This window comes from Hydractinia symbiolongicarpus, chromosome 5, assembly GCF_029227915.1.
Source record: "Hydractinia symbiolongicarpus strain clone_291-10 chromosome 5, HSymV2.1, whole genome shotgun sequence".
NCBI lineage: Eukaryota > Metazoa > Cnidaria > Hydrozoa > Anthoathecata > Hydractiniidae > Hydractinia > Hydractinia symbiolongicarpus.
Window position 1 is genome coordinate 16,792,378 of NC_079879.1, and position 144,179 is coordinate 16,936,556.

The following is a 144,179-nucleotide window of genomic DNA, read 5'->3' on the forward strand; positions in this document are numbered from 1 at the left end:
CAGGACATTTACCGCAATGTCAGGGTTATTCGCCTGAAATTTGTATATGCTTTTGATACTTGTTGGGAACCCTATACCCTCCCAATTGTAGAGGTCTACATAAGGTTTCAGCTTGCCGATCCTTTGTGGATCTTTTTCAATCTCCGTATGATGTAAGGATGCTATAACAGCCCACTTGAAGCATTCCTCATCCTCATTTTTTAGGTTAATGACGGTCTCCTTTGATTTTATCCATTTAGGTAGTATATATGATGAACCCCTTGTTAGCCTCAATTTGTGAAAGTCTACATCAAGGTGTAGAATTCGGCTGATTGTAAAGCCACTCTGTGGTAGTGCTGGGTGCTCCACGTGTGTTTTAATCTGTGTAAACACCCTATCCAGCAATTCGTTTACGTCGCTGCCCTGGAAGACTGAGGCCATATTGCTGTTGAAGGCCTTCTTCACCTCAATGTACTCATCGTTGACCCCCTCCATATTTGATGGCTTCTTCCACATGATCCAGAGGGACAGTTGTATCTTTGCCGACCCCATATCTTCTACCTTCCCTCCAACCAATGTTTTCACGTTTGGTCGCACCATCCCTATATACCCATCAACGTCGGCCCCTCCAATACCGGGAATGCGGAAACTTCTTTGCCCAGGTTGTTCATATATATTTTGGATATCTCCAAGATAGTCTTCCTCGTCCTCTTTTTGAAGTGTAGGGATGGCTGCCCCGCGATAGAGCCCAATCACACTACGTTTAAAAGCTGAATAGCTTCTTTTGATGCTGTCCCCCTCCCTTATAGGTTTGGGGACAGCATCAACCAGCCAGTTGTACCATCCCTGCATCTTATCCCTTACAACAAAGCGATTTTTTGACAGTTCCTGTTTCTCGAACATATCCATGGCCTCCAGTGTTGGTAATATAGTCACGGACCGGACCGGCTTTCGTTGTCCAGCCCTTCTGACCGGTCTCTGTGGTACGTCCTCCAATAAAGAAATCAATTACGTAGCTTGTAATACCCGGTTAAACCACGGCTTTTAGCGATACCTCGTAATTGTTTCACGGTATATGTATTCATTTCTTTATTGTATAGAGTTTTTTGTTTTCACAGAGGATTTCATTCTGCTCGACTAGCGTGTCTTTACTGCGCATGCGTTGATTATTGATGATTATCGCTAGGGAATTCCCCTACTCATTTGCTGTATACTTTGATATGCGCGTAGACTATTAGGGAATTGCGCTAGAAAATTTTGGACTCATTTTTGTATGATTTTTGATGACGTCACTGTACTGCATAGATTATTAGGGACACTGCCTTGCTATGCACTGATTATTAGGGACTAGGTATGGCTATGCACTGCATGGTATCGGATTATTAGGGATCAGTTGTGCTTGGCTGTGGCGTGCGCGTGCGCGTAAGCGCGACTGCACCAGAAGGAACATTTCTCTATCTCTGAAATAACTTCTGAATAATAACCATCAAGCTGTTGTGAGGTTTGATAAAGTTAGTTGGGTTGTAGGAGGATGTAGAGAGGTTTATGGCATATTATCAGCATAAAGATAATGCAATTAGTTACATCAAATACACTTGATTTTTTTAGCTAGACTGAATAGGATAAGCTTTTGGACATCGACGTATACTCACTTTAACTGATTTTGATTTTGGAAATAGTTTTGGACCGGACACGTTTTTATAATTACCTTTTTTGAAACCGGATTTACATTAAAAAGAAAACATGTTTCGCAAATTTCTTATTCTGATATTGTTATGGAATTTAAGGCTCGTATTGTTGAGTTATATTCATCCCATACGAGAAGACGGGTATGACATAATAGTGGAGTTGATAAGGAACGATGGACAATCTAAAATCCCAGTGAAAGACAGGACTGTCACTCACAGAAGCGCTTACATAAAATACTGGGGATTGAAAAATGATTTGACATTAGATTCAAATGGAATAATTTTTTTCAAGGTAAAGGAGTTCTGAAAAAGGTAAACTAAGTAAAGCAGTAGCGAAAACTTTCAAAAAAAGTAAATCAGCTGGATATAAAAAACTAAGGAACAGAGCTGCAGACGGATATGCGAGAATCAGTGACAAAAAAATTCTCAATATAACATCAAAGGATGGTGAGTTTAAAAAGTTCACTGTAAAATTCAATAACAAAGCAGTTCCTAAACCTGTCACTGCAAATGAGGTAGGTTCTTTTTAAACTGTGATTATGTCAATTAAATTGCATGGGGAAGAATGGGGTTTATTTATGACGTCGGGTCCCCTTTTCTTATCATCAACACTTGAGAGCGCTTATCAAGGTTGCGGAAGTATTGATTTACAATATCTGAGTTTGATTTAAAGATATACCTGAAGTGACTAAACACTAAACCTTTTTAGTCACGTTCCTTGCTGTAAAAGAGGTAACGTCGATATTCTCGAACTGATTAGTTTGCATATTATGTTAAACAGGTTAAAGATTGCTACACATTATATTTATTATGTTATGTTATAGTACGAAAAACACCTTAGTTCCTGTATATTTTGTATCTTATTGAAACGCGGTTATAATATTTATATAATATTTCTTTTGTTATGGTAAGAAAACACATCAGCTAGTACATTTTTTCACTAAAAGAAAGTCAGTGTATGTAATGTTACAACGCCTGTTCATGAAAATTAAAATAATCATTCTACTAACGTGTGAAACGCGTTTCAACGCAATAAACATGACAGAGTTTTCAGAACACGGATAACATTGAAAAAGATGACGTCATAAAAATTGCGGCAGCATGCAAAAACCTAAAATTAAAAAGTGGGGCAAGACGTTTTTACAAAGTGGGGCAGCTCCGAAATTACAAAGTGGGGCAAAACTTATTACATGGTGGGGCAGGTATTACAAAGTGGGGCAACATAATTACAAAGTGGGGCAGATATTACAAAGTGGAGCATTTATTACAAAGTGGGGCATTTATTACAAAGTGGAGCATTTATTACAAAGTGGAGCATTTATTACAAATTGGAGCATTTATTACAAATTGGAGCATTTATTACAAAGTGGGGCAGATATTACAAAGTGGGGGATATATTACAAAGTGGGGCATTTATTACAAAGTGGGGCATTTATTACAAAGTGGGGCATTTATTACAAAGTGGAGCATTTATTACAAAGTGGGGCATTTATTACAAAGTGTGGCATTTATTACAAAGTGGGGCATTTATTACAAAGTGGAGCATTTATTACAAAGTGGGGCATTTATTACAAAGTGGGGCATTTATTACAAAGTGGGGCATTTATTACAAAGTGGAGCATTTATTACAAATTGGAGCATTTATTACAAAGTGGGGGAGATATTACAAAGTGGAGCATTTATTACAAATTGGAGCATTTATTACAAAGTGGGGCATTTATTACAAATTGGAGCATTTATTACAAAGTGGAGCATTTATTACAAAGTGGGGGAGATATTACAAAGTGGGGGAGATATTACAAAGTGGGGGAGATATTACAAAGTGGGGCATAACAACTAGCCTTAACTTAAAAGTAGTGTCTTGTTTGTTGCAATGCTTAATATTTTCTTACTCACTTGCACAAAACCCAAAGCAGTAGCTGATTTTATTCTCAACAAATTTCCGGCTTGGGCAACAACAACAACAACAACAATACAAGCGCGAAGGCACTTACCGGGATATAATGTGTGATATGTTTTTCAAACACATAGTGGGACACATTTTCTATTGGAGATATCTTAAATAACTATACAGTGGGCTGTTCGCAATTACGAACAAAACCAGTTTTCGGCATAAAGAAGGATAAAACATGTAGCTATAGCGTGTCCCGCTATGTTTCTATGAGATAACAACAATTACCTAATTGTTGTTATCTCATGTCCCGCTATATTTTTACTTAAAATTGTGTTGCTATTTTAGGTACGACTATTTTTGTTGAACTGTCTTTACTGGCTAATGTAAATTTTATAATGTTCCAAATTGTAAACCTGGAGGGAATAACTCTCGTTTTATTCCAGGTTTCTTTAAAAAGTAAAAAGTTGCACGTTATACCTTATTAAATCCTCGATAATAATACTAAATTTTCGATTATAACACTAATTGATTTTCGTCGACTAATACGGAAGGCAGAATCATTAAAATCGCCTAGAGGGAGATATACAGAGACTGCGCAGCTAGGCTGGACTTTCAGGGCTGTGACATATAGGCTAAAGCAGTTGTAGGGACACTGGCCATTGTTATTACTTTTTTTTTTTAAATTTTTTTGTTGTTACCTGACTAGCCAATATAAATAGAGGTTGTAAATAATATGATCTTCACGACCTTCTAGTATTCTCTGTTCCTTGACCAAATCATAGTCGCTTTGGACTATGACGAAAGGCACTTTGCATTCTGGGTGAATTGAATCGTCATTTTGCTGTGCCTGTCGGGAATTTCTTTTGGGGTTAGCCAACCTCGTCCTCAGGACTATTTGCTTCTCAACGGCGCTGCGCTTTCTGATAGTAGTTCTAGCGAAATAACCCTGGACCAGGCTGGTCACCATATCGCATCTGATTGGCCCACGGCATTACCCTAATTATGCAACGCTTTTAGCTGGCGTCAGCAAAAATCCTAAAAGTGATACATAAACAAATGTGGCACCGGAAGATGTGGCGTCGTTGTTGGTGGTGGTTTTAAATCCTTAAAAAGCATTATTTTTCCTTTTTAATCTCATTTTCTCCCCCTTTTTTAAGATGTCTTAGCTAAAGTAAGAATTTCTTTGAAATGTGCGATATTTTTTGTTAAAACGTAGTCGGTGTTGTTGCTAGCCAGTCCATAGGTAATGCATTCATAAATATGAAGTGTTGCAGGTGCTCTTCTTGTTCATCTCTCATTGCAGAAGATGTTACCATCTACGCCTAAAAAAGTTTATAAATGTGGCAAAGGAGTTTGCCGAATTTGTGATGAAGAAAGATCAGCACATCACTTGACCAGAATTTTTTCAAAAAGTGGAAAGGAAAAATCCTTACATCACAAAATATTCAAAACATGTGGATTAAACGTTTTCGAGTTTGAACCATTGCCTACAACAATTTGTTCCAAGTGTGACAGGTTTATCAATAAAATGTTTGACTTCCAGAATAATGTACAACAACAACAAATCCATTTACAACAGCAAACAACAGTAAAAAGATGTGCATCAACATTAAAAATGAAAATTATGCTGCCGAAAAAAACTGTTCCCAGTCAAAAAAATCTCTACAATTTACGCCTTTACTGAGCATAACAAATGAAACAGACATAAAGTCAAACACAAAAATACTTCCTAAAGAACTTGGCAAAACAAAGCGACTTCATTACTGAAGATCAGGAAAATAAAATTATTACTGCATTACAAACAAGGAGAATTGATATTATCATAACTACCATAAAAAATAATTGCCCTAAAATAATTGATGCCATTAAGCAACTTGTTACAGATGAAATAAGCACTGCATGCAAAAACTTGTAAAGAAAAGTGGTGGCTCTGTCTTGTTTGAACAGAATTGTGACGAAATAATGTTTTTTAAAGAAGGTAATTTATGGTCAGAAGTCACACAATATAATGCATTTTTAATAGACATATTGACAGCTGTAGCAGGCAGAAAACATATTGAGCATGATCTACAGATAAAATTGTGTTTTATTTACTCAATTTTAATGCAGCACAGATGGCATGAATTGTCCTTAATGCAAAGAATAAATACAGTACTTGTTATTGAAGGTGGCTGCAGCAAACAGGTAAAAAATACATGTTCATTGATTAAATAACATAAGTCGTACAAATCTTAAAAATCAATTAAAAACAATAAATACAAAAAAAACTTCACACCATGGTTAAATTCCTCTCAAATAAACATCCGTTGGTTTTATAAAAATTGTTGAATAGTTGTTTAATAAAATTATTATGCTTTATATTCTATATTTTTATTGCAAATTTGTTAAATTTAAATGAATAATTGTCATAGGGTAGTTTTGTTTTTTGTGCTTTAACTCTGTTGCGATAGGTAGTAATATATCCTTATATCCTGCTAAACCCTTGCAATTACTCATTCTTATTTCTTTTTTAAAAAAAATGCTTTTACGATTTGGATTTCCAGTAACCACTTTGCAATTTTCTATTTTCAAAGCTTTTTTAAATTTTAAATTTTGTGGGTGAATCGAATGCGAACATGTACCAATCAGGTGAACTGGCAAAACAAGTGTTTAGGAATAATAATATCCATGTTACTAGTAACTTATAAATTTGTTTGTTAAAAGGGCACTCTCTCCGTCGTGCATGCTAACCAACGCTGTCCAAAGTGCGTCTTTTAAAAGGACGATGTGTTTGTAGTTTTTATGTTCAGTAATACATTTTCCATCTAAAATAAAATGATAACCTGTAGTGTTTTTTACATCACTATGAATTGCGTAATAATATCATCCTCGTTGTTCCCTGAGATTTTTGCCTCTTTTGATATACGCCGCTTCTCTTATATCAAAAAGGCAAAAAAATCCCTGGGTACGACAGTGCTAATCATATTATAATTACCTTCTAACTCTGTCATCTGAGAAATTTCTCCCTGTAACATTTACACTCACACACCAGCGGCAACCTCTCACACATCTCGCAAGAACACCACTGATCAATCGGCTGTTCGATCCGATCATCCTGGGATTCTTACATAATCATCGACGCTGTCATAAAAAATGCTTGATTCGTTTGAATCACTTTCCTCATTTTCTTCCCCAATTTTTTTTGACAAGGTTCAAACTGAAAGCCTAATACATTTCCAGACATGTTTTATAATAAACGCTTTATTATTAAAACTTTTAGCATGGTTTGTAAAAGCTGAAGAACATTTTATGATATACTCAGGGGGTCTCTCTGCCGCTTGCTTGGCATATTTTTCCGTCTAAAAAATCATAACTTGCATTAAGCAAGCAAATTCGCCATTATGAATGCAGCATTTTCAAAGCAGCGTAGCCATGTGATCAAAAGAGGTAAATTTAGTAAAATGTTTTGGCTTATTTTAGATATACCAGATTAGAAAGGAATTAATAATCATGAAATTCGTTCCACACCAGATATGTTTTCGATATAAGCAAAGTTTTTTACAACGGGAGGTCCCATTTAAGTACTCATTTTTGATTAGCTGATAATCCGTAATTTTATCGCTTGAAAAAATATGTTTCCAATGACGATCTCAATTTTTTCTTTTGTGAAACTTAAAAGAATGTTCAGTAATTCCTCGTTCTCCATTTCGCAAGCTGTAAAAGGTCTGCCCACTTAAAACTTCTTGTTTGGAATAAACCAGAAAGCCAGAAACGAAACTTACATGAAAAGCGAAGACTTATAATAAGAAGATTCAAACGTTGATTGGAAATGTATTGTAACTTTTCGGATGTTCGATTAATACCCCATTTACACCTAACAAAACTGGTTTAAATTAAACACTTAACTGATTTTTATTAAGGATACTGTAAGGGTATAGACACATATTCAGTATATTCATTATTTCTCAAAAATATGCTTTTTTCTTCAAAATTATTTATTGAATATAAAAGCAAATTAAATTGTCTATAGGGTAATATAAATATGAAATTTAAATTTTTTTCCAGGTAGCCGGGTAGTTTTTCACTAAAACGTCTGAAACTCCCCTCTGTTTTATATTTTTTCTGCGTCATATTTATCAATCACTTTAGCATTACCATAGCAACAATACTTTGTCACAATTTTTCGAAAAAGCGCGTCGTTCGTTTTTTATTTAAAAATTAGTGAAAAAATAAAATTTTGCTCGCTCTTTTGTGTTTTAACCTGTCTTTTTTTTAAATAATCAAAATATACATATAATGTGACAAAATCCTTTGCATCAGGTATCGATGAGCACGTGTGCAAAGTTTTTGTTGAGTTTCTCCATCATGGAGAGGAGTTTCGGACATTTAAGTCATGTATACATCGTGAAAATCAAATATCTAAAATTCCTCGTAAAAAAGTTTTTTGCAACCTGACCTATACAACAATAGCCTATTCAAAGATGTGCAGAAGGTGTTAAGCGAACTACAGAATATCAAACTCCACATATTTTTAAGAAAAATTTTTTTTTGTAAAAAAATTATATTTATAAGAGGGTGCCGATAAGCCGCAAACGCCCGCATATATAAGGGCTAGTTCGGGCGACTTTTCGAATTAAATTGAAGGTTGTCCGCTGAAACCGCCCGCATTTTCCCGAACACGCCCGAACTCGCCCGGAACATTCCCGAAATGCTACACCTTGTAATATAAACATGGCGGACGACAGTTGAAAGAACGCGCTTGAAGAGAAAGAAGGTAATAAAGTTTATATATAAGTTATTTATCAAGTAAATCTTATCAAAAACCATAAAAAACAGTTCTTTTAAGAACTTAGCTACCATATAGTTAGTTCATTTTAATTTTTATACTTTTTTAAATAATTAATTTTTCTAGAGTCATTTATGGTGAATCTTTTCTTTTTCGGGCATTGTTCGGGACTATGCGGGTTTTTTCGGGCAAATACCTGAATTTTTTTTAAAACGCCGAACTCGCCCGAAAGCGCCCGCACTTTTACGGCGTATGCGGCTTATCGGCACTTATATACCATTACAGTATCCTTAAAACTCAATTTTAACATGTACCATTCACACCTAAAGTTCAAAACACATTTGCCACGATCAAGTATTAAATTTACCATGCTCAATATTCTGACTTAAGCCTCTTTGAAAGGAGTATTCTCTGGTCAGAACCATGAATTAAGTTTATAAAGAATCTATCTGATATCTATGTTAGCTACACAGTAATAATATTTCTTGAAAATTTATTTAACTGAAAGTTTGCAAGCAGACCACAACAACAATCGTCTTTTTACTTTTAAAACTTCGCTGTAGCCTAATAACAAAGTGTCATCAGATATACAGCCTCATGTTTACTTTGCATATTGGAAGCCTTTTTCAATATGAATGTGTAGCTAGCTACTGCTCCTGATGTGCATAACCAATATAATAGTTCGACCAGCGTAAAATACACCAAAAGGTTTTCTTCTGAATAAAAATTTAATTCGAATATAAGTTTACCTACATTTAATTCTTTATATTTTGCTTCATTTATCTTCTAATGTTGTGAACAACTTTCTCGTGCTGCACGAGCACGCCAGCGATCGGCCATTTTTGTTTGTTTAAACATGGTTTTCGATAAAACACAAATAAAACAACAACCTCGACAGGTTGTTTTATTAAAACTAGGTTTATTAAAATTGGCCTCATTAAAACAGGTTTTCTGTGGTATGAACGGGTATATATAAAAGTTGTTTTATAAAACCACATTAAAACATGTTTTAACTTCAGGTGTGAATGGGGTATTAGACTTTTCGAATACCTTATCGTACAAATTTTGGCGAGCATTTAATTTGGCAATGGAGCAAATTGATTTTCTTGGCGAGCACTTAATTTGGTGATTTCACACCAAAATCGCCAAATTTAGTGTTCGCCAAAATTTGTACTAATAAGGTATTCGAACTTAAATTCACTGTACAAGAATACACTTTTATTTGACAACTTGGTAATACTGTACTGTAGCCATGAAGTCGATCACTGGTAAGAAAAAAGCAGCTGGAAAGCTCTCTAGGCGTGGCCTAACTTGGGATGAAAAGGTAAAAAAATTAAACGCAGTAAAAAAGAGAAAGATGAGCTGCAGGGAGATGGCAAGCGAATTTAAATTGGCAAAACTCAAGCAGTCAATGTTGTGGCGAACGAAACTCGTTTAGGAGCCAAATATAGAAACTTCCAAGGGAAAGGTTTTAAGCACCTCCAACGAGAAAACCACCAGAAAGATAAACCGATCAATGAAATACTTTACGGTTGGTACAAGAAATGCGAGGCCTCGGGAATTTATGTCACTAGACCTCTACTGAAAGAAGAAGCCATGCACATTAAGTCTATCCTTAGAACAATCCTGGACTAGCAGATTTTAAGGAATCGGATGGTTGGCTGGAACAAATATCTGGAGATTCTCTCAACGTGTCAGAAACCATCGTAGGATCATGGATAGAGCGGTTGAGAGACATTTGGAATATGGATGAAGCTTCTTTAAAGCACTTCTAAATAAAGGACTTGCCAAATAGGAAAAAAAAAAAAAGAAGAAGAAGGGATCGATGACTGTCGCATTTTTTGTAAATGCTGATGGTGTGAAGGTTGGAGAACAATCGTCATCTGGAGAAGAGCAAAAACCCTGGATGTTTTCGTCAAATAAATGCTGCAACAAAGCTTACTCAAGTCTCTTATTTTTTTGAACCTAGAGTCCTGGATACAAGTTGATATTGTTCTTGGATAACGCAACAGTACACCCAGAGAGCTTGGTTGGAAAGTACAGCAACATCAAAATTGTGTTCCTTTCTAAGAATAACCTCACATCTGCAACCATTGGATGGTGGCATTATTCAAACTTTAAGGTGAAATACCGAAAGAAGCTTATGCGTTACATGTTAGCTCTAATCGGGAATGATAGTAAAAGGAAGTCTCTCACGATACGCTTTAAAATTGTTTTACAAAATGTGGCATTGTTGCGCAACAGAATTCAGTAAGATGCCAACCGACAGTGACATGACAGTTAAAGAATACTTTTTTTTGATGATGAAACGCGCACGTCACTCCCAGCTATTAACTGCGACGGAGTTGACTGGAGACAAGCATCAGATAAAGCCAACATTATGGAACATTTTGCGGTTGACAAAGTACTAAGCGATTATGACAGTGATGGTGGCGACGTTGATGGGCATGGCGATGAAAATTTGGTAGTTAGTAGAATCACATGTCAGCCCTCGAGAAGTTTCGAAGTTGCCGAACAAGCTATTTCACCTGGATGGCATGAGCCAAGATGATTCAGATTCTTTACTTGCCATCCGCGAAAAAATTGGAAGCATTGACGATCCAGCAAAAGAAACAATCTGAATTTTAAAGGTTTCTTTAGTAAAATATAAGAAACACTTCTAATTAACGGAAAAAAACTTTACCATAATTATATGATTTAGCGCCTCCGCTCAAATTAGCGCCCCCTTCGAATTAGCGCCCCCTTAACAGCTGAAAAATTTAATTAGCGCCCGGCTTAAATCAGCGCCCCTTAATTATCTGGAAAGGGGCGCTAATTTGGAATTTTGCAATGTATGAGGTTTAATCCGATTTTTAAAAGAGGAACGTTTATTACAGGGAGGCATTGAAAAAGAAGGGTGTTTATTACAGGAATTACGGTAGAAGAAGACGTATATCTTTAGTCAGATTTGTGTCGTGGAATAAACCATTTTAAAGCTAAAGTTTCTGAGGATTATGATGAATGGTTATCCACAGATGGTATAAACAACCTCACAGATACAGGAAACTTAAAATCGCCACCACGTCATGTTATTGTCAAATGGATACTAAAAGCATGGGAAGAATTGACGCCAGAACTTATTTCTAAATCCTTTAAGGCGTACGCTTTGAACATTTTGGTTGACAGGAGGGAGGATGATACCATTCATTGCTTTAAAGCGGGCCAGCCATGTGAGAAAGGGTTTCCCGCACTGAAAGATCAGCCCGAAACGAACCCATTTACTGTTATCGAAGGGCAGAGTGAAGAAGTGGTTCCTTCTTTCATTTTAGTTGACGTGGATGAAGAAGGAGACGTAGACATGAAGTTTAGCCATTGTTGTATTTTGTTTTTCTTTTAAAAATAATATATTTATTTTTTTATTAGCGCCCCGGCTTGAATTAGCGCCCCCTCTGAAAGGACGAAAATTAAATTAGCGCCCTGGCGCTAATTCAGATAACTACGGTATGCACCGAAGGTGTCCGCTAATTGGAGAGTTGACTGCACAGCAAATGTTTTCTTTGAATAAAACATTCACACAAATACACTCTTGCATGACGAGCTTTGTATTTTTGCGTTCTTTTTCACTGTTATAAAAAGGTCAAGAATTATTTAGATATTTCTTGATTTTTTTCGCAGCTTTTTTACGCAAATAAAATTTACCGGGTACATAATTTCGCTAATTTGAAAAAATCCGCGAAAATTTAGACGTGGCTTAAAAAAATGTCACGACTACAATCGCAGAACTATAAGAAACAGCCTAAAAAAATATTGATATAATATCACAACGGTATCCCCACCCCACTTGCCTATTGTTAATGTAGGATTCATGAACACGGCGAAAAAATATTGGGTGGGATTAATCCAGTACAAATTATTTCAACCGAAGCTACATCTTTTGGACAACCCAAGACAAGCAAATTACACAATATTTCTTGATAATAAAGGGAATTGATAAGTAAAACCAGTTTATTTGATGCATATGTAAAATGAAAAACATGCTACAGATTAAAGAAATAAAAATCACATTAACATTAGAACATAGAAGACAAATCTATATTACATCGCATTTCTATGGGCATGCAATACACTGTTTTTATAAGAAACACAATTTTATAAAATCTGTCAGTGAGCAGTTGGAAAAAGAAATTGACACTATACATTTCTCAAAAACAAGAAATTATTCGTTGTATTATCCCCTGAAATTAAACATCTGCACAATACATATTTATGTTAAATATACACAAACTTTAGTAAATACATTAAGAACTCCACGTTACAAATCGCAAAGGAGGTGAACATGGTAGACTTCATAATAAATAAGACGGCAGTGTTTCGCCTGAAAACTGGTGAGAAGGGTGAATTATCAACATTCAAACATTTCTTCAGGAGAAGGGAATTAGACAGTAAAAACCAAACACGTGTTCTACAGGTTATATGATGTCCAAAGCATCTTGCATAGGAAATATTCGACTGTTGCAGCTGTTTCATAAAACCAAAATTCTCACTAAATCAACTTAGATATCAAGTTTAACTGTCTATAAATGAATGAGAAATTCCAACTTCAATGATGTTCCTAAAACAAAAAGAGAATTTTGATAAGGGACGAGAAATACATAACTTAAGAAAGTTTAGCCGAATTAATGAAAGTCGTTTCCTACAAAACATTTCGTAAATCGCGTGGTGAATGTTGATTTCAGGCTGAAAGTAGCTAAGAAGTTGATAATTGTAATATTAAAAAGTTACACCAGTACTTTTTGCATGTGAATCAATCAAAGTTTAATTACATAAAAAATTGAATTTATTTAGCCAGATGCAATACTTAACTCTTTTAATGTTTAAGGCAAAATAAACCAAAAGGTTAACTTGCTCACACAAGCTATAAAGTTGCATAGCTATTTAGCCAACTTTAAATAAGTAGAAAAATGTAATAAAAACATTGGCATTCTGCTTAACCTCTGATTTCTTAATTTTAACAAAGTAAAATATTTCAGAACTCGCTCTGACACCATGACAGATTTTATGTAGATGGGATTTCTATATTCAGTCACTTTCCCCTACGTTTTATTTATCCAACAAGGCACATAAAACATCAACTATATATATTATCAATTTTAATGCTCTTACGGAATAAAGCTATAGCTATGTATAAAAAACATAAAAAATACTAAAATTAAAACAGTGAAAATAATTTGGAAACTATTATTTAAATTAGCCCAATTCAAAACAAAATTAAAACCAATGTTCACATCACCTCAAGTGTTTATAGCTAAATGCTGAACAATTTTGGGGTTTTCATGAACCAGCTACTTCAAAACACAAACATCAAAATGGTGTTTGTATGACAATAAATTCATTCTTTTACTTTCCCTAATGATGCACGTTTTCTTTGTTTTATTAGCTTTGTAGTCAGATAGTTTCACTTTAACTGGTTAACTTTCTTTCCCTTGTTTACATTCTCCCCAGAACTAAACCAATCTAAACTTTTTAATAAGGTTGAACAGGCGGATTTAAAACATCGATGCTAACTTTGTAGAACTTCCATCTAATCCCTATTTAACTTGATTATGATACTATCTTAAAAATGCACCAATCCAATCATCTGATTCACTGAACAATATTTTGCATTAACAGCAAAACGAACGACATTTTATATAATTGTCAACGTCAGAGCAAAGGATTTTAGCTTTGACATAAATAACATTCTAGGATGTATTAATTTTATGTAAACAAATTGCCTAAAGGGCCTGATACACTTGTATAATATCACTGAAATATACCTTATAATATCAATATAATTTCTTAATGTTTTAAATATGGTTATAATTTCTTATAATATAGCTATAATATGTATAATTTTAACACCTGACATGTGCTTCATAACCTCATAATTTGCTGCATGGCTATATTTGAATAAAATCAAACGAGTTTGATTTTAACAATAATGTTGGTGATCTGGTTTCGAATGCCTTTTGTTTGTGTGACAATAGATCTATTATCTGCCAGCGTTGTTGTGGCAAAGATGTTATGAAATTAAATGAAATTATAACATACTATAACAAGTTATAAGTAAATTGTAGAAAAATTATAACTGTATTATAGAATATATATAATGATAGTATACAAGTGTATCCTGGCCTTAAGAATATATTCTATTGGATATTGGAAATGTTGTCTGAAGGATCAACATTTGATTTGTAAAAAAGGAACAAGGTGTATTCTTTGCAAAACAGCAGGAAAGTATTGTTGCCATGACAATGTGGAACTGATTAAGAAAGGTTATGCAAAAAAAACGAAACTGAGGAGAGATTTGGGTGGTTTGGCGAAGAGCTAAAAAATATATTTGTGATTACTTGGAAAAAAAAATTCATATTATATCATCCAGAAATCTTCTCGTTTTTATTATTTCATAAAATATTATTATATATACGGAGAATAATGACTGAGCACAAGGATAAATTGATAAAAAGGTCATTCATTTGTCAAATCTTGTCTGTCATGACCGATGGCAGACTGTTTTACCAGTAAAATGAAAGAGGGTAAGTCGCGAATAAAAATTAAAATCATACTCAAAATAAAACAAAACATTCTTTTAAAAGTAGAGAAAGCAGAGTATAAGTATAAATAAAAGTTTTCGTAAAGTAAGTATATTTTTCACATTAAGGGTCTGTTATACGTAGCAAAATTTGTAATAGTAAATAGCTGTTGTTTAATAACTCTCAGTCAGTTTTATTTTTAATTCACTCTTTATACTATAAAACTACTAAAATACTACTACTTCATACTATAAAATTTTATGAAAATTTTATAAAAATATTTTAAATTACTTAAACATTTTTCTTTACAGTTTTTTATTTATATTAATTTGACATTTATTGGTTTAATTTTAATAAAAATAACAACAGAAAAAAGCGTGTAATTATTGATCTGTTAAAGTTTGTACCTATATCTATTGTTTATTATCGCATATCTGATATACAAACCTGTGCGCAATGCATAATAACAGCTGTTACTCATATTGCATTGCACAACCACTTGTGCAAGTACTTGTACTTTATTTGCTATTGCAAATTTTGACATGTGTAATGGACCCTTTTGAGGTTTCCAACTCTTGCTCACCTGGTTTCTGTTGGCTTCGCAAGTTCTTGTTTTAAACTCCTGACATTGATGATATTTTTTATGTTATTCAAGAAACTTTTGAATTCTTCGCATGAGAATAGATCCAAAATTTAACTTATTCAACTCAATATTTGTTCTAATTTATGTAACTTTCTTTTTGTATACATTGAATTGAGCTTACTCTAATGGAATGAGACCAGTGGAGTGCAAAGAAAAAGTATTGCAACACAAAAGTTTTTAATTAAAAACCCATGTTGTTTGGTTTTAATGGAAAACTGTAAGCTTTTTCGAGCTTTGCAAACTTTGTCCAACAATAGCTTTTTGTGCTGTTCAATCGGCTTATACTGAAAGTGGGTTAGAATTATCAAATTATGACTTAAGTATCAAATTTGGCTTTATTTTATTGATTTGGGATTACCAAAAACTTGTTGTCACCTGATAAGCACTGCGTCAAGCCTCGCAAAATGCTCCACTACGTACTCGAACAGCTTGGGCTGCTCCTTTTTACAAATTTGAGAGGACTCATTAGGCAAAGTTGTAAGTTTTAGGGGAAATGTTTTCTAAATTAGCACACTAATTTAAGTTGATAAACTTTTTATGTCATGCTAATCAACAATGAATGATACTATATTTTGTGGCTCTTAATGGTACTAATTTCAACAGGTTATTGATTTGATTTTAATTTAGTATATCTACATGTTTTTGCAAATGTTGAGGAAATAAGTGAGACATTTCACCTGGTTAATTGCCCCTGCGACCAACAAGTAATCACCATGGTTATGGATGAAAACTTTAAATTTTGTTGCAGGACTGGGAGAAAATCATGGCTGCTCTAACCACAAAAAATTTGAAAACAACTCCAATAGAAAGTCCAAGAACAACAATATTGTAAAACCCCCCGCCTTGTCGTTACCTTCAATCTAATCATTTTTTATTTTTCCTGTTGTTAAAGATTTTAAAGGAGAACAAACGAAAAAACTTGCAGGTTTTTTTGGTAATATTCTTACATATCACTAAAACAACATGGCATAAAAATTTTTCATTTTTTTATGTCCAAATTTTGTTCCCAAAAACGATAATTACATCAAACAAAAGCCAACTAGGTTCGTACATATTTTGTTAATTTGTGATGTCACACGCTTAATAGGACTTGCGCAGAATTTCTTGGCCTTTCCTAGAGTGATTAAAATTTAATCGCAAGGTTCAGGCAATGAAGAAGACAAGCTAAATTGCCAGAACAACATCACTGTAATAAAATAATTTTCAAGAATTTAACAACATGCACAGAGGTAAGCAGAGAAAAACTTTATGACTGTTTTTTGTTTTGTTTTGCTATCACAAAAACACTTCCATTACACTTTATTGCGCATAACCATTTGAAGTTTTCCTTTCAAATTTAGCAAATTAAATGAAGCACTTGTTGTCTTTCAAGATGTTTTGATACAAAAATAACAAAAAAAATTTTATAATAAATTTGAATACATATAACAGTGAAACATCATTCTATTCTGCATAACATATTTATTTCAAAAGATAATAATTAAAATTATTCTTAGACAATCGCAAGAAGCACAGTTCTGCATTCCCTCGCTTTGTTAATTCAGAATGCGTTTGTTCACATCTCCGCAGACTTACATCACACAAGTTAGTATTTTACCGAATAGAATGCACTAATCGACACTGTTATGGTGGCGACCCTGAGACTACTTTGACCTTAAATACCTTGGGAACCAAACTCACAAATATTGTTATTACTAATTTTTAAATAAAAAACTTTCTTCCATATTTGACTTCATATTTTAGGAAATTGTTTTGGAAGGAATGTTATATGAAGGAATATTTTCAGTTATGCCTATAAATTAAATTAAGAAATATATAGAACTTATCATTCATCGAATATATTTTAACAAAAATACAAACAAGAAACCGAATAAGAACCTTTCAGAACTAAAGACATTTTAAATTTAGACCAAAATTAGTATGGCTTTAAAATCATTAATTATTCAAAGTATATACTTTAATTACTTTACTGTATAATAACTCGTAAAAGACAAATAGAACAGTTGCAGAGCAGTTATAACTTTACTTAGTCAACATTTTAATATAATGCTTCTTTTAAAAATAAAAAAATTAAAAGTGCACAAATCTTAAGTGAGACAGAAAAACGTCAAATAGGAAAAATAATAAATAAATATCTCACTAATAAGCTGTGAGACAACTCTTAACTACTTTTTATATTATAAGTTATTATATATAACTTTGATAACAAAACAGGGGATGTTTACTTCAATACTTCGAGACCTCCAAGAATTAAAGTATGTAAGAACCTGCCCTTACATACACACTACACAACTTTCAATTTTTAAATTTAAAATTCAAATGTAAAATTTAGGGCATATACCATATGCAAATGGTGGTGTCTGTAGGGTAAAACTGGGTATTTTAATACTAATTTAGGTTTTTAAAGACTAACATTTATACTAAGGGTATTTTTTAAAGTATTTGCAATCCATGTTTCAGAGAAATTATTCAGCAGATAAGCCAGTTTAAAACTTAAGTTATATTTGTTTAGTCAAAAAAAAAAAAAAAAAAAAATAATAATAATCAAAAAAAAAAAAAAAAAAAAAATCTGTAATGAAAGAAAGCTTTTTCCCACAAAACTAATGCCTTTTCCTTAATTTTGTTAAGAATAAAGAGTGTTGAAATAATGGGCAGTAAAGTTGATAAAAACCCAGGAGTCATAAAAACATATTGTTATAATGGTATAACCAAACAATGTTACAATAAAATAAAAATTAAAGAAAGGGTTTTCAAAATGCATTCTGTATTTGTTAAAAAATGACAAGTCAAGTTGAAAGAACATAAAGTATATATCCTAAGTAGAGTTACAGTGCTTTCTAGTGAAAGACATTTAACCATAAGAATTTAATTTTTATAGCCAGATATTTGTTAACAAAGAGCTGCAAATAGTCTCATTTGCAACAAATTTGGCATTAGTTCCTTTGAAAATTACCTCATTAGCTAAAAATGCAGACATTCTTAGAGATTTATCTAGAAAGCAAGTTATTTATTTGGTGATAATAAGCAGGGGCAATTGTACTGAGTGGGGATTATCCTAGGTGGAAATTGCCCCCGGACAATTATCCCGGGAAATGGTCCTAGATCTGCAAAAATGCTGTGAAAATTTTTTTTTTAAAAAAAAACAAATCAATTTCTTTGTGAATAAATACCTTTAAAGATTATTATGATTAAGCAAATTATAACTCACCTAATTATAAGTCTAATTGATCATTGCTCTGATTTTTCCTGACCTCCATTTGCCAGTATTTCTTCTTCCTTGGTTTCTGTATTTTCTACCTCAGCCACTTCTTCCACATTTTTATGTTCTTCAGTTTTAACCTCTGTGACATTTTCTGATTGAACGGGGCCTTCCCTTTCCTCTTTCTCAGCAGGATGTTCTTTCTCTTTTGGTTTGACACTTTTTGCCTTCTTTTTTCTAAAGCTAAATCCTTTTTTGAGTGTAGGCTCCTGTTTCTCTCCCAATATCATATCGTCCCAGTCCATCCAGCATAACTCTTTTACTTTCTTAGTATAATCAATGAGATTTTTTGCACTTTCATTAATGAATTCTGCCAATGGTGACTCCAATCCACACCACAATATATTTGCAAGGAAACCAAATAACGCACAATCAAATGACGAAGGCTTATCACCAAGTATATATTCTTTATCACCAAGAATGTTGGAAATCGCCAAAATATCTTGTTCTGCAATCTTATAAATCTCTTCTGGTGTATGACGACCAATACCCTGCCCTTCCAAACTGGATCTCACCTTCCGTTGTTGCATCTTCATGCTTACGCTAAAACCTATACCTCCACCAGAAGCAGGAGCAATAAATTTTTTAAATTCATTGAAATTATCAATGTATCTGGTAAAGCACATAGTCCAATAGGTGTTTTCTTCAACCATAATTTTAACAGCCCTACCAATTGCTTGCTGTTCTGAACTAAATTCATTGTCCATATTTATATCAAATTTTTCATTTAAAAAATCTAATATAAGGTTAGAATCTGCTTTACGTTCACCTTGGTATTCAATCCATGGCATCTTTCCATTTTTCCCCATCTTGTATCCATACTGATTTTCATATGGGATTTTGTGCAAGCGCAAAAATGTTTCTAATTTTAAGCAAAATGGAGAAAGGTTAGGCACATTCTTGCTTGGTGGAAATTGATGCAATGTTACCTTAGGCATTGCTTTTTTCTCTTCCGAACTACTGCCAGTAATAACTTCACTTTCTGTTTCAACAGCAACTGGAATGTCACTCTCTTGGGTAACATTCTCTTTTTCTGAAGATACGACTTCTTCTGACTTTTTAGTACTTTTATCGTTGTTCTCCTGCTCCCCTTCTTTTAAAACGGATACCAATTCTGGTTTGGGATGACTGTCGCCATTGACTTCAATAATTGTTGTTTCTTCTGTGATTACTGTTGTCCCATCTTCTGAAACAGAAGTTTCTACAGTTTTTTTCACAACTGTACCTTCAGTGTTAGTATTCTCTACAGTTTCCATAATAGCAGAAGTTCTGTACTTTTTGAAAACGCCCCTACCAATTTTTGAAGACTTTATTTTCTTTCACAGCCAACTTTTCAATTTTTATTTATAAGTGTCTAAAAAAGTTCCTTTTGTTTTCGTAACCAATCATGTACTAGGTAATTGTCTTCCACGCACCAGATATTGAGGTAAATTACGCTGTTTTCCTGAAGCCGGGGGTAAGGTCTAAGAATGGGGGTTTGCATTTAATCAGACGTGTTCGGTAACAAATCATTTAGAAAATTCATTTTATTGTTTAAAGAAAAAAACTATATTTTTTACACCATACACAATATTTTTGCGTAACAAATTTTCTGTATCAACATATTCTTAATAATTGGAAGCCCTCCAAGTTTAACTTTATCATTATCCATACCGATATGCTTATTGGCGGTTGCTCGATCGGAACTTTGTTGAATATTATATCGTGAGACAATAAAGAGACGACCCTTTTTAATTTTTTGTTATGGGGCGCCAGCCTGACAATATGACTCACAACCAATTTCTATTAATCCATCCTCGTCCCCAGGGTTTGTTGCCTCTCGATGTCAAAAGGCAAAAAACCTGGGGACGAGGTTGATATTAATCTTGTCCCCAGAAGTTTGCCACGGTGGCCAACAACTTCAAACAAAATAATTTTTTGTAAAATATTTTTTATAAGAAAAGTTCAAATTCTTCACATATGTTTTAAGTAGAGTAAGAAAATGAGAAATAAGACATATTCATAATGCCCATGGTCAAACCCTTATTAAATTCATTCTGTTCACTTCCTTTTTTAATACAGGAAATGAGCGTTTAAATGCAATTATTAAAGTGGCTTACCAACAAATAACCTATATCGCAGAGGATTGTCTTTTCTAAAGTCACTTGATGAGGATATCATTAGTACGCGACTACGACAAAATTAAGTCCAAAATTTAGTTGATTGGTTGCCATGGTTACCCGTTGCTAGGTAAAATAGGAGCAAAATATGACATTTTGCTGCTCGATGCTAAACCAAATAACTGAATAACGTGCCATATTTAGAGCGCCTTATTGGCCGCGTATGTTTCTGAAGGATCACGTGTAGTGATTGAGTGAAACGCATTTCCGTAAGACAACTGATGCGGTATTTTTTGGACGAAAAAAAGGCTAAAACAGGGAGAAACTGGACAAGATAACTGAAAGACAAAACTTTTATCTGAAGATCGGTTTCAGTTAAGCACTAGGTAATACTGATGCCTGCATCCACAGAAGAAATTGTAAAGCATGTGTGCTTCGATCTTGAGAATTCTTGCTTCGTGTGGATTCCGAACTTAAACGGCAAAAAACGTGTTTAAAGATTATTTTATGGACATTCTTGACTTGTGGATCGACAAAAGTTGTACGGCAGCACTATTTCAACCTAAAAAGCACCAAATACCTAGGTCTTAAATTGACAACGAGTAAACTCTGACGAGTTCACTTCGGAGAGTGCGTCGTTAAGACAGCTTTCTGACAGCGTGTGGAACGACACTTTCAATATTCATAACTGTCATATATTGTCTTAGGAGGCCCTAAAGTATTATCTAGCTATTGCAAAGCATTAAACATCGACGGAGGGGCAAGAAAGCTGTCTAAATATGCGAAAATGGTTGCTATGAGCGTTGCTGTGCACTTATATTTGCTGTTGGTTGGAAAAAGTGCCAGATTGCGCAATAAAACCCGCATAAGCATAATAAGTGTCATAAGCACTACTTGTCACTGTATTCTAAGATGAATTTGCTGTCAGAAAACAGGTAAAAGACAATTCTTAAAATTTAGACATTATTTAGTGGTAAACCACCTTAAATGTTTTACTACTAATTAGAGGAGTAGTTTACTTAGATTATAAACTTGAAAAATGCAAGATTCCATAAATTTTGATGCTGAAATGTTGTCGGTCATTTTGGTTGAAAATGATCAGAAAGTAGCAAGAGTGTTAACCTGGATCCAAGAATAATCCATAAATTTAGCACTGTCATTCTTAGTTTTGATTTTAAAAATAGGAAAATTTGTTGTGCATATTAGAAAAATTTGTGTGCAACTAAAGTACTCAGATTTTCTCCTACAATTTCTGACGTGTTCTTAACAAAATCACCCACCTGAAAAATGATAGCCATTTAATGTCCTTTATAAATATGTGGTTGAGTAAAGCTATTTCAGGATGTCACACAGCCCAGCATCAATTAATATATATGGATATATATATATATGGAAAGGTATAAAGATAAATGTTCACAAAAACTGAGTTTAGAGCAGTTTTAATATAGCTACTTTTTTCGATACCTAAGCAAATATAGGCAAAAAATGAAAAATACCATTTTGGGACCTAACTTTGAACGCCGAATTCAGTATAAAAGCTACCGATTTGTCAAACCTATCCCCGAAATTCTAAGAATATATACCCTAAAGTTACTAAAAGTCCATATAATCCTTATTATTCGGAAGAGGTGAGCCGAAAATCTCATTTTTGGGCCCTCAGCCCATGGCCTAAGGATAAAAATGAAAAAGAAGCGTCATTGAATTTTGATGACGTCAGAAACCTATCCACAAAAAAATTGGAACTTTGTTTTCACGTTGCCTTTATTGTGTAGAGCTTAAGCTGCTGATCAAGAAAATGTGCATGATCATGTGCTTTTGATGAGCGTTTATAGTGAGATACAAGGGTTTAAAAAAAACGAAACAAAAATAGTCTCAAAGTTTTTTTTGTTTACCTACTTTCGAATGTCGTTAAATCGTTGAAAATTATTTTTTATACAATGTTGTTGTTATACTGGAAATTAACTTGTCTTCTTCATTGCTCAAATCTCGCGATAAATTATAATCTCTCTAGGGAGACTAAGAAGTGAGAGCATCCTCACAAGTCCTGGCTGAGCTATGTACGCCGTGTGACGTCACAAATCACAAATCGATAATGCCGACGGCCGTTAATGTAATTGTCTTTTTGGGGACGAAATTTGGACATGTTTTAAGTGATACGTACGAATGTTTTTATATATGTAGTTTTTGAATTTCCGCGCCCGAAGGCGTAGGAAATTCTTTAAAACCGTCGTTTTTTTCTTTTAGAGCATTTTTTGAGAAAAAATCGACCCTGGGATTTCACGTTGGTCCGTCACAGATGTAAACTTCGTACCCAAGCTCCTTAACTACTGGGAAGTCTAGTATTGACGCTTCAGGCCAAAATTGGTATTTGTTTTCGACAAAATTTGGCACAGTTAACAAAAAAAGTATGCTGAACATAATGGTGGCATAATAATTTTGAGTTTTGTCACCTAAATGTCATTTTAGGCCAAAATTGGTCCAAAAATTAGAACTACTTTATTTTCAACAAAATTTGGAACAGTTAACAAATAAAGTATGCTGAACATGATGGTGACATCAAAATTTTGATTTCTTGTTACCTAAATGTCATTTTAGGCCAAAATTGGTCCAAAAATTAAAACTACTTTATTTTTGACAAATTTTGGCACAATTAACAAAAAAAGTATGGTGAACATGATGGTGACATCAAAATTTCGGTTTTTTGCCACCTTAAATGTCATTTTAGGCCAAAATTGGTCCAAAAATTAAAACTACTTCATTTTCAACAAAAATTGGCAAAGTTAACAAAAAAAGTATGCTGACATAATGGTGACATCAAAATTTTGATTTTTGTCACCTAAATGCCATTTTAGGCCAAAATTGGTCCAAAAATTAAAACTACTTCATTTCCAACAAAAATTGGCAAAGTTAACAAAAAAAGTATGCTGAACATAATGGTGACATCAAAATTTTGATTTTTGTCACCTAAATGCCATTTTAGACCAAAATTAGTCCAAAAATTAAAACCACTTCATTTTCGGCTAAATCTGGCACGGTTAACAAATAAAGTATGCTGAAAATAATGATGGTACAAAAGTTTGATTTTTTGTCACCTAAATGTCATTTCAGGCCAAAATTTATCCAAAAATTAAAACTGCTTTATTTTCGACAAAAATTGACACAGTTAATAAAAAAAGTATGCTGAAAATGATGGTTACATCAAAATTTAGATTTTTTGTCAACTAATGCCGTTTAAGACCATAAACGTCTCAATCGCAAGACTTTCAACCATGAATGATAGGCTGTATTTTTTGTTAGCAATTTCTTTTAAAATGTGAGTTTATTATGACACGTTTCGTTTTGTTTGCGTTTGTTGTAAGATATAATGTCACTGATGGGCTTTATCTTCAGAGGTTTATGCACCAAGCCCCTTCGAATGTTTGGCACAATAACACAACGAATTAGCAGGTTTTCATCAAATATTTTGGTAGCGCGCGGAAATTCTTAGAGCCCCCAGGGCTTCTTGTTTTCGTTAGTTCTCCATTAACAAATACAATCTCTCGTGTTGTCTTGGTTCCTCATTAAAACAAACTTTCGATTTTACTGTTATGTATTAATTGTTTGGAAAATACCATAAAAAGTAATTGTTTAAAACAGGTTGTCTATACTCTTGCAACAAAGTGGGTATAATTTGGTTAAGTTTTGTTTGTCACATCGTTATTTTTGAAAAATGTGCGAGGATGGAGAACATCAACGGTGGAGGTCTTACGTGAGCCGTTTTGTTCAGGGAAGGAAAGCAATATAATGAGGTCATTTTGCTAGATCAATGTTTCTTGTAACCTGGTCTGTATGTTTATCTAGTTAGCAATACCTAAATAACGAAAGAGTAACCAACATACTCGTAAAAAAATAATTTTAAAATCAATACAACATTTTACAACACTAATACATGCATGTCAGCATTTTTTAAATTTTATCAAATATTTTCCACGTCCAAAAAAATGAATTACACGAACAATAGCGTCCGGTCAATGAGACCGCGGGCATAGAAACTTCTGAACAAAAGAAGTTGTCAAAATTTTATGTACCATTGAACTTCTTAGCCAAGTTTCAAAGAATTAAAACATATTAATGGAAAATAAACAAGTGGTTTGCGAAAGTTTATATTTTAAGTAGTTCAGATTTGGAGAAAAGGTTCAAAGAAGTCATTTCAATAGCCAAACACTATCTACTACTTTTTTAGAACGGTTCTGAATCCATTCAAACAAGATTGCTGAATAATTGCTGACAGTTACACGGCCATAGCCATAATCATTGCTTCTAAATATCGACCAATCCTTGTCATACCACACATCAGCGTCAACATCTTTACCGCCAGTACCAACAATGAGATGTAGAATTCCATCCTCGGTACATTTGCCTTTGTATAGTTTACACGTTCGCTCGTAAGCGTGGTAATGAGCCCAAAATGCGAGATCAACTCTGTATTTATAAAGCAAGTCTTCGAACAAACGCTGCATGTTCACAGAGACTATGTAATCACCTAAGAACAGAAAATTTGCATTTTGCACCAACGAATTGTTAGCAACTTTTTGAAACAGTCTATTTTTAATTTCATAAAACTCCAAATACACTTTTTTAATCGCTATACGCGAGTTTGCTTCCCTTTAATAAGAGATACTTTTAACACGTTCAGTTCTAGATGTTTAGCTGCTGCACCTGAAAAGTCTCTTTTTTAATTAAGTCTCCTTATCTCAAAAAGTATTTGGTCTTATAGAGATATTTAGTTATACATGTTTTTTATTTGATCACACATGTTCGCTAAGATGGGAAAAATTATTGCGCAAGAAAATATTGCAGTCGTGAAGATTGCGGAATTAAATATTGCGAATTTGGCCAAAATTCGTAATCTTCTCTTCCGTAATTTCTGGTCAGAAGTAGCAATTCGCAATCTTTTCCTCCGCAATTTAAAAATAAAAAGAAAATTCGCAATCTAATTTGGTAGGTTTCCGAGAAAAAGACAAGTTACTTTTGTCGTTGTATTGCTATATAAAGGTTTACAGGGAAATCCCCTTAATTGTTTGCATTAAAGGAAATTTCCAGGGAACAAATCTCACAACCTCGTTTTCAGGGCATTTTGACTTGTTAATGAAGTTGATAGCGGCTCCGTAATAACGGCTCAGAGGCCACAAGACCCTGATGACAAGGTTGCAAATCTTAATGACCAGGAAAAATAAAAATTATTATTATTAATTATGGTCTCGTGGAAAAATTTATTGAATCATTGCTTCAATTCGCAGTTTTAAGTTCCGCAATTTCTTGGCACAATACCTGATTCGCAATCTTTTATTCCGCAATTTCATGGTTGTATCACCAATTCGCAATCAAGGTATTTGATCACGATATTTAGCTAGTCAGAAATCTTAAAAAATAATTTTAATTAGGTTTTGGCTTCGTCAACGTATCCATTATATCATGAGGATTAGGCCAAAAATTTTATGATTTTCTTGCTATTTATTAATGTATTTTATTCTACAAAAAACTATTTAATTTATTTTAGCTCTGTATACAAGCTTAAGCAATGCGGCTTTTGGCTGTATAACAAATGATAATTCACCTCGATGGTGAACACATGTGTTTTTTTATTTAGCAGGAGCTCACCCCCGCAAAATTTTGGGGCAAAAATTTCCTAAAGCTAAAAAAGAACCAAATATTATAAGAACTTTTATAAATAAATATATATCAAACTTCAAATTTCCTTTTTAATTCTCCTAACAGTCGTCCAGCACGCACAGGCCTTCTTACAACATTACATGTATTGTCTACTTCCGGTCAATTTTCTTAACAGTCTCTATTGGATATAGCAGATTAATAGGTCGTCTCAAAATCGAATTATTCTGGGTTCTCACTAAGGCTCCCCGGTGCTGATTGTCATGCCCATTATAAGTTCAATAATTCGACCCAGCACATTCCCACATGTATCTTGATAAATTATGATCATAAATAAGTACAATTCGTCAACATTGAATTTCGTTTGATGCTGATTCTGTGTACGAATTTTGTGTGTTTCTCTTAAATTAACGATATACTCTTTTCGCCAGCGATTCAAAAAAGGGTTAATGAATTCCTTGACATCAGAACTATATTGTTTCAACTCAAATGATTTAACTAATAATGGTAATAATTGAGAAGATGACATATTCATTTTACGACCAATTAATAATAATAAAAATTATTTGGTGTCGGAAAAGCTTCAAATTCTGTTGGAAAATCATATGACAAGGGTCGGTTATTTAATATCAGTTCTACCTCATAGAACACAGTTTGCATTTCCTCATATTTCAACTTACTTCGATGAAAAACTTTCTTTAATAAATCCTTGATAGTACGAATGAGCCCTTCAAAAAATCCGCCGTGCCAGAGCGATAATGGTAGATTTACATGCCAATTAACTTTCAAATTTGACACAAAGTTCTAGGTTTCAGTAGATACAATTTTTTTTCCATTGTCCGATATAACATTGTCTGGACACCCTCTACGAGCTATAAATTATCTGAAGCTTCTTATGAATGAGTCCGAATTAGGTCGTACTAAATCCAGAAGTATGGATCGGCAAGCAGCACAAGTATAAAGGTTACCCATGCTTTGTATAAGGTAGAATCATTACTTTCGGAAAATACTTGTTTCACATACAGTGCACTAAAATTTTTGATACCAGTTGTGAATAACGGTGACATAACGTTTAATCGTTATTTCGTCAAGGCAGGACTCGGTGGGTTTTGATGGATGGATGGATGGATGGATGGATGGATGATTGTCGATTCGCGAAAGTTTCTCCACTAAAATTTTAAAAAAATTTGCTGGTTTTAAAATTTATTTCTTGACTTGCCTTCACTTGGCTCGCCCTCTCGATATAAAAAAGAGACAACTGGCGCTGGGAACGAGGTTGGAATAAACTTAGAAATAAACAAAAGCGATAATGTTTCAAACGTATGTATTTAAAAGAAATAATTAATTAAGGATCTGGACGCTTTGCAGAATTGATGAAGAGGAACGGAATGCTTATAACCAAGTTAGTTGCGAAGAAGATGATGACGACGATGCGTGGGAGTCGGAAAAAGACGAGCCTAAAAAATGTGTTTGATCTGTTATGTGGTTTTGACGATGAACCCAATTTGTAAATAGAAGTTTTTACATACCATAAGAAAGAAAATTACATCGTTAAAAAACACTTCTTTTCCTTTTCTATCATAAGACATATAGGCCACTTTTTTATAAGAACATAAAAAATAAGTTCAAAATCACGAATCGCGAAAGTTTATGTCGCCAAAACTTTCCAATTTCAGATTTCGCAAAAATTTATCTTGCGAAAATTTTTCAATTTGTAGATTCCCGAAAATCAGGATAACAACCGTAAAATTCAAGTAAGCAGCGCGTAAACTTCAAAGCAGAGCGATGTTGGTGACTGTAGCAAAGAGGGCCTAATGTCTTGGACGCTTCATAATCGTCGTAGCAAACTTTAAAACTTGGTTAAAATACGTTTATTTACATTATTATGCAATATTTTTACATCATAGTTTTATATCTTTGGATTGTGTTGTTAAATTGTCGTGGATATTTCAATGTCCATGTAGCTAGTTATCGAAATGTTAGTAGCTATTAGCATATGTGGTAAGCGAAAAGCCAATAAAATAAATATATACCAGGTATAAATTGGTTCGTGAAGGCCGATATTGAGTTAAATTTGTGACGAATTTATATTTTTAGGTTGCTACTTTTTAGATATTATTTAGGGTTTATTTTACAACTATTCACAAAATTTCTTACATCTATTTAGCATAAAAGTGTAATAATTGTTGATATGCCGGAATAGGTCAAGCAAATAATATTTTTGTTTTTGTTATGTTTATTAGTGATTTTCACATGTGTAAAGTGTGAATTTTCAATGAAAGTTTAATTCGCCACGCATGCACATGGTTTAAATTCTCACGAAATTAAGCTGATTGGTTCAAAAACAATGCAGTAGCGGAATTAACTTTGAGTAATTTGATAAGCAATGCCGCTGGGTTTTCTTTTCGATCTTTGATTTGTAATCTGTAAGCCTTGCGAGAGATCTTTTCGATCTCTAGCAAGGTTTACAGATTACATTCACAAAGAGATTTTTTATTTCAGCTGCAACGACAAAACTGGCAGTAATATCAAATATCTACTATAAGCGACACTGAAGAAACTCAATTCCGTTACGTTTTGACCGCCCTAACACCAGTCGAAAAAATTCTAAATTCCCTCTGTTGCCTTATGGTATAAAATAAAATAGTCCTGTTTTTACCTTTAAAAGAACAGCTACAAAATTAAATGTATAATCACACAAGGCAAGTTCAAACAGTAGTGGTGTTACTGACGTCTAAGTAATGAGAAAAGTCTGTGCCAAATCAAAATCAAGAAAAAAATACACATTAGAGGGATTCAGCAAAGCTAAGCAATAAGCTTAGCATATTCCTAAAAGATTTCCCTTTAGAAGTTTACAGTGTGTTTAATCTACCGTAATGCTTCGAATAAACGCCCCTTTCTATGACGACGAGTATTTCCTGCTGAAGAAATTGATTTGAAACAAGATGAACAAGTTACGCCAGAAGAAAAGATGATAATATAGGAAATAGCACTTTCTTAATTTTGACTATTAATGATTAATTTTGTGAATATTGCGAAACTTATCTCGTAATTTTTTCTAACTTCGCGCAATCTAATTTCGCACAATCTAATTTTCGCCAACATTTTAAAAAGAAATATTTCGCGCAACCAATTGTTCGTGCAGCAGCTCTGCGCAAAAATTTCATGAATTAACGCAAGTCACATTAGGTCTCAATAAAACATGTTCTCGGCTTGGGACTAAATACTTTGTCCAGCGTAATTATACTGTTAAAGATAGGATTAAAAACATCCCTAGGAGCTTATTTGGTCATTTATGATAACTGAAAGAACTTATTTTGCAGCTTTAGGTTTTGTAGCTTCGAGTAAACTTTTATTGATACACTTTTGCGAGTGGTCATTTTTGAAAGTTTTGCTACACAAGTTTCACTGATTAAAGAATACCATTTGACATGGGTTATTTATTATTCCAGGATTTATAGCTGCTACCTTTTTTACTGTGAGATTGAGTTCAGAGTCTCCAGCACGGCGTGGCACCCAAGGGAAAATTAAAGATTGTCAAAGGACTTCATTTTAAAGACCATGGCAGCACGCACTTCGCAGACACCCTTTTGAATATAAATAAGTTTTGATTATAGAATAATTTTACAGTAACGAATAATTAGTATATTTCAATGACAAAATCGTACCCAGAGCACGGTCTTTGTTTCATTTATGATACGAATCATCTTTAATTAAATGCGCTGGACAAAGTATTTAGTCCCAAGCCGAGAACATGTTTTATTGAGACCTAATGTGACTTGCGTTAATTAAATGCGCAAGAATAGGAATATTGCGGAGATGGTGCAGTGCAGTGTAATCATAAGGTTTTAGGGTACGAGTCGAGTTTGGTGCCATCTACTGACCGCTAACCCGCTTGTGTGACAGGCTAGCAAGTTAGAGCAATGCTATAAGTATCTCTGGTGGTAATCTAACATAACAACAGTCGAAGGGGAGAAAAAGAAGCTGTATATCTCATTTGAAGATTTGTTATTCAGGTTTTATTCATCTTTCAAGTTTTTAAAGTTTAAATTTGAATCAAATAGTTTTTTTAGTCATTTTTTCATTTATAAGACTGAGTTTAATACTCAATTTTAGGCAAAAAGAGCCCTAAAAAACGCTGCAGATAAATATGTGCTCATCTTTGCCGCTTTACAGGCGGAAAACGTCTAATAATATTCCCCGTAATATTCGAAAACGTCTTATAACTTTTAAATGTGAATAACTTGAAAACAAGGCTTCTCCCATATTTGGTTCTTATAGCAAAGCTTCTGGTTATGATGTTTTCTGTCAATAACCCAACAACATGGAGACAAGGCTAGCTATTATTTTCAAACAGAACGGCACGATAAAACTTCTCTCCGTTTTCCTAGAAACGACTTTGTCTTCATTATACCAATCCGAATTAATGATAATAATAATAATTTCTTGAAACCTTACTTATTTTCTAGCTGCCACAAAATTTTGGCGCCTCTCCTTTAAGAAAATAAGAGAATTGGAACAGATATGGAGCAGACAAGCTGGATTAGAAAAATGTATAAACGACAAGTCAAAGAGTAAATCTTGGTTTGGCTGACATTAAAAAATGTTCCATCAAATAAAGTTCCAAGGCCTGAATAGGACGCTGTTCGCTTTGTGTGTAGAGAAAACAACAATGACCAAATTCAAGATTTTGCTATGCAGGTACATATTTTCGGCAATGTCGACTTGCCTTGTTGCGACAATTGGGCTTTACGACAGTCTGGAAACGGCCAAGATCAAACAGTCCAAACTGCTATTAAAAGGAAATTTTACATGGACCGTTTACGTAAAAAATATTTGCTGCTTAACTAAAGAACCTCCCATATACAAAACCAGCTGATAAAGCAATTTGACGATGTAGTATATTTAAAGGTCGTGTGCAGATTTGTGGAACATTTGATGTGTTTTCTGCATATGTCCTCCTTGTTTTTTTCTATTGGTACGAATCTCGGCAATTGCGGGGTGTTAACTGATTTCCAGCTAGTTTTGCAATGCATAATACCGATCGGTCAAGAGCACCACTTAATATTTAACGCGTCCATTTGAATATCTACCTCGATACAAACAAAATAATTTCTGCATTTGACTTTTCAAGTATCCCGGGACATTGTGAAAACCTGCATTGCCATATTTGACTTTACTCAGAACTAATGCTTCGACTAGTTGTTTCCGGAGATGATGAGTTCTTTTATTCTAAACAGCATTTAAAGGGTTGATTATGAAGACGATAATATATGGTTTATGTGTTGATTCCAAGAGAGACCTTAGCGGAAAATAATAGCGAGGATTTTAGAACTGGAAGATCGTTCAATAGTTGTGCAATAACACTTCGTTTATATTTGGATCAGTCAGGTCCTTGTTCTCACCATTTGCCTGGTGCCAAATAGACTTTTTTTGTTAAAGATGAGGTTATTTCAGTTTGACCATTCAGCAACTTTGTTCATATCATTGTTTCTGTATTGTACATTTTGCGCCACATTCGTTTGGCTTGAACGAAGCATACATGTCTGTATCGTCTGCTTATTGCATGTAAGTTCCTCTTGTGTTTGTGTCATTTAAGATGTGTACATATATATTGAATAAGATTGAATGCAAGATACTTCCCTGCGGCACTTCATTGGAAACATAAAGGTGATTTAATAAATTAGAATCTATCTGTACGCATTGGGTTCGGTTTGGCAAGTAACTGCATAGAAAAACCTTTGCGTTCTTTGAGAAGGCTATCTTGTTCAGTTTTGCGATTAGAGAGTCTCGTAATCAACAGTGTCAAAAACTTTGGAGAAATCTACCACGACAGAAAACGTGACCTTACCACGATCCATTGCTTTCAAGAAGTCATCTCTAATTTTTATGCAGGTGGAAACGGTGCAATAACCTTTTCTAAACTCAGATTGCTGTTGAGATAAAACTCTTCTGGTCTCAGAAACGACACTATTTCAAAGGATTTCTTTTTTTTGTCGGTCCATATATTCCAACATTAAAATAAATATGGACGATCAAAGAAAGTTAATGCAGTAAATCAATTTTTATATATTATTTTAAAACTCATAGGAATGTTAAGTTAATGAGTGTTGGTTATTCTAGACAGTGTGTTTCACTCATAGGTGCTAGTCCAGACTGTCATTTCATGTCCGTGTTGTCCCAAGTCAGTGAAATGTTCATACTCTATTAATTACACATCTCCAGATCACCTTACATATATCTATCATACTTAAAATAGGTTGAAGAAAGTTTGTTTAGAACAAAAATTAAAGTATTTGACCCAATTTAAAATGCAGAGGGGAGTTAGCGTGTTTTTTTGGTAGAAAAGTGTGCTTTACAATAAATGGTATAGAAGTAATCATTAAAAAATAGCTATTTTTATAGTCACACATTTATAAAAAAATTATTTGTTTGAGATCGTTAAAGCAAAAAGGAGGTAAGTAAACATGTATTATTATCAACTAGTCAATAAAGCCCGTGGAAAAATCCACTGAGGCAGGATAAAAATGAAAAGAAGCTTCATTTGAATTTTGATGAGGTCAGCAACCCATCCGCAAAAAAAAATTAGAACCTTGTTTTCACGTTGCCTCTATTGTGTAGAACTTAAACTGCTGATCAAGAAAATGTATATGATCATGCGCTTTTGAGTGGTTAATGAGATATAAGGGTTTACAAATTTTGCTGACGTCAGCAATGGCCAGACAAAACCACAAATTTTTTTTTAGAAATTTGTATACCTGTTGCTTTCATCGTATAGACCTTGAAACGCTTATCAAGAAAATGTATGGGATCATGTACAATTGACAAACGATTCCAGAGATATTAGGGTTTGAAGTTTTTAAAGACGTCATCACCCCGTCCTTTCCGAAACGGAAATGACGAATTCAGAAGTACAGTTGTTCAGGCTTATGATCAAATTGTGTTTTGGAAAAAGGATTTCTTTGAATTACCAAAGTGCAGTCACGGTAAAGATTTTATACAAGAAATGACCAGATTAGTTTCGACTTGGTCTTCGAAGTCTTCTGACAGAGGTATTTGTTTAAAGGCATTGATGGTAATGCCATCTTTATTGCTATTACGCACTTCTAAAAACGCTAAAACACCTCAAGTAGTTATAGGTATGGGGGTTCTAGCACAGTTTCAGTAACTAAAACTTTGCTAGAACGCCCCATACCTATGACTACTTGTACACCCTTTGGCTTCGCCTTATGAAACCACACGAAAAACTGTGCTCATGCCCCCATCATATGTTGCAGGGTTAATAATCATGGAAAGGAATGGGGAATCCATATTTAGGGTTTACTATACCACATATACTGTCGGAGGGCTAAATTTTATCATTTGGGAGGGTCTACAAGTGTATGTTTATAGTGTTGCCAATGCCTGGGAATGGTATAATTTAAAGGCTGAGTAAATACATTGGATGTGCCATTTTTTTGGATTATTTTGATGTATCTACAATATAAGGAATAGAAAAAGTTAACATATTTTGTAATGTCCATATGCATAACTTGTTATACCATTATCATGGATATATCTCTTGTCATCAAAACAACTGAGTGATATTTTGTTAATCTCCTAACTTCCCAATATGTTTTTCACTTCTAATGGTTCTCATTTTATGTATCATCTGTTTATTTTCAAATAATGTTTTCCTATAATCTTCATGTTTTATTGTATTCTTAATAATGCTTTTCTTAACACCCTTCGCTGTTTTTCCTGATTTACCATTATCTTTAATATAGTTGTACATTCTGGATTTCAATCCCACAAATTCGAGTATTGGTACACCTTCTGCTTCATCTTTCATTTTTCCAACAATTTTCTTATTTTCTGTATTATAAAATTGTGATGATTCTGGGTAGTCACTATTGTCAAATTTATCCCTATCACCCCAAAAATCCATATATGCATCATCGGTTGTAGTTTCATATGTTAGGGAATCTGTATCTGTGAATAATAGTTTAGCATCATTTTTATACTTATGTTTGATATAATTATAGTGAAAATCGTACATTGTTTTGGATAAATCTAGAATGCACATTCCAACGAATGCAGGCAGGTCTGTTTAATGTTAATGTTTCCTTAATTTTGAGAACAGCAACAAGGTTTTCATTGAATATTTTTGATGATTCAAAGGTTGGTTTTGATGTTAATTTCATTAGTTTTTTCTTATTTGTAACAAGTTCGACATTTACACGTTTTCTAATATTTTCCATTGTTTTTCCAGGTACACTGTTATTCATAAGTTTGAAGAAATCCTTTTCAAATGCGTTTTTACAAAATGTTCGTTTATTTGTATTGAAATCAATATATTTTTTCAACCATGGGGATTGATCAAATTCTAATATTCTATGTACTTTTTTAACTTTTAATCATAATGATATATATAATTGTAAGTCTCTGTAGTGCACTACGTATTGATCCTTTTTGTCCAATGTTAGGATTAATTTTTTGACATCACTGATTGATATATTATACTTTTTCTGGATTTTTTTTTACAATAGTTAGATAGCATATTTTTGGTAACATTTATTCTTTCTGGTGCTAGTGGATAATCATTATGTATATCATGTAGTTTGGATATTCAAAATCAACTTTAAATATTAACCCTTTTTTACTATCTGTCTCATAGTTAGCCAAATCACATTTTTTTATTTCATTTTCAGTAAACCATCTAAATCCACCAGATGGTAGATATTGTGACATTCCATACCCATATAGATTGTTGGCATCCAAATACATTATATACTTTGATTTTTCATCCGGATTATAATCATTAGCGTACTTATTATTGGATTTTGCATATCTGTTGGAAATATATGATACACCACCCCTTAGACCCTATTTAATGAACAGAAACATGTCAACATCTGTCATCAATTCAAATTCCACATCAGTCATTTTTAACATAGCGTCCCATGATAATCCTGGTGATGTGTAATAATGTGCTGAATCTAATTTATAATATTCTAAACATGTACTTCTAAAGTTTTCAAAAACATCGGCTAATAATAGCACATCGGATTTTAGGTATAAATCATGGTATTCACCCATTGTTTTTAATTCAAATTTCTTCCATACCCTTTTAGCATGTTTGTAATCATCATCTGTGATATTTTCATCCAATAATAAACTGTAAAAATCTTTTTGGTATGGTAGTTTGTTTTCATTGAATTTCTCAAATGAATCCATATATATACACCTTTTTTAGTCATAAGTTCAAATTTCTTTTTAATATCGAATTCCTCTTTTGTATATTTAAATGATGTTTTAGGTAGATTATCAACCAATTTTTTCAAACTAGAGCTCATAAATTGGAAACTATCAATGAATTTAAGATGCTTACCCAACATGAATGCCATATATTTTTCCATATTATTTGGTATAACATTAATATCCATTTCTTTCAATTCTCCATATTTGGTTTTACAGGAGTGCTTTTTCAAAATTTCACCAATTTGCTGCATTATGAAACGGTTATCATATCCTCTCAAATTATGGAATATAACTGGAACTTTATCGGTTAATCTAAAATTACAATCAGTATGTGCTGATCCTCCATATTTTCCTGTTACATGGCAATGGTCACGTACAATATTATTATCCGCATAATCTGTATTAATATATTCCTTATTACAGATGTGACATTTTTTGGCTTTTTTGTGGTCCACCTTATCCTGCTTAGTCATAATCATATCCTGTTTAAAATGTTTGTTCTTAATTCTTGTGCAATATCTAACTTCCCTCAACATCTCTTCCATAAATTTGTAAGTAGCATTTTCACCTCTATATATTTTTATTGGTTTGCCATATTTGTTGTCATATCTACACACAACCTTATAACCAAAACCACAATCAACATGCCTTTGGTAGGCTTCAGTAAATGATTTTTTATTATTTAGTTCACACATTTGGATTTTCTCTGTGATGGCTTCAAAACCTGCATATATTACAAATGGTACATCTAGTTGTTTATGGAAGTTTTGGAATTGTAAGATTTTATCATCCTCACTTGGCATATTTATGGCTTGTTTACCGTTTATAGTAATACAATTTTCCATATGACTTTCTAATACTCTTTCACTAGAAAAACATTGTAAGCAGTATAGACAGAAATGTTTCTTTTCCCTATGTTTCGTTTTGCTGTACATGAAACTATTAAAATCACTTATTAGGACATAGTGAGTTTCATCATCTTTTGTTATTAATAGTAAATTCATACAGTCTTTAAATTTTTCTTTGGATATATATAGTGGGAATGGTTGTTCATCCTCATACCCAAATACATTTACTGGGGTATTATTCTGTTTTTCTATTTTATTGTACTGTTTTATGTCAACTGGAAATTTAATACCCTCATAGTTCAGTTGATCAACAAATTTTCGGTCCGATTTTTTTATTTTTTGTGGATTTTTATCCTGTTTATTCAAATGTCTAATATGGCACCACATAAAACATTTCTCATCTATATTCTGCATATTTATTAATTTTTTGGACCCATGCCTTAATTCAGTTGGTAATTCTATATAACTTGATCCTTTTAATGGATTATAATATGTTAAATTTATATAGTTCGAATTAACCGAATCAACAACCCATCCAGATCCTTCAGATATCCACTGGTTAATTATATTTATAATTTCTTGTGATGATAGGCTGATGACAGACTGGATATCATTTTCATTTGTAACAGTTTGGGGCCTAGATTGGAAATATGCTGATTTGTAAACCATATTTTCTGAATCCATTTGTTTTTTAAACGTTACTTTTAATGTTTTCTTATATTTATATCCCTTTAATTTAAATAATTCATTTTTAGCAACTTTCGATATATCATTTCTGGTATATTCTAATTGTTTCATGGGATCATCATTACTTTTAATTCTAACTTCAAATGATTTGGTTGCATCCTTGAATGCACTATTAAGTTTAATTATTGGTCGGGGTTTGGGCTTTGGTGCAGAGGTTGGTTTCCTTGGTGCTGGGATGGGTCTAAGTTTCTTAAATGTTGGACCATTTATTTTGATCCATCTATTAGTCTTGGGGCTTCTGATGTAGCCAGGCCTAACATCAATTGTATTATTACCACGTATTATATTAATTAATTCAGTCTTGCTTAGTTTTTGAAGATCTATATCATTCATCATTATATTAGGTTTGGAAATTATTTTATTCATTTTATAATACTATATATTGGTATTTCTTTAATTGTTTTTTTCTTAAATCCCCCATTTATAAATGATAGCATAGCATATCCATATTACCATTTTATAATAACAAATATTCTTTTGATGTTGATTTTAAACATTCCATTATAATAAAGTGATATAATAAAGTGTTTTACATCATTTTTTAAATAACTGAAATATGATACTTTATTTACTTAAGTTTTTTATGAATGTGTTTCATATGACTGTCTAATGTTTCTCGTGATTTAAATGTTCTATAACAATATTCACATTTGATTCTCACTTCATAGAAATATTTATTGATTTCCGTTATAATTTCATGATAATCATTGCTTACCAGTATCTTGTATCCATTTAATTTATATTTCTGTAACATAACTCTCTGATCAGTTAATTGGCTTTGTAGTACCATATCTGGGGCACCCTTCTGATAGCCCATATTGTATGATCTTATTCTCATTTTACTATTTATTTGGTTTTCACCCAATGATACGGACATGATTGCCTCAGGATAATGGTTTCTAATATAATTGACAACTTTTGAATGTAGATCATATTCTGATTCAATAGTATTATGCTAACATCCTGAATTTCTTTATCTCATACTTTCCAGTTTTTCTTATTGATGGTAGAATTTCACTTGTAACCCATTTTTTGAATTCTTTTGCCTTAACCATCTTTGATCTAATAATAAGGCTATATAATCCTGATTCATTTACATACATCATATGTCCATTTTTTAGGGTAGGTGTTTTCAGATGGCTAGAATTTAGCCCCGTTTTTAAAACTCCCCAAGATTTGAGGTCATTTAGAGTGTCTTTATCTTCTGGATCCACATGATTTCTAATAGCCTGACTTGTATCCCTATATTCCAATATATTTGCAATTGTTTCAGCCTTGAAACAAACAGTGTCATTAACATTAATAACATTTAATTTCACATCTTCATAAATAAATATATCTCCCATAATAATAATTACTAATAATGTTATTTTTTTAAGTATAATCTTTTAAATACCACCAATCGGTTTATTGTATCTAATTAAAAATATGTAACATCTGCATTCACTGCATAATGCCCAATAGATAAAGTTTACACCGATTATTCTATAATACGGTTTTACATCATTAGATAGCCTACCACATTGATTACAATAACTGTAAATACAATAGTCTTCCATATAACTATAGATTATTATTTCTTTCTTTTTTAATATCAATAAATACCACAACCAACCATAGTCATACTAGCAACAATAAATCCTAATTCCCTATATTTCTGTGATTCTGATTGTTTATAGAAGTCTGATAATTTAGGTTCTGGTGGTAGTTCTGGAAGTTTCGTACCTGTATCAACATAATATCTCTTCATTGCACGTCCTAAGTCATTAAACCTTTTTTCAGATAAGTTTTTCAGATAAGTATCATTGCTAAGCTAGCCATATATATTATCAGGAATTATTTTTTACTTCACTAGAAATTACTACCTGAGAAAGCAAGCGCATTCACAACAGCACCAATACCCATCATTGCTAATCCAGCCATCTTTATTAGATAGTCCTTGGTCATATCAGCAGCAGCAACAACAACTACCAATTTAAAAGTATCCTATATATCAAATTTACTAAGAGATGGTGGTGTCATTTTAAACAGTGATTTTCCTAGTATTGTGTATCCAACAGCTAGTCCAGAAACGACAGCTCCATGATACAGGCTTTCTTTTATATTTTTAGTGTAATCCGTAGCACTCATTATATATTATGGTATAGAAAAAGTTATTCGGTGCTAAAGATATCTTTACTAGGTTTTTTGATAACTACCTTTGACCGTTCTGGTTCTTCAATTGACTGTGGTTTGTGTGGTAATACTGGTATTGTCTTTTTTATTTGACTATACGCAATATATCCACCTATTACCAATATGCCTGCACCAACAACCACATACTGGTAATTATTTGTTTTGTTTTTCAACATGGTGTTCTTCTTGCTTAGTTATACTATCATTGAGTCTTTTTAGTTCTTTTTTTTTACGACGATTATGTTCAACAAGTCTTTTACCCTGTTTAACTCTTAGGGGATTCTTCTGTTTTGTTACTTTCTGCTCCTCCACTACTGTTGCTACTGCTGTTGTTGGTTCCACTATTTGCTGTTCTTCCATTATTACTACTATTAGTGCTAGAATTTTTCACATAATGTGTACCTGTAATCATGGCTACACTAACTGGTGCTAGCATTGCACCAAATTGATAGTACATATCACAATTGAATCTCTGTACAGCGGTATTAAGAAATGGATCATTCTCTAGATCATCATTTAGTTCATTTTTATTTTCCATACCTAAAGCCCCACATGCTATATTAGAATATAATCCAATTAATGATTTTCCTAATGATTTAGTCATCTGACCACTTCAGCGTTCATCTTCATTATTTGTTGTTCAGTGTATTCTTACTTAGATGTTGTTTAGAATTGCCCGATAGCACACAATTAATCAGTCTATTCCTTTTTTCAGGATCCACTTCTTCCATTGGTTCTTCAATTAATGGCTGCTCTATCTTCTAACATTTCTTTTAGGTTTTATTTCTTTAGCAACTTTCTCTTCTAAATTAGTTAGTTGATCAAGTATCTTAGAATCCATTACTATATTTATAAGATAGAAAATCTTACGCAAACTTATAACATGGATATATAATTGCAAAAATAATTGCTAATAACAAAATGAAGTTAACGTATTCAATCATTATATTATTAATTAACAAAATTATAACTAGCGTATAACTAGTGTATCAACAAATTTTAGCAGGATTTTAAAAAATAATAACTAGTTGGTTGGTAACACTTCAGTATAAGTTTAGAAAATGGCAGATTCTGTAGGAGTGTTTTTAGTCTATCTCGTTCATTCTAATCTGGCACAACATCATTCTCCCTTAAACAATCTTCAAAACTATCTCTATCTTTGGTGAAGAACAAGGAAAGCCATTTAACTTGTTCTCTAATGTCTTTCGAAACCGAATTATACTTTTGTGTTAATACCCATAGGGAGTGATTTCTATGTCTACCAGAGAATGCAAGTTCTGATAATGCATCACGTTTTTTATTTATTTCACCTTCAGCAGAACAATCATCAATTATAAATAGTGTTTCGTGGCCCTTAAAATTATTGGTAAATAGTCTAATCCATTCATTTAATTTACATTCTACATCAAACAGTAAATACACTTTCATCATCGAGTAACCACTTTCTTGATAGGTACGTCTTATTATCTAAAACTGTTGGACATAGAATAATAATGTATTCAAAATGGTGCTTATATTTAGTTTCAAGTAGTTTTAATAAGTATTCGGTTTTACCACATGTGGTTGCACCAACAAATATTGCACTATGAGGAAATTTTGGAAAGTTCATTATATATTTAGTACAAAATATTAACAAATGCACCATTTAAAATGTTAATTTGGGCATCCATAAATAGATAGATATAACACTGCAGATTACCACCAGCTCCAGCCGTCTTTGTAATAGCAAGAATAATACCTTCTTAAGCATTCTCAATACGTCTACCAGTTCCACGTAGTGTGTTATCATCAGATGATCTGAAATCCAATCACAATCCAAATTCTTTTGTATAATAATCTACCATTCTTATATCAAATACATTTAACTCATGTTGTGCTGAGCCATGTTGTTTCAATCTACCAACACCAAAGTGTTTCTTGATTTCATCCCATTAGTGATAGCTTTTTATCTCCTGTGCGTATAATTGATTAGATTTTCCTTTAACAGCTACCTCAACATTAATAATTTTAGGGTTGTAGAATTTTTCAGTGTCTCTTGCCCAATTAGTCTCTTTTGTAAACAACATTAGAATACCTTTTAGACTCTTTGCTGGTGTGTTGAAATTCATATTCCATACTGTATCACCATCTTTTAGAACAACATGTCTGTGTCTTAAAATTCGATCATACAAAATACTCTTCCTCATATATTTATTTTTGCTGTGGCTGTACGCTAAAATTTACTAAAAAAATAAGTAAGCCGCCAAATGAGAAAACAGGGGGTCCATTTGTCATTTATGCTACAGCGCTGTTCTCGGTCGTTACGGTTAAATTACCATGTACGCGCCGTATCTCATGAAAACAAGTTGTTTATCAACTGAAAAAGAAAACCGAAGCGAAGAAGGTTGTCCGTTTTTCAAGTTAATCCTGAAAAAAGTTACTTCAAACAAAGCATGCCAATGTTTACTAATCATGAGGTTAGCTTAAAGCTTATATGTTTTACTATATTTTACATTTTGTGTTCTGGGCCTGAGGTTGTATCGCATTCGAATATGACTGTAATTCGAATCTAAAATGTAAAAAACAAACTGTTGTTGTCAAACGAAGTTAATGTTGTTGTCAGAAATATTTTTTAAAACGAAGAAAAAGGTACGATCATAACACCAGAAAAAGAATTAATTGGAAATGCATCAGACAATTGTAGCTATACATTTTCAATTCGTTCTTTGGGATGAAGCGAAATTTAGTAATCAAAGTAAAAAAATGATTGGACTTTTTAGCCTAGCTAGCTTGCGACCTACTGAGAAAGCGAAAGAAAAGCAGGTGTGTTGTCTAAATTATTTGATAGAAATGAATTTGGGTGTATAACGATTTTTTAGCCGTTTCTTTCAGAACTAAATTTTTCATTAAATATTAAGTTTGTTGTTGTGTCTTGATATTTTCTTTAAGCACTCATTTTGTAAGAGTATACTCTGAAAAATGGGTCAGAAGTTTAGAATATCCTAAGAATATGTCTAAGATTGATAGTTTGTTTTAAATATAAACATTTGTATGACGCACAAAATTGATTAGAAGTTTACTTTTTTTATTTTATATCAAACGAACTGAACTTTTTTGTGTCCAAGCAATTGACCGTTACATGTAGTAGAATTGCCATTATCTAGCTATAGTAACTTATAGCATGCTTTATTTTATTAAGGCATTATATATTTTCAGGCCATAGTCATGTTAAGAACAATTGAGAATAATGAGGATAGTAATTGTCAAAAAAGTTAAGAACATCAAGGCTGAAACCAAAACACACTATTCTTATAAAAACAACGTGTGAATCCTAGAGAAGAATTTACATAAACTGTAAAAAGTAATTTTTCCGTTGCTACTGTTTTTAACACTACAGACTGTGTGATTCAGTGATCCAGTATAAAAAACCTTAACCTAAAACCTAAACTTAAATCAATGTTTACATCTGTTACGTTACGATCGTTTGAAATATATTCGATTCTTAAATTCGAAAACGCTGCATTGTTATCTTCTTTGATTTTATGCGTGATTTTCTTGATTATAACTTTGGGTCTGTTAAAACAAACTGTTTTTTTTTTAATATTTTGGATTGAAATATTTCGGTAGATATACAATATACTAAATGATTCAAGTTTTTATATTTCTCTTTTATGTGTTTTTAACTGTTAATTTCTTATATTTTGAGTGCAACTTTGAAGGTTTGCCGTATGCAATACAGTAATAGCTGATTTTATATGACTTAACGAAAAATGTTGGATTTTTTTTTTAATGTTTGGTATCCTTTTTTTTCCTGGTGTACTGCTGGAATGACGAAGCAAGAATATAGTTTTAGCGTATTTCGCTTTTTACGTAACAGTTGTTAGACGCCTTTGATTTTTTTGGGCATTTTCCAATTTTATGTCATAATTTTTTTTATTATTTTTTTGTTCCACATGCTTATATTTTTAGACGTTTTTTTTCAGCGGTTATAAACATAGAATAATGCAGATTGTGAGAAACCTCGATCCCAGGGCTTTTTTTGCCATCCCGGAGTCAAGGTTGAAATGTGAGTTTTGAAAATTCAAATTACTGTGTTGTATGATTTTGTTTGGTATCCCTTACATTGGTTTAGTGAGAGATTCAGTGGATTCTTCCACGGGAATTCGGCTAGTATAGAATATTGACGCTAAAGTAGTGTTATTGACGTCGCGCCGTAACGTCATAAAATTTAGATTTTGGCGACTTCAAAGAAAATTTCGGCGACTTCAAAAGAAAAATGAACACATCCAGTATGACCGTCACATACACTTCTTCTTATTATATAAGATAAGGTATACATTTTATTTGGTGAAAACAATAGGTAAAAAAGCTTTGGATTAATTTCACAAATATGTGATTTTAAAAATTTCATGCTTTGAAATTAAATAAAAAGAGAAAGAAAGTATCAATACAAAATAAAAAATCACACAAAACGTTGTGTTTGCCAATTTTTTCCTTTACTATGATTATTTCGCTTGTAAGAGGTATGACGTCAAACATAGAGCAGCATAAGCTCAAACAATATGAACTGTATGTTGAAGCATGGTGAAACATACAGCTCATATTTTAAGAATACGAAACGTTAATATGGAATAGATTGCTCGTACAAAATTAATCTCCTGTCAAAACTGTACCCTTCGAGAAACAGGTTGCTTAAAATCATTTCCTAGCTTTAATAATAGAGATGGATAACTACAGATTGATTTTCATCGACAAACTGCTCCATACAAAACCTGTCAGTGGGATGTGGAATACAAGAGTTTTTTGTCCATTTCACGTTTAACTCTCTTTATGCATTCTAAACAATTAGCTATGTAACAATTGGTATAAACAAACAAACAAACAAACAAAAAAGACAGGCAAAATGGTGGTAGTTGACAGGAAGCAAAATTTTCCTTGCATTGAGGTTGGTTATTATGCTCTGTGGAAATACTTTTTTCCACTTATGCAATTCCCTTGTGTTATTTGTAGGCCCAACAACAAGCACAATTAGCAAAGTCCATATCTACGACCACAAAAGCCAAATATCATAAATAACTTTTACATTTACTCACATTAACAAATGACTTAGCTGCCAGCTAGCTAGCAGTTTGTTTAACTTAGGCGCACCAGTTATCCAGATAAAAATGGTAGCCGTTATATCGAATTGGTGTATTGTGCTATTATCGATATCTGCAGAAAAAACAAATCAAGTTAGCATTGTTTATCGCTTTATAGCCTTACCGTTAATCAATTTCTATTTTGCGATAATTTTATTGTTTTTTTATCTAATTATCGCTAAATAGCTATCGATAATTATAGTTTGTCATCAAATTCCCTGCAATCATTACTTAAGGCATCACACGTATACAAAAATTGCTATGTTAAAGTGATAGCAACCAGAGACACTGAAAATAAGATCTGAAAGTTGCATCTCTTTTGTATACCTTTTATCCCAATACGGAATAACCAATATTCATTATTCAAAGGCAGTATATTTATACAAAAGTTGCAATAGTGACAACCCTACGAAATCTATTTAACAGACAGATTAAGTTTCGCTGCTTAAAAATGTCTGTATACTAGACATTTCTCAGCAGTGACTTTAAAATATATAACTTGACCATACTCATCGGATGTTGTGTCACAGTCAGACCATGCATATATAACCAATAAATGACTCGTCACAATGGAACCTGTAGCTTCCACTATTTAATCAATCTTCCACATATAGATTTCTTCCCTCCTGCATTCAGAAACAAATAGAGTTGCATTCCAACATTTCAATAAAACATGGGGAGTACGAGAATGTCTGTATCATTATCTACGACAATAACCTCTCTTGTACCGTCTGAAGCATATTTAAGGACTGCAGACACAATATATTAATTGCGACTTGTTCGAATCATTTTTCAGAAATAGGTCCTGGTTAAATGCTGCCTTCGTTTCCAAGTCAAACAAACTGACCAATGCTGCCATTCTACCAGTTCTTCTCTCGTGCTCATAATCTTTTATGTATGGACCGTTTTCATATCCACTGAATGCAACGCAGCTTCTGCAAAACTATATAATTAGAGTACTCGTGAAATAGATTTGGACACTCAGAAGAAAATACATTTTCTTTAATTGTTTTTGCGTGGTTCGATTTAGTTGCTTTTCTCAACATTCTAATTTCGAACAATAAGTTAAACTGATGTCGACTCATACTGAAAGTATGGTTTATGTCCTCATTTCCTACTAACAGTTACGACTTGCACTTTTTACGAGTCAATTTGCACACCAACCTTATGGTTTTCCAAAGTTCGAACCTGGTAATAATTTAGTTTTTCTGGCATTTTTTCCCTCTTGTTGGGCCACCCCTTGACTTCAATAAGTGCATAAGTACTTGCTCTATAGTGAGGCCAGTCTAGATACCGTTTCAAAAACGATGTTGCGTATAGTCACGTGGCAACCATGGAAAAAGAATTTAGTCATGCAGGTCTGAAAAGTCGAGGGAAGATCAACCATCGTCTGCAAATAGATCATGCCACTCGTGGCATGGTAACTACGTCCCGTTGCAGCAAACAAGTTCAGCATCTTCTTAACTCCAAGTAATTCTGCCAGTTCACAGTTCTCTCTGCCACATTTTTTTCACATGTACATTTTGACTATGTTCTGCCCAATCTTAGGACGCTGCCCAATCTTTGGACATAAAATTGCCCAGTCTTAAGACTGGCCGGCCGGTCTTAAGACTGGGCAGGGCGTCACAAGATTGGGCAAAAGACCATGTTAGGCCCATCTTTGGCTCCGTTTAGATTTTAAGGAAGGGATGCACCACACGAGCTCTGTTTTTTGCGACTCCCAACAAACATTCTTAGGCACATTAAAACATCATATTTTGGGTACTGTTGAATTGACCCGGCCTGCTTTTGGACACAGTAGAGTGAAAATCATAGCTAGCTAGCTAGCTAGGTAGCTGGTAGAGCATGTGTTATACATTTAGCATTTAGATACAGCTTGTAGTAGTGGCTAAATTTTAAAAATAAAATGTTTATATTTATGAAGTATCAGAAAAATCGTATTCAACCATATTATTAGTTAGCTAGATGTAATATCATAGTCTATAGAAGAAAAACTTTATAGACTATGCTAAAATGGTTGAGTAGTTTCAATTTTTTATACATAAAATACATGGTATATATAAATTTTTGGCTTTTGATTTTCCAAGAAAAGTTTCAATTTAAAGTTCCTATTAAGAGGTAAATTCTAAAAACTTTATTGTTCTGTTTGTCTTCCACAATTGTTTTAAGATTGGGCATGTACGTCCATAGATTGGGCAGTCCAGTCTTAAGACTGGCCACCCATTTGTCACTGTCGGAAGATTGGCCTGGCCAGTCTTAAGACGGGGCGCGTTCCAAGATTGGGCAGAACAACTACATTAATATAATGGATGCACTAAATAATATAACATCATGAATTCATTAAATATTTCACAATTGATCATATCTTAATCAGTAGCTTTGCCATTTATAAAGGACTTAAAAAGGGCTTTAGTGGCTTCCAAATCATCATCACAAATTTCCTGTTCCTGTATTACGCAAATGATCAGTGGTAAGATTAAAGCACTTCGCACAAGAAAATAAGCTCTCAATGCTCGTTAAATGTGTCCCAGCATTCTCACCATACACTCTGAGAATCCCGCGCCTTTCATGAGAGACCCCGAGAAAACTCATGAAGTTTGAAAATCATGGAGCCGAAAAAGAATGTACAAGAAAAAGTCGGTCAAAAGAATACATGGAGTTCCACTACGAGTCTAAAAAATGACCCTTAACAAATTTTTAAATTTTTCTTTAAAAATTATTCAAATACCATGTCTTCCTCAATCCCCTGTAAAAAAGATTGCTCATAAATAAATGCAGAGGATTTTGGATATGTTATTGTGCATAAAATTCTTTTCCTATTGGTACTAAATTAGTTAACATTTTTTCCGGTTTAAACCATAAAATGACTACACTATATTGTATTAACGTCAACAAATAGCTAATTCGTCGAAAATCAATGAAACATAACACATCCTATTTGCAGAAGTCACAGACAGACAGACACAGACAGACTTCCTATTATCATATTAGATACTTGTATGTCGTGAGGCGCTACACGCCTCTATGCATTTAGTTTTTAAACGTAGTAGAGACAAGAGCGAACGTGGTAAAGATAAGAACGAACAAAGTAAGAAATAACTCTGGAAAGTTTCCAAAACGACTAAATTTACATGCTAAGGTTGCAACCCTGAATGCCACATTTTAGGAAGAAATAGTAAGCGTTCAGTTTATGTTAATTTGCAAATTTATTTATTTGCCCATGAGCGCAGGTTTTAGATTATATCTTGTATTTTTTCCAGTGTTCTGTACGTCGATTGGCATAGGCTTTTTGTTTTATTTCTAACACTCTATTATTTTACTAAACGTTATTTTTTTTAAGCTACAAAACATCATCATCATCATCGACATATGTTAAAAAGTTGCGTTTTTCTCGCGCCTACCCGGCTGATAAAACGAACGCGTTCTTTCTGCATATCCCTCAAATGTACAACAGTACGGTAAACTTTACCTCGGTTTAACTGACTAACTCTCTTAACGATTAAAATTATTATTTTTATGTAATTATAAGGCGAAATGGTACATGTTACCTGGTCCCATCGCAGATACATGGTATAATTATGATACCAAACAAAGAAGAAGAGCACGCAACGAAGACAACAAAAAAAAAACAAGAAATTCGCCTAATAAAGATTCCTTAGTATATATAATCCGAAGGTTTTTCCAGTTGTAAAATAGCTGCAAGGACAGCCTTCTGTTTTGGCTTGCAAAAATCAGTTGGCCCTTTAGCCCAGACATTATATTTGTGGTTGTAAATTAGGTGCATCATATGAGCTGGATATATTGAGACAAACTTTACCGTACTGCTGTGGTTGAGAATATAACAAACCAATATCTCCGATATTTATAGTTTTATATTATCCACACTGCAAGAATGGAAAAGAACAGTGTTTGTTTCTATAGTTGTTTCGCGTGTTAAGAAAAAATATTGCTGCTATATAAGGATATATAGCAGCAAGTGTCAGAACTATAATTTCTATTTCGATTACCATATGACGTAACTACTGATACTGATGAAGTCATTTTCTAATAGCTGTATCAATTTCTAAATATGGCTGTATTTCCTAAAATTATTATATCAACACCTATTGAACAACGCCACTTTCTCATTCCTCTCGAATAAGTACCTTGTGAGATTATTTAGGCTGGGTGAAAAATACCTTATTACTTTTTTAGGACTTTGAGCATTTTGTAGGATGCTATTTTTAGTGCCTTTTTTCAGAAGCAGTAAAAATTGGTCAATAGACAAAAAGAAGCTAAGCTTACTTTTGATACTTTCGCTGCAATACATGGCTCGATGTCCGCCAATGATTACCCAAGGTGTCAATGAACGGTTGACATTCCTAAGGTCGTTTTCTAGCCACTTGTACTGACGAGAACCAGGAGAATAATCATGCTCTGTGCTCATCATGATAAAATGAACTAAGCCGAAATCGTAGCTGTACCTTTAAATTCAATTTACACACTTTAAAAAATGTGCAAATTATACAAACCTTTTATTTACTTACCCTAAAATGGACAAGTAACGTTAGAATGCAGACGGAACCCATTATGTTTTTTGGCTTAGAATGCACATAAAATACATATAAATAACACAGAAAGAAAGAGAAACAAAAACAACCAAAGAAAATGACAAGAAATACCACCAAACAGCATTCCCATTGTCGGGCATGTGAAATCGTTTGTACATTGGCACTCCACATTCACCACCAGAATCATCTCCTCCATTGAACCAAGAAGGTCTGAACCCACCCTCACCAGGTGCATGGCTTGGGTCCTTTACTCCACCTGATGTATGATCCTGCTCGTGATTTCCAAGGCCGACCATGTAAGGTACTAGTGTTGCATAAGGTTCGATAAGATAAAACCACTGTTCCCATATATACGCCTGAGAAAGGTAATTAAAAATAAACGACTTAGTAAATTAATATTTAGTATTTACTATGTAAAACCAACCTTGAATAAATGAAATAAATAAAAAATGAATAAACTATGCCAATTTAACTAATTTTAATTAAACACGAAATATGATATTTTTATACGTGATAGAGGATAAAAATTTAGCTGTGTTTTAGCTGTGTTCTACCCCAATAACTTTTCTTGTATTGGGTTTTAAGTCATAAAACTTATGATACAAATGATGTATGTCACGTGACATTTAAAAATCATGCTTCAAATGATGAGTGTCAGCAATATTATTTGCTAATGTCAACTTTTTTATGAATTTTTGCCTTGGTTTAGCTTCATAAAATATTTTTGCTTCTGCTTTAAAGGAGAACTAACGAATGATAACAAGTTGTGCTTAAAATGTTCATCATAATGTGAATATGAACTGTGTTAAATCTTCTCTTATAATACAGAGACTGTGTCCGTCTGTCTGTGGCAGAAAAGGTGGATGTGTTTATTTTCCTTTGATGTAGCTAAATGTTAAATATCTCTTATAATAACACAGAGAGTGTGTCCGTCTGTCTGTGATAGGCAAAGTGGATGTGGTCATTTTCTTTTGATCTAGCCAATTGGGTAAGTTTTCCAAACCTGGGTCCCCGAATCCGTTTCGAAATGGACAGGTTGATGACATCATCAAAAAACCTTCAAACGTCAATATCTCTGCAACCGTTTGTCAAAGATACATGATCCTATACATTTTCTTGATCGGCGTTTCAAGATCTATATGATAAAGGCAACAGGTATACAAATTTCTAAAAAAATATTTTTAGTACTTTTGGAGGAACTTTGAACATAGAAACTGTAAGTAAATTATAATTATATATAGCTTAGCATTTATAATCTGTTGTTATCCAAATATATATTCTCAAGATTGTTAGAAAAAACTTCAGTAAAGATCACAAATATTATAAAATCTATATATATATATATATATATATATATATATATATATATATATATATATATATATATATATATATATATATATGTATATATATATATATATATATATATATATGTATATGTATATATATATATATATATGTATATGTATATATATATATATATATGTATATATATATATATATATGTATATATATATATATATGTATATATATATATATATATATATATATATATATATATATATATATATATATATATATATATATATATATATATATATATATATATATATATATATATATATATATATACATATATATATATATATATATATATATATATATATACATATACATATATATATATATATATATATATATATACATATACATATATATATATATATATACATATATATATATATATATATACATATATATATACGAAGTAATTTTAACACAAATTACAACAGAGTGCTCAATGTGTAACAGAGCAGTTACATTATTTTTATGTTTTGTTTTCAAGAAAAAACTACATTAATTTTGCTACTTAAAGTTTCATGCTTCTTAGCAATCTTCAGGCAAATGATACAAATTATACAAGTTGGTACTAACTAAAGTATAAACCTTTTAATTACGTGATAAAACGTAATAAAACAAATAAATACAAATAAATACATTGTTCGTTACAGTTCATTTCAACCATTTCAAAGTAAATTTGTTGCGATGGCGACATTTGTTGATAAGTTCTGTTCTTTTATTTAACAGTCCCTTCGGTTCAGCTCGTACAATTGCTATTTTTTCTGTTAGGCACAAGTCACACGTGCGCGCTCCTGTCTTATACGGCATTGCACGTTTTTCAATACTCCATAAGATTTCAAAGTCTGTTCCGTCGTCTTTTAATCTCCAAATTAATTTCGACAATTCGGTTTCGTTTCTGTATTTCTCGTGTCGAAAGGACTTTTTGTGGTTGTTAAACCTTTCTTTAAATTCGCCTTCGCATAATCCGTAGTAAAATTCCTTTTTGTCTACGTATTTGACTTCCGCTTTGTAGATGATGCATGCAGCTAAACAGTCACCATTCAGTGGACACTGGGACTTATCCCGGCAATTGCAAGGTCGTTGTTTTTGCCTTTCTTCAGAAGTGAGAACTTTTTTATTATGTCCCTTTATGATGTTTCGGATGTTTGTGCTACATGAATAGCTCAACTTGAGGGTGTTTTTGTTGAAGATTTTATAATATTTGTGATCTTTACTGAAGTTTTTTCTAACAATCTTGAGAAATGATCGTCCAATGTCTGTTTTAACGTTTTTACTGAACGGCGGGTTGAACCAAATTATCTTCCTTTGGCGATTAGGGCGTTGTTTGGGTCTACTCGCGTATGTCATTGTGCTTTTAAATCCGCTGGCGGAGAGTGAAGCTTCGTATAAAGGCTTTGCGTCATCAAATGCTTTTCTGTTACATGATGTCGCAATTAATCTTTCATAAAACATTAAAATATGTCTATATGAACAGTTAGGCTAAAAAGTGTAAAAAGTCAGAACAGTCAACCTTCCGATTTTACTGGATCTTATGAACAAGTTAGCTTCATTTTTAATTGTATATATATTTGTATCTTATAATATTTCTCATTTTAGAAATTGTGGTACCTAATTTGTTTTATTTAGTTTTAATCAGGATATAATGCCAATGAGTTCGGGACTAATGACAGTAGTAATACTGTCCGTGGTTTTAGGCTGTTTAATAATTTAGGTAGATTTGTGTTGCAACAACGTGACAATAATCAAGGTTTGGTAGATTCCATCTTGAGGCAAAGACCACAATTTCCCAAAATTTTGAACTGCCATAGGACATACAGAAAAAATGTAACGTTTATCTGATGATGATGATGTTGCCTTCGCTAGACGTAGGCAACACGCTCAATATGTTGCCTCTTTACGTCGATTGGAATCGACTGATCAGGCCAATAATAGGCTGCATAATGATACTGTTAGACAGGTGGCTAGGCGTAATGCAGAATAAGCTCAGCAAACTCGCAACATACAATTTATTCAACGGCTCATTATTGCTAATCAAACAAACCTGCGTGTTGATAGTTATGAAGGTTTAGCTGACTATTTAAATGCACAAGCTGAAGAACGAGGCCTTCAACCAGGTCATATTGTTGTGCTACCTTCACCTTTTAAGGAAGTCCACGTGCCATGGCTCAGAACTCAAGATGCTACGGCTGTCATTGGCAAGTTTACCTGATTTTACATTAAATTTTACATGGAATCCAAAATGGTGCGAGATTACAGGACATTCGTTTGCAAGCCAAAATGCACATCGGCCTGATTAAGTTTCTCAGGTTTTTAACTTGAAAATAAATGAACTTCTAAAAGATGTTACAGAAAGGGGAGTTCTAGGTAGGACCTTAGGATATGTGTATACGTCATACAATTTCAAAAAGAGATTTGCCTCATTGTCATTTGCTACTTCAATTAGATTCCCATTGATAAACTTAGGGATGCAGATGACATAGACAGAGTTATTTCAACCGAAATTCTTAATCAACAGGAACAACCCGAGTTGTTTAAATTGTACGATCGTGCATGATTCATGGATCATGTGGCTATCTGAATCCTAATTCTAGGTTTGGTGTTGCACAAAAAACTTCTCAAAAATTTTTTTAGCGTCTACCGTTGCTGATGTTGATGGATATCCATCATATAGACGTCGTAATAATGGAATACATATCAATGTCAATAATGCTGATGTATATAATTAATGGGAAGTTCCCTATGATCCATGGCTCTCCAAGAAATATAATGCACATATAAACTTGCTTTCATGTCTGTTAAATACCTTTATAAATATATTTATAAAGTTCATGATTGTGCCAACATTGAGATCAATGAACATATTGATCACGATAAGGTACAAACGTTTTTAGACACTAGGTATGTCAGTGCACCAGACGCAGTGTGGCGTCTTTTTGAATTTAAAATGCATCAGCAATCTCATGTCGCCCATAGACTTCCAGTGCACTTGCCTAATAACCATATTGTTTATTTTCAACAAGGCCAGGCTGAAGAAGCTGTGAACAGAGCTGTAAATCAAGCCAAAAAATTAACAGCTTGGTTTGTGCTAAATGGAGGGAATCACAATGCTCGCCAATACTTGTATCCAGACAATACTCTTCATTTCGTTTTTAATAATGCCAGGAAAGTTTGGACACCCCAGCAAAATTTTAATCCTAAAATTGTCTCCAGAATGTATAGTGCGAGTCCTCACGCAGGTGCGCTTTTTTATTTACGTATGCTATTATTTTATATGCGTGGTGTAAAATCTTATGAAGATTTAAGAACTGTGGATGGTAATGTTGCTGAAACATTTCATGAACCTGTTGTTTGCGTGGACTCCTGCAAGATGATACTAAATGGAACAACACTTTGCAGAAAGCTGTCAACTTTCAGATGCCTTGGCAATTGAGACAACTGTTTGAAATAATACTTATCCACTGTGATCTTTATATTTTGTGGACAAGATACAAGGGTTCTATGTGTGAGGATTATCTTCGCTGAATGAATGAGGATCAGTCTGGAGTACAGGGTGCTTCAAGATATTTATTCCATACTTAGACAATTTGGTAAATTTCTGATTTTAATTTTCCAAATTTAGATGAAATACCTCCAGCTGACAACATTGTTGTAGCTATAGAGGCTGAACGAGCTTCTCAACTGAGGGCTCAACTTACTGAAGAACAGACAGCCCTGGGTGATGCAGTTATAGAGGCTGTTGTCAATGTTGCTAACAGTACGGCCCTAAATAACCGTTTGCTTTATTTAAAAGGTACTGGTAACAGTGGTAAAACCTTTACTTATGATTACCTTATTTCTAAACTTTCAGGTAGAGGCTTTCAAGTTGGAACTGCTGCATTAACTGGTATAGCAGCAACTCTTTTAAAAAACGATATCACCATACATAAACTATTTCGGTTATCAGTTCCTATTTTAGAAAACTGTGCATGCAGCATAACTCCAGTGTCTGCTTATGCTGCAGAGCTACGAAAAAAAAGTCTCTTTCTACTTGATGAATCTTCCATGATTCCTAAGCATGCTTTCCATAATAGTTCGTCTGCTTAAAGACATTTGCATTAACGAACTTCCATTAGGAGGTAAAGTTGCTCTTTTAGGTGGTGATATTCCACAGTTATTGCCTGTTGTCAGAAAAGGAAGACCAATTGAGATTGCTGATATGTGCTTAAAAAACAGAACTTAAATTAACTCACAACAGGATAACAAGATTTTGCTGCCATTCTGCAACTTGGGAAAGGTGTTTTGATTCTGCAACTTGGGAAAGGTGTTTTACCTGTCCGGGAACAACCACCATTCTAAGGTGCAATTGAGGTGCCATCTAATTTTGCAACAAATTCAATGTATTTTTGATACTTTATTTAGGGATTTTTGCCTAGAAAATATGGCATTATCTGTAATACTAACACCTACATATGATGATTCACTTATCATTAGTAATCAGGTGTTGGTGTTGTTGCCAGGTGAAATTTTTTTTTTATTTCAGTGCAGATGTTGTGTGTGATGACGAGAAGGAACAGAATTAACATCCGGTAAAATTTTTAAATAGAATTACACCCTCAGCTATGGCTCTCATTGTCTTAAATTCTTAAATTAAAATGTGGTGCTATTGTTATAAACATAAATAAAGGCTTATGTAATGGTAATGTAATGGCTCCAAATGTGGTTTAAAGCCAAATTCTGAATTGAGAATATTTTTCTTACGATTTGGAGCAAAGTATGTATATTACATTTTAAAGCACATTTTAATTGTCTACATTTGGATGTTATGTACAACCTTGGTAACGTGGACGCTATAGGTGTGTCGTGGTATTGTGCACTATTTTTGCGTCTGCCAGTCCTACTGTACAGGACACGAGAAGAGATGTATTAGTGGTTTTTAATTACAATGGCATGTCAACACAGTATAAACATTCTCTTGAAGTGTCTGATTGTATTTCTTCTTCACTTTGTCCCATTTTTTGTAATATTATCTGTATATGCTTTTCTAACACTTGCGTTTTTTCTTTTTAGGTGAAGCACAAAGTCCCATGGCTTGTCTTCCAGTAGCGTGCTTTGTTACCTGAATTATTTCTATCCTAAAAAAAATAATTCACAAACTAAAAGCCAGGGCAGTGGCATGTCAAAGCTGGTTTACCTGGAAATGGGAAAAAATATATATTGAATAGATAGACATGCCACTATAAAAAAAATACAAAATTTACTTTGATACAAGTTTCTTAGTATGTTCTGTATTATATCAAAAATTTAACCCTGCTCTCACTTATTCTATTTCTAATTATTTCCTAAATAGTCAATAGTCACAAAATTGAGTTGTGTTGTATGTATTTCTCAGTTCTTCATTTTTTCCCACATATTTTTTGATTAATAAATTTTAGTCTTTTTTTAATAAATATAGTATATATAATATATATTATTTCATATTTAGATTAGGTCAATGAAGATATTTTATTGAAAGAGAGTATGTAGCTTTAGTTTCTACAAAAATACTACATTTATTTAATACTACCTTTACATTAACATTAATTGATTATTTCTATAGAAAAAGAATTGTTATACCTGATTTTGCGTTATGCTTTTTTGGCTAAGCTGTCTGTTTCAATTTTAGTTTCACATGATGATCAGGGGAGAAGTGAAACCAGTCTTGATAGTGAGTGTATAATTTTTCTCACAAAATCAATTTCTCATTTCTTACATGTTAAATTTTATTGGCCGTTTACGTTTCTTAAGTTGCTTTATTTTGTTCAGATTCAAATAGAGTTTTTTTTATTTAACCTTTTATGTTATTATTTTTAAATCCGGCTGCTGGACCTACTGGTGACGTTAAGTTTTTAATTTTTTAAAAGTACAATATAAATAACAGTATTATGTAACTAATATTTTAGATGGTTGAGGATGAAATGATAAACAGGCTATAGTCTGTCGTTTACAATGCCAATTAATTATACCTCTCCTGGTTAAGCGCACAAGATTTAATATATATATATACTGTATCACAAAAAACAGGCTCTACTTGAGCTTGCATTTTAAATATTTTATTCATAGCATAACTAATACAAAATGAGCTTTTGGTGCTTGTTTTACAGAGGAATAAATTAAACAGGCTGGCAAAATTGTAGACCCCCTCTGTTTTGTCACTGAGCAGCAACCTCAATAATAATATGTGTATTTTATTTAAACTGGTAGCCGAATTGCCATTTTGTGTGGAGGACGCCTGAAAAAGGATGACAAGGAGATAATATCATGGGCGAAAATTTAAAAATATCTGTGATAGTCAACCCTTGTTTCATTGGTTGAAGGCTAGTACAATAGAACACCCTTTCAGACATGCTCTGCAGAAAATTTCTACAAATCTGAGCAATTTCAGACTAATTTCATTGTGATGTGGTGTTGTATATATTCCCAAGATCTTTTGTGCAAATCGACAGGCAAAATAAACATGCGATAAGCCGTAGACCAACCAGCCTATTACAAACTTTAATTTTGAGTGAAGGCATCTTTTGATCTTGAAATTAAAATCTAGTTTTTGCATGCAGATTAATTTACAACATATATACATCAGTGAAAAAATGGTACTAGCCTAACAATTTTGTTAACCATTAACTTTCTTCCTGACTGTTAACTTTCTTTTTCTATACAGTCTGCCTTTTATTATCTGTCGATAAGTGTGGAAATCCTGTCAAAACGTAAACATTGAGACTCGTTTATACCACTAGGATAAAATATTTTATTCTGTTGCTGTACAGCCAACATAATAAATTGTGATGTGTAGAAAGACATAAGCAGAGTATCATGGCTAAGATTTGCAGGATTACTATTACAAGATCTAATGCCTCCTCCTTACTACTTTGTGGCTAGCTTCAGTTTAATAAAAGATAACACAAGAAATATTAACGATGGCTAGCACAAAATGCACTCATACCAAACTAAATGGAAAAGCACAAAATAGCTAGCTGTCTGTCTATTGCTATCTACTGACACTTACTACGTTAGCTGGCCTGCTATGTACGTTAGTTACAGCCAAAATAATAAAAAAGATTTTACTAAGATTTCGATGGATGTGATTGTATTTTTATTAGCATATAAAGTATAGAAAACATACAAAGTATTTACAACATAAAGATCAGAGAGATCTTTTCGGAACCTGAGTTATGTAACTTTTAAAATGGCAGATTAAACATTAATTTTACTAACCGCGTCTGAGATACGCATATCTTCACCTAAATCCCTTAAAGGTCTCATGAGAAAGCAAAACTAAAGCGATCAAAGGGACGATTTTATACTACAGTATAATTCAATAGCAACTTTTAACATAATTTTGCAAGGCCTTGTCCGGGACCTGGTTCTCATAAATCGCAACAAAAAACTTACTGTACACACAAAGAAAAATAAATCAAAAAACTCACAACACAACTTCAGCTCATCTGAACGCTCAGTCACCAAATTATTGGGCTCATAAGCAGAGAATTAAGAGGCCTGGAACGAGCAAAAGAGTGTCATTTTGGAAAAAAAAATTATGATAAGCAATTTTTATGTTTGTTTGAAGAGAACTTTCTATTTAAATGCCGTCCCATTCGAAAGTACGTATTTGAGCAAATCATGCTGCTTATTTTCTGTCATGTGGTTCCTAACAGTTGCGAGAGAAATGTAAAACTAATGTAAAGAAAATAAAAAAACTCAGTGCATTCGGGTGGTGAAAAATATCATCTTTACAAAAGTCACACACAGACACACGGAAGCTCCGTCATTGCCTATTGTCCTCCCTAACAAAAGTCAATCATAGAATGTTGAATTAAAAACTTCGATTATTTCTATCTCATATCCAAAAAATTCTAACCTCGCAATTTGCAACACATGAATTGTATGACAACTAAATTGGTTATCTGTCTAATGCATACCATACTTTTTCATAGACGTTTACGCAAAATATGTTAAACATGGTTTTATTCAAACAAGAGCAAGACTTATATTCCTTGCCTATTTGATTGGAAGGTCTGAGAATTCCATTTCTGTCCGAAGTAGTCGAATCAGGTGATTCAAAAGCAATAACTGCACCACTGGCTTCAATCATGCTATTGCAAAAACAATCATTACCAGATGAACAAGAAACTCAATCAATTAAGCGTGAAAGGTTGAAACAACATAATGAAATGTTTAGTAATGAAATGTGAAATATTTGTAGATCAATTATCGCCACGAACAATGAAAGCTGCTAAAATGCCAGGAGTATCTTTGTGGTTGAGTGTGTTACTTTTAGATGAATTTGGTTTTACTTTGAATAAAAGCAAATTCAGAGATGCAATTAATTTACATTACGGACAACCACTAAAAGGTTGAACTGCCACCTGCCCCTGTGGTTAGAATTATAAAGTAACATTAATTGTAAAAAGGGTGGATTCTTTACTATATGCCACAACTTTATGCATTTGAAAGCAACCCTATTATCAAAAGTCCACAACGATGTAGAAACTAAATCTGTATTAATGTGCATAAGAGGTTCTCATAGCTATAGTAAACCAAAGTATATCGTAGATTTTGATATTGTTTATGATTTTTTCTAGGATTGAGTTTTAAGTTAGCTCATTGTAGCATAGTGTTGGGGTTATCACATGTGATGTCCTACTTTCATGTTATGTTTTCTTTTGAGTCTTTTTTTAACTTTTTTTCCATTCAGAGTGGCTCACTTTACATTATTTTTTTCCTTATGTCTGAATTCACAGTTTTTGAGTGTAGTGTTTTTACCCAGCCTTTATAAACTATATATACATTAAATAGTTTTTAGAATCTTCTAACTTATTTATTTATTCATTATCATTGTAAAACAATTGTTTTAATGCTGAAATATATTTAATGATTTCTGCTTGGGCTAATTTTTTACAATATGATTCTGCACACCAATGTACTAGAGTATGCTCCTGAGTTGGAAAATTTAAAAACTAATAACCTGGAAAATGATCTAGGTGATAGCAATGATGAAAATGTAGTGGTGCAGGAGGAACGTGAAATTGAATGTTTTTGTCAGATTTACCTAATTATAATAATCACTCTAGTAGTGATAATTATATTGACCCTGTCGTCTCAGTGATACTATTGTTAGTATCACTGAGACGACACTGGAGCAGTGGACGGCACTGGAGCAGTCAAAGAAGACAATTTTCACTTCAGGAACTTTCTGAAATGCCATCATGGGTCAATACACAGAATATTTTTGCGAATCTTAATACTCTGTCATTTGTTCCAGTAAACAAGGAAGAAAATATAAGCATGTTAAACTTGCAACTATGGAAACCTGTTTATTTAATTTCTACTCATGCTCAGTTTAGGACCTCTACACAACTTCTAATTTTGAATGCTGGAAATGCAGGGAGTGGAAAAAGTTGTCTCGCAGACAAATTGAGATATATTGGAATGAATTGGTATTGCCGCTTATAATTAAGGTGGCAGTGGCCCTTTTAAAAATCGAAAAAAAATTTTTTACATAATTAGTTATAAAAGGTTATTTTCAGACTATACATCCATATTTTTTCTGTTATAACACACTTGTCACGATTTTATAGCTAAAATACTATTATCTTTCACCAAAAATATTCAGCCTCAACAATTCCTCTCTAAATTAATCTGCCGATTATAGTTTTACGCGCTTGCAAAATTGTACAGAAAGAAATAACGTAATTATTAAAGAGAAACGTTAATAACAATAACAATAAAGATAACGCATTATGTAGAAATTTAAGACGATGTTTGGTGAACCATGCAACCATGATACGGTGTGCGGGAACAATGCAGCCACAATACGGTGTGCGGAAATTATATTTTTCGGAATATTTTTCTTTTAACAGCGTTCGATGCACCAGGGGATGCTAACAAAAAAAATGAACAAAAAAACTCCGCACACCGTTTTGAAAGGGTTAACCCAAGGTTCATTTAAAAACAGAAGCTGATAAAATATAACGAGATTGTAAAAAGCTAGAGCTCGTATAAGCCAATTTTTTTCTTGTTTATGATACATTTCTAAATAGAAATTTCTGCTGACTCAGCAATTTTGGTGTTAAGTTAAAATCATTTTATTATGTATAAAGGCCTATATTTTTAGGAAATAGTAAAAAAAGGTATAAATAAAACACTGAGTAAATAATTCAGCTATTTGGATGGCTAAAAAAGTGTTACTGCCACCTTAAATGGAAAACTTTGCACTATATATTTGTTGAAGTTGCCAATTAGAGGAAAACGGAATCATTAATAAAATGGCGCTTCTGTGTCACAAATTCAAGACCTGTTCACCGGAAGTAATATCTTATCATTGACAAATATTCAGTTATCAGTCAAAAGGAATTTGCTTGGTTTACCAGAAGATGTAAACAACCTACTGGTATAAATGGAAAAGTGATTCGGAGGTATTAACATTATTTTGGTAGGATATTTAGGACAACTGCCACCTGTTATCAGTAAAGTTCTTTATCATGATATCTATTGAGTGAACTTGAATGTGATGGCTACTTTTTATATTCTCAGTTTTAAGTTGTAGTAGAGCTAACTGAAATTGAAAGAGTATCAGGTAATGATCCTTCTAAGAAAAGATTGTGACTTGTTGACAAATGTAAGAAATGGCCATGTGAAATTCAATGATTGGCAGTTACTGTTGTCATGTATAACAGTGAATTGTAGTACGGTTTTATTTTCCAGTACACTAAGATTGTCCTATGGCACAAAAAGGATGTTAAAGACAATGCCAATCAATTAAAAGAAATTGGTAATCATATTGCCAGGTTTAAAGCTGTTCACAGTATACCAGGTGCATAAAAAACTATTTGCTGATGATATGGGTGGTCTCAGCCTTTTTTGTTTTTGTCTGTTGGTGCAAGGATCATGTTAACTAGAAATCTTTGGGCAAACGTAGGTTTATGTAATGGAGCTCTAGGAACTGTTCATTTAGATCAGGTATATTTCCCAGTTGCTGTGATTGTTCAGTGGTTGTTCAGTTTGATTCCTATTCTAGGCCAAATTTATTTGTCTGAAACAAATAAATCAAAATTGAAAAGACCTGTTAAAACTAGTTTGTAACATTAAAATGGCCAGAGTCTTCTTTCCTTTATTAAATACTTATTTCTACTTTTCTTATTTTCGCTACAAAATGTTTATTATGTTATTTATTCCATACTAGGTCAGATGGTGAATATATGTTCCATCACCAATAATCCCACAAAATCCCATCACACCACCAAAAGAACGCTCCAATGCAGATGATGGTAAATTCGTACTAGTAATCACCAAATTTTTAACAGAAAAATAATATTTGGATTTATTTTTGTGTGGATTAATTTCTGCGAGTTTTGCCATTTTAGGCGAAATTTGCGAAAATAAATCCAAGAAGACCTTGGATTGATAATTCACAAAAAAACATAGAATAAACAATTTCCTTATTCGATTACAATTATTTCTTCCTTGTTTGTCTCTGGGATATTTCGAAACATAGCCCTTATATCCTTGTTTTGTTTCTCATTTTACGACTCGAATAAAAAATATTCAATCTTTTTTATTGGAATTCACAAAAATACATCTACACATTTTTTTTGTGAATCACGACTCGCAAAATTAAACCCATGCAAAACGCTAGCAAAATTGAGCTCACAAAAATCAAACCATGCAAAAAAAAAATCGAAATAAGTATTCTATTTATAAAGCAACAGCTGTACAAGACAATTTTTTATAATAATAATGTTGAAAATATTCCAATGTTGTGAAGTGTGATTAGTCTGTTAATACTGCTGTCACTGTACCTTGAGGGAAGAAATTTTGGTCCAAAGAAATTATTTTCGAATTTTTGCCCTTATCTACAAATTAAATTCAGCAAAAGGAAATAAAATAGCATATTTAATTTTTGCATCACAAAATTAAGGTAGATAAACAGCAAAATGTGTTAATTGCATAACTCCTTAATTTCCTGTAATTCTATAGTATAACTGTTGACTTAAATCTTTACAAAGCGATCATAATACTTATTCTAACAAAGTAAATATAAAAATAAATAAACAACAAGGAAGCAAAATTTAAAATTCTTTTTTCGATCTTTATATGTAATCTTTTCTCTCCATAAAAATAAATATAATGATTATTACAGATCGTGTAAGAATGGTGTTCGGAGCATTCTTTCTGTTTTTATAATTTTATTATGCATTTTCATTTTTTCAATCTGATCTCTATAATAATACGGAGCTTCTGTCTGTCTGTCACTTTTAAAAGGCAATAACTTTTACCACCCGAATGACGAGTTTTTTGTTTTGTTTGCATTTCGCATATAAACCACGTGATAGAAAATAAGAGTATTTTAAAAAAGCATATTAAAAAGGTAAAAGTAGAAGTAGAAAGGATAAGTTAGAAGCTATTGGAAGTAGAAGTTGAAGGAAAGAGTTTGAAGTGGGTTATAATTCAGAGAAAGTAATTTAATATTTTTTAAGGCGTTCAGTTTTTATGTACGCTAAAGCTATGTGTTACGTTTTTATGTCACACACTGTGAATTGTCAAGCAGACTTGCATTCCCATAAAAAGCATCTTCTCAAATTGTTAAAGTTTTAAAAGCTGGCTAGGATATTTACATTTTTTGCATAATTAATGTGTCCTCTTGTGCGTAACTGTTTTTCATAAAATTCAAAATGCTACACTATAAGCTGTTAACTACTAAATAAATTTGCTGGCCAAAAGAAAAACTCTGGTTTGGTGAACTTATCTTATAATTGTTACAGTCATATTCTGTTGTATCAGATAAGTTATAATCTTAATATATATAGTCATAGCCACTATCTCTATAAATGTGCTTAACTATAAGCATAAATAGTTAGCTGTCTCCCCAGTTTAACTATATTTAACTGGCTGTCTTAGCTAACTTATAAATAGCATAAATTATAGATGTAGCTAACAAACCACAAAAAGTCACTAAAATTTTTAGGATTAGTATGCAAACATTTTTATACTCATAAATATATTCTCTCACATTTTCTGTAAACTTTCATGGAAGAGGGCTACATGCCACATCATGTTTATGTGTGTGTGTTAAGTGTGCTTTTTTTATTATTTAGTTTTTGACATTTCTTGTAAATGTGATCCTGCATGCAAAATACCACTATGATTGGTTTTTTGTAAATTCTTAAAGTGTTATTTACATTTTGAGGGGAAAATTTATGTATTTTATGTTTTGGGTTAAAGTTTTGCAGGAGAGAGTGGTATGTATGGTTGTCCATTTATGCTTGTGTTGCGAACTGCTGTTTTTTTAATTTTGTGTAAACTGTTGTGAGAATGGACATATAGTGCAATATACTAAAAAAGAGGTTTTTATAGAAATATACTTCACTGGAAGCTGTTGTGTAAGCTGATGTTTCTTATATTTTGTGTATTTAATGTTTTGTTGGGGAGAACTGCATATGTGATGTTAGTTTTCCACGGTTTTACGTTTTGTTTTTATTGAGAATTTTACAATATTTTAATCTGAAATGTCAAAAACCAGACTTCTGTACCTTATTGTCACAATTTTTTATTGGCATAAAATAATGTGGCTTGACAAAGTTAAATTGATTTTGTGGAATTAATATTTAGTGATGGTCAAAAATTACCATGACTGTAACTGTTTTTTGTTTTTTACATTTTATGTTCAACTTTTGTAAGGGAGGGCCATATGCAAATATATAATAGTAAAAAAATAAAAATATTAAACGCCTTTTAAGTTGTATTTTTTATATTTTGTATTAAATCTAATGGCCGAGGATTGTATCCAATATACTGAAATGAGATTTTATGAGCAAAGACAATAATATAAGATGCTGAAAGAACTGATTTTTGTTGATTTGGATTTCTCCTCAGAAACCATTCTGTTTTATATTTTGTGTAAACTCTTGTGAGGAAGGACTTTAAAATAAAGATCTTTTTGATTTAAAATTTACTTCTTGCTCACCGCATTTTTTGACATTTCCGTTTAAAATGATCATCAAACCCAAAAACAATTAATTTTTTGTTGTTGACTGGTTGATTTTTACATTGTAATTTTTTGTAGGAAAGGATGGTATGCAACCAATAGATATTTTTGTAAAAGCTTTTAGGAGAAAGACAATATTTAAAATGCGTAAAGAACTTATTTTTATTGATTTGTGTTAACTCTTGTAGGTCCTTTTTGATATTTTAGATAAAATTTTTTTAAATAAATCACTTATAAAATGTACATATTTGAGATGCGTTGTTTCTAAAACTTGTTACAAGCTCGTGAGCTTGTATTTAAACGCAAATGTGTCCCACAAGAATGGAAATTTTTGCCTCTCTGAGCACCGAAACGGGAGTAGTCGTGTGTTCGAATCTCATCTTGGTAATTATTTTTACTTTTTTTTTTTGCTGTTATATAAGATAAGTGTTCAAAATCATTTTTTAACTAACTGGCAAAGTAAAAGTGTCTCCATCAAGGTTTACAAAGGTGAATGTAAGCAGACTTAGGGTCTCCCAAATGCCTGGAAAGTAGTCTGCAAAATTTCCACAACATTACGTAAGAGAGAAACGAAGACAACCATCAACTTTCTGCATTCCTCTTCTGGGCTTCAAATTCGAGGAGTTTTCCGTTCAAAAAGATATCACAAATCAATTTTGAAAAAATAACTGCATAGTGCGTAACAACTATTATAGCCTATCTGAATAGCATAATATGTCGTTTCTAACTTCGTAACAGAAATCACAATCTGATTGACAGCTTTTTGAAAACTTTATTCGCGAGGTTGTTTACGTATATCATACGTCTTGTTATTATTTGTTTTGTCACTGTCAGTGTTGTAACTGTCGGTGTTGTAACTGTCGGTGTTGTAACTGTCGGTTTTGTGAGTATTGGTGTTCCCGCATTGAGCGCAAGTAGGCCTCAGACTTTACGAAGGAACACTTGGTTCTCCTTCTTAGTGTTTTGTTATATGTTTTATGTATTCACTTCGCCTTTGTTTATTGTATGCAACGTTTTTCTTGTGTTTTGTCTCTTGGGTATAGTGTATTTGTCGTAATTTGTGTGTGTAAGTTTCTTGTTTGTTAGTGTGAAGTATCTGTGCCGTGTGTGTGCTAATTGTAAAGGTGAGGTATTGGGATTTTTACTCGCTACCGCTAAGTTGCCGTAACAATTGGTGTTGTGAGTGTCGATGTTGAGACTGTTGTTGGTGTAACTTTCTATATCAACTAGATTTTACACCTTCAAAGCTGTTCTTTTGTTTAAGATTTGTGTGAAGGGTTTAATGCGATTTGATATTTGACATTTTGTGATTTTTTGTTAAATTAGAAATAACACCTTGCAAACGAACTTTTTTGACATTTTCAGATTCAATTTTTTAAGTAAAGGGCAGCGTGTATACTGAAATATTTACTGACGTCAGTAAAATTTATATGACGGATCCTTTCCATTGTCATTCCTTCTATCTAAGTGGAATTTTCGCATAACTTATTTTTAAGCGAGTTTTTCAGACTCATATGACTCACAAGTTGAGAAACTGTCAATAATTAAAAAAAGTTAATACAAGGAAATTTGACCTTCAGTTTATGTGCATGATTTATTTCAGCCACACAAGATAGGCAGCGCAACCATTACAAACAAAAACAATCTGAACATTTACTTCAATGTTACAAAGATGAACTTTCCAGCAGTTATAAATGAAAGTCTATTAAACCTTCGCAAGTGTTGATAAGGCTGAAATACACAATCTGTTTAAACAGGAGGTAAAAACCTAATAGAAAATCTGTAGGGGAAACTTTGTGAAAGGTTTCTTGTCTACACATAATTCGTTTAAATGACAACATGCATGAGTCTTACGAATCGTGGCAAGCAAAATAAAAATACATGTCGCCACGGTTTTTAAAAAAACGAAAGAAAAAAGGACAATATTTATATGGGTAAAACCTTAGCTAAAACAAAAGGAAAAATGCACATTTTTAAGATTGAGTCCAGATGTTTTTGATAAATTGCTTGCAATTAAGAGTCATCCATACAAAAAAAGGTTAACACCATTTCTTAATTTTTTGCTTTTGCCATTTTCACTTGTTTTTATCTTCGTTGTTTTTTACTGTAGCTATCTTGTTTTCAACTGTATTTTGCATAATATTTCGAAAGTTATACATGACATCAAATGTTTAAAATAATAAATTCACGAAACTTCAATAGAGAAAGATCATCTGTTTAATCAAAAAAGATGAACACATCCATCTTTTTGAAATGATGAATCAGTCAAATTTGACAGGTCAAAAAGTTTGACCTATGACTCATCTGTCAGGTTTAAACCTTCTGTTTAAACGGTTCATGTATTTTATCCTTTAAATTCTTTAAAATTATTTTTTAAACTGTTTGGAATAAAAACAAAATTTCTTACATAACCTCTTGCATAGGATATATCTCCATTATGAAATATAAATCTAATATCATTATTGTTAATTTCTTTGCTGATCAGTTTAGCAGTTGTTACAGCTTCTGGGTAAGGATCAACACCCATATCACCATAGATAATGAATTTGTATGAAGTTTGATCACCAACCAGAAGTGGTGTTGTAAAATTGTTAACTCGACTCATATGCTTTGAATAAAAGTAAAGATATCATAATAAAATTTAACCTTAGAAAAATTCCTAAAAAGCATTAAAAGACAGGTAAAATTCCTTTTTTCAGCAAACTCATCTAAACTATGTGAAACCCTTCCCAAATTTTTTGTATAAACTTTTGAAACATACTGTTTCAACTTGTTGACTTTTTATAACTTTTAAGTTACCATTGGTAACAATTTTGGTATGACGTCATGTCTGTTGTCATAGGGACTCATCAGTTAACAGGTAATGGGAAAAAAATATGAGACAAAAGTTTTTTTGGAAATATCCTTATCAAAACTAATTTTAAAGCCCTTTTTACACAACTTAAACATTTGAAATAATTGGCCTGTTTTGGGTCAATACACAAACAATCAGCTAGCATTAATCACTTACGCCTTTTGTTCCATATGAATAATAATATTGTGTGTTGGGTTTTAAATCTTTCAGCAAGACATCATAAGTAAATCCGGGATGCCAAAATCCTGTAGAATTGGCAGGTGACATACACATGCTGTCAGCTGTGTAGGTATGAACAATTGTTTCATATTCACTCAGCGGCAGATCCTTAGATGCCCCATACTTGACCACCGTTGGTTGATGCACTAACAAAGAAAGCAATCAGTTGTTTTCAGTCTAAAGATAAACCTAAAACACCATTTTTAAACAATGTAGTATCTCTTCTCACCTTCTCCTGAGTTCCACATAACTCTCATTTCAGTTGGTTTCGTCGTCATTGCAATATGACCTTGTAATGGGGCAAGAAATCCTCCATCATTAAAATATATTTCCTGACTGACAGCAACAAGCTGAGAATATGTGCCACCAGCCCTGTAGTACTTAAATACACATGTAGAACGCATATTGTATACTTTAACAGTATGTTTACCATTCCCAGTGTTCCAATCAGGACTTTGAGTCACATAGAAATAGTCAAGGTAGTGATTTGGGTTATCGAAAGCAGGGCAATAAAATGCAATAAAATCCTTTGGTTGCACTTTTTCAACATTATTCCACAAAACAGTCACTTTACCACCATTCTTGATGTTATTTTGCAGGACTTTTAAAGAAGCAGTTGTATCACTGGCTAAAATATGGTTTACAAATGGTTTCTTGATGTCTTTGTCATAGTCATCTGAGTTACGATTTAATAGTTTCCCATTACTTAACATACGGCTAAAGAGAAAAATGTATAAGTTTCAATTGATTAATCATCAAAGCATTAGAAACTAATTTTTGCATTGAAAAGATATTTCTCTATTAGGTTACCAAACATGTGAAACAAACAGCAGAGGAAACTCATGTAAGTAAAACTTTTGTGAGAACAAAAACTTTTTAGATAAACTTTCACCAATCTACAGTACTGTAACAAGGTTTGTAAACATCGTGCTCGTGTAACGAGCGTGGTGCACACCTAGAAACCGATAAAATCATGGTCTTTATGTATAACAAACATTCAAACATTCTATGCCGCCTGATTCACAAAGGATAAATACCTATTATATAGCCAGCTTTTTGACAATGAATTAAAACAACAAGTGTTAATTTATTTTTTTGCCATCGGCTTTTGATTTAATTGATAAACTAGTACAGTCTTTTTTGTTTTACAATAAAAGTGATAACAATACCTCAACTAACAAAATATTTGCCCTACTTTGATGCTGTAAATAGCGACAATGAAGAAGACGTAGACAATGAACTAAACGATTCTGATACTGAGTACACCTTCAACTAATGTCTTGTAGTCTTGAAGGAAGTGTATTACACGAATTACCAGAAAACTACACAGCTTACAGCATCTATGGGAGATTGTTAAGAGGCATGTTAGTAGAACTTTTAGTAACTTAAAGCTTTTATTGCCTCAGCTATTTATAATGCAGTCTTTTTCAGGAATATTTGAGGTGTCCCATGATTCGTACGTGCAAATCAAGTAACGCGTGCAATTTGAAACGCACATGCAAAGGACTCTGAGGTTAACCTTTGTTGCGTATTCATTTTGCGGTAGAAAAGTTTTGAACCGTGCACCCCAAACACGATGATCGAACGTCTATGTATAGCGACTCTCTTAATCTTAACTTCCTTGTCCGAAATAGTATGCATAACTATACTGCCATTTTTAATAATTTATTGTTTATTTGTCATCACAAGCAAATAGGCAAAAATATGCTTCGCTTGGGTTTCGTTTTTAAAATTGTTTGAATAAAAATAACGCTGCTATGGTTTCCAATTGTTTTGTCAAATGAAGAAATTATCAACAATTAAATCCATGATAAAATGTCTGTTCCGCCTGTAAGTGCAGTTTCGCAGACTTGCTTTATCCGTGCTCCGTCGGCGTTCACCTCCGCATTAGTTAAGGACCGCATGGCTGGATTTCTTGAGTAAGACCTGGTTACAAACGACGAAGGGGCTGGGCAAAAGAGATTTATGACTATGTAGTTCTTTTAACTAAGTCAGGAGCCTGTGAATTAGCTAGGATGGTCAAGTTAGCTATGAATAGGCTTGCTCGTGGATTAAAAGGACCAGGACCAATAATTCCAAGATTTAAAAGTGTCCGACCAAGACGGAAATCTATTGGACGTCTAAGAACACGTCCAACCGAACAGGAAATGTTGATTTTCAAAACTCAATATTTATTTTTCAGGCGTGCGATTAATCACACACCAGAAACGATTTAAGCGGGTGTCAAGGCGTGCTCGATTGCACGCCTGCACTAAAAAAGACTGATGTCACTAAAAATAAATTGCCAACCAAAAGTATGTATTGGGATAGTGAGGATTTTGTGGGAAATGATGGAATTAGAGACATAATTAGTCACAATGATTTAAAGACATCCTTTTAAACTTGCTTTTTAATAATAATACAAATGCTGAAATATTAGATAAAGGTAGTAAAGTACGACCATTAATTAAACCCTTCAACGAAGCGTTTTAAAGTGCACTTTCAAATGAAAAGGAACAAACAAAGCTTCGCAAGCATATGACTAAGTTTAAGTGTCACTCATCTATGAAGCAATATCTGCAGTTGAAGCTGTTCAAATGGGGATTTAAATGTTGGTATCATTGTGCAAGTAAATCAGAGTATCTCTATGAATCTGACTTGTACTTAGGAAGAAAAAGATCCCTGAACTGAACTTAAGCAAGAGTGTTGCACTACAACCAAGTGAAAAGTTGAAAGATACATATTGCACCTTATTTTTTAATAATTTTTCATAATCCTAGTCTTATAGAATAATTTTTTCATGATGGTATCTATGTAATTGAAACAGTGTAGAGTTATAGAAAACAAATGCTAACAATCAAGCCTGATAAGGAGTTGAAGAGAGTACTCATCATCATCATCATCATCATTCTCGGCTTAACGTCCGTTTTCCATGCTAGCACGGGTTGGACGGGGTATATTAATGACCCTCTTCCAATCTGATCTAGACTGTGTTAGATCTAAACTCAACTCCCTCTCTATCAAGTCTGTCCTTATAACCTCCTGCCAAGTCTTTCTCGGTCTTCCTCTAGGCTTTGCCCCAGGAACTATCAAGTCTCTACACTTTCTTACCCAATTATCCTCCTCCATTCTTTCCAAGTGCCCCAGCCAATTCAATCTTCTTATCTGGATAACATCTTTAATTCTACAGAGACTTAGCCTGCTTCTTAGCTCATCTGAACTCTTTCTGTCTCTCAGACTGGCATTACACATCCACCTAACCATTCTCATATCATTCCTTTCTAAACGGTCAAGATCTTCCTGCTTCACTGCCCATGTCTCACTACCGTACAACATAACACTTCTTACACAGGCCTCATACAACCTACCTTTCACCTCAATTGACAGGACTCTGCTAGTCAATAAAGGAAGTAACTCTCTAAACTTTTTCCAAGCAGAACCTATCCTGCAAGTAACACTTCGTCCAACACCCCCTTCACTGCCCAACATATCACCTAAGTAACAGAAGTTCTTAACTATCTCTAACGAGCCACTGTTGTACATCATTAAAGCTGGAAATACTTCATTCTCTATAATCTCACCTTTGCAACGCTTGCATACAAACTGTATGCCAGCTCTTAACCTTCCACTAATACTACTGCACTTCTTATGTACCCAATGCTTGCAAGTCTGACAAAAAATTGAGTTACTACCAACCCCTTTCCTGCAAACTCCACAAGGCCACTTTCCAACTACAAGGTCACACTTGGCTGCAATGCTACTTATCATGACTTTAGACTTTGCTGTGTTTACCTTCAGCCCTTTCTCTTCTAGTCCTTTCTTCCACTTCTCAAACTTTTCAACAATTCTTCCATCGACTCTGCTATGAGAACCAAATCATCTGCATACAATAACTCCCATGGGCAACCTGTTCTGAACTCCATCGACAGCGCTTCTAAGACTAGAATAAACAACAAAGGACTAAGTACAGAACCCTGATGTACACCAACATTTACACTAAATTCATCACTAAGTGAATCGTTAATCTTGACACGACTTCTAGCATTGCTGTACATAGACTGAACCATCGTAACTAGCCACTCATCTACACCTAATTTTCTCATAGCCCACCAAATAACTTTACGTGGCACTCTATCAAAAGCTTTCTCTAAATCTACAAAGGCAAAATAGAGATTCTTTCTCTTTCCTAAATACTTTTCCTGAAGCTGTCTGAGTAAAAATATTGCATCTGTAGTGCCACGCCCTGGAACAAAACCAAATTGCATCTTATCTATATCAATTCTTTCTATAAGTAACTTATCAATCACTCTTTCAATAACTTTCATTACTTGATCAACCAACTTCAAACCTCTATAGTTACCCCTTTCTAATGCATCACCCTTGCCCTTGAAACAATTCACTATTACACTCGACTGCCACTCACTCGGAATAGCACCATCCTTTATAATCTGGTTAGCAAGACTTGTAATAAGCTCAACTCCAATATATCCAAATGCTTTTACCATCTCTGCAACAATACCTGATACTCCTGCAGCCTTGCCAATCTTCATTTTCCTAATAGCCTCCACTACCCATTCTGTCTTGATCTGCATGGCTGGCCCTTCTACGACATCATCATCAGACAAATTATCCTCGTCCCAATCAAACTCAGTGTTAAGCAACCTCTGATAATGATTCTTCCAAGCTACCCTTTTCTCCTCCTCTGTGCTAGCCAAAACACCTTCATCATTACGTATACACTTCTCACCTACAATATCTTGATTAGTCTTCTTCATTTGCTTTGCTATCTTGAATACCTCATTGCGCTGGTCTTCCCTTCTTAACACATCTGCAAATCTGTTTCTCTCTGCTTCTGATTTTGCCTTATACACTGCTGTACGAGCCCGACGCTTAGCTTCTAAGTAAATATTTTTACTACCACCTGACTTCCACTCTTTCCAAAGTTTCCTCTTTTCCTTTATACACTGGTCAACCTCATTATTCCACCACCAGGTCTGTCTATGTCTAGCTGGTCCTTTCGTCCACCCACAGGTATCATCAGAAGCTTCTAGAAGACAATTCTTCAAAGTAGTCTAAGTACTTTCAACATTGTCACTATCACATTGACTATTAGGCTAACTGCTGAACTTTTGCACTAAATTGTCTTGCTACAATCTCTTCCTTCAGCTTCCAGACTTTTCGACGGGGCCTGTACTTTCTCTTGGCTTCTCTGACACTCTTAAAGATAATATCACAAACCAGCAACCTATGCTGGGAAACACACTCTTCCCCCGATATAACTTTCACGTCCTTCACCACTTTCTTGTCTGACTTTCTAACCAAAAAGTAATCTATCTGTGTTTTACAACCACCTGACTCATATGTTATCAGCCTACTCTGTCTCTTACTGAATGATGTGTTGCAAACCACCATGTCCGTTGCCATTCCAAACTAAAGCAATCTCTCCCCTTCCTTATTTCTGCTCCCAAATCCATAGCCTCCATGCACACCTCTATAACCTTCAGATGACTTCCCAACATGACCATTAAAGTCGCCGCCCACCATGACAAGTTCAGTGTCTCCAAACTTTGATGTGACTGCTATTAACTCATCATAAAACTTATCTTTATCTTCCTCACTGAGTCCACACTGTGGAGCATAAACTGACAGAAAAGTGACAATCCTATTACCTATCAAAAACTTTATCACTATAATACGACTATTAACACGCATAACATCTATTACTTTTTCTACCCACTTCTCTGCAACCAATATGCCAACTTCTCCATATCGATCACTATTACCAATCCAAAAAAGCTTATACCTTGCCCTCCTACCTTCCACAAATCTCACTGAAGCTCCTCTCCACCTAACTTCCTGAGCACAACACATATCAACAGATCTACGTTCTAACATTTCAACTACTTCACCTGCTCTACCTCTCAGAGTACCAACATTTACACTAGCCATCCTCAACCTAGTGTTATCTACCTTGTGATGTGAAACTCAGAAAATATAATTTGTTGCAAATGGTATAGTAACAAAGTTGTATTGCTTTTATCCACAAATATTGATGGTATGAATAGATGTTCTAATGTGTTTCATGGTATAAAAGGATCTCCTATTAAAATTCCTATAAACTGCACCAATTCAGTCAAGTTGTATAATAAGGAATGGGTGGAGTTAACATCCTGGATCAAAAAACAACAGTCTTTTGACTGGACAGGAAGCCAAAATTCTGATCTTATTTGAGGATGTTTTTTTACATGATGGATATGGCTCTTGTCAATAGTTTATTGTTTTTGAAGCCATGGTGACAACTAGTCTGAATCTGCTCGATTTCAAAGTATAGTTATAGCAAAGGCTCTTTTTGGTAAATAAGTCGATCGTAAAAGATCTTTCCCAGAAACACGACCTGGTAAAAGAAGACCTCAGCAATCTGTTCCTGCAAAAGTTCCTATGCATTTTCAGGCCTATCAATAAGAAAATAACACCAGAGCAATAAATCGCTCCCTCAAGGTTACAATAATTTAGACTGGCGAGGAATCTGAAAAAATAGAATAAGATTATAAACGCATATTTTATCAAAGTCTTTTTATTTACTGGGGGAGCAATTAATGGCTCAGCTTGTTTCTCATTTCTCAGAATTGGGCAAACCTTGGCGTGACCACGAGCAATTGCTCTCCCCTTATTGATAGGCCTGCATTTTCCAGAGTTCCAATCAGCAAAAGGAAGATGTGTTTACTGCAAAAATAAAGGGCAGGAGAACAAACGTTTGTTCGATGTAGAACATGTGGTGTAGCACTTTGTTTGGTGAAAGACCGAAACAGTTTCACGTAACCGAAACAGTTTTACGAAATATTACTTATCCTCATAAATAATTATTTAGTGCTTAAATTCTACAATGAATGAAGCTTTCACAAAACTACACAAACTCATTTCAAATTTTCACTTGCTTTTAAAAAAAATCACCTAAACTTTGTTCGAGCTAGAAAAGCTGTGCACGTAAAAAAATTTTTATTCATGATCCTTTTCTTGTCCCTTCAGCATTTGTAAACCAGATACAAACTTATTGGAAAGTGCCATTTAGCATTTTCCAAACAGACTGTAAACGTTTTATCACAAATACAACTGATATTTAGGCCCAAGAGAGGTGCATGAATGCCTGACACACATGTGCCTACAAGTTTTTGAGGTGCGTAAAAATACAAGGTTTACACTTGTGCGCCCCAGCAGCCTACAACGTATATGAAAAGATGTGTACTTTGTGAATTTTTGAAGCCCTGCTCCGAATTATAAACAATTAAATCTACGGAATTCTTTTGTTTTTGACTACCATATTTGACAAGACCTACTCCATAGTGCACTGTGTCTTCCCCTTCATTATAAGAATTACAAGTCACTGTGCCGACTGCCATATTCATCTAAATAAATATATAGCAAGAATGCAAATCCTCGCTATATTTATGGTCATGGGGAATATTTTAAGTCATAACACTGAAAGTGAAAGTTTCGAAATATACTTCATGTTCAAAATATAGTTCAGTAGAAATAAGATTGTGAGTAAAAGTATTGATTAGCGAAAACGTCACGAAACCGAATTGATCGTTTCTGTCCAAATTCCAGGCCTGGCTATGAATGAAAGAAATAAGCAGGCAGATACAAATATAAAATATAATTAGTAGCTATCTAAGAAATGCTTAAATAGAATTAATTTAATCTCAAAATTAGATTTACTAAGAAGAAAAGAGTTTTTGCAACTAATTCTATGAATTTACCAAATGATGTTGAAATAACAAAAGGTATATAAATTAATCCGAAATAAAGAAAGTAAACACACTTGGTGCAATTCTCAGAAAATAAAATAATCTGAATGGCCAACTGATTTGCTACCTGTCATTTCTGCACATAAAGCAAAGAAAGAGTCGATCTACATTCTTCCTTTTCTGAAACGGAATGGAAAGGAACCTTTTTTCACTCACAAGATGTAAACATTTGAAGTATATGCATGCTCAGAAGCATTTTTGTTCCTGCCTGTTATGTTACAAATTATCTTAAAGTGGAAAACAGCTGTAAGTGTATGCTCATCAACCTAATTGCCAAGGCATGATGCCTTTCAAATTAATTTGCTTGCGGCACTTCGTAAAATAACAGCTCAGGGGCCAAGAGAACCCAGGGATGAGGATGCACGCTAATATGAAGCTGCAGTCTCAGCCCCAGTATATAATTTAATATAAACTCCCTTCATGCCCCAGATAATTTTAACCCTAATAATGTTTACTCTGTGAAAAGTCTTGACTAACTTACATAAATGCCTGTACCTGGCCCTGATAATTCTCATTGTTTTCAAGTTATGGCATTATCGATTTTCACGAAATAAGGCCGCGTTAATCATAACAATATGACCACTATATGAAATCCTTGATCGTTTTTTATATATACTTACCGCTTGACTTATTGTGGGAGTTGAGTTTTGTGTTAATATCTACAGCTATTGCAATATAATATTTTATAAATTCTTTCTTCTTATGTGCAACGTAGTTGCAAACTGTCCCTTGCTTCTTCTCACTAGTATTAGGGTAGTAGAATAGGGACAAAAGCACCCAGGATTGAGGTTGTAGTGTGACAAAACGTGTTTTGAAATGTTGCAAGTTCTTGCATCACATGGTCACAAGTTCTTGCATCACATGTTTTGCAACTCACCCTGCATGAAACTGTTGGTATATTACTTTAATGTTTTCTTATTTTTTATAAAATAAACATGAACTTAGTATCAAAAATATTTGATATCAAATTCAAGTTATTTCATGAAATAAGGTGATTTAAAATAACACCAAAAAAACATGTTTTTGACTTTAAACAAACATGAAATAAGAATTTATGTTCAAAAATTAATGTTATTTCATGTTAGTCACTAGAAACCAAGCTTCTATATGCATATTTGTTTACCAAGGTTAACATGCTAGAAATTCTATGATCAATTTCAACAAAAATGACCAATATTCACAAAGACACCTTTCCACTGGTTACAGGCCAGTACACAGGATACATATTTGTTATTACAGCCACAATTATATGAACTGGGGTGAGCATACAATAAAACCTTCATAAATTCAAGACTAGGTCATTCAACAATCTCTTTTTTTCTGGTTAATCTTTGCCAATTGGCTACATTCTAAGGTGTATTTATCTGTAGCTAATTTTTTTAATAAATCCTGTTCTAATAATCATATTATCCAAAATTTCCTATTCTCCCTGGCTGCAAATAGCATGTGATAATTAAACCAATTACAGGCCCATATTTTTTAGGGTAGCCATTATGTTTTGAGGAAAAAAACACATCATTCACATATAAAAAATAGGGGCTGAATTTTTCGTAAAATCTTTGTTTTAAACCTTTCATATTGTGTAGTTTTAGTTGAGTTTTCTGTGACAGTTTGACTGTAAAAAGTTTGTATTATCCCTTAACTGAAAGTTGTACCATGACATTCTCACCAGAAGAGAAACTAACTTATATATATAATTTTAATAATATATAATATATAATAATATATAAATACAGATATGCCACTAATTCTCCCTAAAAGTTTTTGTTTTGTTTTCTTTTTTGAAATTTAATAATGTTAAACCCAGATCTGAGATCCGAGCTACAGTTTAAGAAATCACGGAATTAAGACGTTCATGTAATTTGGTATACGTTAGTAAGTAAATTTATTTGTCAAGTAGTAATTACAATGTTATAAATTGTATTAAGGTGTTACACTTATTGTTGTACTACTGGTGGCGGTAGATCGGCACAAAGCATGAGCTTAAGCAGAGGTGCCAACCACCCTAAAAAGAAAGATGGACAAATACAAACTAAGAGGCAGACACAGTGACATCACAAGACATGTAAGGAAAAAGAAAGGAAAAAAAAGGGGGCTCAGGCCTATCGATTATATATAATAATTTAAACTGGATGAGCAATCTGAATAAATAGAATAAGATTATAAACACATATCTTATCACAAAGTCTATATTTTATCTTTTTATATATTTTGGTTCTTTTTTACTGTAAATTATAAAAAAGAGAACATTGAATTCCATGTCAGATGAATTGATATTGCTCAGTCCGAAGACCTTTTTTGGAATTGGGGGAGCAATTAATGGCTCAGCTAGTTTCTCATTTCTCAGAATTGGATGAGCCTTTGCGTGAGCAAGAGCAATTGCTCTCCCCTTATTGATAGACCTAGGGGGGGAGGGGGGGGGGGGGGGGGGGAACGATAAATTGTTATAGGAAAATTTGTTGTAAACTCAAAACACAGAAGTATGTCCTGAAATACATGAGAGGACGCATTTTTAAAACGCAATGGTATCAGTAGTTGTCAACGAAATGCTTGATGAGAATTGGCTGTATCTCAAAGTTGATTTACTAAAGGAGTCTAAAGGGAAAATAAATTGTAAATCATTCCAGTCTTTTACCAAGTGAAAGTGAATAAATTTTAAAGCATAAAAAGTAGACCTGACTAGGGATAAATTAATTAAACCCCATCTACCAGCACGAGTTTGGTGCTAGATAAATCAATTACAAATGTATCAAGACTAATATATAGGTAATCTATTATGGGCAAGATTATGGGCAAAAAGGATATTTTGAAGGATGACTAGATCAAAAAATTTAAAAAGTACTAAGTTGCGATATAAGGGGCTAATCCTAGTTCTATCTCTCAGGACAACAGACAATATAGCTAGCTAAGTCTTACTGAGTGGTTTTGGAGAATACTGACACGTTGCATAAGGGTGCCTTTTTGTCCCCATATTTGGCAACAAAATTGTAGACGGGAATAAAAAATAACATAGCTTGGAGAGGTACACTGACTATGGCTAAGGTTTTTTTGGCTCTCTTCAGCATAATATAATCACAGTGTTGTTTTAACCTGAGATTGAGACTTCAGAAAACTTACCCGAAATAAGTAGCAACGGGATGATCGTCCTTACAAGCCGCGAATGAAGAAAGGTTTAAAACAATAAATATCGCCAGAAAATACATTTCCACAGCTACTTTGATATACTATCTCCTAGCTGCAGACCGTCTGTTCTGTGCCTGCCAACTGATTTCAACTTTGTTCAACTTCATCAGATTGCGAAAACGGCCTGTTTATAAACAGGACGGCCGAATTATGTACGCATGGCCCGGACTATGTCGTAGTGACCGGATTATGAACGCTGATATAATGGCTGGTCAGATAAAATACCATTGAAAACTAGGCATGGCGAAAAAAAAAGTCTCAACATAATTTTTCTCTGCAGGATAAAACACCAATGAAAACTAAAAAGGCATAGCAAAAAAAATAGTCTCGAAGTAATTTTTAGTATAAACTCCTCTTGTGAGTACATTTAACATAATATACTTTGGAAGTAACTAAATTTCACGGAACTAGATTTTGCGGATGGGTAGGCTCATTTTTATTTTTCGCGGGAATTGAATTCTGAGGATGGCCTAAATTATTAAACTGGCGAATCTCAAAATTTAGTTTCCACCAAATTTTGTTTCATTTGAGAACAACAACTTTCCCACCAGGGCTTTTTGCTTGTGACGAATGACATAAAAGCCCCTCGACCCCAATTATGTTCGTTCTATAAGTGAGAAATAATATAAAAGTGTTGTACATAGGCCGGCCTGTGCTGATTATGTTCGTTTTTAAGTAACAAATAATATTAGACTGCTGTACATATAAACAAGCCTGCCTGACTATGGTCGTTAGAGATAGATAAATGTTCCTTCTGGCACGGTCGCGCACACGCGCACGCACATCAAGTACTGATGTACTTTTCAGTATTCTCTGCTATGCAACCAATGTCCTGCGTGTTATACTTTTCCCCTAATTCCCGGATAAACAGGTGCGCGTCGTACCCTTTGTGCCCATTAGTCAGTGTACCTCTCCAAGCTATGTTATTTTTTATTTCCGTCTACAATTTTGTTGCCAAATATGGGGACAAAAAGGCACCCTTATGCAACGTGTCAGTATTCTCCAAAACCACTCCGTAAGACTTAGCTAGCTATATTGTCTGTTGTCCTGAGAGATAGAACTAGGATTAGCCCCTTATATCGCAACTTAGTACTTCTTAAATTTTTTGATCTAGTCATCCTTCAAAATATCCTTTTTGCCCATAATCTTGCCCATAATAGATTACCTATATATTAGTCTTGATACATTTGTAATTGATTTATCTCGCACCAAACTCGTGCTGGTAGATGGGGTTTAATTAATTTATCCCTAGTCAGGTCTACTTTTTATGCTTTAAAATTTATTCACTTTCACTTGGTAAAAGACTGGAATGATTTACAATTAATTTGGAGCGAGCTGGTGACGTCAATCATTTTTCACTGTGCAGGTAACTTCGGACACCTTGACACCAAATTGGGTAAGTTTCCCAAACCTTAGTCCCGGAATCCGTTTCGGAATTGGCGGGTTGATGACGTCTTCAAAAAACCTTTTGTCAAAAAACCATTTGTCAAAGGTACATCATCTTATACATTTTCTTGATCAGCATTGTAAGATCTATACGATGAAGGCAACAGGTAAATTTCTAAATAAAAAATTTTTGGGTTTGGGCGGGTCTTTGCTGATATCAGCAAAATTTTTAAACCCCTATATCTACTTAGGCGTTCTTCGAAAATATATGATCCTATACATTATTTTCATCAGTGTTTCAAACTTCACACATTACAGACAACGAATGAACTAAATTTTGCACTGCCGACGTCAGCAAAACATCTAAAACAGCATATTTTTCCATTGTCCCTTTGCCTACGTGAATTCCTCCACAGGCCATATCGACTAGTGAAAAATATAATGGTCTTTGTAAACATAACGTTTCGTAAACATAACTACGGAAATAATTCGTTAGGAAAGTATATGGAGCGACATAAAATAAAGTCTGATAGCAAAGCATTTCAGTTATTGTCAAGACTTTTAACGATGGACCCGACCAGGAGAATAACTTCAGAAGAGGCACTTAAGGACAATTATTTTCTGGAAGAATCTTTGCCAACAAAAGATGTCTTCTGTGGACACCCTATACCTTATCCTAAAAGGGAGTTTATCTCTGAGGAAGATAATGATAACAAATCAAATAAAAACAGTCAAGTTAGCAAAGGAAGTTCCGGTCAACAAATCCAGTCGAAACGGGTCTGCGTCGTTCCATCAGCTCACGCAAGCCAGGCAGATTACCAGGTAATGTCATAACGCTATTCGTGCCCAGAGCTGGAGTTACAATTAGCTAATTTTTACCAACATCAGCAAATACACAGATATTAGTCTTTTCTGGTTTGCTTCCGACTTAGTCAATGTCTCAGTACAATATGCATGATATTATTTTAGGAATAAAAACACATCTTGCTGCATTTTTCAAATCTTCTATTTTTTTTTAAACTAGCGTTTGTCGTTTCTTGCTACTCCTAATTTTGTCCCCAGGGTCTGTCGGCTTTTTTTTTCAAATGAGGTTGGCTACCACCGGTACTGTAGAAATTAATAAACGCTCCAGTTTTTTACGTGCATTTTTTTCAATTGCTTCCTTTGTATAGATGGTAAGTGTCCAGTTTGTCTTGTTTAAAAGAGTTGAGTAAAGCATGTAATTATCCCGAGATAATTTTTAAATTATTAATTTTATAAAATTGTACATATATTTAAAACCATGGTTGCTTCGATAGTTTTGTCTCGATTATATTCTCTCCGTTCTGTCTCGTTTCTTTGTTTACGCCATGTCGACAATTTTTAAACTTATCACTCTTAACAAAAAATCTTGTGGTTGTTTATTTGAGTTATCCCGGCTTACATTGCGATTATAAAATATATGCCATTGCATATTAAAAGCTCTATGCCTTCTTCGTGTTAAAATAAGAAAGTTTAACGAGTTGTCAGAGTTACGCTACCTTTTATTATTTTCTAAGCAAAATGTCTTACGCCACACGAGGCTTAAATACATTAACTTATGATATACGAAAGAGTTTAAAAAAACTAAATTGTTTTCTCTTGGAACATGTAAAACCTCTAATTTAGTGCGCCCTCTAATTAGTGCGGATGGCCTATGTTTCGAAAATCGAACAAATTTCCCCCCTCTATTTATTAATGCGGATGAGTTTTAAGGAATTTTCGATTCTCCTCTAATTTAGTGCGCTAATGGTCAAAATTCCCTCTAATTAACAAATTTTCGTCTTTAATTGTGAAAGTAAGTGGATCGAGCAGATACTCAACTGACCTTAAACAAGGTGGATTGGAATTGCCACCGGAATTTCACTTTACAATGTCAAACCAAAACCTTCGTCAAATGGAAGAAAAGACTTTAGCGGAGATAAAGAATTTCGAGGAAAATCGGGTTAGGTTCAAAGAAGCTAAAAAGAAGAAAGAAAAAAAAATGTAAAAAAAAAATAAAATGAGAAGAAGAATTGAAAAAAACAAACGAATGAAAAGTAGAAGTATCTTTTTTCACCTCTAATTAAATGCACTTGTGATCTTCTTTAACTCTCTAACTTGAAATGCTAAAACAAGGGTAATTTATTTCCTCTAATTATTAGTGCGGCATGACCAAAATAATTATTTTTTCTCCCGTACTAAATTAGAGGTTTTACGGTAGAGCAAGAATTTGTAAAAAAGAGAAAACTTACCCGGACACATTTTTGTGTTATTTATAAAAAAAAAGACAAAAAAACCTTTTATTTACATGCGCATATATAGGAAGATATCGCGCATTTCAAAATAATCAGGACCACTCACCCCACATTGTGTACCTGAGGTGTTCTTATTTTTTCAGAAATTGTTCTTATTCTTTTGTGCTTAACTATACAAGTTGATTAATTTTCGGGGAAATAAAATTATAAAACATTCAACACGCGCTCACATGAACAGAGTTGTTTGTTATTTTATATTTATGACACAAATCGAATCATACATCGAACGAAAAGGTGAATCGAATGTGCTTTCTGCAGTTTCCTCTACTTTTCCTATTTTTAACAATGATGTATCGTCCTATTCTATACATTTATGTGAAATTCAGGAAAACAACATTGTTTTTAAATTTAAAGAATCAGTTGGGAAACTTACTTCTCTTTTTATGAAGTTTCATTTTTAAAGATAGAAAAATAAATCGACTCGTCTGTGATTTGTTACTTGTCTGTGATTATCTGTACTTTTCTGTACTCGTCTGTGATTCGTCTGTGATTTGTCTGTACTCGTCTGTGATTCGTCTGTACTCGTCTACGCATTGCATGCCCCTTTCTGAACCCAGATTGTGTTTCCGAGTATATAGGTTTGCTTTTAATATTATCGCATATTTGTTGAAAAATAACACGTTTTATAACTTTGGAAATAATTGGTAAAATCGACACAGGTCTGTAATCAGACGCCCATGTTAGGTTATTTTTCTTTGGAATTGGATATAACTTCTTTGGAATTGCGGTTTTCCATAAACTCAGAAACAACTATCTGTTAATGCAATTATTAATAATGTTTCTGATTGGAGAAGCAATGATGTCTTCAGTTTAAACTTGCTACTCCAGTTGAATCAATATCAAGGTCCAGATAAGTCTAGGGTTGTTTTGAGTTCCAGAAAGGGAATTATTTCGCACTTGGAATAGAAGTTTTTAACAGAAAAAAATTTATCGCATGATAAAAGAAAAGAGTTTTTATTAAGAAGAAAAGTGAGCCATAGCGGGCGTACACAATGTGGGGTGAGTGGTCCTGATTATTTTGAAATGCGCGATATCTTCCTATATATGCGCATGTAAATAAAAGGTTTTTTTGTCTTTTTTTTTATAAATAACACAAAAATGTGTCCGAGTAAGTTTTCTCTTTTTTACAAATTCTTGCTCTACCGTAAAACCTCTAATTTAGTACGGGAGAAAAAATAATTATTTCGGTCATGCCGCACTAATAATTAGAGGGAATAAATTACCATTGTTTTAGCATTTCAAATCAGAGAGTTAAAGAAGATCACAACCGCATTAAATTAGAGGTGAAAAAAAATACTTCAACTTTTCATTCGTTTATTTTTTTCAATTCTTCTTCTCATTTCATTTTTTTTTTTTACATTTTTTTTTCTTTCTTCTTTTTAGCTTCTTTGAACCTAACCCGACTCTCCTCGAAATTCTTTATCTCCGCTAAAGTCTTTTCTTCCATTTGACGAAGGTTTTGGTTTGACATTGTAAAGTGAAATTCCGGTGGCAATTCCAATCCACCTTGTTTAAGGTCAGTTGAGTATCTGCTCGATCCACTTACTTTCACAATTAAAGACGAAAATTTGTTAATTAGAGGGAATTTTGACCATTAGCGCACTAAATTAGAGGAGAATCGAAAATTCCTTAAAACTCATCCGCATTAATAAATAGAGGGGGGAAATTTGTTCGATTTTCGAAACATAGGCCATCCGCACTAATTAGAGGTCGCACTAAATTAGAGGTTTTACATGTTCCAAGAGAAAACAATTTAGTTTTTTTAAACTCTTTCGTATATCATAAGTTAATGTATTTAAGCCTCGTGTGGGGTAAGACATTTTGCTTAGAAAATAATAAAAGGTAGCGTAACTCTGACAACTCGTTAAACTTTCTTATTTTAACACGAAGAAGGCATAGAGCTTTTAATATGCAATGGCATATATTTTATAATCGCAATGTAAGCCGGGATAACTCAAATAAACAACCACAAGATTTTTTGTTAAGAGTGATAAGTTTAAAAATTGTCGACATGGCGTAAACAAAGAAACGAGACTGAACGGAGAGATTATAATCGAGACATAAGTATCGAAGCAACCATGGTTTTAAATATATGTACAATTTTATAAAATTAATAATTTAAAAATCATCTCCGGATAATTACATGCTTTACTCAACTCTTTTAAACAAGACAAACTGGACACTTACCATTTATACAAAGGATGCAATTGAAAAAGATGCACGTAAAAAACTGGAGCGTTTATTAATTTCTACAGTACCGGTGGTAGCCAACCTCATTTAAAAAAAAAACCCGACAGACCCTGGGGACAAAATTAGGAGTAGCAAGAAACGACAAAGGCTAGTTTAAAAAAAATATAGAAGATTTGAAAAATGCAGCAAGATGTGTTTTTATTCCTAAAATAATATCATGCATATTGTACTGAGACATTGACTAAGTCGGAAGCAAACCAGAAAAGACTAATATCTGTGTATATTTTGATTATTCGACGCTGTATAATGCATTGTAGTCGATGGGCCATGAGATGAAGTGAAGTTAATTCCACCCGACTGTTGTTGTTGCTGTGCCTGCTGGTTCTGTTGGTGCGAGTAGTAACGTTTTTGTTGCTATTAAAAGTAAAGATCAATATAAGCCAATTTTTGTTACAAATAAGTTAGGACGCATTAATGTACCAATAAGCAACGACTAAGTTGGTTATAAATCACGAACAAAAAAAATCAAAATCAAGCAACTACAAAATAAAAAAAACAATCTGTGGACTCATTGACTGACTAAGCATGGTCATTCTCAGTTGGTCTTATCTTACAAGAGTTTGCACCTACAGATGATTTTTTATCAGTGTTTTATAAACAAGAAATCCGAACTCTCAGCTCTGTTACGTTAACTGCAAAAATATTGGCAGGAGGGGTTGATTCGCACCCTCATCTGTAATTTCTGTAATTTTTAAAGTTGTTGTTCAATAGACATGAAACTTGCAACAAATGTTGCCCAGACCTTAAGTAACTAACTAGTCAAAAAAATTTGCTGATTTTAGCATTTTTGGCAATGACGTCGTCAAATTTGCTGATGTTGGTAAAAATTAGCTAATTGTAACTCCAGCCCTGAGCACGAATAGCGTTATGACATTACCTGGTAATCTGCCTGGCTTGCGTGAGCTGATGGAACGACGCGGACCCGTTTCGACTGGATTTGTTGACCGGAACTTCCTTTGCTAACTTGACTGTTTTTATTTGATTTGTTATCATTATCTTCCTCAGATATAAACTCCCTTTTAGGATAAGGTATAGGGTGTCCACAGAAGACATCTTTTGTTGGCAAAGGTTCTTCCAGAAAATAATTGTCTTTAAGTGCCTCTTCTGAAGTTATTCTTCTTGTCGGGTCCATCGTTAAAAGTCTTGACAATAACTGAAATGCTTTGCTATCAGACTTTATTTTATGTCGCTCCATATACTTTCCTAACGAATTATTTCCGTAGTTATGTTTACGAAAATCTTTCAGTAATGTTGGATGCTCGGGCATTTTTGATATCTCAGGCCAGTCTTTCTCTTTTTAAAAATGGGGAAAAAATGAACACAATTTTTCGCAAATTTAATAATTTAATCACACATAAAATTTCTTAAAAGGCACCAGGTTCTAGAAGCTTGAATCTTTTTAAAGTATTAAAAAATGTTTACAAAAAAAACACAAAAAAGAATTAGTAAGAAGCAAGTGGAAAGTAAAACAAAAAACATGGAAAATCCATTTACCAAGAGGAAAACCCATAACGTTAAAGATTCTGTCCAATTGATCATGGTTGTAAGGGGTGGATGTTTTGATGTCTTCCTGTCGACAGTGAAAAATTGGTTCTGATGTTAACAGTTCTGCAAAGATGCAACCAATTGCCCAAATATCTAAAGAGAACAAAAAGCTGAAGTTCATGTTGTTTAACATTCCTAACATGAGATTACAAAAGAATTTGTTGGTGAAAAAAATACTTATGTCATGTCCATTCACCTATAGCTTTCGTATAATGTCTTGCGCCTAGGAGCAATTCTGGAGCCCTGTACCAAAACGTAACAACGACTGGATCAAGGTCAGCTAACGGCTTTAAAGGTGAGTTAAATAAACGTGCAAAACCCATATCAGCTAAAGAGGTTTTAAACATTAAGATAAAATATCCCAATATTTATTTTTGCACAAAACTTGAAATAATTTCACACACGGCTTCATGTTAACAGAGAAAAAAATTTCAAACCTATTTTAACAGTCCCCCTTTCAAAACCATCTCCCATAACAAGAATATTTGCTGGTTTCTATACAAAGAATAACAAAGTATTAGTAGGCTGATGCATCATCAGCAAAAGTAGTTACAATCTTTTTATTCTATGAAGAAGGGGCGTTGTTAAAATACATAATTAAAAATAGAATGATAATGGTTAAGTATTTGTTGTCACAAAAAGTAAACTAACATAATTACAGGTCAAAAAGACAACAGTGACAACATACCAAATCTCGGTGCAAAACCCAATTAGCATGTAAATAATGTATGCCATCAAGGACTTGATAAAGCAATGACTTCACCATACTTCTCGGCACTGGAACTATTTTCTTGTGTGCTTTTGATGTTCGATGAAACTTTATAATATGCTGTAATAAAAATATCTTTATAATAATACGAAGATTCTGTCTGTCTGTCTGTCTGTCTGTCTGTCTGTCTGTCTGTCTGTCTGTCTGTCTGTCTGTCTGTCTGTCTGTCTGTCTGTCTTACAAAGACCATTATATTTTTCACTAGTCGATATGGCCCGTGGAGGAATCCAGTTAGGCAAAGGGACAATGGAAAAATATGTTGTTTTAGATGTTTTGCTGACGTCGGCAGTGCATATACAAAAAAAATTGGCGAATTTAGTTTATTCGTTGTCTGTGATGTGTGGAGGTTAAAACACTGATGAAAATAATGTATAGGATCATATGTTTTCGACGAACGCCTAAGTAGATATAGGGGTTTAAAAGTTTTGCTGATATCAGCAAAGACCCGCCCAAACCCAAAAATTTTTTTATTTAGAAATTTACCTGTTGCCTTCATCGTATAGATCTTGAAACGCTGATCAAGTAAATGTATAAGATGATGTACCTTTGACAAATGGTTGCAGAGATATTTGAGTTTAAAGGTTTTTTGAAGACGTCATCAACCCGCCAATTCTGAAACGGATTCCGGGACTAAGGTTTGGGAAACTTACCCAATTTGGTCCAAAGGTGTCCGTAGTTACCTGCGCAGTGAAAAATGATTGACGTCACCACTTCGCTCCAAGTTATTTGGCCTTAAAGTTATAATTGAAATGCAATGGCTTAACCAAAGAAGCGAAAGAAAGAAAAGAGAGAATGGAACGAACCGAAAACTTCGCAAAAGGGAACGGAAACAAATAATTTCTTATTTTTATTTGAGTACAATATTTGTTTTATTAAAAAAATACATTCTGTAGTAACGCCCACACCTTTTTCCTATTTACTGACTTTCAATGGTTGAAAGTCAGTAGGTAGGAAACCTACTGACTTTCAACCATTGCACCCAACATTTTTTTTTTTGTTAAAAGTTAATCTGACTCCAGATATTGCTTTTTAAATATTTATTTCTCTTGCTGCTTGACTGCCATTTCGATCTTCTTCTTCGTTAAAAAAATTAAAACTAGGTCTTTTTTTGTGGCACGTGATCCTATTACAAAGATTTACGCCTCTGCTCGAATAAATAACTTTAATAGGCAAAATCAATTAATATGTCTTGGAAACAGAGTTAAAAAAAGTTCTACGAATTTCCAACATTGATCTCTATACTAACTTCGGTTTTAAAGACATAATACACAAACCCGAATTCAATTTTCGAATAGATCATTGGCATGAAAACGAGGCACTTTTTAGTAAACTTTGTAAACATATAAAATCCAGCTGGTAAGTGACCTGTGTTTGTGTGTTATGAATGATCTTATTGTTTGTTTTTTCTCAAAAATTGCAGTTTTTTCGTAACAAAACTACATCTCCTGTAGTTATATTTGTTTTGTACATTTGTGTTGTAAAAGAAGAATGCATATGTATTTTGCGATGGAGAGTAGCAGTCAGGAAAGATAAGAAGAGTCCGAAAGCAAGAAACTGTAAGAGATTGAAGTTTTATTTTATATACTAGCATTTTAGGAGAGCGTCCTCAACTTAGAAGACTAAAATTAAAGAAAGCTAAACTGTTGCTTCTACTACAGAAGCTAAGGGCAGTCTAGTATAAAGTTCGTTGTAGAGAAGTTTTGAATTTGCAATTTTATTTGACGAGCAAAGCTTAGATTTATTTCATAAGAAATCGTTTTAGATGGATCTTGAAACCTTTCCACCAACGAGCATTTCACTCCGACTTTACATATTGCGAAGTTATTATCAATGTAATATCTGGTATAATGCACTATTTAAAAGTGATGAAGTAGACCTAGTTTCAACAGATTACGGATATCAACAAAATGACGAAGGATCCTTGAGCCTATTATTCCTTCTGAGCAAAATCTTCTTCCAGATAATTTTTCGTTCCCTTGACATTACCCCCTGGAACTGACCTCTCTACAGCGGATAGGCTTAAGAATGGGTCATACAAAGCAAATTTTTTAAAGAATTTGTTTATATTTACTTAAGACAATGTTTTTTCATTTCAGAAGTCATAAGTGGAAGATACTAAATTGTCTTCGCAAAGACAAAGCAATTTCTCGATGTTTTTTGTCACGTCTTGAGCTTGTTTTAGTTTTGAAAGAAAGGTAGCATTCAATATATTGTCTTCACTGTCTTTCTTCCCTCAAAAGTAGTCTCTTGATACACCTTACGGTCGATTTCAATACGCCCTAATAGCCCCGGGATGGTTTTTGAAGAAATTTAAGCTAATTTTGGAAAGAGCCTCTATGTAGCGGAGACCTCTCTATAGCGCACACTCTTCTGAGGTCCCGATGGTGTCCACTACAGAGAGGTTTCACTGCATATATACAAGTAAAAATGTTGAAAATTTATAACTATACATATAAAAGTAATTGTTTTGAAAAAAACTAACATAGACTTAAATAATTTTTAAAACACGGTTAAGAAAAGGCTAATATCAAATAAAAGAAGCAATGTATATATAACACAAAAGGAAAGTTAAATTTTTCAAAAAGATCCATGATATAACTTTTTCTTGTGAAAAAAAGTGTGTAAAAATGTTGAAAATATATAATGCCCGTAAAATCAAGAGGTTTCATCAAAGTCGTGTTAAAATAACAATGTTTGAATTTTAAGTTGTTATTTTTTTCTAGGTGCTAATTTTCTTAAATTAAGCACAATACTTTTATCAAACAGCATATCTTCTTCATCGTCGTCTCTGTCATTTGAAAGTAGGGCACCCTTAGTTGTTAATGTCCTCAAATGTTTTCAAAATTGAACATCCATATTCTCAATGCTTTGACTCTGCCGTGGCTCCTTTGGGAGAGTTTTATTCAAGCTACTATCCACGTTTACTTCATAAGTTTCTGAAAGGCTCAAACATGGGTTCAACATTTAATCACTTTTGATCGGTGAAGGTTAGGGCATAGTAACGTTGCAAGAAACGTTGCTCAAAAAATCTAATCTTTTAAATCCTTTAAACGGTTTTGTTTTTGTTATATCAAGGGTTCATTGTGCGAAAACACTCTAATCTGGTTTTAGAAACTTTGTTACCACTTGTTGCCATGATGTTTTCTTATGTTTTGGTCATGGTGTGATTTTGTTGTTGCGTTCCATAAACATGGGAAACCTTCTATCTCATTGATGAAAATCTCTACATCATAACTTGTTACAACGTTTTATCTACTAGTAGTGACAAAGCAATTACAATATATTCTTTTTATGCTGGCTGTTTTTTCTCTTCTTGTTGTTGCAGCTCTTGTGGATAAGTAGCATTTATGAAATCGTAACCTGCTTTACAATTAGTCAATTTGAATTACTTTATTAGTGATACAGACTCGAAATTCCATGTTTTTTTCTTTGTGAAAAATTGCAAGGATTTCCTCCTCCTTTGGTTCAACATACAGTTGGGCTGCTAGTGCATGGTAGCGTTGTAAAATGGCTCACTTAAAATGAACTCTTGTTTTAACCAATATCTCTCATCTTATTTCCAAGCCGCCTAGTATCAATGGCGACCTTTTATAATGGCTTGATGTAAACTGAAGTGTCACTGTTGCCTCTCGATAAATGATATATTTTGTAATCTTGAAAATTTCCCGCGGTAGATGGTCAACAATCCCTTCCTGTTAACCCATATACTTTAATTGCGAAAGGGTCAAACACATTTCCAGTCTCGTGAGAACAATTAAGATTTTGGCCCTCGTTTGGTTTCCACACTTTTCTGTGTATTTACGGGCATAAATAAGCCTTGCATCAAAATTCCTGCGCCGAAAGCTCCGTACCTTCTCCAGTTCCAATGAAACAAACCCCTAAGAAGCACTGGAGACGAGAGCGCGTGCAAAATTCTGCAAAAACCTTCAGGTAAAAACCTGAAGGGCGTTATCAGGACCAGGTTATGCGCTAGTAATTTACTGGAAAATAGAATAGAAAAGATAGGTTTAATTTGTGCGAACCTTTAAACGTACATAAAAAATTTGATGAATATATAAATTGGCCGTTAAACATATATATAAATTTCCTCGTATATATATATTGGCCGTTGAATATTGCTACATATGAGCAACCACAATAGAATGTGTGGAAATAACATCTGAAGTTTCTGATGGAATGCTAATCAAACAGCAACCATAATAGAATGTACGGAAATGCAATCTGAAGTCTCTGCTGTAAAGCTAATCAAACAGACAAGGGGCACCTACAAAAGTTATTTGCCAAAAAATCGCTTTAAAATTGGTAAATATACTCAAACGAAACATGCACAACAACTGAAGTACGGAAATTAAAAGGTAAATTTCTAAAGTTGAATGAGAGCACTGTCCGCTTATTTAACAAGTATCTTGAACATGTAAAGAATTAACCTTCTATGCATCATTCGCCACAGCAGTAACCAAAGCTTTGATACAACAAAGTAGTGATGAAGGCTTAAAAATCTTACAGCTAGGGAAAGATCATGTCCAGAATATGTTTAGAAGAATAGGTTTCAAAAAGCGTGCTAAGCAGAAAAAGTGACCATGCCTGATGGTGCTTGTGGAAAAGCTCAGATGGTATACCTATACAATATCGTTATTAAGATTGAAAAGTACAAAATCCCACCACAACTCGTTATCAACTTACATCGAACTCCGTCAAAGTTTATCCAGAGTTCTAGATACACAATAGAAAAAGCAGGTAAAAAATCTGTCAGTTGCTGGTTCTGAATACAAAAGCGCAATCACCGCAACTTCCATTTTTGACCGTAATGGCTCCGTTTTACAAATGAATTTAATATACGGAGGAAAAACCAATCGGATTATCCCAAATGTCGAGTTTCCGAGTAGTGGCTTTATCCTAAGTGAAAATCCAAAACATCACAGCAATGAAGGGGAGACAACGAAGACTATAATTGACATTATATTACCCTGTGTCGAATCTGTAAGGGAAACTTTGCGCTTGTCTGACGATTTTCTTGCCTTGTTAATTACGGATGTGTTTCAAGGGCTGATAACAACAGCTGTTAAAGAGTTCTTGAGTTTTATTTGTTCCCAACAACATGACGCTTGACCATCAATTCTTGGACCAAAAAATTCATGGGAGATAAATATTTACTGTGGAAATGAAATTTTCGCAAAAGCTTGGATAAAGGGATTTCCATCGATTTCGTCGACATAAAACCCCTTAGCTACTTTCGTTAAACCTCTGAACGCAAAATGGTTAATTGATTTATACGAGGAATTATTATCCGAAAATGCAAAGGAGATAATCATTAGTGGTCGGAGGGCAGCAGGAATCTGTACGAAAGCTGTACGAAAAGGTTCAGTCAACCTCCCATATCTCCCTTTTCTTGATCCATTTTAAGAGCAAAAGCACTTCTTCTGAAATAGATTCTGGGTCTTTCTTTCCAGGTGAAGGTCATAAGGATGTTAATAAACTATATGATTCAAGCAGTGATGACAAATATACATATGGCGCAGAAAACGAATACGACATAGAAGAGGATTGCAATGCTTTTAGTGCAATTGATGTTTTGTTTTAAAAAGACTATCGACGTTATAAACTAATGATAGTAAAATACAGTGAAATTTTAGTTTTTAGTTATTTTTTTCTCTTTCTGTTAGTTATCATTCCTTCACAAAAATTTATTCACACTAAATTTTTAAGATACGCTCATTTGCCAAAATAAGTCCATGCAAAACTTAATCCACGTAAGGTAATTCACGAAAAATTGAGAAAGTTGAACATTTAACACTTTTTCTTTAAATATTAAGTTTATTAAATTCAAGTACCATAGCTCACCTCTTGATATATACACATTTCAAACTTTGTTTACGAAACTCTACCTTAAATCTATACAAAAATGTTTACTACCTGACTTGTGAAGAAATAATAACCTTGAGAATCCTGCTTTAATGTTAGATGGGAATACTGATGCTTCTTCGAAAATTGAAGCTGCCATTATTAATAAAAAGATTAGTCTGTATTGTGTGTATTATTACTGAGTTTGTATATGTTATGTCTGTGTACTGAGTTAAGTTTGTAGCATGTTTTGGGTTAAATATAATACAAATAGTCTATCATCATTGTGATATGATAATAAACTATTTGTAGTTTATATGTTTTAGGTACTCTTTATTGTAAAAGTGTGCTAAGTTTATTACTACTGTTCCCCCACAAAATGGTAATGGGCTTTAGTATGCCTCTAGGGACCTGTATATAAATCATGTTTTTACATCTTTTGAAGTCAGTTGGAAGCTAGTTTTTACATCAAAAAGATATGTGGGCTGAGTTCTTTTCATGTCTCAAATTTTCAGATTTTCATAAATGTTTGGTGCTTGTTGACTTAGTATTTATTTACTGTGATTATACTTTTGTTATTGAACAAGCCTTTGTTTATCTTGTTGCTGTACTACAACGCTAGGCACAAACTTACTAGTGAGTTTATTGATTTATTATTTGTTAGGTATTTTTTTTTGTATCAGTTTATATACTAGTGCCTTTTTGTTTCCATTTTTTCTGGTCACACTTAGGCTATAGTTTTTTCTCTTTGGTCAGCCATTTTGTCACGCTCCCCTTTTAGGCTGATCAAAACCACTTCTCTTTTCCCTTTGTATGTACGTTCCCACCTTGTTTGGTTCTGATGATTTATTTTATTTTCTCTATTACATTAGTTTGTTGAATTATAGTTGTATAATTGTTTTAGCTGTTGTAAACGTTTGTGTTGGCAAAGATACGAGTATAAAGTAAATTGTGTTGGTTATTTTGGCAGTAACAATGACATTGATTAACTTGGAGGAGACTACTCATAGCAGCATATGGTGATTGCAAAACCATGTTGGCGAAAAATTACATGAAGTGAATAACAGGATTTATTGTAGAAGCTAAGAGACCCAGAAAAGGTTACAAATGGAATAGCCAAAATTATAACAGTCATGAGAGATATGCTATAATTATCCAAAAAGCATGGTTTGGAAAATAATCTTTTCTATGGAGATATACTGGAAAGAATTTAGGAGATAGTAGAGTTACAAATTGGCTTGAATGTAAAAAAGATGGTAAAAAATTATGGAATAAATTGATTAAATTTTTGGAAAAAGATACTAGAATACCAACAAAAGGTCAGTGTCTATTTCCAGGAGCCAAACAAAAGCAAGGAAAACATCTATAGGGGGAATGCAAAAGAGATAAAAATCTATCTAAAATGCACGTGTTGGTATGTGAGGAGCACAAAGACACACCTCAGAATAGGGACTTCAAAAAATATTAAGCAGTGATGCATCCTTCGACAACGGTTTGAACTTTTCCAGATTTTTCATTCACTCCACAACACACAGAAATGAAGTTCAGAAAGATGCAGTTGTTTTAAACAATAAAGGTAAATGATGAACCTTTTACCATATTTCATGACAGTGGATGCTAAGACTTTGATTCTAGATGTGATGCTATGAAGAGGCCTAGAGAAAATGCTACAAAAGAAGGTAATGGACATGCCATGTTGTCTAAAAGACAACATGGCATGTCCATTTCCAGAAATTAAGAAGATCACGTTTATCTATGTAGATGATTGCTTGTCTGGTGAACATACAAAAGGGAAATCATTGGAAAGGGAAGACCAATTAGAATTTGTCTTAAATTGAAAAGGCTTCAAGTTAAAAGGAGTCAAGTTTTCTGGTTCGGATCATGATGATTCGTTATCAGATGATGGTATCACCATTTGTGTAGCGAGTTTACTGTGGTATCAAAAAAAGATTTGATTCTTGACATTAAACCTATAAATTTTGCAAGAAAAGATAGACGGCGAAAAAAGGATCAAATCACATCAATAACATCAACATTACCTAGACGACATTGTGCATCCAAATTCACAGAGGTATTTGATCTCACAGGGCTGTTAACACCTATCATTGCTGGAATAAAGCTCGATTTACCGAGACTAAAGTGGGATGATGAAATCCCAGATAATTTGCGTCAGTTGTGGAATCACACTTGGAGATGATGTCAGAAATTAAGAACCTGAGATTTAATCGAGCAATCATACCAGAGTATGCCTTATTTTTAAATATTGAAATATTTGGATTTGGTGATGCAAGTAAATCTTTAATTTGCATTGGTCTATCCTTACCAAGAGCAGAGTTATACGCATCACTAGTTAATACTCATTCAAAAGTAGTAAGAAAACCATTTTACCAATAGTATGAAAGCATCATAAAATTTACAAATCGCAAATTGTGTTGCTTTGGATTTGTAATAATAATAGATCCCAAAAAAATGAAGGAGAAACTGTTGTTATAAATATCCAAAGATTTATCAATGCAAAAGGTTGGAGATATGTTCAATCAGACAACATGATTGTAGATCGTGAAACAAAAAGAGGTGTTGTTAGCCTGAGAGATGTGGACAAAAATGGTGCAATGGATTTGACGGGATAGGTATGAAATTAGTCAATTCCCATGTTGAAGTATCAAAGATATCATTCTCACCAAATCTGAAAAAGAGGAATTAACTAAACAGAGTGCCTTTGATTTTAAATACCTATTGTGGGAAAAATGACAGAAGGAATGAAAGATCTGTCAGCCAGCACATTTTGTGTTTCTGTTGTTGATAGATAATTCCTGTTAGCATATTGTACAATCATGAAGTTCACTAGGACAATGGCACAATAGAGCACCCTGGAGTGAAATCTGTTTGGAGATTTGTGCTTAATAAAGTCTCATAATTGAAGAAAGAAGTTTTGTATACCAAACTCACTTTTATTAAATAGCGCCACCGTCAACATTCTCACGTTAACGATTATTCATTTTTATTAACGGCCAATGTTTTTTTGTTGCCTGTTAACTTTTCTTGTTAACTAATAACAAATTTTATTGACCGTCAGTTTTAAAGATTGGCCGTTAATAAAGTTGACGGTTAATAATTTTGATTGTCAGTCATTACAGATATTTTACAAACATCAAAGACGTATTAACGGTTAATAAAAATTATTGACGGTCAATCAGAAAAATAACGATTAATTAAATATGTAGTCTGTCAATTTTAAACGTTGCCAGTCAATTTAAATTCTAAATTTTAGTCAAATGCACTGAAACTTCGTATCGATTAAATTTTTCAGATCAATTTATTTTTAATACCAACTTTTTCGTATCATTACAAGCTCGTGAGCTTGTATTAAAACGCAAATGAGTCCTACAAGAATGGAAATTTTTGCCTCTCTGAGCACCGACACGGGAGTCGTCGTGTGTTCGAATCTCATCTTGGTAACTATTTTTACTTTTTTTTTTCTTTTTTCTTTTTTAAAAAGATAAGACAAGTGTTCAAAACACTTATTTAACTAGCTAGTAAATGAAGGTGTTTCCACCAAACTTTTTAAAAGTGAATGTAGGCAGAATTAACTGAATTAATGAATTTCGCAAATTTTGGGGTTTGTGGGTTTGTGGTCTTTCTTTTTCCTGTCAGTCGGCTCACCCACAGACGGACCCATCGAAAATTAAAATTTCGAGGAATTTTCCGTTCAGGAAGATCTCACAAATCAATTTTGAAAAATAACTGCGTAGTGTGTAACAAATATTATTGCGTATCTGAATAGTAATATGTCGTGTCTAACTTCGTAACAAAAATCCCAATTTGATAGACAACATTTTGTAAACTTTATTCGCGAGGTTGTTTGCGTATATCATACGTCTTGTTAAAATTATAAGAGTCTGTATAAAGTTTGTATCATTTCAAAGAAGTTAGTATGTAGCTCGTATCGTTTCAAAAAATTTTGTATAAAAAGTTGTTCATACAAAGTTCGTTTGTTCGTTTATTATAATTGGACTATAATCTAAGTCTTTATATTCAAATTTTTTTTTTAACTATTATAAAGTTCGTTTTTTTCTATGAAGATCGTTTATTTTATTTGGACTATTATCTAAGGTATTTATAGCTCAGACGCAAAAATTTCTCTATGGAAATCCACCCTTAGTCTTGCAGTATTACATTTTAGCTAGCGTAATTTCAAACATATATAATAATCATAATGAAGGATCTGTCTTCTTTTACACTCGTATTATAACTGTTTTAGCGAAAGTAGCTATTTTTGTTATAAAAGACATAAAGAAGATTTAAACTTTTGTAAGTTATGTGCAATACACTTTTCCCGAATTTCATAAATTATATTAATTGACGTCATCCAAAATTTTATAATGTTTCTGTGCTCTTCAAATAAGGATATTCAGATAGAATATTAAATTATCATGACAAAAATGGAGTTTTTAGAGTAATATAATATTCTGGTTGGATTTTATCCAGATTTGGAGAAAATAATTATTTTAAAAACGAGGCTATTCTTAGGAAACTCGGTTACATAAAGGGTTTGACCGTAACTTTCAGCTCGGAATTGAGGCACCTAACGTATAAAAAAATTTACGAAATTAGGTAATTTGTTCTGCCTTTTGCTAAGAAACTTAGGGATAAGAATTATCTTTAGTATCGACCTCTTCAATTCAGTTTGGCATAATTAGGAAATTCTGGAAAGGTCGATTACGCTGTTACTTTTGAAGTTCGTTTCAAGATCGTATAGTAATTTACTTTGTTCAAAGTTCGTATCATTTTCTTCGTATGATAAAAAACTTTGTTTAAGTTCGTATCATGTTTTAAAAAAGTTTTAATGAACTCTGTTTAATTTTTTTATTTTAAACAAAGCACTTCGCTACGACACGAAGATTTTGTCGCGCTCGTAGAACGATACGAAAAAACATACAAACATTGTGAGAGAATATTGATTTATTAACCGTACACTCTGTTAATTAAATTTGTTATAAATTATATATAAATATAAAAAGTTATAAATTAACCGACAGGAAACATTAACCAACGGTTCGTATTACTTAAAAACGATCAATTTATTTCGTTATTTTAATTGACGATCAATTTATTTTTGTAATTATTAAAGAGATAAATTTAATTGCAATTATGGTTAATGTTGAAACATTGTCTTATTAAAAGCTGTAGTTGAGAAAGAAACAATCTTGAAAGGTGGAATAAATGAGAGTAAATCGGAATTGAGTTCGAGAGAAAAAGTGGTAAGAATGAAATCGGATATTGTAGTAAAATTGTATGATGAAACAAGGAGGTTTAAAAAGAAGGAGAGAGAACTCGCGGCGTCCCTTTAAATTTTCTATTCAATTTTTTATTGTTTCGGCGCCCCTTTGAACTGATCCGTGTCTCTGATTTGGCTCAATATTTACCTACCGACTCTGAAACGAGTGTTTTAACGAGAAAAGATAAATCTTAAAAATCACACTTACAGCAATGCGGAAGAGCAGGAAAACATGTAGTTTAGTTAAACTACAAGATTCAATGAGGGTGAAGTTTGTTTTTCCACTTCCATAAGGACGCGGAAGGAGTAAAGTGCCTTCAAAGTGCGAAAAGCTGCCTTGGGAGATCGTAAAGTTTTACAACTTATAAACTATTTCGTATGTCCCCTCCTGGGAAAATGTTAGTTAAAGGGTTGATTAACGTTTTTGTGCAGGTCTCGTCAGGAGGGGTTATTTATAAAATTGTTTTTTTTACTCTCGAAGTAGACGAATTCTCGGTAGGGTGTCGCAGCACGTCGCAGCACTCGGTGATGTTTTCCATTGTCATGGAACAAAAGAAAATAATTATTAGTTCTAATTATGTATATTTAGGTAAAAGTTTTAAGCAACTTTTTTTCTTTTTTCCCCAGTGGGAGTAGATTTTCTGTTTATGTATATTCTTTCTTTCTCTCACACCAGCTGTATGTTTTGAATATATATTGAATTGAGTTTATAATTGTTTTTTTATTAGGTGTTACATAACCAGCTGGCAAGTGGTTCACATTTTTTTTTAATTCCCTTGACACCTTTGTGGGTTTTTTATGAAGTTTTTTTGAAAAATAAAGTATTCATATTTGAATTTTGCTGTGTCAACATGTCTGCTTCACATTCAGAGTATATTCAAAAGCTATGTAGATTGTGTGGGAAGAAAATTGTGAAAAGTAAACATTACGTTAATTTTAAATCTTGTGATATTTACAGTGAAGTGTTTCAATCTATATATGGAATAAATTGTGAACAAGAAGATCCTTGTGTATTTCCTAAATTTACTTGTAATGGATGTAGAAGAAAATTAGATGAGATGAAAACGTCAAAAAAAATAATTGGTACTGCTGCATCATTTTACCCTCATGTGGATGAAAATTGTGTGTGCATGAATTATGCTGTAAACAGAAAAGACAGCTTAAAAATACTGGAATTAGATGTGAGTATGAAGAAAGTTGGTTTTAGTATATGTGATAAATCGGATAACTATAAACGTGTCTATACCCTTTGTCAAAATGAAAAAGAATTAAACCATTTGCTTACAATACGTATAGACAACAGCAATGGTTGGGATTTCTCCATATATGGGAAACCTATGGAGAAAGAAACAATACAACTAACAAAAACTCTGCCATGTGTTTTGAAAAATGATGATATTTCAACTTTCTCGTCATTCTGGAAGTCAGTCAGTGTTTGCACGGGGTTACAAGGTTATGAAGATGTAATCAAGTCGAGATGTAATTTCGAACAGCCATTCATGAATCAGAGTGGAACATTTCCAGTAGCTTTTGTTGAAGACGATAAAATGGTCAGATTTGATGAAGACAATTTTAAAACAATACGCCATACCAACTGTCATTTTTTAGCTGAAAAACCTTCATCTGTATGTAGTATGTGCAATTCTTTTAAACCAACAGTTAAAAAAGTTAGAAGTAGACGGAAAAGTGATGATTCTGTGCTTGATTCCTCACATACAAACATTCGATATCTTTCCAGAGAAGAACTAGAGGAAAGATATCGCAATACTCAGGGAGAAAAACAGAGAGCAATAAAGAAAGTTGCCCAATTATCATCTTGGGTAAGAAAAATTACTGAGAAAGAATGCATCCATGTTGATGATGAGCAACACGAATTTATAAAAAATATTGTTTGCAATGAGGAAACATGTCCTGAAATACCCGAAGGCAGTCCCCAGTGGTTGTTATGGGAGCAACAAAAAGAAATGGCTTCCAAAAGTTCACCTAATGGCATGAGATGGCACCCACTAATTATTAGGTGGTGCCTCAGTTTATACCACCATTCACCAGCAGCATATAAACATTTGCGAAATCCGAATTTGAATTTTTTAAAACTCCCACATATTGACACACTTAAAAAATACATAAACTTCACTGATCCAATGTGTGGATTCAATCCAGATGTCATTGAAAGATTAATAGTGGATAGTAAAATTGCAACTCTGGATGATCACCAAAAAAACGTTTCGCTTATTTATGATGAGATGAAAATAAAAGCTGACTTGGTGTTCAGACAGTCAACTGGACAATTGGTTGGTTTCACTGATATGGGGGATATTAACGATGAGTTAGTTGAATTTCAAAAACGTGCTGAGGGATCATCAGAGAATGATCGTCACTTTGCTTCCTATGTGATAGTGTTTATGGTTCGAGGAATTGTTTCATCTCTGGTGTATCCTTTTGGATATTTCGCATCATTGGGATTTACCTCTGATCAGCTCTATCCATGTGTATGGGAGGCGACATATGTATTGGAGGCAATTGGTTTTTATGTTCGAGCATTTATTTCAGATGGTGCTTCTCCCAATAGGAAGTTTTACAAAATTATGGTGACACCTGATATTGGTAACACATATTGGACCAACAACTTATTATCATTGGACAGAAAGATCTTTTTTATATCCGATGTCCCTCATCTCATTAAAACAACGAGAAACTGTTTCGAGAACTCTCATGGAAACAATAATACACGCAATCTTTTTGTAAGTGTTTTTTGTTTGTTTGTTTCAATTTTAAAGTATATCTGTATACATATATCAATTTTCTATTTATTAGCTCGATCACATGGATATCAGCTGGAACCATCTTGTCAATGTTTATGAATGGGATCTGAATTTACATGGAGCAGCACCTGGATTAAGGAAACTTTATAAACTAAAAGAGGATCACATAAAGTTAACTCCAAGGTTGAGGATGCAAGTTAAGTTGGCTACCCAAGTGAGATATTTTTCTTTTCTTTTTTTATTATTTATTTGTCTGCTTGTTTGTATTAGTGTTTTCTGAGTGATAGTGGATTCACAGTTTGATTATTTTGTGGGAGTTGCAAATAATGATATACTTCTGATAATGTGTTTATCATTGCTCATGTAAATTATGATTTTGCATTTAGGTTTTGAGTAAAACAACTGCTGATGCACTTGAGGTTCAGGGGCTGCATTATACGAAAAGTACAATAAAGTTTGTGCGTATGTTTGACCAAGTTTTTGATTGCTTGAATGTATCTTCAATTAATCAAGATCGTGGCGGAAAAATAGCTCTTGCAGCATATAGAGATGTTAACGATTGGCGTTTTGAGGTTAGTAGTATCATTCGAAATACATTCAATTATTTTGTAACGGAATTCAGAAACACAACATTTTTCCCTCAAAAAGCTCAAAATCAGATTCACCTAGACGTAAATGATATGAGGAAACTTCCACAGAAAAGAAAGAGATAGTTATTTATATATTGATACTTTTGGAAACATGATTGTTTGACTATTTTATTTATATTTTTTCTGAGTATGTCAGACATTTTTTCCATTACGCTTTTTCAACATAGAAGTTGTTTTGTTATTAGTGCCTTGTCTTTTGAGTCACATCTTTTGCAAATATTTTTAGTGGAGTACGATTTTGACTTTGATTTGAAACATTTTTTTGAAAACATCAAATCTTAGAAAATAATTGAGATTAAAAAAATTTAGGATTGCTACTTTATTATTGCTATGTAATTTTTATTTATGTCATCGGGAAATTACAACTATTACGGAATTTCTTTTATCTTCATTTCGAATGGATCCGCCATACGTGAATAAATATTACAGTTTTGTTTTGCTTTTTTACATACTCACTTCGCGATATGTAGAACAACCCTGGGGACAAGTTTCATTATATTCCCAACAAGAATTCATGCGAAGGAGTGTCGAAATTAATATTCGCTATTCGGGACTATGTTGATTTAAAAAAAGGACGTGACAAAGGCCTCTTGGTGTAAGGGTGTATACAAACCACAATAAAACATACCCGATACCCGTGTGAGATGTAAAACTTGTTTGCAAAGAGAGTTCGATACCCGTGTGAGATATAAAACTTGTTTGCAAAAAATTTAATCAAATGGAATAATCAAAAAGTGAGTTGATTTCATCAGGCCACAGTCAGGCATAGAGCATCCGATGCGGCAATCCTAGGTCCGAGGTTGCGGTCAGCTTTAAGTAGCGATTCTCGCGTAAGAATATTTGCGTCGGTAATTATGCACGCGCAACTTATTTTTCAGGGTCCCTCCAGCTGATAAAAAGCATGTTGTTTCATACCATCTTGATTAGCCTATCCATCGACCATTTCTCCGCGTTTTTATGATCTATTAAATTTCTAGCAAAGCGCGCAGAGTTTTGATCTCGCAGCATTATTCAGTTTAACGCTTGCCAATGTGCATAACTGAACAAAGAAGTAGCACAAAAAAAAGAAATGAGAGTGAAGTTCACAAATCTTGGCAAAAATTTAGATTTAAAATAAACAGCTTCAGCGAGATTGAATCCTTACTCAATCCGAAAAAAACCCTTAAAATAGTACAAACATAATAAGGGTATGATTATTTTACTAAGAAACACAGTTATATACATGGAAAAGATATATAGAAATTAAAACAAGTTATAGGTAAAAATGTTATGACAATTAGTTAAGTTTTTTTCTCATTGCTGGTTCACCTTTTTTAGATAAGACTACAGTCAACTTCTCTTTTTTCTCCGATGCTAGAGAAGCAAGTTTGCGTCGAACTACTTGTATATATGCAGTGACATATGCTTTTGCTCTGATGTCACACCATTTTTTAATGATCTGAGCTTTGAGAATTTTCGATAACTTCTCATTTCCAAGATACCGTGAAAGTATGACCCAGGCTTGATCAATTAAAGAGTCCTTCATAAGTTCATTTTCGAAAAGTTCCCGTATATCTTCTCCTTTATATTTTTTCAACATGTTCAAATTTAAAACTTTTCTAATAACGTTTTCAATTCTTCTGCAAAAAATAAACATGTCATCATTGACTTTTATCAGGTATCCTCTGCTGACTTGGTCCACCCAAGATCTTGTATAATCCAGAAAACTATATACCTGCAGTTTATCATCACCTGAAACTTTCAATGAGTTCAGAAACTGCAATGCAGCCACAGCAACAACTTTGTTTTTCGAATCTGCTAATCTTTGGTATTTTTTACGTAGCGAGAAAATTATGTATCCTGAAACATAATACAGAACAGTTTGTTCCTCAGTTGTGAGTTTCAAGTCAAGACTTTTTTCGACATGTCGATTTTTGTTTTCATGAGCTACTAGTATTTTTATTAACTCCATAACAAATTTCTGCAACAACATAGAGAATTCTTGACTGTCAATGCAGTATCCTTTAGGTAATACATGTTTCCAATGTTGTCTGAATTTATCGTCTTGTGCAAGTTCATGCACTTTTCTCCAAAGAGATTCTTTTCCTGAACCAGTCAGTAGGTTAGATTTTTGCAATTCTTTAAATATGCGACACACTACATTTTCAGAAATAATGTCCAAAACATCACTCCCAGCATTCAAAATTGAGTTGGCTAATTCTTTGACACGATTTCCAGGTGTTTTGAATCCTTTCACAACAATGTTATTGATTGGGTCTTTTGAAATTTTAACCATAGCATCACGAACAAAATTCATTTTTTCTTGCTGCAGCTCATGATCGGTGATGGATAAAGATTCTAAAAGGGTGCAAAAAAAAAGGTTTATACCACCAGTTCACAATATTTTGCTCTATATATAGCAAAAAAAAATTCCTTATGTTCTCAGAGTTCATGAATGAATACTTACGATTCGATTTTGATTTAACTTGTTTTGTGGAAATTGTTGTAGTTGATTTATTTTTTGAGTCATCAAGAGTTTTTCTTGCCACTGTTGTTGTTTCTGGATCTATTATTGGAATACAGAGTTGACATCAGAACACAGTTGTGATAACAAAACAAGACAACAACAACAAAAAGCATATCAAATGATGATAATACAATAGCTTTTCTATGAAATCTACATGCAGAGTCAAAAAACAAAACATTATAGCTAGCTAGCTAATGGTGTTTTAAAGAAAACATGACTTTATTAAACTGAAGCATTACCTGTTGGCTTTTTACATATCAGAGTATGTTTCTTGTAGTAAGCTTCTTTAAAATACTGTTTTTTGCACTTGCTGCTGCACACAAACTTCACATTTTTGGTACTGTTGTTATCAACCACCATGTCCACATCTTCTTCATCAACGAATACTATTTGAGGAATACCCAAATATCCAGCATCTACTTCATTTTCTTCTTCCAACAGATCTTCCACAAACGATACTTCCACCTCACAACTTTCGTAAACAGTAAAATCTGACAACATTTCTTCCGTCACAAAAAAGTCATCATCCAATTCTATTATATTTTTAACGTCTTCGCCTGCCATTTCGCTTCTTGCTTGTTTATGATATGTAAAAACGACAAATTTATCAACTAACAAGCATTTACCGCTGAGAGAAAAATAGCCGCGGGCTCATAATTTATGCAAATAGTAACAAAAGACAACGGCTAATTTATTAATTTAAGCGCGAGATTTCAAATTTTGATTGACAGAATTCGATGTAAGAACAATAGAGAAAAGTAAACATGAGACACGGATGATTTCAATAGAAATAAAAGAGTTCTCTCTCCTTCTTTTTAAACCTCCTTGGATGAAATATGTGAACAGGCTAGTGAGGAACAAGCAATCGCAGAGTCGGAAAAATTTTATGAATTTGAAGTATGGAGAAACAAAATAAATCTGAGAGTAGAAGAAACCCAGAGGAAACTAAAAATTCTGTACGCTTACCAAGAAATAAGGTTAAAAAATTTAGTGGTGATGTCACTGAGTGGACATCGTTCTTCGATTCGTTCGAGTGTGCAGTGGATAAGTGTGAAAGCCTGAGTCCTGTCGAAAAAATGAATTATTTAATTAATTTGTTAGAAGAAGAAGCGGCAACTACCGTCAAGGGATTACAACTATCGCATACAAATTACCCCATCGCGTTAAAAATGTTGAAGCAAAGATTTGGGGATGAACAAATTTTAATATCGAGTTTCATGAATAAACTTTTGAATTTAGAATGCGCAGATAGTATGTCGAGTTTGATCGAGCTACGAAAAAAGTATGATACAATAGACACACAAGTTAGAAGTTTGACATCTATGGGTATAGAACAGAAAATTATGGAGCTATGTTGGTACGTGTGAATATGTCTAAGTTACCATCGAAAAGGCATTCTTACAAATAGAGTTAGATGAAGAACATAGAGATTTGACAAGATTTTTATGGTTTGAAAACATTAACAATATTGATTATAATGAATTTGATAATAATGAGCTAATTGAATACCGATTATGGTGCGTACTTTTTGGTGTAACTTCGTCACAATTCCTTTTATCAGCCACTATCATTTATCATATGAAAAAATTTATGGAAATAGATGCTAAATTCGTTATGAAGTTTTTACAGTCGTTACATGTAGATGATTTGAATTCAGGAGGAATAGATGAAACGTTTGAATTTTTTCAATAATTTAATTTGCAAAAATTTCAATCGAATTCTTCAGAGTTGGAAAAAAGTGTCAGGGAGGTGTTTGGCGAATCAGAAAATCCTAATTGTACAACACCTACCAAAGTTTTAGGAGTAATATGGGATAGATAGTAATGAGTTATGTTATGATATGATAGCAATTCGTGAAAAATTCAAATTTGATGCTACAAAAAGAGAAGCTCTGTAAGTAATAACATCTATTTATGATCCACCAGGACTACTCAACCTAGTTGTAGTAAAATTCAAAGTGTTTTTCCAGAAGATATGCGCAATCAAAATTGATTGGGATGAGAAGCCAACTGGTGACTTATTAACAGAACGGAACGAGTTAATACAAAATTTATTTGGAATTGATGAAATTAAGTTTGACAGAAACTATTATTTTACAGACAGAAATGACCACTTTGTGAAAGTAGAGTTACATGGATTTTCAGACCCTTCTGAAAAATGTTATGGTTGTTGTGTTTATTTACGACTTGTCCACAAATCAGGTTTGATTAAAATTGCGTTAGTTACAGCAAGGTCAAGAGTGAGTCCACTTAAAAATTGACGGTACCGAAACTAAAGTTACTTGGAACTTTATTATTGTCTCAATTACTACCAAAAATAGAAGAATGTTTTGCAACAATAATTGACATATCCACTGTGTTTGCATGGACAGACTCCAGTGTGGCGTATTCTTGGATAATAAATTGTGAGAAGAAGTATCCAGTCTTCGTAGAAAATAGAGTATTGGAAATTAGAAAAAAATTGGATGTGAATTGTTGGCATTTAATTAAGTCGAAGGACAATCCAGCTGATAATGTATCTCGAGGTTCTACACCTATTGATTTATTGGAAAATTATTTCTGACTGTACAAGAAAGCGAGTGGCCGATGCTGTCTGTTACTGTTGTTGTTGTTAGATCATTTACATTTTTAATAAATAATTATACTGAAGAAGATGCAGATGTTAGTTGTGATAATAGTGTGAATTTAAGCGTCACCGCTGATAGTGTAAATAATGATGTTAATTTTACTAACATCATTAAAATGGAAAAATTTAGTCATTTAACAAAACTATCAAGAGTAACAGCCTTAGTTAATTTATTTGTTGTTAAACTTAAAAGTAAATTAAACCAGAAGATAGAAGAACAAGTAGATGAATTAGAGCTTACGAATGGAATTAATATGAGGCAAAACGCGGAAAAAGTTTATCGTTTAATTAATGCAAAAGATGTTGGGAATGCCAAAACAGCTGGATTAAAGGGGAAGTCCGGTAAATTTTCAAAAGCTAGTTGCGTCCTAGCAACCATCCCAGCGTACGAGAATGCTAAGCGTTTGGGACAGTACTTATTCAACAGGGAATGGTAAACCTCGAGCTGTCCAGTGTGCTTGAAATCACCTACGTATTTTAAATCGTTTAGTAGCTGTTTTTCATTAACAATTTTCTCCAGGGCGATGTAAGTAGGGTTTTCTTCGCTGAAGTTCATGGAACTGCGACCTACTTATAAAGTTAACATTGGCAGTTTCAAATGCTTCTTTCACACCTTGAAATGTTAACCCGTTGAACAATATTCCAGCAGACAGCTTTACCGTTCCTTTCGCAATTCGATTTAAGTAAGGTTGCTTCGTGGTTACCGGCGCAAACCAATTTCACAATAAGCATACTACCCTTAGTTATATGTTTTTTTGAAAGTAGCTTTCTCACCGCATACAAAGCAGAATTTGAAGAGCGACTTAAGCATTTCAAAGTACACTAGAAACATTGTTGAAGGTGCAATCGACTGCGTACCTTCCCTAACATCGACATCTTGCTCATTAACAACACTATCAACCGTATCTGCACTACTATCGACCGTATCAACATCGCTACTGACATTGAAAGATGCATCTGGATCAGCGCGATCTTCTACTTCACTTGCGCAAAATGAAGAGCAATCTCCAATTTCATTTCCCTCTTTCGCAATAAGGTTGACTGTGGAAACGCTAGCATGTTGAGTTAATATAACAGTTTGCGTGTTCGTCGCCACCTGAGTTTTCTTCTGCCGAACAAGCTTCATCCACAATCAAAAGTTATGAACACATTAAGAATTTTTATTCCTTAAAAGAACAAATATTTTTTCCAACTCCAAGATTTTTAAATCTGATCATTTTTTTGGAAGAGCACATAAAAAAGACATTCAAGGCTGAAAAAGTGTAAAAAAAAAAAGAACAACCAGACTGAGGTAAAATTTAGATGTTCTTATAAAAAACGTGTACAAACATGTTTAACCATGATTGACCTGCTGGGTTACCTAGCTTTTGTTTTTCTTTTGTTTCTTGCGATGGATGCAGAACGCTTTGCAGGTAGCGGTTTCGAGAATGAAAATACCGATGGAATAGCGTTTGGTAATAATTTAAACTTTCTCACAGAGCCACAGAGCTCCGCCTAAATATTAAAATTTAAAAATGTATTTTTACCCCCTGGTTATTCATGGACAAAAAGATCGAAAGACAGGTGTTCAAAAAATTATTGAAGGTGAATAAAGTTTCGCAACAAGCTTATTTACAAAAGAAATTGTGTGAAAAGAAGTCCACAAAGAACGAAATTCGCGTCTGCTGGATATGGTGGATCTCGCTTCATAGCTGCTAGCCATTTCTTACGACGTTGTTTATTTTCTTTTTCGGTGGGAACGTTATACCACCCTTTTACATCAACTACTGATTTTTTGGTGGAAGAGTTACCATAATTTAAAGCACCACAAGTAACCATGATAACAGTAAAATCAATGGTATATTTATGACTTGTTTGAAGTGGTGTAATGGACAACTGAAGTATTCCGGCGCGCAGAAAGCTGTTGTCATAAATTATGTCACGATAAACATTAGAGCCCAGACCTTGATGATAACAACAAAAAGATGGCGTCGTTTGAAAAAAAACAGTAACAATCCTAAACTTTGATAGACATATCATTTGTAATACGAATTTTTTTAAAAAAAATTTGCAGAAATTATTCAAACGATGGTGTTTATTCAACACACAAATTTTGAAAAATGACCGGACTTCCCCTTTAAAGAAGCACAAAAATTGTTAAGTCATGCTGAATGTCAGCATACGAAAAAGTTATGTGTTTTTGGAGATAGATGGTGTATATAGATGTAAGTTGAGAATAGGGAACGCCCCAATTCCTGAGTAAGCAAAATACCCAACATTTATACCAAGTAAACATTACCTTGCAAAATTAATAATTTCTGATGCACACATTAAAGTTGGATATAATGGAGTAAGCGAGACATTAACAGAAATTCAATCTGAATATCATATACCAAAAACACGTTCATTTGTTCGTTCAATTATACATAATTGTAGTACATATAGAAAATTTAAAGGTAATTCTTATAAGTATCCTGAAAGTCCTGACCTACCAGCATGGAGATTAGAGCAATCATGTGCATTTAACAATATTGGCATAGACAAAAAGTGAAATCGTTGGGAATTTCTCATGCAAATCCTTAAGACCAACTTGTTAAATTACCTGGGGATCTCTTTAAGACTTACAAATAACTCTTACCCATAAGTCATGTTCCGAATAATCAATAAGCAACCAAACTTTACGATCAGCATGAGACAAAAACACGCGACGCAATGTAATTACATTAGGATGTGACAATTCTCTCAACAGCTAAAAAATAATTCATTTATTGATTAAAAGAAAATATATGTGTATTTTAATCATCTGATCCAGTCATGTACCAATACTTATAAATAATATGTCAACAACAAAAACAATCAAATTCACCCTAAAATAGTGAGGGCTGCTGTGTCCTTCGTGTGCACATGTGTGTTAAAAGTGATTTTTTGATCTGAAGTTGTTCTTTAGGTCAGAAATAAGCAAAAAAAATGGGTGCCAAAAATTTTGGTCCTGTGGGACTAAATTAGGTGACGTCAATACTTTAATTCAAAATTATATGTTATATTACATATGGTTCGAAAGAGGAGATCAAGGGGGTCAATAAAAATGTAAAAACCATATGCTGAAAATGTATCGTTCGTGAGATATTAACATTTAAAGTTTGTATAAAATACAGACCGTGAATTTACTGACCCAGCTTGAAAATGACTATGACTTCGTCATTTGTGCTCTTTTTGTGCTGAATTTTGGCAAGGTGTTAGGTCGCTTTAGTATCTTTCTTTTTATTTGAAATTTATTGTTTTAATCACTGCAGGGGATAATTCACAGACCAATAATTTACAGACCGAGGTGTGGATTCAATGGGTTTTTTGTTCCGGGAAACAGAACGCCAATTTTATTAGGCATTTTGTATCTACTTGTTCATGAATAGAATTGATTCATTCCAAGACTATATTTAATTGTTTAGTTTCACAGATATAACATTGGACAGTTTAATTTCAGTGATAAAATTCCATTGTTCGAGAAGATTAGTAGAATATACTGTGTAATATTTGACTATTCGAATTCATAGATAACATTCATCTGCTTGCTTAGAAAGTGTTTCATGTGGTTATAGTAAATTTATAGTTTATTTCAAACAAAGTATACATATAGTAAGAAAAAAAAAGTGATTAGAAAAAATGGAGAGTGAAAGTATTTGCAAAGAAAAGAAATTTGAAATAATAGCTTAGCTGGTCAAATCTCCTCGCTTGGATGGTCTTCTAACAGTAATAAGATTGAGAGATTGAAAGAAAGATGTCAGAAAATATCATTGAATAGTGATGATAAAGAAAACAAATGCAGTGTGTATTGAAGAAAAAAGGACACTCCGGTCAAATACTGAAGCTTTCGATTAAAAAAATTGTATTATTTGTCAAAAAAAAGGGGGTAAATTACATCAAGCTTAAATTGATGGAATTGGAAATAGTATGCTTCAGGTAGCTGAACAACTTCAGGATCCTCGATTTTTGATTTGAATGAACAATATCCCAAATGCATGAAATGCAGTAGCCAGCGATGTGCAGTATCACTTGAAATGTTGGGTGACTATTCAATGCCAAATATCAAAATCAAACGCAGAACTTGCAGAAGTAGTTAGAAGACGTGAAACGAGTGATTGCAGATGTTGAAATAATAGATATGATAAAATCCTTTCTTTATTTTGAAAATGTTGTGTTAAATATGAACGATATTAATGCATCATATAATAACTTGCTGGAAGAAAAAAACAAGGAAGTAAATTATAAGCGCTAGTTGAAAAGACTTATATCATAGAATGTTTCTGGAGCAGTGTTCTCAGGACCACCTTCAAAATGCCTTTCAGAAAGAGTTTTTACGAGTGATTTCCAAGGAAAGGTGATAGACGAATATTTGAACATTCCAGACAAAGAAGCTGACACTCTTCTTATTCTACATACTATCGATGTTGCAAAAAGTGATTTATTTGCCGAAAGCTGCGTTCTGTCGCCAGATACAGATGTGTTTTTATTGCTTCTCCATTATTGTGAGTCGTTACCACTTGCAACACATTTTCGTACTGGAAGAGGAACCGATACCCTTGTCAGTATCAAATTTCAATTAAACAAACAGATACCAAGGCAACCTAACACCTTGCCAAAATTCAGCACAAAAAGAGCACAAATGACCAAGTTATAGTCATTTTTAAGCAAGGTCAGTAAATTAAGGGTCTGTATTTTATACAAACTTTAAATGTTAATATCTTATGAACGATAAATTTTCAGCATACGTTTTTTAATTTTTATTGACCCCCTTGATCTCCTCTTTCCAACCATATATAATATAACATATAATTTTGAAATCATTTTTTTGCTGACCGTGAAAGTATTGGCGTCATCTAATTTGGTCTTGCGGGACCAAACTTTTTGGCACCCATTTTTTTTTGCTTATTTGTTACCTAAACAACAACCTCGAATTAAAAAATCACTTTTAAAGGCTGAAATACACGGTCAGTGTAAAATGATCATTTTAAAATGACTGGTGTTTTTCGTCATTTTAAAATGATGGAACACCTGAATACACGAGTCATTTTAAAATGATAGAATTTGTAAATAAAAGTTCTTTACACTATGGACTCTGAAGAGGAATGTGCTGCAGCAGTTGTTATAATTGCCATTCTTTCAAAAAGAAAAAAAACGCAGAAGAAATAGATCTACTTGGGTGAAGCCATGGCTCGGTAGAAGAACAGAACTTGGGGTATATAATACTCTTTTACGAGAATTGCCTGTGGAAGAAGTGTTCGAATATAAAAAGTTTTTAAGAATGGCACCTGAAAATTTTGATGAACTTTTAAATTTAGTAGGTGTTGATATACAAAAAGAAACTACAAACATGCGCGAGCCAATTCCAGCAAAAATTAAGTAGCAGCAACACTTCGTTTCTTATCAACAGGTGCTAACTATGCAGACTTGCAACATATATTCCGTATACATAAAAGTACGATATCTCGAATTATCCCAGAAGTATGCCATGCTATCTACATGAACTTAAAAGACAGATATATAAAGGTAATATTTACTTAACAAAATATTTAAAATATAATGTATTGATTCCGTTATGACTGGAGTTTTAATTACTGCCAGCGTTTGGTGATGCAAAAGACTGAGTATAACTGTGTATATCTTGCTCATTATGGGGTGGTATCTGTAACAGTACAGGTGAGTGTGGGGATGTCATCATGCTGAAATAATACGATCCTTGCAAGTTCTGTGGAGTTGACTGTCTTTGTACTACGAGAGGAGTAGTTGTACTCAGTTGAAATGGCAAAGATAGTAGCCCGAACTGTGCCTGGAAGATTAATTCCTGTATTTTTACTTTAGCATATTCCTTTACCCGTTTATCAGGAATTTCTTGAAGACTCAACCCAATGTTTTGTCCAAAAAGAACATCAACATGATTGACTTTTTCCTTTTTGGATGACAATACGGCCATAGCTTCATTAAGCATTACATCTTCTTTCGTTTTGCTATTATCAACCTTCTGTTTTTTATTCAACGGCTGTTTGGTTGACCGGGGAACATTATTGTCTAGTTCTATCCCTTTGGTTTCGTCTTCTCTGTAGTCAGCAAAGAATCCTTCACAATCGTCTTCCTCGTTAGAGTTGTATTCACCGTTTTCCTAAAAATATTTTTATTTTAGACACCATCAACAGAAGAGGAATGGAAAACAATTGCTAAAAAGTATGAAGAGCGTTGGAACTTCCCGAATTGTATTGATTCTATTGATGGCAAACATGTTGTCATAAAGCAACCTCGAAATAGCGGATCGTACTATTTCAATTATAAAGGCACTTTCAGTATTGTGCTTTTAGCTTTGGTAGATGCCAATTACAAATTCATTTATGTTGACGTTGGTTGTAACGGAAGAATAAGCGACGGAGGTGTATACCGAAATAGTTCACTTTCACAAACCTTGGAAGGTAATCTATTGGGAATGCCACCACCAGCAACGTTAAGTGATGATGAGAATGAATTCCCGTATGTTATGGTAGCTGATGATGCATTTCCACTAAAGCTTAACATTATGAAACCTTACCCATTCAGAGGCATGACCAAAGAACAAAGAATTTTTAATTATAGATTAAGCAGGGCAAGGCGGATTGTAGAGAATGCATTTGGTATATTGGCTAATCGTCTTAGAATCTTTTTATCGCCTATACTTCTTTCACCAGAAAACGTCCAGAAGATTACTTTAGCAAGTTGTGTGTTGCATAATTTTTTACGGGAAAAAACTCCGTCAGGTTACACCCCTCCTGGAAGTCTTGATGTTGAGGATATTGAAAATGGAAGAGTGAATAATGGAGAGTGGAGGTCTGAATCAAGTGAAGCTTTGCGTTCAATAAGAGTTACTGGAACCAATAACTATAAACCTGACGCTAAAGCTGTACAAGATCAATTCTGTGACTACTTTAATACAGTTGGAACAGTCCCATGGCAAAACAATTTCATTTAGATAAGTATATTATAAAAAGCAAATAAAAATACACTTGCCAGAGAGGATGTTATTTTTCTTAAAATGATTGTGTCCCGTAAAAATGCCATAGATTGAAAATGAGGCCACTTTGACTCGTAAATTTCATCTCTACCCGCTCCATTTTTTGGTATTGATTTTTGGAGTTCTTTTGAATAATAACTTCGTAGAGTATTTATCTTTCTTTTCACATCACCCTCTAAATAATAAAATATGTATGTTTTATTATTGTTAGCTTTATAAATACCCATATATATACATGCAAATCAGAGTCAATAAAAATTGCAACAATTTACTACTAAAAATACTAATAAAAGTTACATATAAAGTTGCTAATAAAAGTTACATGTTTCTATAAATAATACAGTATAATTCTTAAGTTTTTAATAACAAAATAACATTCATTATGGTATTCAATCCACAAATATATAATGATATAAATAAGGTTATTTTGATATGCTTTTTTATCGAGAATGTAAAAGTACAAACCTTCCATGGTGCATTTTCCCATCAAAATTCTAGTACTTTTAGCCTTTGCATCTTTGTTTTTATAAACTGTCAAAGTTACGTTCCACAGACTTTCTTCTTCTCTCCATGCACTTATAAAATTCTCAGTTGATTCCGTTTTCTGCGCTTTAGATCCCATCTTGAAAATTATTCTTGTAATATATTAAATTTGTACTCGAAAAAAATTGAAAATGTTTACTATCTTCTATACTCCTTCTGTTTATACAGAATAACTGAAATATACTCAAAAAACTCAATGGCCTCATAGTAAAACAATTCCGTCTAGCAATTTCTATGCAGAAGTTCATCATTTTAAAATGATAAACTTCAAACATGTTTAAATGATCATTTTAAAATGATCATTTAAAATGACTGGTGTTTTTCGTCATTTTTTGTGAAATACAAGGTCAGTTTAAAATGATCATTTTAAAATGATCATTTTAAACTGACCGTGTATTTCAGCCTTAACACGCATATGCACACGAAGCTTTTTATTACAACATAGCAGCACTCACTAAATAGCAATGTTTTATAAATATACATACTGCAATTTCCCTACATGCTGACATTGATATGCCAGTGCCTTCTATTTCTTTTAGTGCATATTCCTTTGTATCCTTTCTATAAATATATAACACATAGTTTTGTGTAAAGAAAGTATGAAAGAAACAATCACAATTATGCACCAAAATAACATATATATTTTTATGTGCATTACATATCTTTTGGTTTTGCTTTATAAACATGTCCATATGTGCCTCGACCAACTTTTGACCCTTCAAACTCAAAAAGGTCCTCCACCCTTCGCCTTTTGTCATTCATTGAAATTTTAAAATCATAATCCATTGATAAGCATTTTTTATTAAACACTAAACAAAGAACAACAAATGAAACTAAAAAACAGACTGGACAAATCAAGAAGTCAAAAGCACAATTAATTCATCATCATCATCATCATTCATCATTCTCGGCTTATTGTCCGTTTTCCATGCTAGCATGGGTTGGACGGGGTATATTACTGACCCTCTTCCAATAATTCTGCATTGTACAATAATTCTACATTGTAAACAAAAACAAGAAGCGCTGTGCTCTGCAACAATCACGTTTAAAAGAGATAATACAAAACATTCAAGAAATCTTAACAGTGGTGTACTAAATATCTATCAGTCATCTCTGTAGTTTTGCCTATAGAATATGGCACAAAAAATCAAAAGAATTACAGTGGATGGGTAAAAAAAAATTCCTAAATAGCATTGCTGATAGACAAATTACAGTGACGGCCATCTGAAAAATCGTTCTATCCAATTAAGCGTGGTTGACCTAAAAGCCTATCGCGATAGCACAGTCAGCCAAAGTTTGAGATAGACTTATTTTCTTTCAAAGGACCTTTATTTGAGATGCAGCTTGTTACTGAACATTCAACATGCAGCACATATCACAAAGGGTAAAGAAGGGCTGGGGAGGAGGGCTGAATCAGTTTCAAAGCTTAAATAGGTTAAGGGCGGTTCCAGTCTTTGTAATTCGATACAGCATAAAAACATAATGTCAGTAATTAATTGCCATGGTAAAATCACAAGAGAAGTCCCAAGGACTTTGTGGGATCACATGTGTGTAAAAAACAGCCAAAGATATTACAAGGAAAAAACAGCAATTGCTTTTCCAGAGTATAGTTCGGTTGCTCAGGGTAATGCATACACAAACCCTTAGCGACAAATGAAATAACATTTTTTTTGCGTTGCAACTACATCATTAAAAACAGTTTGTCACCACTTGTGGATAAATTAAATCATTGTGGAAAACGCTAAAATATATTTAATTAAATGCTGTTTTTTTCTGCGTTGGACTTCAGTATTTACGCATTTAACTTCTTTTTTTTTGCATATAACTTTTCTCCAGTAAAAAAAGTTTTTAATTTAGGAGGTAGATAAAACATTTTTTTGTGTTTTGTTAAGTTTAAAAATTACATCGAACCGTTTTGGCATCTTTGCGACCCGTTTTTCATCATTTTGCGAATCAATTTTGTTATAAATTGGAGCAAACAGCGAATCAAAATATCCTTTCCTTGAAACAACCCTCGTATGATTATGACTACAGTCTACCATATTACCATGTGCTTAATACTTTACAGAACGACTGAACAAAAATTTGCATTTACTTATTTGCTTGAATTTACGTTGCAGACGTATTTTGGAGAAAAGGGTAAATTTCGTTTTGGAAATTTCGGAATATCAGGACAAAACTGCAGTGAATCATTCCTATTGTCCTCAGCTAAATCTTTTGTTCTAACTTCAGCGTAGCTCATAGTAATTTTGCATTCCGATTCGCGCAACGTGGAACAGAGAAGAGTTACGCTGGCTGGCTGTAACGATATATGGACCTATAGCGTACAGACTAATTATTTTAGGACCGCGTTAATGCTACGTTAATTTCTCAAAAGAAAAAATGGGCCGTCCAAATAATAAGCTAAAACAAACATGGTGCATTAAAATGTCTTGACTGCTCACTAGTCATTGCTGTTGTTGTTGTTTTTATTCTTTTGAGTATATTGAAATTTTGATTCGCGTTTTTAATGATAATTTGTGTAAATTGGGTCGCAGTATTTAAAAAACAATTCCCATTTAGTGAACTGCGAACCTTTATTCCGATCGTTGACTGGTTACCCTCATTTTGGTATTTAAACGTTCTTAGGACGAAAAAGCAGCGTTGATGTTTGATCTATTACATTCATATTGGAAAAATTTCATAAACAAATTTAATTGGACAGTAATTTCTGTCTTTTCCTGTATCCTGGGAAAAATTAAAGTAGTGTTCTTTTCTATGGATTTTTTATTATTTTGGAATATATATCATGTTGAATTATTGTTTAAAAAAATTAAAAATCATTCGTACAAAGATTAATTTGGAAAATATGTTGAATTTTTAACTTTGTTGTGAAGGCAAATTACCTAAGTGGATAAATTTTGGCAAGGATTAAATTTGGCAAATTTGGCGAAAAATTAAATACCCGCCAAAATTTTGATAACTGAATCTTACCCAAATTAAATACTCGCCAAATTTAACATAATGTATCGTTCGCCAAATTAAATCTCCGCCAAATTTTAAAAAAATACATTTCTTTTTAATTAAGAAAAGAAAAATGTTTTTTTTCCAAAAAAAGAACCTTTTTTATATTAACAATTAAGAAGAATCGAATTTTTAACCCTATAACAAATTTTGAGTTTATATATATGTTTATTCTTATTTTTTATAAAACATTTCAAGACATAAGAATTCATTTCTTTGTGTCATTCGCCAAAATAAATCTCCGCCAAAATAAACATTTTCTTGTATTCACCGAATTAAATCCTCGCTAAATTTTATAAAATTTATCATTCGCCATATTAAATCCCGTCAAATATTCCATTTTGGTCATTCACCAAGTTTTTGGCTATGAAAAACAAATATATATTTAAAAAACGATATCTGGGATTACATGAACTTTTAACAAAAATTAATGTCATTAGGAATTTTTAATGAAAATCTTTCACGTAAGTCCAACTTGTAAAAGTACCTCGGGATCCCTTTAAGATAACTTGTGCTATCTTAATGATAACTCTATTATAATGTGATTTAAAATGTGTAAATATTCACATTAATGTCCTGATTGTAAGATAACCCAAGTTGACTTAAGATAACACATTAATGTGATAATTGTACGTTTGGTTTGTAGTTATCTTGAGATTAGATGTGTTATTAACTTACGTTAAATTACGATTTTGCTTGCAAAAATTTTCAGGTATAACAAGTACTCGCATGTTCAACAAGAATTAAATAGAATTTTAAATATAATATATTATACAATAAAAAGGACATAATTTTATCATTTAGATACAAGGCAATTCAGTAAAACAGTTTTTCTAAAATGTTGTAATGAACTAATTTTCATAATAACCATTCTATATCTGTGTCCCAACATATCAACTTATCAGTCAGGCAGAATACCTTTTTTTTTTCAATTGAGAAAAAAACACAAATTAATACTGAAAATCATAGGATGTAAAATTTATTGAGAGCTGCATCCAATCATTAATTATTTTTTTTGCTTACTACTTAGCCATGCGGATGGTTGTTTGGATCTGGGCATATGCATCAAGTAATCAATAATTGTCCAAAAAATTACCCAACTTGGGCAATATTCCATATTTCCAACGTGCGTAAGTCTAAAATGCATTTTTGTTTCGCATAGATTTTGAGAAATCTCCTTTTTCTTTGGAATCTTAAGATAACTTAAGTTAGTTATATATAGTCTAGTTAAACTTGTGTCAACAGCAAAATGTACAACTTTGGAAATTATGATAGCCTAATTTATGTAAATCAAAAAAAAGAATTAGATTTAAGACTGACCCTTGGGGAACCCCATGTTTAATAATGACTTTTTGGAAGACTTTCTTTGAATGGTGACGAATTGGGATCTAGATAGCGGCATTACTGAACTAGGGAACTACCCAAAATCACCCCAGAACCAGCCAAAATCATCCATAATCACCCAGAACCAGTCATTATTAGCAGGGTCATCCAAAGCGGAACAATAACCGCTGGTCACAGCACACGTGATTGATTTCCCAGACCGTTTTCACTGTCTCATTTTTAGCTCGTCGCTTTTTTGACTGCTACTGTGGCGTTGACTCCATTAACACTAGCTCAACCATACGCGACAATGTTGTATACTTAAACCTCAACACAACCTCAATTGTACTTGATATTGTCGTATTCTTGGCCCCCACGACAGCACAACTGCATCTGAAAAACGACGTTAAACATCAGAAAGCACTTTACCAACGTCCTAATGTTGTTAATACATACTAATACCTAGTGCAATATCTTTGTAATATACAGTAATACACTGTAGTACTTAGTAATATGCTGTAATACACGAAATAGACCTTTTCATGGTTGCGCAAAGCATTCTGGGTAATCAGGACAAACAAAAAGAACAACCCAGCTAGTGATGAAAAGTTTATGTGGTGGCGCCGTGTTATTGTGTGGTTTTCCGAAATCGATCGACTCCTCGCAGAAGATATCACTGAAAAGGTTGACGATCCAACAAAGTGGCTAAATCCGATTGTCTTCGTTATCAAACTGTCAGGCGAAATAAGACTATATTTAGATATGAGGCAAGCAAACAAAGCCATTATTCGTGAACGCCATATCATACCGAAACTGGAAGATATCCTGACCAAGCTTCGTGGCGTTAAATACTTCTCGAAGATCGACCTGACTGAAGGTTACCACCAGAAACAACTAGATGAAGCAAGCCGTCAGATCACAGCAAACGCTTATAATTTATGATATGTCCAGTGCATTTGACAGTTTCCAGAAACGAATCGAGGTGGTTATCAGTGGCTGCTCCAGTGTCAAAATATCAGTGATGACATCTTAATTTGAGGAACTTCCTTAGAGAATCATAATGAAAACCTAGCTAAGGTACTTCAGCTAATCAATGAAAATGGATTGAAAATTAACCACCGTGAATCCCAATATGCAGTAGAAACACTTACCAACAATGGTCATGTCTTATCATCGAAAGAAATATCTCCTGATCCAGGGAAAATTGAAGCGATCAAACAAATCAAAGTTCCAATAAACATCAGTGAGGTAAAATCATTGCTGGGGATGATCAACTTTTGCAATAAATTTAGTCCGAATTATTCAAGCACCATTGCGTCAATTAGAAAGTTAACACGAAAGGACGAAGAATACTCCTGGGGCAAAACACAGCAGGACGCATTCGAACAACTGATCCAAATTCTTACTGAATCACCAGTTTTAGTTTTCTACAACCCAAAGGTCGACACCAAATTTATCTCGATGCAAGCCCTCACGATCTCGGAGGTATACTTACTAAACAGCAGGAGAATGGATCCTATCAACCCATCGCATACGGTACCCGTGCGCTCACCAACACTGAATCTAGATACAGCCAGACTGAAAGAGGAGCGCTTGCAGTACTCTGGGCTTGTGAGCACTTCTACTACTACGTATACAACACTACAGTTACAATTATCACCAATCACAAGTCCCTTGAAAAAATTCTATCTGTGACATTGAATCCACCTCCACGCATTAGACGATGGCTTCTCAAACTTCAAGCCTACGACACAGTCTTTTTCAGGAGAGGCGTGCGATCGCACGCGAACGCCTTGGCACACGCCTAAATCGTTTTAGGCGTGTGATTAATCGCACGCCTGAAAAATAAATATTAAGTTTTCAAAAGCAACCTATAAAATCTATTTTGTAGCGTGGCGATGGCAGCCCTCAAAATAATTTTTGGAGACTCATCAGACAAACGTCCGATAGATTTCCGTCTTGGTCGGACACTTTTGGATCTCAGAAATTATTGAATAGTCCTAGTCCTTTTAATCCAAGAGCAAGCCTATTCATAGCCAACCTGACCATCCTATAGCTAATTCACCAACTCCTTACGTAGACATAAAACTCTCTTGCCTGGCCCCTTCGTCGGTGGTAACCAGATCTTACACAAGAAATCCAGCCATGCAGTTCTTAACTAATGCGGAGGTGAATGCCAATGAAGCACGGATGAAGCAAGTCTGCAAAACTGCACTTACAGGCGGAATAGATATTTTATCATGGATTTAATTGTAGATAATTTCTTCAATTGACAAAACAATTGGAAGCCATAGCAAGCCTGAATTTAATGGATTTTTTCTTTATGCCTGTAAAAACGAAACCCATGTGAGGTACAACTTTTTTTGAAGTCCTAAGCCACGTGGATAAAGATTTTTTTTAATTTAAAAACAAAGCATAATTTTGCCTATTTGCTTGTGATGACCTGAAAAGTAAACAATAAATATAAAAATGACAATATAGTCATGCATACTATTTCGGACATGTAGAAAAGGAAGTTAAGATTGAGGAAGTCGCTATACAAGTAGACGCTCGATAATCGTTTTTGGGGTTTACGATTTAAAACTTCCCCCACTTTCTTACCGCAAAATTAATGCGCAACAAAAAATAACCTCGGAACCCGTATCGCACGCGTAACATTCTTTGCACGTACCGCGTATCTCTCAAGGCATCCGATCACAGCAAACACAAACAACACCAATGTAACAGAGTGAATCTATCAAATCTGACATCTTTAAACAAAACATCAGTATACCAGGTTGACATGATAACAAAGAATTATATAAAAACTATTTTAAAAAGTGAATGTGCAAGAACTATCTCAGTAAAATATATAAAAAACAAAAGATAATGGCATATAAAAGACAAGGCTCAAAAAGTAAATTTATAAACTGAAAGTGCTCTTGCTGAAAAGCAGCATTAAGATATAAATTAGGGGTTGTGCTCAAAGCATTTTAAATAAATGTAAGTTATAAAATAGGAGTTGGGCATTAAGAAAATCCAAAGTTGAGAAACTTTTAGGGTGAACCTAAGATGTTAAGTGTATAATTACCAACTTAAAAGTAAGACTTAGCAAAAGATGAGTAAGTAAAGGTAAGTATGGGTAAGTAAGGATAAAGTAAATTGTTTAAGTTTTAGCACAGTTTAATAGTAAATTAAAATTAACTGTAATCTTCTAGGATCTAGGGCAAAGATATTAAGTACATCATCTACCTTTGGAATAACTTCTTGTTGAATGTACATTAAGGAAAGGCCATTAAGACGATCTTCTGTCATGGTACTACGGCAATAATCTTTTAAACGTCTCAATGATGGAAAACTTCTTTCACATTCACATGAAGTGATAGGGATGGTAGCAAGAATGCGAATAACAACATTGATATTAGTAAATAGAGACAGGTTTATTGACTTTAAAGTTTGAGCAATGGTTTCAGGTCTTGTTCCCTGATAATCTAAAGAAAACTTTTCCCACAGCTCTAACTCAGACTACAGAGCAAGAGGATTTGGCATGTCAGATTTGTAAGAATCTACAAACCTTTTGAATTTACTCTTCCAATCTTTGTTGGAGTAAACCATTGAAACTACTTTGGCTGGTACAATGCACAATCCATTATACACTACAAAGTTTTCAAAATCAAACCTCGAGTTAAGTTCACTGTTTAAATGGTCCAAGATTGGTATGGTTAAGACTTTTTTATAATAATCCTTTGGATTGGTAGCAGGTTGGTTGTCCCTCTTAATGTTTGCCTTCTGATAACCCGTTTCTTTTTCTCCTCAACTCCTACACTTTCCGCAACATCTAATGCCTCCTTGTACCATGAGTTGTGAAAAAAATCTACATTGTTCCTGCAACTCATAGTTGTATTTTTCAAATTAGTAATGTATTGAACATTATCAGCAATGTCAATACTTCTACTTTGAAGCAAAGTTGTAACACCATGTGTTAGTGCCAAAACATTTTTGGTCACAACAACAGATACAATGAACTCAAAGGTAGAAATTTCATTAAAAAAAGAGTGTGCTTTGGTGGCAGTTCCATTATTGACAATTTCATTTAAATTAACTGTCATATCATCAAGGGTCACATAAATTGCAACAAAGTTATAGAAAAACTTCCATGCCATGATACGCTCAATCCACCGTGTTCGGCAGACATCTTTAAGTTTAGACTTATCAGAATTAGAACAATATTGGATGACATTTTTTTCAGGGAACTGTTGCCTTTTTTGTGAAAAGTTAAAGAAGTAGGAAATTTCTTTAATTTTGTTAATAGCATTTCTTACTAGTGTGATGGAACAAGATTTAGCAACACAAAGGTTTAAACGGTGGCTATGACAATGAACATAAATAGCCTTTTTGTTAACTGACAGAAGACCAGCTGATAAACCATTTAAATGTCCAGCAACATTACCAGCCCCATCATAACCCTGACCCCTGCAATTACTGAAATCTAGATTTATATTTTGCAGTGCAGACAACATAAGCTGAGCTATAAATCTGCACCAGTTAAACGGTCTTTACAATGAAGAAATTTAAGAAAATCTTCCTCGATATTTTTACTTTCTAAAAAAAGTTGTTCCTTATTAGAACAATCAAAAGTTCATCAGGCAGGACAGAGAAAAATTTATTCTTCCTAATTTCAGAAACAATTTTATTAGTTATTACTAGTGGTTTTGGAAATATATGTGCGTTTTTAGGGCATTTTGATAAATGCTCTTTCAAATCAGTATCACCACCTCGCACTCGAAAATTCAGCAATTGCCAGTTCTCCCTACTGAATATTCCCCTGGAGGTGGATGATACTTAACATCATCACGATGTTGATGGCATTTGTAATGGGAATCAGTTTCGGTTTTCTAATACAGCAGTTTTCCTTTGGTTGTCAATTAAGACATCAATTAGTTGGGATTTACCTTCAACAGCATTTATCAGTGAGGTAAAAGCAACTATGATATCACTATGTATGCCATTGCGAACATTTTCATGACGCTTGAAAGCAGCACATGCATCAGGCCAATATGTTAAAGGCGCATAATCAACCTTATCGAAAAAAATTAACATATACATTTTTTATATTTATTTCAGAGTTCAGACGGAGTTATGACTTTTCTGAAAATTTGAGGATATGAAACCTAATAGAAATGGAAATAATGGTACTTCAATATCTTGAATTTATTGTTGTTTTTTTCCCAGCCGCCATATTTAACGATCTTTTTGATCTCTTAATTCTCGTCTAACAAGCGGAGAGTCGTAAAATGTTTGTGTGAAACCATAGGTAAACAAACGGTATTATCTTTAAATGAGCACTGAGATGGAGTTCGATAAAATCAGCATTATGGTAGGCTCCGTTCATGCTGTTCTTTTTGGCTTGTTTTTCTTTGTAAAAACATGGCATCAAAAAATGGACAGAAATTTTGGTTCTGATAAAAACATCCGTACCACTTTCTCTACTTAGATTTAATTTTCTTCTAATCTATTCACCATTGTTTTTGGAGACCAGACAAAATAAAACAGAAAGACGAAATCACAGCATTGCCTCGTGGTTATTATGATAATTAATGCTTCTCACACTCTTTCTTTTTTTATTAGCATGACCGGGATTATTATAAGCCCAAAAACCCAAAGGGGGGGATGCTCATTGTGGTAGTTTAAGAAAGTTGAAGCACTATGGAGATAATTAAATTTAGTGCATGAAAGGGGAAATTCTGAAAATTTAGGTATTCTAATTGGCTAGATCTAATAGCGTCTCCATAAGGAAACGACTAACTGCTTGAACAAAGGAAAATAATCAAAAAGTAAGACAGCTAGCGAGGCGAAGCCGCCTTCAGAAACAACAACAAGAAGTGGTCAGTGTTGCAAAGAAGTTTGATTTGACTAAGTTAAAACGTTTAAATAATAAAGAATAATGCAGAAACTTCGATTGATTTATCATGTTCCGAACTTTTATTCATTTATAAAAGCATTATGATGGAAACACAGCTACAGATGCTCTCCCTCATTCATTATTTTTGCTCTAATGGCATGAATCCAGCAAACATGTGATCGATTTTGCCGTGCGTTTATTATCGCATGATTCGTGCAATGAAATGCAATGGCGGTTCTGTAGGGGAAGAGAAATTGGGGTGAGTTTGTATTTCTATGAAACATTTGAACATTTTCTGGTTGTCAGTTTTCAATATAATTTTCAGGATAATGTTTTCTTATGTATATATCTTTCAATTTTTACAATAAAATAGGCACCTCTAAAAAAAGTTGCCTGTCTCCAAATAAAACACAAGGAAGACAGTATGCACCATCTTGACTTAGAGAATAACATAGCCAAATGACTTAAGCCATTCCCAACGAAAACTTCTAGATTTTTTTTTTTGGAAAAACAAAATTGTCATCACATTTGTGAACATTTTTTATCAAATTATATAATTCTTCTGGCCTAAGACCTTTACATTTGTCCCTATATCCGGCAACATCCCACTCATTTATTGAAGAAGTGAGAAGAGATGAGCTACCTGGTTTTGATGATGATTCTGAGAAAAATGAAGGGAATAATAAAGGCTTTTGGGACAAAAAGAATACATGGGAAAGAAAGATTAGCAGGGGAAATAAGAGTAGAAGAATTTTTTTCAAAAACTTGGCTAGCATCGACCTTTTTGAATGTTTACATTTTCCGCGAAAAGCCCTTTCGGCTTTAACAATTGCGTGACAGGCAAAAAGATGCAGGCACTAGGTGAATTGAGGTCCTTTTTAGTCTGTTTCTTCGCGCGAAGGTATCATTACGACTTCATATGAATATATGTCAATCAGAAGTTATCTATTTACACTTGATAATAGTTTAAAGCCTCGAAAATATTTCCGTAGAAAGAAATGGGCTGAAAAAGACCTTTCTTCAGCAAGCTTTCGCATCTTTCTGCCTGCCACGCAGTTGTTAGAGCCTGAAGGGCTTACCGCGAAAAATGTAAACATTCAAAAAGGCCTATTGGAAATAGAAATGGAATTCGTTATACTATTTTTAGAATTATACGTAGTTGAACTTTTTATTGAATCAGTACTATTTATTTTAGTTATCAGCAAACTTTTTTGTGTGGACATACTTTTTACTTTAGGTAATATAAGCTTATCGCTGCATTTATCGGTCCAAAATGATAGCTTTGCTTGTACTTTATCACTAGCAAAACCCACGGTTTTAATTTTTTAAGTTTTTTTTCATTGGAAAATGATTTACGCTTACTACTATGATTTAACAAACGTATGCAGGGAACAAAATAGTTTGGTTTATAATTTTCACCTGGTCTGGATTCATAACCATGCATAACATAACACTATGTCAGAAGCTATGTTTTCATTGGGGATTCAAGGTTGAACTTTCTCCGCAAACAATAACTTATAACATGTTTCACCGCAATCTGGGTATGCTACATTTATATTGTGATTAATGACAGTAGAAAGGCCAAGTATGTCAATAAGACCTGCCAATCTACCGTTTTTGCAATTATACAGAGCTTGAAATTGCACTAACTCTGTAAGTGAAGAACCATGGGGGTAATCTTTACCATGGGGGTAATCTTATAGCCAAGGACATATCAAATACTTGCTTGAAATTCTTAAAAAGTTGGTTATTATTTATTTGTTCTTGTTCAAAAATAAAGTATAGAAGGGGATGCGTAGAATAAAACTCAGCATAAATAAACAACTCTAAAGAAGTAAGTAAACCTTGAATCATGGCACAATGAATTATCACCTGGCAACATTAACGATACTGAGTTGTATAAGCAGTTTCCACTTGTGTCAGAGCTGAAACAAGAAAAACAAAGCCAATCTGAATCCTGTGCCTAGCTATAGTAATACATGGTAGTGGCTATGTTATGACACAACTACGGATACCAGCCCAACATTGGACGCGGGACTGGCCCGTATTTAGACAGGCCGGCCCGTCAAAAGACGGGTCGGTGCGTTCGCAATCGGGATGGCCATTACTGGTGAACATATCGGTAATGATAGAGAGAGATCACTCCTCTCCCTTCCGCCACGTCTTGGAGGTTTGAAGGATGTTATCGAACAGCAAATGAAGAATATGAAAATTCCTGCCAGGTCACGCTCCATCTAAAGAACATGATCCTAGACACACAGGTAGAAGATGGCAAGACGAAATCAGCGATCAAGGCAGAACGGAGAAAAAAGCAACAAGCTAAGCTCGACAGCCTACGAGAAGAAATGGTGGATGCCGAAAAACGTTTGAACGACACCAACCTTGAAAGTGGCGTTTCGAACTGGCTGACAACACTACCCCTGAAAGAGTGGGGCTACGATCTGAATAAACAGCAGTTTTGGGATGCAATCAGAATAAAGTATAACTGGAACCTCGAGCGACTCCCGACAGAATGCGTATGTGGTGAAATATTCGACCTTTGCCATGCCTTGTCTTGTAAAAAAGGGGGCATGGTCACCCTGCGACACAACGAACTGCGTGACATCACCGCCTCACTCTTAAAAGAAATCTGTCATGACGTAAAGAAGGAGCCAATGCTGATTGAGGTCAACGGAGAGGGTCTTCAAGAGAGAACAGCAAACATCCAGAAGGAAGCACGTCTTGACATCAGTGCTCTCGGTTTCTGGACGCCTTGCCAAAGAGTATTCTTTGACGTAATGGTTTTTAACCTACACGCTCAGAGGTACAGGCGTTCAGAAATTAAGAGATGCTTTCAGATGAACGAAAGAGAGAAGAAGCGACAGTACAACGAACGGGTGTTGCAAATCGAGAATGGTACGTTCACACCACTGGTGTTCGCTGCGAATGGTGCAATGGCAAAAGAATGCAAGACCTTCTACAATCGGTTAGCTGATATGATTGCAGAAAAACGCAGCATTTCAAATTCGGTTGCAACCAATGTCATAAGAACGAAAATCAGCTTTTCGCTCATTGCATCTCAACATTGAGATGCATTCGAGGATCAAGATCACCGAGAAATGCGAACAATAACATAGAAAAATTTGAACTCGCTAACAACGCGACAATTCATCAAGAGTGATGGAGTAAGAAAAAAAAAACATCAAGTATTTTGTATATGTGAGATAACAACCTAATTTATGTATAACACAGTTAATGTTAATAAAATAGTGTTCAAACCTAAAAAACAAAAAAATAAAAAAAAATCGGGATGGCCCATCTATTGACAGGCCCGGCCCAACTTTGGACAAATGTATGCAAACACGTCTTAAGTTGGTACAGGCCCAACTATTGACGAAGGAATCTCTTGCTTATAAAAGTCGTATCATCAGCTGGGACAAACTTAACTGTACACAAAGGTCTCTTGCAATTTTAGAAAATGTGTCATAAGATGGGACAGGCCCAACTATTAACAACAATTCCCATGCTTTTAAAAGACTGTGTCATAGGATCGGACAGGCCCAACTATTGACACTTTTTAGAAACAGTCACAACATGGGTCAGTTTGAAGACTCCCAGACCTAAAGTTGAGCCTTGATGGGAACCACACTGTTTCAAATTTTAAAAAAATTGAAGACAGGTCTATCCCAACTGTGGACAAACGCAGTGTCTATAGGAGAGGAGAAAAGAAAACAAAAAATATGGGAAGGAAAATAAATCATGAATTCTCTAAATATAATCTATTACAAATATAGATAAAGTAATGAGCAACACAAATACAATGTCATATTTTTTTTCCTTTAAAATTGAACAAAAACAGACATAAATTTACAAATATTAGTACCACAGTCGGTAGGACGTACGACTTATTTCCAAGTGGTTGTGGGTTTGATCCCCACATAACGCTGTTGTCCAGTTGGGCAAGAATTTCAAAAAAGATTTCTGTAGCTCAAATGGGAGCTTAAGGACTCTGCTTGAAACTGGTGATACTGATCACATAAAATATAAATTAACTTATAATATTTCTTCAAATCATAGTCATAATCTTTCTGTTTCTTGAATATATAACAAAATATTTCAATCATGGATTCCCCAGCTAAAATGATTTTCGCTCTCAAGTTACGTAATAGGGCAAGTTGCAAGAATTCCATCAAAGAATATATTGAAAATTAAACAGCAAAACAGCTTAAACAACAGCTTAGCTATAGCTACCTGTGAATATATATAATATGAAATTACACTGAGCTAGCTAAATGTTATATTTTGATATCTAAATCATAATTATTAAGAGAGTCATTATGCACACAAACATCTCCAATCATTCAACAAGAAAGTCTGTAACAGCTTTTTAAAATGCGTTCGCAGATATGGTCTTGCACCAAGAATTGCCAAGTAGTGTTGTTTTTGCTACCCACAACAATCTTAAAATGCATAACTCGATTTAATCTCAGCTAGCCATATACAACAATACCTCCGCAAAAGTTGCAGTAGTTCAGTTTTTTCACTTTATTGGAGTTAGTTACGTTACGTTAAATACAAGGTCTTGAAGTATGCAAACATCTTTTGGAGCAACTATAGAATTCCACCTGCCGAAATTTAGGGATTAATAGAGCCAACGGACAACGGTTCTGACTTGACTAGACTCGATGTTTCATTCTACGCAGCTGATATAGAAATTAAATTAAACATTTAACAGCCTACACAGCCTACGCAGCCTAAACAGAAATCCAATTAAACATTTAACAGCCTACGCAGCCTACACAGCCTACGCAGCCTACACAGCCTACCCACCCTACACAGCGTACCCACCGTACACAGAAATTCAATTAAACATTAAACAGCCTACACAGCCTACGCAGCTTAAACAGAAATCCAATGAAACATTTAACAGCCTACGCACCCTACACAGGCTATGCAGCCTAAACAGAAATCCAATTAAACATTTAACAACCTACGCAGCCTACACCGCATACGCAACCTAAACAGAAATCCAATTAAACTTTTAACAGCCTACACAGCTACACAGCATTTAGTATTAAACTGTTAGAGTTCTTTCACTTCACATACTGAAAACACAAATAAATACTTATTCGTTAACAAATTAACAAATGCTGCCAGGATATATATATATATCATCCAATTTTTTATTCTCGAAAATAATTTTATTTGTGTAATTCACATTTACTGATGTTCTGCATACCATTTTTAGAGAAATGTGTAGTGGCTTCTACTAATTAAGGACTAAATATTTAAAATTTGAGTCTGAAATGTTGAAAATAATTTGTTCAAATAAATCATTGTCTTTATAACAATACCGCCACATGAATTCTCCAAGATATAAATTGAACAAATGTTTTCTTGTACCAAATGAAGGCAGCGGTTTTGACGGGCCATTGCTGACGTCAGCAAAATTTTTAAATCTTTATATCCTCTTAACCGTTCAACAATAGCACATGATAATATATTTTTCTCGTCAGCGTTTCAATCTCTGCACATTACAGGAAACAAATAAACTAAGTTTCGGCAATTTTTTTTGTATATGCAATGCTGACGTCAGCAAAAATCTAAAATAACCTATTTTTTCCATTGCCCTTCTGCCTAAGTGGATTTCTCCACGGGCCTTATCGACTAAAAATTTTTTATATAATATCTATATTATAATGCCCGTATACGTCTGTCTGTCCGTCCGTCTGTCACGCAAAATGGTAGCTTAGCTGCGACGGGCGAACCCGTAGATTTTTCCACGGGCTAACGACTAGTTTTATATAATATTTTATATAATATTTTATATAATATATTATCGACTAAAAAAATTTGGAAATATTATATAATATAAAGCTATAATGCTATAGTGTGTCTGTTTGTCTGTGACAGGCAAAGTGGATATGTTTATTTTCCTTTGATGTAGCCGAAAAAGTTGTGTCTTATTTGTTATATTTTATGACGCTACGGCGCCGCATCAATAACACTGCTGCTTTAACGCCAATACCCTATATTAAATTAATGATCTATAAGATCAACGCAACGGGTATACAAATTTCGAAAGAAAATTTTTTGCGAAGCAATTGTGTTTATGAAGTCAACTTTTATCATTCTCGGCTCATATCACATCAACAACATTCGTTTAGTAACAAATACATTGGGAAAAAAAGCTTTGCTAAGAACAACAGTCAAGCCAATTATTAACATTACACAGGATCTAAAAAAGAACACACTGAGAGCGAAGCGAAATTGTGAAGCACGTTTGCTACACGCGAGGTATACCAAGAGAATTATTGAGATTCTCAAAATTTCGATAGAAAAAAAATTATATAAAATCAGCGTAAAGAAATAGGACTGATATTTTTGCACATAAAGCTAGGGTATTTTTTTTCTAATAAAACAAATATTGACAAAAAGTTTGATGGATTTTCCTGTACCAGCGTTTGTGTATGAAATTATAGTGCCAAGTGATTGTTCTAGCAAATTATGTAATAATTCCAGATATTCATTGGCCATTATTTGTCGAAAGCGTCTGGTTGTTGTCTGCTTATAAACACGGATGCTTATAATTCTTCCTGGTGTTAACAAGATTGATTTCATGTCTGTTGATGGTTCAGTTTTTGTTGCAATTTTTTTCCTTGTAACAAATCCGATACAAACTAGATGATGATTTAAAGGATTTTTAATTTATATACAGTCATTATTTAAAATGTTAGTTAAACTATGTAGTTCTAAATAAAAAAATTGGTAGTTACTTACTGTTTGGAAAGCATGTTTTTGTTCTTCCAAGCTTTCAACAAAATTCATTGCTTTTTTTATTGTTTCAGATGAAATGGCTTCCGGTAGTGTTTGAATGACGCCTTTTTGTTTTTAAAATAAATTTTCCATAACATGTATGGCAACTGCAACCTTAGGTATGATGCCACATTTCCTTGATGTAACTGTTGGTTTACCGCATTGTATGTTTTCATTTAAATCATTTAAATACTCATATTCCATGCTGTTAAAGAGACTAAATGAATGAAAAGAAGTGAAACGATGTTAAATATGATATCCTATTGTATAAAGATATATAATAACATTAACTTAGAAACTTAAGACTCAAAAACGAAACAGTATCGTTGATAATAGAACTTAAAATCAGCGATAAATCTTTGCAACAAATTATTAGGAAATTATTCCTGTGTGAATAAAAAAAACATACCGAGTAGCGTCATTTTCGAGATAAAATATTTTTTCGTTGTCTCTATCAAGCATTGATGTTAAATCATTTAATAAATCTTCAATTCCAAAATTGTAATGTTTTAGATCGTTTTTGGCGGTTAATTGGTCTTCAGGAAAAAGTCTGAAAGGCTTTGGTATGGAAATTATGAATCTATCGAGAAAACCATTTTGATTATCTAATTTAGCCAACAAGCTAGCCATAGATTTTATTTGCGTAGCACCTGCATTTAAAGAGTGTAATATTAAATATTTTCGCAATAAAAACAAAAAGCCTTTAATATATGACATACAAAAAAATTTTAATGGCTATTAATTAAAGTTATATAGACACGGGAAAGAATAAACCATTAAATACGAAGGAAATTTTAAAGTTACTAGGAAAATATAAAGAACGACGTGTGCAGTAAAAAATACCTAATATACAAAACGCTAAGTCTTTATTTAGTATGCGTTGATTTTGTGTGCTGTATGTCAAAGTGATTGATTCGCCACTGCATAGTTTGCAGATTGTTTCTATGTCACCTATATTAAAGAAGTGTGTAATCAATAAAATGTAAGATGAGGCTGTCATTTCCCTTTTATTTAAATACTATTTCCTTTAAAATATTCTATTTAATCATTTAAAGCAATAGGTTTATGGCAGAAATTTAACATTAAAATAAACATCTGACCTGTATAGTTTTCATCTTGTTTGAACATTTTCATAATGTATTCTGTGATTTCCTGGTTTACAATAAATGTGCCAAAATTTTGTGTTAAAAATTTTGTCAATCCACTGCTGGTTGTAGAGGAGATAATTAATTTTCGGATAGATTCATTAGTAATTGAATCGTTGACAGCTATTTTTATTGCCGGAGATTTACCTAAAATTGTCAGTTCCAGATATAATGAGACGGAAGTAAATGTGTATTTTATATATATACTAGCCGAATTTCCGTGGAAGAATCCACCGTATTTCTCATTTCAAAAAGCAAACAATACAGCAGTGCGAATTTTACAGTCTGCAATTATTATATAAATGACAAAAAAATTGAAGGTGTCCAACAACTGCAGTATATATGTGATACTTCAAATCTAAATCTACTAAAATTACTTGCTCTGACCCTCTGACAAATACGAAAATTATTCGGTAAGAAGTTTACCAACGCATTTCAAAGAATATCTCACTAAATGTCTTCATGAAATGCATGTAAGGGATGCCAAACAAACACATAGAGCATGGTAATTTGAATTTTTAAAATCACAACCCAACCTCGGCCCTTTGTCTCTTTTTTATAACGGGACGGAAAAAAGAGAGAATAAGCTGTGGGATCGAGGTTGCTCACAGTCTGCGTTATTTTATATTTATACTCGTTGAAACCAAAACGTTGAAAATATAAGCACGTGCAATAAAAAAATTAATAAATAGAAATACAAAATGGAAAATGTCCAACAAAATCAAAGGTGTCTAACAACCGTTACTTAAAAAGCGAAATCTGCTAAAATTTATAATTGCTTTGCCATGCCAGAAGTACACCAGGGAATAAAGTTTATCAGACATTTAAAAAACCCGACATATTTTGCCAGGTGAGTTATACAAAAAAAGTTATTACAAAATTTCCACACTGTACAGTTTGTAACACGTCATACCAAAGTCAGATATTCAGTCTATTGCATACAGCAACCCTTTCAAAGTCTTACACAAAATATAAAGAAATTACCAGTTATCTGAATTCCTGTGGAAGAATCCATTGAATCTCTCATTAAACCGATGTAAAGGATATCAAACAAAATAATACAACACAGTAATTTAAATTTTCACAACTCACAGTTCAACCTCGACCGCCTCTTTCGTAACGGGATTATTTTATGAGTATAACCGCTGAAACAAAACGTCTAAAAATATAAGCATGTTCAACAACAACAAAAAAAAAAAAAAAAAAAAATTATAAAATAAAAATGGAAAATGTCCAAAAAAATCAGAGGTGTCTAACAACCGTTCATAAAAAGCCAAAACTATATACTTGCTTTGTCATTCCAGGACTCAAAATATAAAAAATTGATAGTTAAAAACACATAAAAGAGAAATATAAAAACTTGAGTCATTTGGTATATTGTATATCTACCGAGAATTTCAATCCAAAATATTAAAAGAACAGACCCAAACTTATAATCAACAAAATCACGCATAAAATCAAAGAAGATAACAATGCAGCGTTTTCGAATTTAAGAATCGAATATATTTCAAACGATCGTAACGTAACAGATGAAAACATTGATTTAAGTTTAGGTTTTAGGTTTAGGATTTTTAAAACGACATCAACACTGAATTACACAGTCTGTAGTGTTAAAATCAGTAACAACGGAAAAATTATATTATACAGTTTATGTAAATTCTTCTCTTGGATATACACGTTGTTTTTATAAGAATAGTGTGTTTTAGTTTCAGCCTGATGTTCTTAACTTTTTTGACAAATGCTATCCTCATTACTCTCAATATGTTCTTAGCATGGCTATGGCCTGAAAATATATAATGCCTTAATAAAATAAAGCATGCTATAAGTTACTATAGCTAGCTAATGGCAATTCTACTACATGTAACGGCCTATTGCTTGTACACAAAAAAGTTCAGTTCGTTTGATATACAATAAAAAAAGTAAACTTCTATTCAATTGTGTGCGTCATACAAATGTTCATATTTAAAACAAACTATCAAGCTTAGACATATTCCTAGGATATTCTAAACTTCTGACCCATTTTTCAGAGTATATTCTTGCAAAATAAGCGCTTAAAGAAAATATTTTCCGCGCAAGACACAACAACAAACTTATTATTATATTTAAGGAAAAATTTAGCTCTGAAAGAAATGGCTAAAATATCGTTATACACCCAAATTCATTTTTCTCCTAAATAATCTAAACAACATACCTGCTTTTCTTCCGCTTTCTCAGTGGGTAGCTTGCTAGCGTTCTCTGGATGAAAGTTCAATCAGTTTTTTACTTCGACTACTAAACTTCGCTTCATAAATTGGATTACAATTATTTGATACATTTTCAATCGATTCTCCTTGTAATGTTATATCATCGTACATTTTTTAATTTTTTAAAAAAGGTATTTCTAACTAACAACACCAACTTCGTTCGACAACAACAGTTTCTTCTTTTACATTTTAGATTCGAATTACATTCATATTCCAATTCGATAGATTTTTTATAAAAGGAAGCAACCTCGGTCCCAGAACACAAAAATGAGGTTTAAGCTAACCTCATGATGAGTAAAAATTGTTTAAAATAACTTCTTTCAGGATTACTTTAAAAAAGAGACAACCATCTTCGCTTCGGTTTTTTTTTTACAGTTCATTTTTATTGATGACGAAGAGGAGGAAGAAAAAACACTATAATAATTCCTATAATATTTGTAACTTTGTTGCTCAAAATTTCAGATTATACTCCAAAGAGAAACTCTTCACTTCTTTGTCTGTCTAAATGAAAATCCATACATTAGAGATTTCACATGATGGCGAAGGTTTTATCATGTAAACGCCGCGTCCACCTATCGACTCATTTTTTGCAATGCAATGCAAACGTTGCTTCTATTAATGATACGTGAAACACGTACTACCTATGTTAAGAATACTGCCTATATTTTCTTTTTATACAACGAAAGCCGGATAAATTTCATATAAAATAGTGGTATTTCTGTCATACAATAATAAAACACCCTTTTCGAGTTGCCGACACTCGAGCCCAAAAGGTACAGACATTTAAAAGCTTATATCGGCGCTTCAAACGTTTCTTCTGTTAAATATTCCTGTCGTCTCATATCGTTTATACGGACACACAGGTAACTAATCCATGCAAGGTTTTATCGGTGAGAATGTCACGTTACAATCTTAGAATTACGATATCTTTCTGATGTGTATTATATATTTGCTGAAGACCTCTTACTGTTGATCAATCCATACACACCGATTTTGTCGACTTCTCAAACTCAGCAATCACGTTTTTTTTTTAATGCTAACATTGCTGCCATTAAGTGCTGGCCGTCTCATATCTTTCAGAACTGCATACTGATTAATTTAAACAGAGTTTCGTCAGTAAGAACCTATGGTTACAAAATCAAAAATATGATATCGATAAAATTGTGCCTTAATTTGAACGGTTTCGATTAATTTATAATATAGACTTTTGCTGTTTAATCCGGAGATCAGTTATAATGAATTTAGCCCTGAATTTAAAATGAAACTGTTTTTTTTTTAAAGTGGATAATTAGTTAGGAAGACGAAGAAAATTGCAGGAAATTGAACTGTTAGAAATGACATGGATAGGACTTGATTCAACAAATCTGCATTAAAATTCAAACTATGACCTTTTACTGAATGGAATGGAACTGTTCGAATTGACATGGAGAATTTTTTTCTAGAGACTTCACCTTTCTCGTTAAATTGGTACACTTGGACTTGATGTAATGTAGCAAGATTCATATAAAAAGAAAATGGGACTGAACCTGGATCTTTTACAGATTTTCTCTGTAAGAATCCTGCTATTACATCACAGAAGTGTTACACAAAAAGACGTTGGAAATGAATACAAGTAACTTGGAAACTATGAATTTTAAGAAAAGTAATAACAAAAAGAGATATATATGTCACCTAGCAGTCATAATATACATTGTAAAGAAACAAATAACAACAACATGATCAACACTAACATTTTATTCCAATACATGGAAAAAGAGTTCGGCAGTACTTTTAAGCTCTATCATGTGTACAGGTAGTGGCATAAAAAGACACCCTAACCATTAGAGTTACTGCAAAAAAACTTTCATAACAAAAGAACCATCCGGTATGTAAATTCTCTTACAATTTTACCTCAAACCGCTGATGGTGATTTATATTTAATGTGGTTTGTGGTCAATGGTTTTCAGGATGGACCAGGTTTCCAGTGTTTAGCTCCTATTGCTACAAAAATCTTTTTGAAATGTCTAACTAACTAGACAATGGGGGATACTGAACTTATAATCTCAAGTAGAGGACGCTCTTGCAATTTAGCTAGTATCTACAACTTAACAACCAATATCACCAATGTTATTGGATTATTAACAAAAAACCGAACAATGATAACCACAAAGTCAAATGTTCAAAAAACGGAAACATGTAAGGGATTACCACGAGAATAGCGCCTTTGCTAATTTTTTTACATTACATACACATTTAAATCAATTATCTTTTTAAAAAGTTATAGGAACACGACCATTCATATATTTGCTGCAATGATTTCCACAACATAGCTTAGTACACTTTTTTTGCTTGACATGGCATTCATACTCTTTTTAGAAAGATTTCAGTTCCTGAGCATCCATACATTTGTTAGACTTTCTGCAAAACGACATAACAATTTGCATTGATCATAATGTTTTGTAAGAAACAACATCCATACTTTTACTAACAGCGCGTGAAACCGCCACAGCATCGACGCAATTCTTATATTGATTTTCACCACACAGTGTTCTGTTAAAGGCGCAGAAGACGTACATTGGTTCCATGGTTACAGAATTCTCATGCACACATTCGTTATAATTTTCAAAAGGAGAAGGCAACTACACAGTTGTTGCTTGCTATCAACGATATCCATAAATTTGGCAGATTTTTTTAAGAAAATTATATTTGGCGCACTTTTTACAAGTGTCGTAAACGACACAGCATCCATACATTTCTTAGACTGTTTTTAACTGATCACTCACTCGTTCGTTATAATGTATCGATAGACACAGCTGCCAGCATTTTTAAAGATGAAACCATCTGCACAGCTACCATTATCTTGTTATAAATTTATGGGAGCCCGATCATTGATACATTTGCTGGAATTACTTCCACGGCATTGCATCCATACTTTTAGTACGCTGGGTTTTTTGACATGGCATCCATACATTTTTTACAAAGATTCCCGCCGTACAGCATCCGTGCAACTGATAGAATCTTTCAAAAACGACAAAGGGTTCTTACATATTTCATACTGTCCTTAACTTAGAATTTTATGGAGCCCGATCATTCATAAATTTGATGTAATGTTTTAGTACGCTGTTTTCTTTGACATGACATTCATACATTTTTCACAAAGATTTCAGCCGCACTACGAATGTGTCGAAAAGGACACAGCATCCATACAAATTTCACACTGTCTCTAATTCATTATTTACAGTTTTATGGAAATGTGTCGATGGGCAAAGCATCCTTCCGTTTGTAAAGATGATAATGATCTACACAGCATCCATAATTTTGTTAGAAGTTTATAGGGTCCCGATCATCCATATATTTGCTGTAGTTATTTATACGACATAACTTCCATACCTTTAGTACACTGTTTTCTTTGACATGCCATTTGTAGCTTTTTTAGAAAGATTTCAGCGGCACAACATCGATGCAATTGTTATACTAATTTTAACAGCATAGTATTCTGTTGAAGGCGCGAATTTTGGTTACATTTGTTTTTCTTACGCTAATTTCGAGCAGTTACCTCAAGTGGCAAATTTGTTCGAAATGGTTTGAATATGATACCCTTTCATTGCAATAATAATCAAAAGAACGTAACAGTTTCTTTGTGTTTGTTTATGATCACTGTTGTATAGGCATAAGTTTTATTAAAAGACGTTGTTCCATTCTATTTCACCTGCAGAAAGTGATATTTTCTTTCAAAATCCTTAAACGGGAGGGGTTGCTAATAAACAGGGGGGGGGTGGTATTGTGACAAAACTGCTAAACGGGAGGGGTGTTAATTAGTGGAAAGGGTTGTGTTTTTTTTATAAAAATTGCAAATGGGCCCCCACTCTCCTACATCTAGCTGGCGAAGAGTACATGCAAACCCAAAACAATGTGCACCTACATATACTGGAGGCCTCAACAACAATTTATCCGTAAAATATGTCAACGGTATTCATCGTTCAGGTAAAAACATTGCGGTGTAAATCTTTTTATTCCCAAACTAGCAATGAACTGCTTTTTTCGCAATATATTTTGATACATATATGTCTTTATCAGGCAAAAAGTAAAATAATAAAACAGTTAGCATAGTAAGCATAAATTTAGACTATACATACGGAAAAATTACGTAAACACTTTCTTTTATACTACTACACACTAACCCTGGTGCCCAATCATCTTTAAGTGTTGTTTGCTTCACATGTTCTTGTTTAAAGGCAGTTGACTTCGGTCGTCTTAACGTTCAATCACCTGCGCGCTTCTCTGTGCGCCGTCAATATCAATATCAAGTTTAAAAGGGCTATGAAAAGATTCAATAGGCTCAATTCGCGCAATTTCCGATGAATGGCTTGTAATAAACTGACCATTTAAAAGGTCAAGGTGCAAGAAATCTTACACACTTTAGAACCATAGAAACATAGATGTCTGGGCAACCTGTTTAAGACTAATCATTTTTTGCGATGAAATTGCTCTTTTTATTATTTTTATTTTCTAAAATATGACGGTGGGTAAAATACATTTAATGTCAGTAAATTGAAAGTTTTTTTTTGACAAGAGAACGGAGATAACACGAGATGTATTAGTTAAAAAAATGCTCTTACTAGCTTTAAGAAGGTAATTAATGCCTCTCAAAAGATTTTAAAGACATTGTTGTTGCTTAGACTGTCTTTACGTACAATAAACTTATATGTTTTTATGCAAAAGTTCGAAGGGTATAACAAGCTAGTTCAAATAGTTAAAAGAAGTTAAGTGTTTATATCAAACAAACTGATATCAATGGATATGGATATATTAGGGACTCTTTCTGTTATTTTTAATTGTATTAATATGGTTTGTAGGTTATAACGAAAGTTGACCTAATGGTGGTGGAAAAATTTATGCTCACCGAGGAAAAAAACAACATCTTAAGGTAATACAAGATAAAAACTTCGGACGTCTAGATAGATGTATTTACTAAGTTTGCGCAAATTTAAAGCAGGTAAATGGGGCGACGAGAGATATTTTTTAAAAATATTTTTTTCAGGAAACAATTTCAAAAATGTGATGTTTAACTGTACACACGCTTTTTTATAACAATATGAAAATGCAAACCGGGCCAGGTCATTACTTTTTTTAACTTTTGTTTTTCATTTCTCTTTACTTTTCTAAACAATTGACCTATTTTTTAACCTGAAATACCAGCAAACAAACAAGATTCTTATAAAAGCGTGATACATTATAACAAAAAAAAAACAAGAAGCCCTGCGGCTTGAAGAATTCCGTCATGAGAGATTTTGAAATTTAAGGTAGACCTTGAAAATGGAGAATTATGGGGTAAACGAATATCACAATTCTCAACTATTTTTGTAACTAACCTGCAATGCTAAAATACAACTCAATATAAATAAAAAATAAAAATAAAAATTTTACATAGCTATCTCTTTAATAATAGCCGTATTTTGTCTGTCTCTGCGCGGACCCCCCGCTGAGTTAAAAAATCGTGCTACGGAAACACGAATATCAAATGCGATATATTTTTGTCCACTTTGTTGCACAAGTAGCGAGACGCACGCAGTGCGGTATAAAAAGGACAGGCGAACCCGTGGATTTTTCCACGGGCTAACGACTAGTATTCTTAAGTAACAGTACAAACTTCAACTGGATATTTTTAAAACTGATCAGGAAAATTCTGGAAAATTCAAAATACAAATCTTGTTCTGTATAAACTTGACAATTCGAATATAATAACTTCTGAACGAGCTCAATTTGAATGAATGTAGTGGTAATTGATTCAGCAATAAATACATATTAGTATTTGAATATTTCAGTGTTTAGGGCTTTAAAATTTACTCTCTTGTTGAATATTTTGCGAAAATGCTGATGGTGCATGGTTTGATAACAGCTGATCTGAAAAAGAAAGTACGTTTTAAAAATAAGAAACATGAATACAATTTTACCATAAACTGGATTAAAATCAGGTTGTTTAATTATTGTCTCTTTAACTTCTCTTTGCCTCCTTGATTTGAAAAGGGAATTTATTAAAAACATACAAACCAATGCCATGTGATGCACAAGGTATATTATATATATAAATATATGTACATAAATTTAATCAAGCTGACTTTTGATGTTTTTGTTAAACAAGTAACATGTTGAGCAGGCGATACATGATTTTGAAACCTGTGGACAATACAGGATTTATTTTGCCGAAATCGATTTATTGAAATCAACAAATTTGATTGTTTGGTATCTTTTTTTAATTCGAATTCTCGAATTTGAATTTCTTTTCGAAGAGTCTGATTAGTTTAACTTCTAAAATTTCAAATTGACAAATTGAATTTAACAAGTTGAAACAAAAAAGGGTAAACACACAATAAATTTGCGGATTTGAAAAATCGATGGTCCTTTTCGTGAGATTTTTAAAAATCAAATCTTTTCTACGAAATCTTAGAAAAATATTTTGTGATACTTTGGGTGAGTTCAAGAAAGACTTTCAAGCAAATTAGGCACTCAAGGAAAACTGATAATTAGCCAGTAACAGAATAGTTAACCATTTTTAATGGCGCCATAGCTTGGTGATTATAACTATGGCACTTTGTGCTGGAGAACGGGGTTCAATTCCCCTTGGCGGCAATGCAATATGGGTGAGTGAATGCTACCATAACCCCGGGTTAACCCAAGCCATGTGAGAGATATTGGGGAGATGGCACACTATGTTGGCTGTTGGATGCTGCAGGGAGTTGTCTGGTAGAACGGGGACTCTAATTGGGTCTGCATAGCTCAAAATGAGCATTAAATACTCTAGGACTCCCCATCTAAGCTATGGCCCATCCTGGAAATAATAGACAGGATTTGTAAGGCTGCCCATATAAAATGTACAGACATTCTATTTATCTATGCAGAATAATTATATACGGTGCGTACAATATAATTAGAGATAGAGAAATGTTCCTTCTGGCACAGTCGCGTGCGCGTACAACAGTGACGTCACAACAAATCCAGCAACCATCCAATACCATACCATGCCTGGAATTCAAGGAGTTATTCCTATTAGACAGCAATGAGTAAGGGTAAGTCCCTATAAAGTGATGACGTCATCAAAATATACAGAATAGGAGATCCAAAAGATTTTCTAGCACAATTTCCTAATAATCAACGCGCATATCAAAGGGAAATTCCCTGATCGCAATAAAAAGGGAAATAACTGTGTTAGTCAAGCAGAATGAAATCCTCTGGGAAAGTAAAAATCTATACAATAAAGATGAATACATACACCTTGAAACAATTACGTGATATCGCAAAACATCGTGGATTAACCGGATATTATAAGCTACACAAGGCTGAATCGGTTGTCCTATTGGAGAATGTACCACAGAAAATGGTCAGGCCTATAACATCAGAGGATATGGACATATTTGAGAGACAGGAGATGGCCAAGACCCGTCCAACCATCGGGGGTAAAATCAGGGAATGGTACAATTGGGTATTGCCCCCATCTGAGATGGACGTCTTCGAGAAACAGGAACTGTTGAAAAATCGTTCCGTTGTAATGGATAAGATGCAGGGATGGTACAACTGGCTTGTAGTCGCTGTTCCAAAGCCTATAAAAGAGGAGGTCAAGAGTACCTATGCGGCATTCAAACGCGGGGTGATGAGGTTCTATAACGGGACAGTCAACACAAGGCGTACACTCCATGATGAAGTAGAAAAGATATGGGGTCGGCAAAGGTACAGCTGTCGCTATGGATTATGTGAAAGAAGCCCTCAAATATAGAGGGGACTAACGATGAGTACATTAAGGTGAAGAAGGTCTTTCATAGTAATATGGCCTCAGTATTCCAGGGCAGCGATGTAGATGATGTGCTGGATAGGATGTTTGGCCAAATCAAAACAGGTGTGGAAAAGCCGGCACTACCTCAGAGCGGCTTTACGATCTCTCAAATCCTACACCTCGATGCAGATTTTCAAAAATTGAGATTAACAAGATGCTCATCATACATCGAACTACCCAAATGGATATCCTCAAGGAAGGCAATTATTAACCCGGTGAATGAGGATGAGGAGTGCTTCAAATGGGCTGTTATAGCATCCTTACATTATGAGGAGATAGGGAGGAACCCAAATCGAATATCTCAGATGAAACCCTACGTGGACCTTTATAACTGGGAGGGTACAGAGTTTCCAACCAGCACCAAGAGCATATATAAATTTGAGGCAAATAACCCCGACATTGCGGTGAATGTCTTGTATATAACGGGAAAGAAGATCAACATCCTACGCCGATCGGTGCGCAACGGACGTACTAAGGTGGTGACCCTATTGCTTATCACGGATGATAAAAAGAGACATTATACGGCTGTCAAAGGTCTATCGAGGCTCCTAGGTAAGGAGACTTCGACGAATAGGAATGCGATGCATTTTTGTCTAAACTGCCTGCAGGGCTTCCCTACAGTTGAATCGAGGGATAAGCATTATAGGTATTGCGAGGATCATGAGGTTGTTAAAATTACGATGCCAATAGAGGCTGAAAAATGGCTATACTATAGGGATGGCCAGCAGCAATTCAAGGTACCCTTTGCCATCTATGCAGACTTCGAGAGTCTGTTAGTCCCAGTAGAAGTTGCAAGAGGTAAAAAGACTAAAAAGCAAGCATGTACCATCCGGCTGGTGTACCTATAGTACCTTTGCCTACGGGTCCTCTAACAGTATACAGGGGTGAGGACTGCGTCACCCGCTTCGTTAACTATCTGGAGGACGAGGTGAAACGTCTCTACTATACCTATCCGCAGAAACCCATGAAGCCGCTAACAGAGGCTGAACGTAAACGGCATGATGAGGCATCGAAATGCCATATCTGCAGGAAACCCTTTGACGGCTGCGAAAATATTCGTAAAGTCAGGGACCATTGCCACTATACCGGGAAATATAGAGGTGCAACGCACGCAATATGCAACCTCAAATACAAGATACCCGGCCACATCCCTGTCATCTTCCACAACTTGTCGGGGTATGATGCCCATCTATTCATACGGGAATTAGGGGAAAAATACGACATACAGGACATTGGGTGCATTGCAGAGAATACAGAGAAGTACATCAGTTTCAATGTCAAAATCAAGGTACCCCTTGGAGGCATGGGATATGGTGATGGGGAAACGTATACAACAATAGAGATCAGGTTCATCGATTCCTGTCGATTCATGCCCTCAAGCCTGGACAAATTGGCAAGCAACCTCATTGGTACAAACGCCGCAGGTATGAAATGTCAACAGTGTGCAGATACCTGTCTTGAATTCCAGAGCATAGACGCCGAATATAAGGTAAGGTTTTGGTGTAAGAATTGCAACTCAAATACCACGAAGCAGCTTCATCAGGACAAGATAAAGGAAAACGTACCATCCATGGCAAAGTTCATCGACAAAGATTATACCTTCAGGCTAATGCTTCGAAAAGGCGTGCACCCCTATGAGTAAATGGATGGATGGCAGCGATTCGAAAAGTTGGAGCTGCCATCAAAGGAGGCCTTCTATAGGAAGCTGAATATGAAAGGAATCAGCAACAGGAACTATGCCTATGCGAAAGAGGTATGGAATGTCATTACCCCAGAGGGTGATAACGTTACCATGGGGGACTACAATGACATCTACCTGACCATAGACGTACTGCTATTAGCCGACGTCTTCGAGACATTTCAAGACGTCTACTTGGACAACTACAGCCTTGATCCCGCCA

The 144,179-nt window shown here is 33.7% G+C and overlaps 8 protein-coding genes across 12 annotated transcripts in view; 3 read left to right on the forward strand and 5 right to left on the reverse strand.

Moving 5' to 3' along the window:
• Positions 1-12,296: 12,296 nt before the first annotated feature.
• Positions 12,297-20,119, reverse strand: LOC130645007 (failed axon connections homolog). The gene is made up of 2 exons (XM_057450838.1): positions 18,729-20,119; positions 12,297-12,917 (listed from the first exon to the last, which is right to left on the reverse strand). Exon 1 carries the CDS (start codon positions 20,033-20,035, stop codon positions 18,749-18,751), a length of 1,287 nt encoding a protein of 428 aa, XP_057306821.1. The 5' UTR covers positions 20,036-20,119; the 3' UTR covers positions 12,297-12,917; positions 18,729-18,748.
• A 4,548-nt stretch (positions 20,120-24,667) lies between these two features.
• LOC130645009 (uncharacterized) lies at positions 24,668-78,714 on the reverse strand. 5 transcript variants are annotated; one of them, XM_057450841.1, is made up of 7 exons: positions 78,537-78,713; positions 67,865-68,352; positions 67,573-67,781; positions 66,970-67,170; positions 49,316-49,560; positions 48,939-49,117; positions 24,668-25,400 (listed from the first exon to the last, which is right to left on the reverse strand). In XM_057450841.1, the coding sequence occupies exons 1-7, from the start codon at positions 78,620-78,622 to the stop codon at positions 25,063-25,065; spliced, it is 1,746 nt and encodes a 581-aa protein (XP_057306824.1). In that variant the 5' UTR covers positions 78,623-78,713; the 3' UTR covers positions 24,668-25,062. The 5 variants fall into 5 exon arrangements, with proteins under 5 accessions (XP_057306824.1, XP_057306826.1, XP_057306823.1 ...); XM_057450842.1 differs by lacking the exon at positions 24,668-25,400 and adding an exon at positions 27,465-27,696 and having other exon boundaries at positions 78,537-78,714; XM_057450844.1 differs by lacking the exon at positions 24,668-25,400 and adding an exon at positions 27,835-27,984.
• A 5,624-nt stretch (positions 78,715-84,338) lies between these two features.
• On the reverse strand, positions 84,339-114,911 carry LOC130645011 (cyclin-dependent kinase 8-like). Its single transcript, XM_057450846.1, has 9 exons — positions 114,740-114,911; positions 114,567-114,642; positions 109,147-109,257; positions 86,787-86,927; positions 86,536-86,593; positions 86,295-86,426; positions 86,048-86,191; positions 85,431-85,846; positions 84,339-84,907 (listed from the first exon to the last, which is right to left on the reverse strand). The coding sequence occupies exons 1-9, from the start codon at positions 114,865-114,867 to the stop codon at positions 84,761-84,763; spliced, it is 1,353 nt and encodes a 450-aa protein (XP_057306829.1). The 5' UTR covers positions 114,868-114,911; the 3' UTR covers positions 84,339-84,760.
• LOC130645008 (uncharacterized) lies at positions 98,060-101,938 on the forward strand. Its single transcript, XM_057450839.1, has 3 exons — positions 98,060-100,727; positions 100,801-100,962; positions 101,135-101,938. The coding sequence occupies exons 1-3, from the start codon at positions 98,838-98,840 to the stop codon at positions 101,459-101,461; spliced, it is 2,379 nt and encodes a 792-aa protein (XP_057306822.1). The 5' UTR covers positions 98,060-98,837; the 3' UTR covers positions 101,462-101,938.
• LOC130645010 (uncharacterized) lies at positions 100,801-114,264 on the reverse strand. The gene is made up of 4 exons (XM_057450845.1): positions 114,248-114,264; positions 104,144-104,715; positions 103,845-103,943; positions 100,801-103,735 (listed from the first exon to the last, which is right to left on the reverse strand). Exons 2-4 carry the CDS (start codon positions 104,466-104,468, stop codon positions 102,675-102,677), a joined length of 1,485 nt encoding a protein of 494 aa, XP_057306828.1. The 5' UTR covers positions 104,469-104,715; positions 114,248-114,264; the 3' UTR covers positions 100,801-102,674.
• A 15,243-nt stretch (positions 114,912-130,154) lies between the features above and the next one.
• Positions 130,155-132,458, reverse strand: LOC130646287 (uncharacterized). Its single transcript, XM_057452462.1, has 4 exons — positions 132,184-132,458; positions 131,927-132,034; positions 131,493-131,733; positions 130,155-131,300 (listed from the first exon to the last, which is right to left on the reverse strand). The coding sequence occupies exons 1-4, from the start codon at positions 132,215-132,217 to the stop codon at positions 131,159-131,161; spliced, it is 525 nt and encodes a 174-aa protein (XP_057308445.1). The 5' UTR covers positions 132,218-132,458; the 3' UTR covers positions 130,155-131,158.
• Positions 132,459-138,086: 5,628 nt separating this feature from the next.
• On the forward strand, positions 138,087-143,920 carry LOC130646005 (uncharacterized). The gene is made up of 2 exons (XM_057452136.1): positions 138,087-138,096; positions 142,935-143,920. Exon 2 carries the CDS (start codon positions 143,099-143,101, stop codon positions 143,918-143,920), a length of 822 nt encoding a protein of 273 aa, XP_057308119.1. The 5' UTR covers positions 138,087-138,096; positions 142,935-143,098.
• The window catches only part of LOC130646006 (uncharacterized), a 1,629-nt gene continuing 1,370 nt past the window's right edge, over positions 143,921-144,179 (forward strand). Inside the window, exon 1 of the mRNA XM_057452137.1 lies at positions 143,921-144,179. This exon is cut by the window's right edge and continues 1,370 nt beyond it. Coding sequence (XP_057308120.1) covers positions 143,921-144,179 — 259 coding nt within the window.

Bases quoted from the DNA above. Each gene is read 5' to 3' on its own strand.
- LOC130645009 (XM_057450840.1), bottom strand. From the start codon at position 37,728: ATGAATAAAATAATTTCCAAACCTAATATAATGATGAATGATATAGAT. The intron at 25,401-35,897 runs GTAAGCATCTTA...TTCTGTTCTTAG, and splicing joins ATATATGGCATTCATGTTGG to GTGATTACATAGTCTCTGTG.
- LOC130645007 (XM_057450838.1), bottom strand. From the start codon at position 20,035: ATGGAAACTGTAGAGAATACTAACACTGAAGGTACAGTTGTGAAAAAA.
- LOC130645011 (XM_057450846.1), bottom strand. From the start codon at position 114,867: ATGGATTATGATTTTAAAATTTCAATGAATGACAAAAGGCGAAGGGTG. The intron at 109,258-114,566 runs GTATGTATATTT...ATTATTTTTTAG, and splicing joins CAGCATGTAGGGAAATTGCA to CTGTTGAGAGAATTGTCACA. The intron at 84,908-85,430 runs GTAATGTCATAA...TACTTTTAATAG, and splicing joins CAAGCCAGGCAGATTACCAG to CAACAAAAACGTTACTACTC.
- LOC130645010 (XM_057450845.1), bottom strand. From the start codon at position 104,468: ATGGCAGGCGAAGACGTTAAAAATATAATAGAATTGGATGATGACTTT. The intron at 103,944-104,143 runs GTAATGCTTCAG...TTCCAATAATAG, and splicing joins GATATGTAAAAAGCCAACAG to ATCCAGAAACAACAACAGTG. The intron at 103,736-103,844 runs GTAAGTATTCAT...GCACCCTTTTAG, and splicing joins AGTTAAATCAAAATCGAATC to AATCTTTATCCATCACCGAT.
- LOC130646005 (XM_057452136.1), top strand. From the start codon at position 143,099: ATGTACCATCCGGCTGGTGTACCTATAGTACCTTTGCCTACGGGTCCT.
- LOC130646287 (XM_057452462.1), bottom strand. From the start codon at position 132,217: ATGAAAATGTTCAAACAAGATGAAAACTATACAG. The intron at 132,035-132,183 runs GTCAGATGTTTA...TCTTTAATATAG, and splicing joins ACAAGATGAAAACTATACAG to GTGACATAGAAACAATCTGC. The intron at 131,301-131,492 runs GTATGTTTTTTT...TCATTCATTTAG, and splicing joins CTCGAAAATGACGCTACTCG to TCTCTTTAACAGCATGGAAT.
- LOC130645008 (XM_057450839.1), top strand. From the start codon at position 98,838: ATGTCTGCTTCACATTCAGAGTATATTCAAAAGCTATGTAGATTGTGT. The intron at 100,728-100,800 runs GTAAGTGTTTTT...TCTATTTATTAG, and splicing joins ATAATACACGCAATCTTTTT to CTCGATCACATGGATATCAG. The intron at 100,963-101,134 runs GTGAGATATTTT...TTTTGCATTTAG, and splicing joins AAGTTAAGTTGGCTACCCAA to GTTTTGAGTAAAACAACTGC.